Source organism: Hemicordylus capensis, chromosome 4, assembly GCF_027244095.1.
Source record: "Hemicordylus capensis ecotype Gifberg chromosome 4, rHemCap1.1.pri, whole genome shotgun sequence".
Lineage (NCBI taxonomy): Eukaryota > Metazoa > Chordata > Lepidosauria > Squamata > Cordylidae > Hemicordylus > Hemicordylus capensis.
Window position 1 is genome coordinate 216,986,942 of NC_069660.1, and position 144,179 is coordinate 217,131,120.

General features: G+C 43.2%; 1 protein-coding gene and 1 long non-coding RNA gene across 6 annotated transcripts; one reads left to right on the forward strand and one right to left on the reverse strand.

The window, feature by feature from the left end:
- Nucleotides 1–8,227: 8,227 nt before the first annotated feature.
- On the forward strand, nucleotides 8,228–102,721 carry RNF144B (ring finger protein 144B). 5 transcript variants are annotated; one of them, XM_053250320.1, is made up of 11 exons: nucleotides 30,194–30,557; nucleotides 32,369–32,474; nucleotides 44,354–44,471; nucleotides 48,079–48,142; nucleotides 53,783–53,973; nucleotides 79,963–80,067; nucleotides 91,556–91,616; nucleotides 94,277–94,481; nucleotides 96,876–97,020; nucleotides 99,209–99,298; nucleotides 99,414–102,721. In XM_053250320.1, exons 5-11 carry the CDS (start codon nucleotides 53,842–53,844, stop codon nucleotides 99,552–99,554), a joined length of 879 nt encoding a protein of 292 aa, XP_053106295.1. In that variant the 5' UTR covers nucleotides 30,194–30,557; nucleotides 32,369–32,474; nucleotides 44,354–44,471; nucleotides 48,079–48,142; nucleotides 53,783–53,841; the 3' UTR covers nucleotides 99,555–102,721. The 5 variants fall into 5 exon arrangements, with proteins under 5 accessions (XP_053106298.1, XP_053106299.1, XP_053106295.1 ...); XM_053250322.1 differs by lacking the exon at nucleotides 44,354–44,471; XM_053250323.1 differs by lacking the exons at nucleotides 30,194–30,557; nucleotides 32,369–32,474; nucleotides 44,354–44,471 and adding an exon at nucleotides 8,228–8,335.
- LOC128325008 (uncharacterized) lies at nucleotides 17,563–24,297 on the reverse strand. Its single transcript, XR_008307220.1, has 3 exons — nucleotides 24,197–24,297; nucleotides 22,780–22,960; nucleotides 17,563–17,746 (listed from the first exon to the last, which is right to left on the reverse strand). It is a non-coding gene; the product is annotated as an uncharacterized LOC128325008 (long non-coding RNA).
- Nucleotides 102,722–144,179: the final 41,458 nt, after the last annotated feature.

Consider the following 144,179-nt stretch of genomic DNA (forward strand, 5'->3'; position numbering starts at 1 on the left):
ATATATGGTTATTCAGACATTATGTTAAACACATACAATAGTACATTTCCTTTCTGTGCCCTGCATTTGATGGCACCTATACCATATGCATACAGATTTTTGTACACATATATGGCTATTCACACAAAAACATGTATAAGTGTACAGATATCTGTATGCAAGTACAACATACTGTCTGAATAAGGCTTGTGTGTAATAACTCCTTATCCTGGAAGTGTCACATTAGCTGGGTGGTTATACTTGCATATCCATATACTGAATACTGGTACGCTAATTGTGCAATGTCAGTGTTAAATCTACTATATCAGAATATCTTTTTGCATCATTGGTGCCCCATTGTGTCAACCAGCAGGCATAAACTAGAGATAGGATTACTCTATTATACTTTATCATTTTGCCCTGTAGCCATTTGGAGTTACTCAGTTACAGCTATGAAACCAAAATATCATTTTACCACTCCTGAATAACAAAACAGTACATAGTTTGATGTAGAAGTTTCAAATTCAGAGGCAGTTTGTTGATTCTTTTGAACTGAAAACATAAAATATTTCTAAATCTGATTGAAAAGCAGGCTTCTTTTGTCTCATGCTGATCTACAGAGACAAAGCACATACATATTTTGGGATACAGTTTTATGCATGCTTACCTGAGAGCAAGTCCAATTGAACACAGTCTCAATTTTCTCTCCAGTGATGGCTGTTTGTTTTGGTCTCTCTCTCTACAGATATGAGCCACAGATGAAACAAGCTGCAGGCTCTTTCACATTTGCTTGTAACCTTTTCTTTAAATAAATCCTTGTAGTTCTTCAATACTAAAGAACTGTCTCAAGACCTTTTGTTTTACTGCTTTCTCACCAAACTGGTTTTGCTCTGCAGTTTGGGGACTGAAGTGCCATTCTTCACCTACAAAGGGTTATGGGCCCAGAAGCCAGTGAATAAAAGAGAAAAGCCTAGTGAGTCAAATAGAAAGCAAAAGATAAAAGCTTTGAAAATGGAGAGAGCACAAGAATTCCAGATGATTGAAAAGTTGCAAGGTTCTGAGTATGAGCTCTGGTCTTTCAAGATGGAGATGCTCCTCAAGAGTCATGGACTTGGCAGTGTTCTGCACACCCAGTGTCCTGTAGATGCAGGAAAGGAGCAGAAAGAATAGGACAAAGCAGATGAAAAGGCATCAGGAATGATTTGCTGATGACTGACCCAATCTTAGTGCATCTAAGAGACAAAGAAAATGCAAAGGATATGTGGGAAACTCTGAAGGGATGATATAAAAAGAAGTCTGTGGTTTCCAAAGTGCATCTAGTAAGAAAACTGAGCAATAAAAGACTTAGAGAAAGAAAGTCTGTCCAAGCACATAAATGAAATGTTAGAAGTATCTAGACAACAGCAAGCTCAAGAAGTAATCATGCCAGATGCAGTTTTGATAGGACTGCTGTTGAATAGTTTGCCACATTACTTTGATAATGTGACTAATGCCTTGGAAATCAAGGAGGATGCAGACTTACAATTTGTAATTAACCATCTAGAGGACTTTGATTTGCACAGAAGGGATGATAGGCAACCAAAGGAAAGTGAAGAAACTACATTTAGAACCCTGCAAATAAATAAGAAATGCTTTATTTTTGGAAGCCCAAAACACTTGCAGAATAAGTGTCCCAAGAATAAAGAGCTTGCAGACAAAAACCAAGCAAAACAAAGTTGCAAAGAGAGTGAGTCATCTGTGAATACAGAGTACAGAATTTACAAGCAATCAGGGACTAAAGCTAATAAACAATGGATATACTTTGCAAGAACAGGAAGCTAAGTCTGAGAAATGCAGCAGTGGCATTTGCATTGACTCAGGTGCTACAAGCAACCTGATTAGACAAAGGGAGCAATTTATAAACCTAGATACAGTACAAGTTGTCAAATCCCTATATACTTGGCAGATGGAAAACTGATATAAGCAAAAGGGAAATGGTCTGCACAGTTGCTCTGCAAACTGGAGAAAGGAGAAACCATTGGATTAACAACTGATGAAGCTTTGTATGTGCCTACTCTGGAAACAAGTCTGATGTCTGTAAAATATGCTACAGAAAGGGACTACAAAGTAAAATTTAAAGGAAGGCACTGTTTCATTACTCATAAACAGGAATTGCTTATGAAAGCAGTTTTACAAGAGAATGGATTGTTTGAAGTAGAATGCGTGACTGAAAAGGCCAAAACTGTGAAGGAATGTGCACACAAAGGATGTCTGAATTTGTTGCACAGAAGGCTAGGCCATAGAGATGCCAAAAATATATGTCAGGCTGAAAAGTTGGATTTGGTAAAGGGTCTAAAAATAGCCTTCTACAGCACTGAATCAAAGTGAACATGCTGTATAAGAGCAAAGGCAACACTGCCTTCTTTTCTTGCATGCAAAGAAAGAGAATCACATCCTTTGGATCTGATCCATAGTGATGTTTGCAGACCTATGCAAGTTAATACATCAGGAGGGAATAAATATGTTCTAACTTTCATTGATTATTATTCTAGATACACATATGCATACCTGTTAAGTGAAAAGGGACAAGTACAGTGAGGGAAATAAGTATTTGATCCCCTGCTGATTTTGTCCGTTTGCCCTCTTACACAGAAATGACCAGGCTATAATTGGAATGGTAGGTTTATTGTAGCTGTGAGAGACAGAATAACAACAAACAAACCCTCAAAAGCCCAGTGCCCAAAAGTCAGCGATGGATTTGCATTGTAGTGAGGGAAATAATTATTCGATCCCCTATCAACCAGCAAAATTTCAGGCTCCCAGGTGTCTTTTCACTATATGCAGGTAACGAGCTGAGATGAGGAACACCCTCTGTAAGGGAGTGCTCCTAATCCCAGCTTGTTACAGTACCTGTATAAAAGACACCTGTCCATTGAAGCAAGCAATCACTCAGCTTCCAAACTCACCACCATGCCCAAGACCAAAGAGCTGTCGAAGGATGTCAGGGACAAGATTGTAGACCTGCACAAGGCTGGACTGGGCTACAAGACTATCGCCAAGCAGCTTGGTGAGAAGGTGACTACAGTTGGCACGATAACTTGCAAATGGAAGAAACACAAAATAACTGTCAATCTCCCTTGGTCTGGGGAGATACTTATTTCCCTCACTTATTTCCCTCACTGTACTATAAAGACTATAAATACTTATTTCCCTCACTGTACTATAAAGACTAAAAGAATATGTTGCAAGAGTGAGCAAGAAGTTTGGGAGAAAGCCACAGATCCTCTGCACTGACTATGGTGGCGAATACACTGGGAATGATGTTGTAAGATTCCTAAAGGAGGAGGGCATTGAACACCAAAAGACTGTTTCTTATAATCCAGAACGAATGTGGTGGCATAAAGAAAGAACCACTCTTATAGAAATGATGAGATGCATGCTTGTAGATGTTGTTTTGGCTACTAAATTTTAGGGAGAGGAAGTGATGAGTCATACTTACCTGCAAAGCAGATCACCAACAAAAGGCCAGAGGAACAAAGCCACATGAGTTACGGCATGGCAACAAGCCCACTGTGTGGCATGACCCAGGCCATGCAGAGGCCCATTGTTCAGGAGCGGTGGCCTCCAAAATGGCCACCACGGCAGGGGCAAAGGTCGAAAAGTGACCAAAGAACAGCTGAATGGCCAATTTATGGACTAAGGGAGGCCAGCGGCGGGAGGGGGGGACATCTGTGGAGCCCCCCCATCACCTTGGACAACTCCCCCCGAGGGGGTGGGTTTTTTTTAAAACAACCTCTTGCGAACCCCCGAGGGGGTTGGTCTGGGGTCGGACGGACGTTGAACACATTTGATATCAAACCTATTTGCACATCCCTAACAACAGTGAATACAGGACAGCGCTTGGAAAACGTTTATATGTAGCTATGATAACAAGACCGGATAAAGATGCATCTGTGGGTATCTTGAGTAGGAAAGATACAGCTGCATCTGTGGGCATCTCGAGTTGGTTAAGCACACCCAGCAAAGATGACTGAATTGTAGTAAAGAGACTAGGCAGGTACCTAAAAGGGACAATCCATCTAAAATTAAAGTTGCCTGCTAGTAGTGGACCCAAATTATTAGGTTATATGGATGCAGGCTGGGCTGAGGATCAAACAGACTGGAAGTCAACCAGTGGATATGTATTCTTTTATGGTGGTGGTGGAGTCAGTCGGGGTAGCTGCAAGCAATAAATAGTTGCTATCTCATCTACTGAGGCAGAATGTATATCTGCCACTCAAGCATGTCAAGAGGTAACGTTGGGACTTATTGACAGCAGCACGAACCATTGAGAAGGAGTTTTGGAGCTAGGACCCTGGCAACGTCAGCTTTCAGCTGCAATGTCTCATAGTGATCACTTGGCAGGGGGAGGTTAGGGTCATGGATAAAGAGTGCTGGACTCCTCCCCTCTTTGTTCTTCCAGTGTTAGTCTCCATTTTGTCTCTCCAGAGATGGCTGCTTGTTTTGGTCTCTCTCTACAGCCATAAGCTACAGCTGAAATAAGCTGCAGGCTCTTTCACATTCTTCCCCTACATGACTAATGAAGCACTGATTCAATGGGAGAAGCACCATTGCTGCTGAAAAGTTCAACTAACTCAGCTATGCTGCTGGCTCAGCAGTGGCGGGAATTTTTGACAACCTTCCTGTTCCTAGGAAGTGCTCCATGCCACTCAAAAATATGTCTCTGAGGGTCACACAGGGAATTGGGATACGCTGTCATTGGGGTCACCTCACCATTGTCATTTGCCTGTATTCAGACAGCAATCCTCTTGTTAAATTTGGTTTTTGAGTGAAATTACCCCAGTAGGTTCTAAAAGCATGAATATACACAGCAGCAGTGGACACATATGCAAACAAGTTTAGCCACAACTAAGATCCTTGTTTATCTTCTCGGCATTCTTTTTTCTCCCTTTAAACTCAGTACCTAAGAACTATTGTTAGCAGTCCAAACAAGTTCTTACTGTTGATGTAGTTTGGCTTCTGTGCTGAGTTTCTGCTATAGACAGTGGCCTAATTTGCCTAATGGGTGGGCTACTACATTTATTGCATGTCCAGGACTCTGGGACCCTGTAATTACATTGTGCTGATTGTTCCATGTTAAATTAATGAACTTGCTGTGCACAAATTATTTATCATGCATTAGTTAATGAGCTGCCTCCCCATGTAGGGAAAAAGAAGACCTTGCCGCCACTCTTTCCCTCATTGAGATCCCACAAGAGGGTAAACAGAGATGAACTGATCCTACTCCAGATGCATGCTCCATTACTTTAATAAACAGCCAGAAGTTTGCTTCCCTGAACTCATGTCCTAACCTGTAGGCTGAGTGTATAGATGCACAATGCACTCACTAATCTTATAAACCCATATACAAAAACTCAAAAAAGGTATAGAGGACATAATACATCATTTTTAGCAGGGCCTGTAACTTGGGGAAAATATATAGCCTAACTGTGATGGATGTGTTTGATTCCATTACTGACAAAAGAAAAACAACCACTACCCCAGTCTAAAAGTAAATGCATACATTGAGCTGTATAGGACATCGTTATCTCTGTATTTGAGAGTTCACTAGTCTGAGAGCGATTACAGCCTCTAGTACAGCAACAATGTGGCATCCACTGCAGTGAATTATTAGTAGCATTTCATCAGAATTTCTAGGTACTAGGGTTGCCATATTCTGGCTTTCTAAATCCAGATGCCTAATTTGCATATTATGTAAACTGGCATGAAAATAATTTTTGAGCAGAATAGTGACTACACATCTTGCTCCATTACTCCGCTTCTACAATGGCTAGAGCTTAGCTTTTTAAAAATTATTATTATTAAATGAAAGCTGAAATCCAGGCAAATCTGGGTGGGCTAAGCAATGTGGGTGAGATGCTTAAAATCCTAGTGAAACCTGGAATTTGGGGGGCATGGTAAATCTACTAGGTACTACAGAATTGCATCTGGGTTAACTTTCAAATGTAACCTGGCAACTAAAAATATTTTTGTCAGTCTGATATGTAAATTATCTATTTACATTGCAATACTATTCTTGAATTGTGACAGCTGAATCAGGATACAATCGTTTCTAAGTCTCTTATGCTGGTAGAACAAAATATTACAACAAATTTATTACATTATTACTATTTATTTAATATTACAAGAACAAATTTAGATTCATGGCAGTATAGTGAGACTGTTGTGCCAGGGATACTTTGAATTGGGGTGTGCTCAGGTTGAGGAGCTCACTGGCCCAGGCAAGGAGCCTCACAGAGGCTCAGTCATCTCCAGTTGACCAGACTTTATGCCAACGAGTGGGTGGCACAAGAAGACGCTGACCCCAGCTGGTTTGTTATTCCCCAGGTATAACTGCACTTGGGGCCAGTGCGTGGGGGTCAGACAAGGACTTGTACCTTGCACCTTGCACCTTTTAAAGTGTCGGCTAATTGGGCTCAAGCGGCTCCAGTGAAAAAAGGACATGGCTTACACTCTCCAGAGCAAGGGTAGGCAACCTTGGCTCTCCAGCTGCTGTTGAACTACAACTCCCACAATCCTCAGGAAGAATAAATTGTGGCTGGGTACGATGGGAGTTGTTGTTCAAGAACAGTTGGAGAGCCAAGATTGCCTACTCCTACTCCAGAGGGACACCACCCACCAGCTGAGAAACAATAGGAAGGGAGGTCAGCCATCCATTCAACCAGAGAAGACTAATGTCACTCCTTGTGAGGTTAACAGGAGCAACCCCATCAGCACATCCTTCCGGGACTATGAGGCAGCAGCTCCTGGGGCAGGGTGGGGTGAGGAGAACCACTGCTTTGGTCCTGTAATCAATAAACATGCTGAAGCACAACTGGTTCGTGCTGGGCTTTCATTGCTGTATGAACCCCAGTCACTTTCTGTTGGAGATCCAGCTCCAGACGGCATCGACGTTTTGCACCAGTAACCGTAATTACCACTAGGGGCATTGGGAGGAGAGATAGTCAATTGGGGTCTCTTTCTCTTTCCTGTTTATCTCTGCCTCTATGAACCCCTCAATTGATAGAGTGTACTCAGGAACTTCCTGGGAGTGACTTTCCTTTCCTTCTTCCCAGAATGCTATTAGTTTGCACTCTCTGAGCACCATGCTTCTATAGGTCTCTCTCTGACCACCATGTAGCCAGCTTTTCTATCATTACGTACTTCTGAATAAGTAGATTAGTTTAACCTTACATGAATCTTCATGCGTATCATTTACAAGCTGTTGCCCCTGAGACCCGGTTAACTTCTACTTTAATGGGAGTGAGTTAGCTCCTGAAATATTTGGCTATATAAGTACCCAACGGTGTCACTGCGTTGTCACAGCCAGTAAGGTGCCCTTCCATCCTACCCCACCCCCCGGCTGCCCTTAGAACCCTTTAAGAGGCAGGATTCCCCTTTGCTTGTAAAAGGGAATCCACACCGGATTCCCTTTTGCAAACAGAGCCCCTTGAACTAGGTCGCATTAGTCCATATTGGACTGGGCCTGGTCCGGTTCGAACACAGACCGGCTGCCTTTTCTTGAGGCCAGTCAAGTTCAGGTCTGAACCGGTTCAACTGGCCCGGTTTGAGTTGAACCTGGTTCCAGGGGCGTAACTATAATAGGGCAAGGGGAGACAGTTGTCTGGGGGCCCACTGCCTTGGGAGGGCCCAGAGGCAAGTCACATGACTGACTCCCCCAGCCGCACACCTGCCCGGGCTTCCTTCAGTTTTATTCATCCTCCAAAATTGATGTGAGTGTTAAGACCTGGAGCTACCAGAACAGCATGCCTTTCTCTAGTACCATTAAATGACTTGCATCGTCCACAATTTACAAAACCTTCTAAAAATAATTTAGGTTGATGTTCTATTGTGGCACATGTGTGTGTGTGTGTGTGTGTGTGTGTGTGTGTGTGTGTGTATAATAAATTTTATTATGCTTTTTGTTACCACTGTCCAGCCTCATTTAAGATTTCTTTACTTCATGAGCTGAGCTTCAGTGAGGGGGGGCCATTTTAAATCTTGTCTCTGGGCCCACTCCAACCTTGCTACGCCCCTGCCTGGTTCCACACACCCCTAACTCAGAACTTTGCCCCACATAGAGGGTAATTAAAATAGCTTAGTGGTTAAGTAACATCATTCTTCATTTTCCTGCAAACTTGGATTATTTGTAGAAACACATACTATATCTATGCAGTATTAAAAGTAAACAAACAAATGACAATGTTTTTATTTTAAAATTTTCTTTTAGATATAAGGAATTCCAGCATTTATTCCATCTACAGCAGCTGGAAGAAGCTAATTCAAAGGCAACCTTCACTTGTGCACATGTTCCCGTATCAGTTTAGGAATACTTATGGTAGGTATGAATGTGTTTGTTCTTGTCTGACCATCTTCTTTGTAAAACCTGTTTGAGTAGTTTTTCTTCCAAAATGTCTTGCCTATTTATTAAAGAAAACCAACTCTACAAATAATTTAGCAGTAAAGGCCATTGTAGGCCTTGTTTTTCATACCAGAGGCAACAATTCTGCATTAAAAATGTAATATTCTGTGAGGTCTCCCAAACTTTGTAACTTGAATAAATTAATCAGATTGGGCAAATTAGCTTAAATACATTTAACTTGCACATTATTATAACTGAAATATGTTTTTGCTTGTATTATTGCTATTACATGTTGTATGTTTTAAGACTGGATTATTTTTTCTGTCACGGTTTGGAGGAAAGTTGGGTCCTCAGAGCAATGTGTGGGTAAAGCAACATAAGCATAAAAGTTGATAGGCAGGGGATGGGAAGGAACTTTCCAGTTCTGACTGGAAAATGTCACAGCTCTTGTATATTGGAATCACCACAATTCTACCTTTGGCTCTTAAAACATTGTTGTGCTCTTTGTCATAACCCTCAAGGTAAGAAATGTCCTTTTAAAAAATGTAAATTGAGACTTCTAAGGGCCAACTACACAAGCCTATTATGAGGGCTTCTATTTTACTCAGTAAATAGCAGTTACTGGGGTGGGGAGGGGAATCCAGATTTGGCAGCTGGGAAGTAGCTTGCCTAGGGAGCAAGAGGTTGTTGGTTTGAATCCCTGCTGGTATGTTTCCCAGGCTATGGGACACACCTATACTGGACAGCAGTGATAGAGGAAGATGCTGAAAGACAACATCTCACACTGCACGGGAGGAGGCAATGGTAAACCCCTCCTGTATTCTACCAAAGACAACCACAGGGCTCGGTGGTCACCAGGAGTCGACACTGACTCTATAGCACAACTTTACTTTTACTGGGGGTCAGGGGGAGAGGCTTTAACACCTTTGATCCTATAACAGTCACAATCTGGATTCCCAGCCCCAGCCCCTCGGCTGCTATTTACTTAGTAAAGTATCAGCCTGCCTCTGTAATAACAGGCTTAACATACCATGTCGTTTGAGCCTCAAGATTAAGGTGCAACTTGTTTTCACAAATTCTGGAGCATTGGATTGAGTGCCTCTGATAATATGCAGAGTTATTTTCCTACCAAGGGGAGCAATTTTATTTGTTTAAGAAAAGGCTTACAGGCAGAGTCCCTGATCCATGTGCAGGCTGATCTTCCTTTATGAAGAATGCTGCCTTTGTCCAGAGACTGTCTGTCTGAGCATGGTATTCAAATAAAGCAAAAACCTTTGGTTTTTAGGGATAGCTTTGGGTGTGGAAGCTCCAACTCCAAAAAGCAAGGAAATTTGCTTTTCCTTGAAAGAAAAAGCGAGGTCACACCATGGAGACACTGGACCTAATGTCCAGTTTCAGATATTGTAATGGATTACAAAAATCATATCCATGAAAACATAATTTGGCTAGGTCCGCCGTACTCCAGTCCACTACCTGTGTAGGCAACAGCAAAGCTGGGGATTAGTGTTAGAGCAATGTTTAAAAAGTATTTGGTAACACATGCCTCTGAGCAAATGGTGAATGCAGGAAAAAACTACAATAAGCACATTAGTAAAAGAGAATCAGGGAAGGGATGGATATGTTTACCATAGGGATGAATATGCTACTGCATAAGCAGAGTTGTGCTTTCACAATTCTTTTCATAGCCAAATTGTGTTTCCATGGATATGATTTTTATAGGCCAGTACAATATCTGAGACTGGACATCAGGTCTCATGCCCCCCAAGTGTGAATGTCATGGCCCATCAAATATCCTTGATTTTTAGAGCTCAGCTGGAGCTGCCACACCCTTAACGATCCCTACAAACCAAATGTTGTTGTTTTTTGCTTTATTTGAATTTGCTTGCTTTTAAAATCAAACAATCCTTTTAAAAATGGTGTCTAGTGGGGAAATGGGGCTGGAGGACCCAGGTCTTTTAACAATTGCATGACGGGCACAGGCAGACATTCAACAGGTGCAACTTTGCCTAGCATATGGTGCAAGAGGCACCTGTTGCTATTCTGCCTGGACCTCACAGTTACATGGCAGCCAGAACTTCAACAGGTGCAGTTTGCATCTCTAAATGCTGGGAGAAGCTCCACTGGTTGAGTTCCAGTCATTCAGCTGTTAGAAACAGAGCTCGAGGCATAGTGGAAGCATGGTAACTTTTATAGTTGAAGTACTACTTGTTTCCATCACGTCTGATGCGCTGTATCTCACAGCTGAATGACAGGCAAAAATTCGGCCACTTGATAGGCTGACAAGCTATCCCTAAACCCCTCACATAACAGCTGTGTGTCCCTAAATATCAAGAGATCTTCTCAGTACCCCTTTCTCACACAAACGACAGCTCACTTCATTTCACTTCGTTCAGTGTACTGTATTTATTATTTATTTATTTAGCGTATTTCTATACTCTCCAAAACGCAAGTTCTCTGGGCGGTTCACAAAACAACAAAAGCAACCAATAAAAAGATGAACATATTTCAACAATTAAACTTTAAAAAGTTGAAACTATTAAAACACAATTAAAACAATATCAGTTCAGTGCAGACTGCTGGACTGAGGCCTTTGAAACCTACTCCCGCCCCAGCAAGTAGAGCTGGTACAGGAGTGCTGCTGAATGCCTGCTGAATGCCTGGCTGAGGACCAGTGGACCTTGTCTTGTCACAGGGGCAGGCCTGTCCTTAGAAAGCCCTGGTGGGGTGCGGGGCCTGGGGAGAATCAGCCAGTGTGGGGCCCCCTTCCAGTTAATTCTAATGGGGGTTAAAAGAGCTGCTTGCCATGCCCTAAGGACAGCCCTGCACAGGGGTTATTCCTGAGGGGATCAGAGCAATTGTACATGGGCTGACCTGACCTGACCTGGCTCTGAGTGAATAGAGGTGCAAAGCCTTTGAACGTTTACCCTCTGCATGGATTTGGGAGGTGTAGGCTTCCGTGCCCATAGAGGGAAGAGTCATTTGGATTTTCTATCTTTGGGACCAAAACGTCTTGGGCTATCTCTGCTGGATATTGTTCAAGACACTCCTTTTACACTGGATGTGTATCTGCAAATCACCTGGATGGTTTGAGGAACAGCCTTAGCCACTGCTACATCGCCCAAATGGTTACTGGGGTTTGCAAAGTTTAGTAAGCAGATACAAGAGTAAGCATCATGTAACTTACAGATGGAGAGCACTGTTCTTCGTAAAAGAGAGGCTGTGTACATTAAGTACCTGAACACAAATGAGGCTATGTTAACTCAGCTTGATGAAAAGACTCATATTACAGTGTAAGTGAAGATATTCTTGCTCCACCCTGCTTGTTTTGAATCTGTGGTGTTAATCTCTGGAATGCAGCATTTAGGTAGTGGGTGTGAGGTACAACATTCCAAAGAGATTATTCTCATTACCCTTCATCCTTTGCACTGAACTGGCGAGAAGAGTGCTTGGCACTAACCATCTGTGGAACATGGCAATGTGAAATACCTATGCAGTGTAGTGAATTTCCACACAGAGTGGAATGTGGAGGCTTTCTAAACAGTAAGCAAATATGTTATATATGTGGTGATAGATAGGCAAGGCCCTCAATTAGATCCAATATAAAGGGTACATAGGAATGTAGGAAGCTGCCATATAGTGAGTCAGACCATTGGTCTATCTAGCTCAGTATTGTCTTCACAGACTGGCAGCAGCTTCTCCAAGGTTGCAGGCAGGAATCTCTCTCAGCCCTATCTTGGAGAAGCCAGGGAGGGAACTTGAAATCTTCTGCTCTTCCCAGAGTGGCTCCATCCCCTGAGGGGAATATCTTACAGTACTCACACATCAAGTCTCCCATTCATATGCAACCAGGGCAGACTTTGCTTAGCTAAGGGGACAAGTCATGCTTGCTACCACAAGACCAGCTCTCCTCTCGATCTAATCTTACCAGCTAGCTTGTTAGAGTACTTGAGGAAGGAGGGGTGGGGGGAGAGAGTGATGTTAGGGCAAGTATACAGCAGGGCTCAATTTTAGATGTATGGGATATCACATTCTTCTCAAACAAATGAATCACAGGCAAATCAGCTGCACAGTTGAAAAGGTTGTTTTCAACAACAACCAGCTGGAGTAGGTAATTTGCTACCATATGTCCTATGATAACTTCTAGGTCAGGCTTGCTAGATTGTCTAAGCAACAAGAAGATTCTGCTACTGCCTCTGCCTTGATCCCACACCCCTTTAAAAAAAATCTGAGTCTGAGGAGTATAGATCTAGGCTGGATGATGTGAGTTAACATACAAGTGCCAGGGGTGGGGCTGCAAGATGGTGTAGGTTCAGCTTGCTATGTGTAGGATCCTGCCTTGCACAGCAGATGTCAAGCTGGATAATCTTAAACTGCTTGCAAATCTCTATGATTCTGTGACTAATGAAAAGGACTGCAGTCATAGAAGAAACACTATCAAGGAACAATATTCCCAACTTGCAGTCAAAAGATCCAATAGGAAGAAGCATCCATAACAAAGGGCTGTTATAATAATAAGCGTCAGTCAGTAGGTCCACCAGATGTGACAGCTACTGGACTGATTATAGTCCTGATTATAAGCACTGATTATGATTGAGTAATAAAGCCCTTAGCTGTGTTGAAACATGGGTTATTGTGTGCACAGTGATTATGCCATCTTCATAGCAACTGTTTTACTGTACGTATGTGTGTGTGTGCAGCCGCGGAGCGGGACCGCTGGCGGCCTGTGTGCGGCTGCCTCCACGGCCCCACTGACCCCTCCCCCACGTCGGCATCAGACGCTGGGGCTAGCCATGCCCCCGCATCTGACGTCAGATGCGGGGGTGTGGTCTGGCTGAACGGAGCCTTGAGGCTCCGTTTGGCCCAGACTTGAGAGGGGAGACTTTGCCCTTTAACTGCCAAAGTACTGATGTTGTTTGCTGCTAGCGGCAAAAAGCAACAACACACCTATTCCCGTTGCTGGCCTCACCCCTAGATGGGAGCTAGTGCTGATGATGACCCATCCATGCCCAGGTGCTCACCTCCGCCCTTGTCCAGGTGCCCCCATCCTCCTCCTCTCTGCCAGTCTCAGCAGCTAGGATACACCCCATCAGAGGCAGTGTGGAGTATGCCTGTGGCAGCTACCTGGATTCGCAGTCGCTGTGCACATTAGCTGCTGAGGCTGGTAGCAAGAAGAAAGAGGGCAGCACCTAGGCATGGGAGGTAGAGACAGGGCTACTGGAGGTAGGTAACAGTGGCAGACTAGTGAGCTGCCACTGGTGGGGGGGGAAAGCACATTTTGCCACTCCCCCAAAGGCACTGCTGCCTGAAGCAATTGTTTCAGTCTGCCTCATTGGGGAGCTGCTCCAGGTGTGCTAAATATGTGGTAAGTGGTGATCTGAGTGCACACATGGGAGTAATCATTCAACTGCTTCCCTGAGGGTTGAACGGACACTACGTGTGTGGCCTGGCCATCCTCATTTTGCCACACTTAAAGAGGCAGTTCATAATATCAGTGTGTGCTGAATCCTCAGTTCATGTGGAACTTGGTGTGTGCCAGAGCAGTGTGTGTGATTTCTCACCACTATGCAATACAAAACACATCTGCCATGTTTACGCAAAGATGCAAGAAGTGTGTTCAGATGCTATAAGGTAAAAATGGACTGAATTGCACTTGGATGCATGCTCCCTTTCCGGATGGCAACTTACACTTGCTTCGCTGCATATAGGCTTGGTGTGCATCCGTATGAGCTGGGTTTTGACACTGGCTTGTATACAGGAACAGCAAGGTGCCATTTGCACTGCCACAGCCTGTAATTGGATCATATTTTGATCTTCTGGGTTTACAGTGGTAAACAGAAGGTGCATGAGAAAATAGTAGCTGAATTTCCTCGTCTTGAGAACAGTTTGCTGGGTTGCTCCATTTTTTGCGCAGTGGCTATGTGAAGGGGCTCCATTGATAAATGAAGCATTCCTGTTAGTCGCATGAGTCTGTTGCACTGTTTTGGACTTCCATTCTTCTTTCAAATGTTCTCTAATCTCTGCCTCTCCGTCTTTGTAATCAGCCTTAAAAATGTTTTTCCTTGGTCTTCATGCGCAAAGCTACCAGTGGTAGCTCCTTCCATTTCATTTGTTATTGCTTTTTTACCTGCTTTTTTTCAGCTCCTTCCTCCATTAATGTTAATTCCAGTTTGATTTTAGTTAATTTTTCTTGATCTCTGCTTCTCAGCCTTTTAAACTAGCCTTTAAAAAAATTAAATCTTTAATTAAAAAATATATATTTCTTCCCTTGGTGTTCTTGTGTCATACAGCAAAGCTGACAGCATCCATTTCATAATTTGTCACTAGTATTGTAAATCTTGCGCAAGAACTGTATGCTGCTCTGCCTGCTGGCGAACCTGCGCAAATTCACCAAAAATGTGTTTTTTAAGTGGGGGAGGGGGGAGGAAGCCAATGCACATTATTCTTGGCTGCCTGCCCAAAGATGACCATCTGTAACCCCATTGGCCAAAATGGGGCAGGAGGAAGGCAGGGAGAGCATGCTGCATGAACAGTCCGTGCTTGGAAAAGATGTAAGAACTCGTTCCCAAACTGCATAAGGGATGGGGATATGAATGGCTCCAGCTTTACTATGAACTATGCAATAATTGGTTTATTTCCTTTATTTATGCTTTGAATACAATCATACAAAGCCATGAGATCTTACACCACTTCCTCCCACGCTAAAGCTTGCAGGCAAGAAAGCATCATGGTGAAGCAATCACATAATAATTTAGGCACCCAATGCACTCTTTAGAAATCCACTCAATCTGTATTTATTTTTCAAAATGTCTAAGGGTTGCATTAATTGTATGCAGAAACCCACATCTTGCTATGATAAAAGACAAAAGTTATAACATATCTCTTGAATTGCTTGTTAATCTTTTATTTGATTTGAGAAAAAGCATTGTTCAGTTATAGTACAAAAGATCTGTTCTAAGATAGGAGACATGCTGCTGGTTCCAAAATCTGCTGTTCCACTTCCATATCAATAGGTCCCAAACTCCCATGGGTATGCTTCACCAGGAAATAGAATCTAGGGCAGGGATATCCAGGTAAAAGCTGTATCCATTATTCAATGGCTTCCAGTTAATTCCCTGGGAATGGGACAAAATAAATAGGCTGTAGTATGGGGACAACATTTGCCTGTCCTTCCAGCCTCTGGGCTTACCAGGAGCAGTTTACTCACTAGTGCACTCAGGGACAATGCTGTACTTGAAGTAAAAACCCATCAAAAGTAGGGATATGCGAAACATTCCAAGCTCAGAATGTTCCGATTCTAAATGAGCCATTTCGAGTACACTGAGCTTTGAACAGAATGCCCTTCAAATGAAGGGCCTGTTCCGAGCTTGGAATGGAACAACCCTATTCTGAGTTGGACCATTCTGAGTGTTCCAAGCAGCATTTTGGACTCCAAAATGGCACTCTTCTGGCCTCTGCACACATGTGACACCTATTTCGCATGGTCAGCACCGCCACACAAATGGCTGCCGCATGTGTGCAGAGGCCAGAAGAGTGTTCGAGTGTTGTTTAAAAACATTTCGAGCGTTCCAAGCTCATTCCCTGAGAGCAACCGGCTCGACTGGTTGTTCTGCTGGAACGTTCCAGGTATTTGTGTTCCATTCTGAGTTGCAGCAGAATGCAAATATCGTTCTGTGCACATCCCTATTCAAAACTGGGGGTGGTTTTTGTTGACAGGAACCCTACAGAGCAGGGGTAGGCAACCTTGGCTCTTCAGCTGTTGTTGAACTACAGCTCATTATCCCCAGCTGGAATTTATACAGAGTGAGATGCCTTTGCACCTCCTTCCTCAGGAGGAATGTGCAGCATGCAGTAATTCTGTCTCTCCATACACTCTCAGCCTATCATAATGATGGCCTAATTCTGTGTATTACTGAAATGGTGTCAGCAATATATACAATATTATACTGTACAGTTGTGGAGAGGTGCAGGTGTGTAAGCCTGAAAAATAAGAAGCACTGTTACACTTTAATCTAAAAATATTTCTGAGACCTAGTGTTGAGATGAAAAACACATACTTTGATTTACTTAATACTTTGGTTTCTGTAATAAAGGGACAGCCAAAATAGTGGAAGGAATAATCCCAAGTCTGTAATCTCAGGATGCATTCCCTGACCCCACTCCCTGATTACAGGATTTTATGTTTGATCTTTATTACAGTGAAAATGATCATTTTGCAGCACTGTTTATGTTTTTGATCTTCTAGTTTTCATTGCAGTATAACTTGACTGCTTAGAATTGTTGCAATATTAGGTAGGCCTCCTTGTCTTAAGGAGGCAATCATTAGACCTCTTAAGAAGCCTGCATTAGATCCCTCAGAGTTGAGCAATTATAGGCCTGTTTCCAACCTCCCATGGCTGGGCAAGGTAACTGAGAGGGTGGTGGCCTCTCAGCTCTTGGCGGTCTTGGAGGAAATTGATTATCTAGATCCATTTCAAACTGGTTTTTGGGTGGGCTATGGGGTGGAGACTGCTTTGGTCGGCCTGATGGATTATCTCCAATTGGGAATTGACAGAGGAAGTGTGACTCTGTTGGCCCTTTTGGATTTCTTGGCGGCTTTCGATACTATCGACCATAGTATCCTTCTGGAAAGTCTGAGGGGGTTGGGGGTAGGAGGCACTGTTTTACAGTGGTTCCGCTCCTACCTCTCGGATAGATTCCAGATGGTGTCAATTGGAGACTGTTGCTCTTCAAAATCTGAGCTTAAGTAAGGTGTCCCTCAAGGCTCTGTACTTTCTCCAATGCTTTTTAACATCTACATGAAACCGTTGGGAGAGATCATCAGGGGATTTGGAGCTGGGTGTTACCAGTACTCTGATGACAGCCAGATCTACATCTCCATATCAACTTCTTCAAGAGCTGGCATATCCTCCCTAAATGCCTGCCTGGAAGCAGTAATGGGCTGGATGAGGGAGAATAAACTGAAGCTGAATCCAGATAAGACGGAGGTACTTATTGTGCGGGGTCAGAACTCTAGAGATGATTTTGATCTGCCTGTTCTAGATGGCGTCACACTTCCCCAAAAGGAACAGGTTCACTGTCTGGGAGTACTTCTGGATTCACACCTCTCCCTGGTTTCTCAGGTTGAGTTGGTGGCCAGGGATGCTTTCTATCAGCTCCAGCTGATACGCCAACTGTGCCCATTTCTCGAGATCAATTACCTCAAAACTGTGGTACATCTGCTGGTAACCTCCAGACTAGACTTTTGTAATACTCTCTACGTGGGGCTGCCTTTGTAGTCCGGAAACTTCAGTTGCTTCAGAACGTGGCAGCCAGGTTGGTCTCTGGGTCATCTCGGAGAGACCATGTTACTCCTTTACTGATGGAGTTATACTGGCTGCCAATAGGTTCCTGGACAAAATACAAAGTGCTAGTTATAACTTACAAAGCCCTAAACGGCTTAGGCCCTGGGTATCTAAGAGAGTGTGTTCTTCATTATGATCCCCACCACCCATTGAGGTCATCTGAGGAGGTCCGTCTCCAGTTACCGCAAACTCATTTGCTGGCTACACAGAGACGGGCCTTCTTGGTTGCTGCCCTGAGATTGTGGAATGCGCTCCCTGCTGAGATACGATCCTCCCCATCTCTGGCAATTTTCAAAAAACACCTGAAAACACATCTTTTCACCCAAGCTTTCTCAGCTTCCTAAATTTTGGGGGTTTTAATATCTGGTTTATTTTAAAATTCAAAATCTGATTTCAGGGTCTTTAATCACTGTAATTGTTCAACTGTTGTTTTAAAATGTTTTTAAATTGTTAATTGTTATATTGTTTTTTAATTTGTTTTAGCTCTTTACTGTTTTAGTGGTTTGTTTTAATTGTAAACCACCCTGAGCCATTTTGGAAGGGCGGTATATAAATCAAATAAATTAAATAATAATAATAATAATAATAATAATAATAATAATAATAATAATAATAATAATAATAATAAATAGGTCACAAGGTATGTAATTAATTAAAGATAGTATTGCTTTTGGCACATGGCCAAACTAGAAATATATGTGCATATAAAATTAAGGACCATATACATCTCTGAACATAACTACTAACCTGTTACTATCTTTGCCAGCCATGGTATTACATAGTCTGATCCTGTGCATGTTTACTCAGAAGTTAGTCTCTCTTGGACTAAATGCACCAGATTGCAGCTTAATTGTGCTGAGATTAGATCTCCTTTTTCCAGGAAAGGTTGGAGCTGGCAAATCAGATGAAGCTGGATAAAAAGCACTCCTGGCCAACACTCTCACTTGTGCACCCATAAGCAGGACAGATTCAAGAGTATCTCCAAGCTGTAAACTTGTTGGGAATTGCAACCCCATCTAAAACAGGCTGAACAGTGGATTTTTTTATACCCTGGACATAAATCAGGCCACACTAATGTGCAATGAAAAGCCCGAATTGTGTGTGAATTTGGCTGATATAACTGAACACAACTTCCATTCCAAAGGAGATACGGGCTATAAGCCGGGTGTGAAAAACTTCCAGGAGATGTTCCAAGACTGGTACCATGAACTAACAATACCTTCATCTTGTCTGGATAGTTGATAGACAGCTATCTGCATAACACCTATTGCATACCCCTCCCTCCTCTGCAATTAGGGATTCTGGGGAATGCAGGGTTTCAAGTAATCAGGAGATAGCCCTGTATGAGTATGATGGTATATATTGAGTATGTAAGAACAGTGGCACACACCAGACCTCTTCCGATAACATAGCTATTTATTGCTAACAATTTACTGTACTTGAAAAGCCGAGTGCACAAAGTTTAATGAAAACAAAAAGGAGCACAACTTCTCTGGGGACTGTTTCTAATCTGTCTTGGTTTAAGACTGTTGAGGCCCCTAAGATGATGCAGGCCCAACCATTTACACTGGTTTCTGCTGCAAAACTGACTGTTTTCTCCAGTGTTCTCATATTACTTTCTTACCCAAAGGTCTAACACAACAATACACACATAGGATCTATTCAGACACATGGTGGCAAGTGCGAAAACTCCCCACTCCATGTGTTTAATGTAACATGTGACAAGGTCCATAGACTCATGTAACTGTAGCAGAATAAGTGGTTTGGTGGTGTAGCTACTGGTGTTTCGATTTGGTAGTCCTATTGTAATGTCACATCATTCAACGAGGGATGACTTTTGTTTAATAACTATCAAGTTATTCCACCGCAGTTATTTTTTTAAAAAAATCTATATTGAGGTGTTGGTTTTATGCAGATTTATTGCATTTTAATTAATCAGTTAGGTTGCAATCGTATCCACACTTATATGGGAGTAAATCCCATTGAACACGGTAAGATAGACTTCCAAATAAACACATGTTTGTGCTGTTAATCAGTTAAAAGGAAATGGTTACTCAGCTAAAAAAACCACACAACAACCCTAATTGGTTGAATGCCCTAGGAAATACCTTCTATAAGAGGTGCTCACAGTTCCAGGCTTTTGACCTTCTGTGTTGATATAAATGAGTATGTAAGCAACCTCCTCTTCTTCAAAATCATTTTCTACATTCTGAGCTGTTGAAGCTTGCCTCTTGAGAATTGTTATGGGAGAAACTCTATACAAACAGGTTCTCATAAATTGCTTCTTATTTGAAAGGAAGCTCACTATTCTAGCATCGACCACTATGGCAACTGCCAGGACCTCGGCAATTTTCTTTGAAGCAATTATAGCTTGTTGATGGAAGTTAATACCTTTCCCTTGGTCAGCTTTCACTGATGGTGTTAAGTGTTGCAAAATGACTTCATTTTAGCGATATCTACTATGCATCTGGAAAAGAGCAACAGCTTATATTTGGTATTGAACTGGTGTGTCGTGGCACTGACACATGATCAATTATGTGTGTGGCAGGGGTGCCAGGGGTGCCTTTGCACGGCTTCGGCTAGTGCGCCAGCTGCGTCCCTTTCTTGAGAAGGCAGATCTGGCCAAAGTTACCCACGCCTTAGTCACGTCGCGGCTGGATTACTGTAACGCGCTCTACATGGGGCTGCCCTTGAAGAATATCCGGAAACTGCAGCTAGTGCAAAACGCGGCAGCAAGGGTTTTATCCGGAGCTGCCCGTTGGGAACATATCACCCCCATTTTGAAAGAGCTGCACTGGCTGCCTGCTTGTTTCCGGGTCCAATTCAAGGTGCTGGTTTTGACCTTTAAAGCCCTTAACGGTTTGGGTCCGGGGTATTTGAGGGACCGCCTGCTCCCAAGGGTTGCTGCCCGCTTGACGAGGACATCTGAGGGGGCCCTGCTCCGGGTGCCAACAATGAGAGAGGCCCGGCTGTCGTGCACTCGGGACAGGGGCTTCTCTGTTGCTGCTCCTAGACTCTGGAATGCTCTCCCAGTGGCCATTCGTTCCTCGGACTCCATCATGGCTTTTAGAAAGCTTGTAAAGACTTGGCTTTTTACCCAGGCTTTTACATAATCGTTTTTACTGCTGCTTCGGTGTGTTTTTATCTGTTGTATTGTTTTTATGCCTGTTTTTATATGTTTTTAGCTTGATGTTTTTACTGCTTTTTTATTGTATGTTTTAATTTTTGTAAACCGCCTTGGGGTTATTTTTAACGAAAGGTGGTATAGAAATGTAAAAATAAATAAAATAAATAAAAATAAAATTAGCCCAGGCTAATGGCACATTTGCATCAACAGCCGGGGCTCTCTTGCTGGTTTGCCACCATGCCACCTCCAGGAGTTGTGTGGCTCCTGGTGGTTCTCATATGCAGGCAAAACCGGGCTGGGCTTCCCTAGCTCAGTTTTGTCTACGCGTGAGATCACCTCCGTCTATTATTAAGAGAGAGGGAGAACCTCTCCATTTGAATTCAGACAACAAGCAGTGTTCCCACTAACAAGGATTCCCAGATGTTGTTGATTACAACTCCCATAATCCCCAAACCAAAGTCATTACAACTGGGGATTCTGGGAGTCGTAGTCAACAACACCTGGGAATCCCTGTTAGAGGGAACACTGACAGCAAGTAAGAAACTAAAAGGAGGGAGGAGCTTAGCTCCACCCCAAACCCAAACACAGACACCAACATATACAGACAAACATGCCCCGAGGCAAGAGCAGAGACAATGCTTATGCAGTAAATGCCAACAAGAATGGTATTTCTTAAGCCTTTTCTTGACACAGTTACTTAAATTCTGTATACTTAATTAAAGACAATGCTTCTCCAAGGCCAATGTTGTACTGCCTTTATTTCACTAATCAAATGCTGCAAACACACAAAAATAGCAGCTAGATAAAGGCTCTGAAGGAGGGGCTTTTCTTAAATTAGTACTAACAACTTCAATTGTGCAAAGTGATTAAAGGTTCTTCATATAGTTTACAACAATAATATGAAATGGATGGTTACTTTTCTTCCCATTTTACAGATGCACAACTGAGGTTGATTGATTAACCTGGGAGTTATCCAGACATGGCTTCATGCTACGGGGTATCCAAAGAGCAAATCTGCTTCACAGCAGATATGCAGCTGTTTAATTTGGGTGATTAGATGGGCTGTTCACATAGGGTTGGTTCCTCTCTGCATTCCCTGCAGATCTTTTCCCTGTGTGTGTTCCCACAGCTTGCTCTGGGTTTTTTCTCCAACCAATCACATCCTAGGAGGAGGCAAGAGATGCCTCCTTTCATCATCATCATCATCATCATCATCATTATTTTTTAGTTTGACAGTCGACATTCTGCAAGATTGACTAGTCAAAGCAACAAAACACTTAACCCTAACCTGCCAAATCTGACTCAAATCTTTGCTGATTTTATAATTAACTTACCTTTGTGACTGCCTTCATCACTTCATGTTTTCCCCCACCCCAGACCATTTAAGAAGCCATGGAAGTTTAATGAAGAAATCATTGCTTTCTCTCTGTGATGAAGAAAAATGCAGCCACATGGAATCAGCTCAGACACAAAGGGCTCAGGTTACATTGAACCTGCAGTCTCCATTGTTAAGCTTCCAGGCATCCTCCAACAACATCAGCATATGTAAAGCCTGCCTATCTGCCTGATTTGCAGCATCTATGTTCCTATGGTAACCAGGCTTCAATAAGAAGAAGCCAGAAACTCATATATGAATTAAAAGTAGCCAAAAGACTAGAGTAGCACTAGCAAGGATCTTGTACATGTTGAAAGTATAGGAAGACCCTCTACGTTACTTCCCAAGAAAGCCTTTGGGACTGACCCATTGGTCTAAGTTAGAGGGACGGAAAGCATGAAGGCTTGGAACAGCAGAAGAAGCCCACATTTTGCATTCCCATTCATGCTTGTGTTTAACTCAGGAATTTCTCCCTCCCCTTCTGGATTCCCTCCACAGAATTTCACCAATCTGTCACAACCCCTCCCCCTTCCCCCCAGCGCTCACAATTGCAAATCACTTGAAGAAAAGACCATACCAAACACAACGGTCAAACTCCCCTTCATTTAGCCTTGCGGAAGATCGGCGAGAGAAGTTGCCAAGCAGTGCCTTCTGCTGACACTGCAAGACTTTTCCACTGTAAACTGCAAGACTCTCCCATTGCCTTCAAATATTTTTGGAAATCGACCTGGCAAGGAGCGACCTATAATTCAGCAAAGCTGGGGCGGGGAGGGGGGACGCGGGGAGAGAAAGAGAAAGAGAAAGAGAAGCAGCTTTTATTGGTTGGAGATAGTCACTCCTGCTGCCAGCCCCCTCCTGTCCACAGTCATGGCTCAGGGCGGGTGTCAGGACGCATTAAGACAGTCTCGCTGAACTGATCACACTCGCCTTGGCAGGAGGTGAGAAAAACAAAGGGAGGGAGCAACGTCTGGGTTTGGGGGCAGGCAGGCAGGCAAGGCTTCACACCTCCTCTTCTGATCCCCAATGAAAGCCCCTCCCAAGCTGCAGGCTCTTTCTGAAGCTGATCGGCGCTGCGTGAATTTTTAATCCCACCCCCCTCAAAAGTGTGAGTTTAGAAAAAAGCCGAAGTATTGGCAACGGCCCCTCCACATATCGCAGGAGAAGCATCAGGGCATACCAGAAAGCTCGTCCCCCTCCCCAAACCCGCCACAAATAGAGGATTTTTTTAAACCTTGGACATAATTCAGACTAAGTGAGAATGTGAAGCAGTAATTCGGGGAAAAGCAGGATTGTGTGTGAACTGGTTCCTGATAGCCTGCTGTGACTTCAGGGTACATCCAGCAGATAGGTGGACTCCATTCCGGAGGAGATGTGAAATAAAAGCCATGTGTGTAAAAGGCCCCGGCTACTTAATGCTACTGTGACGGAGGTTGTCCTTTAATCAAAATAAGCAATAAAAAGAAGCCAACAAGAAAAAATCTTGTTGTCTTCTCTTTCCTGGTTATGCACGTCCATCGACTACCAGGTTTCCTTTTTAACACATGCACAGGAACCCACAAATTTAGGCTTAGCTCACTAGCCAGCCATTATTTGTGGTTGCCACCAATTCTCTCTCATTCCTCACATCTTTTTCTGGTACACAGCAAGAGATCTTAAGAGAGAAGAGGATTGTCTGTCATTTGCACTGGGATATGGAGATGGTAAGAAACAGCGGGAGCCCTCTCCTACTGCTCAGAAAGGATTCCTGATGTTTCTTAAAAGGAAAAGTTGCGCCATCGAGTTGGTGTCGACTCTTGGCGACCACAGAGCCATGTGGTTTTCTTTGGTAGAATACAGGAGGGGTTTACCATTGTCATCCCCCGGACAGTCTGAGATGATGCCTTTCAGCATCTTCCTAGATCACTGCTGCCCGATATAGGTGTTTCCAGTGGGGATTCAAACCAGCAACCTCTTGCTCCCTAGGCAAGTTACTGCGCCATTAGGTGGCTTCTTACCTTCTTAAAAATGAGACCTCTGGGGAGGAGATCTGTGTGGTGCCGAGTGTCCTGCTTGCCAGAGGGTTGGTGCACTCACAAGTGGTTTTGTAGGTGCCTGCATGCAATTAGTCATATCATATGACGTGTAATAAACATTAGGTTATTACATGTCATAATATGTAATATTATGACACAGCTATGTTAAGCCAACTTGGGGCTATTTATGTCCAGCTTTTTCCTGTTATTTATTTTGCCCATATTAGCAATGAAATGGACACATTTTCCATATCAAATGTTCAGAAGGAAATACATTGTTTGGGGGATAGGAAAAATAAATCATCATGGTAACATGGCCTTTTACTCTCATTCCCTCCCACACTGAAGAATTCATGTTATTACTGACGCTTGCTACTAGAGAGGTTTTATTAAATTATTCAGTTTGATAGGCTGTACTTCACAGCTAAACACCTTATGTAAGAAAGCTTAATTATGGTTTAGCTCAAGGGGATAATTAAAATTTCAAGCCTTACAGAGCAAAAGCAATATTTAGGGGGTGATTTTGATTTTTCTGGTAGCAAACTGAAATGAACCTCATATGTCAGGAGGGATGATTCTAAGCATACCAAAGAGCTGCATACAAAATGTTCATACTGTTGAGGTTGCTACAAGCATGTGCACACACCCACTTAATCTTCTTCATTCCTTATGAAAAGCCCTCTACTTCCCACTCTTCGCAACTTCTCCCTGTCCTTAACCTTTGTAAATTCCCAGATGGTCGATTCTTTCCCTCTTCACCCAACCCCACCTACATTCCTGCGGGACTCCCCAAAATACACATCTAATATACCCATAGATAGTGCTGTTGTGCCTTGAACTCCTACTACTACTACAAATATTTATATACCTCTTCCGTTTTGTTTTTGCTCCTGGTTTCTCTGGATGAAGCATGTTTGTCCTTTTTGTTTATCAAATATCTTTCCATGTGTGCAAGAATTACTCTTTCTGGGGTAGAAGACTTATCCTAAAGCTATTGGAATAGGTTTTATTTACTAAAAGTAACCAGTGCCGCCACGTTATGGGCCAACAGCAAAGCATACCTGTTCACTCTTCTATCACTTCTGGTCTTTCAACCATAGGTGAGCAATGCCCAGGTGCAGAATTTGTGTGTGTGTGCATGAGGGAGAAGCATGCACAATATATTCCAATCGAAGAGCACTCTCAAAATACTAATTGGTGCCACTATGTCAATGCAGGAATGGGAAGCAGTTATCCAGTAACTGGCAAAATCAGGCTGCTACCTGTTTGTTGTTTCCTGAGGAATTTCACACAGCACTGGCTCGGGGTTGCCCTGATCCCCTTGCCGGCACCACCCACTGCTTCCTTTGCCAGCTCAGGCACTAACAACTTCTCTTCCGTCTCCCTGCTGGCTGTGGGGGGGGGGGGCACCTGTACTCACAGCTTCTTGGCACACTCACCACCTGAGGCTATCATCTCATCTGGCCCCAAGAGGGTGCCTCCCCTGCACACATTTTAAAGAACAAGTTCCTTCTCCTTTTAACAGTGTTTCTCGGCACTGTTTTACTTCTGCTGTGACTGGCTAAATTGCCCTAATGTCATAGAAAAGTAATGCTGGCAGAAGGGTCTCCGGCTGCCACTGGCTGAATAGCCCAGATCCTCTCAAGCAACAGTTCCCAACCTGTGGTACTCCACATGTTGCTGAACTACAACTCCCACCATCCCCAGCCACAAGGAATTGAAGTGGGGGTGATGGGAGTTGTAGTTCATCAACTGGAGCACCATAGGTTGGGAACCTCTGCTTGAAAGGAATGAGCCTGACAGAAAGATCAAGGGTGGCAAAGGAACCAGAGGCTAGGAAAGGAAAAGGCGGAGGCTAGAAAAAGGAAGAGTCAAGGGAAACTAGTTAGGCTTAGGAAAGGAGGGTTTGAGAAAGGGTATTTCAGAGAAATGAGGGGACGAACAAAAAGCCAGAGGAGAAATCTGAATGGGCTATGAAAACTAGGGAGGGAGATTGGCTGAAAGGATATGGAGTGCCCAGCCTTCTAAATAATGGAAAGCATCTCTTCATGCTTACAAACATTCCAAGCATGGACAGTGTGTGTGTGTGTGTGGGGGGGGGGGGTGAGGCTTCTGAATGTATCGGTACCAGGGCGGGGATTGCAGGTGTGCTCTTGGGAAGCTGTATGCAAGTACAAAGACCCCCACTCTTTAATATCTGAAGAGGGCTAGCACTTTGTCCAGTTCTGAATGCTGCACATTAAGAAGCATGCAAACAAACCGGAATGGGTTCAGTGGATTGCAATGGAAGTAATCAGGGATTTGGAAAAAAAGCCTTATGAGGAAAAATTGAAGGATCTGAGTATATTTAGTACTCTGAAGTTTTCCCAGACAGCAGGTTTTACCATGGGTTGAATTTTCCCCCTCCCCACAAAAAATCTATGCAAAAAGTGGATTTTTTTTTACACTACACATAAATTGGGTTAGGCTCGAACATGCAATGAAAAACCCGAATCGTGTGTGAAGTGCTCTCCAATACCTCACATGGACTTTGGCGCAAATCCGGCCAATGTGTGAATGCACACCCTCTATTCTGAACTAAAAGCCCTCTCTGGAAATGCTCCTGTAGAAGAAAAGACAGGGGGCAGGGAAGCAGGATAGCGCTCTATAAGCACTGGAAGAGCTGTCTTATGGGAAGGAGAAAAGGCTTGTTCCCCTCTGCCTCAGAGGGTAGAATTAAATCTGATGAGCTTGTTACATGTGGATAGTTCCTCTCTTTCTCTGCATTTTTATCAGTTTGTGCTGATAATAGCTTTGAATTTCTCCACCAATACAGTGCCTGCCTATACCCATCCTACTTATTGCTAGGAGGCTCCAGGTTGCTACCCAAACAGTAGTATTGTCACAACCAGTGAGCTCATTTATTGCTGTTATTGAACACATTGTTACTTTTTCATACTTCTAATTGGTGTGTGTGTATGTCTTTCAAGGGACATCCCTTGAAAATTATGAAATTTAATACATATTTTTCTGAAAATGTACAGAATGCATAGAATCTGCAGAAATCACTGGCAACATTCCAACCATAGGGCTACAAAAACGGAAGTAGCCTTACAGAGATACAAATAGACTGGAGCTTAATTGTGCTCCTGACTTTCCCTGCAGTTCCAGTGGTGGCAGAAGTGGGGGCGGGGGGGGGGAGTGTGTGATTTTCACTGTTCACTCCTGTCTCCAGCCAGAGTTTTTACTTCCAGGAATCTGGAGGGAGGATAGAACAGCGATAATCATGCCCAGCCTTCACCCTTCGGCCACCACTGGGCCTGCAGGGGAAGAATGGAGCAGTTACGCTCCAGTCTATCTACATCTGCTCAGGGCCACTTTCATTTTCATAGCTCTATATAGAATGTCAGCCACTGCATTTTATTTAAAAAGTCTACTGAGGAGCGGAAGAGGCCAAGCAAGGACCATGCGCTCTTCTGCAAATTTTGGAAAGAGAGGAATTCAGTAATATCCCTGGTTTTTGTTTCTTTGTTTGTTTAAGGATTCTATTGCTGCTGTCTGAATTTCAAATTTATTTATTTTTATGCTGTTTTAGTGTAACTAACTTGATACATTTTGGTTGATTGTTTTAATTTGTGTACACTTTTTCACTGCCTTGAATATTCCTGAGAGGCAGAATAAAAATGGGGAAAATAGATAAATAGGAAATTGAGCTGAAATAGTACAGAGAGTTCATAACCTTTTTACCATTCAAAGTGTTTGTGCCAATAGGTGGCTATAACATCTGCAGTGCAAACCTATACTGGTTTAATTGTCACAGCTCCCTGCATTAGGTGAGGGCCACTTTAAGTAAGGGTTTTTTGGGGGGGTAATTTTCATCTGATACCCCATGTTTGACTATGCAAGTGATGATTGGGAAAATAATAAACTTCCATGTGTGTATTTAAGAGGTTAAAAATACATGTTTGTGCAGTTTAAATATGGTATGTGACACGTGTATTTTGTTAAAACAAGAGGAGTTCCAGAGTGTTCAAAACAGACTTCTCTGTGGGAGATTTCTACATACCCCACAGAACTTATATGAAAGTTTAAACAAAGATCTGGTCCCACTAATTCAAATCTCACGTTTTCCATTAACTCATTAGCAGGTCCATCTTGAGTGTGTAAAGCATTCCAGATGCTCTAATAAATGCAAAGTTGTTGTCATTGTTTTTATTTATCTCCTCCTGCTGTCCTGTCATGCCACATACCACATATTGGTGCAATATTGCACAACTTCCTGAATTATATATATTTTTAGCAGTTTACAATAATTTTTCCATTATGTTTATTATTATTATGATTTACATTTATATCCCGCTCTTCCTCCAAAGAGCCCAGAGCAGTGTACTACATAATTGGGTTTCTCCTCACAACAACAACCCTGTGAAGTAGGTTAGGCTGAGAGAGAAGTGACTAGCCCAGAGTCACCCAGCTAGTTTCATGGCTGAATGGGGATTTGAACTCGGGTCTCCCGGGTCCTAGTCCAGCACTCTAACCACTACACCATGGTAATGTTGTCCATTATGTACAGAGTTTGTACAGTAGTAGATTTTTAAGGTGCTTTATAAATAAGCAAGAATCTTGTGGCATCTAAAGACTAAAAAATATATGATAGCAGAAGCTCTTATGAACGACAGTCCATTTTATCAGATGCATGAAGTGCTATCCTCAGAGTAAAATGAGATATGATATTAAATGTGTCATTGTCTAGTTGGGAATTTACTTTAAAAATAATTACTGCATGGGGTCCCCAATTCAGATGAAGATCACAGCATGGGGCCCATGCCATTTTCCTATCAAAAATCTCCCCCAAATATGTGATTCAAACAACATTTTCAGGGGCACATAGCAGCTGGGGAGGGGGATTTTTGTTGGGAAAATAGCATGGGTCCCTATCTCAGTGCCATTGTCCCAATGTGAATTAGATCTCTACATAGTTGCTATATTTACTTTAAAGTAAGTCCAAAATGAAATGATTACTTATTAGATTAGAAGCAATGATTGACCTCCAGTTGCCAGAAATTATCTATATCTACATCTATGTGCATTACTGTGGACATAGTCTCTCTCTCTCTCTCTCTCTCTCTCTCTCACACACACACACACACACACACACACACACACGTATCTAGAAAAAAATTGACTCTCGTTTTTGTTGCAACGGATTAACTTGACTATACCTCTGGATTTATAAGAAAATAATGAAGCTACTGCTGGTGTCTAAAGAAGTGCCAGTTTTCTTGCACAAGTGTGCAAATACTTAAAGTAGTTGTAGCACACTTCAAGAACTGTTTAGAGCCCCTGAAGTGTTGCACATTGCTTTAAGTATCTATGCACTTGTGCCCTTTCACAAGAATGCTGGTGCCTTCTTAGACACCCACAGCAGTGTGGGCAATTGGAAATGCCACATAATGCTGTGCAACACGTAGACCTGTGTATATTACTACCATACCCTAATATGTACTATCACTTGGGTTAGAGCGGTATAAAAATGCACTAAATAAATAAATAAAATTTCCCCGTACATAAAATATATGTACAATCATTTCCCGCGTCTCTGGATTGGACTGCCCCCCCTTTTTTTCCTGGCAGAGCTTCTGTCATGTATCTGCCTTTAATAGATGTATGATGTGCAGAAAATTCAGTAGGTGTAGCCCTTTCTGGATTGGACAAGCGAAACATTCTTGTTTCTGCTTGTTAGGGAGCAATACTAAAGCAGGATCTGTGTGGCTCTTGATCATCTCAACATTTCTGGATGCACTTTAGGATATGACTCTTTAGCCATGCCTAACTGGGGGGGCCTCAATAGCCCTCCAGAGTTATTTGGTCAGAGTTCAGAAACAAGTTATCGTTGCATTCCCTCCCCCCCCCCGCCCACCCCCAAAGAACAAAGTAAGTTGCAGCTTGATTCATCAGCTAGGTCCGGGGAGGGTTAAAAATAATCACCTGCTGTTGCTGTTGAAATGAGACTTGGGAAGTAGGAAGTGTTGTGGCTCAAGCTTCCTGTATAAATAAGTGCAGCTTTCCCACAGCTACTGCATATGTGTGGTGACGTGCTTTTTAAGAGATAATGGCAACATACTCTTAATAGCAGGGAGGAGATTATTTCTCAGAGTGACGAGAGGATTGGGAGACGAGTCCTGTTGCAGTCCTATAACATGCAAAGCTTTCAGGCACAGTGAGAAGGAAAGAGGGAAAGAAAGCAATGAAAGCTCTTTCTACAGACTCTGCGCTCTTGCTGGCTGTGAATATGAGCCTCGGAAGCACTGAAGCGACTGAAAAGTCAAACATCTGGGAGTGAATCCTTCTCTCCTTTGGCTAGGTATGTTGGAGTGACCTGCATTTCTTAAGAGCAGGAGATGCTAAATAAGGGCTATGTAATTTTCATGTTCGGTTTAAAGGGGAAAGGGAGGTTAAGCCGTCAGAAAGCATTATGGGTTCATGATTTTAATGTAAGCTGCCAACATTGTAGTTCCTAGAAAACATTATGAGGCTAAAATGGGATTCTTGGATATTAAATGCCACAGAGCATCAACAGTGTATTGAGTTCCTGGGGGAAAGATGTCCCAATTTTCTTTCTTTCTGATTTTTATCAGCTCAGTATTGGACAAACACTGTGATTGGAAATATCCATTTTACTTGTGGGCAGAAACTCAAATGGCATGATATTTTTAATAAACTTATTTGTCCCAAATGGTTACAAAGACATGTTTCTCTGTAAGAACTAAAAGCAGGATTTACTTGAATTTTATTTCAACTGCTTGCAGTAAGTTTTAAAAAGCACTTCATTGTGTTTATGTCATGTACCTTCTCTCTTTTGATACACTGTAGTACAACCTGCATACCTTGTGGGGGAGAAATACTTATTTTTCTTCTTCTCTAATTACATTTAAACTTTGGGAATAACAATCTTATACTTGAAAATACTGAATGAGGAATATAAATATTTTTTGATTCATAATGTGGATTATTTTTATTATCTTTTACAACAGATGAAAATGATATGTTTGTGTGTCTGCATATTTATAGACATCTTGTATACAGTGATGTCAGTACAAAGTGGCCTGTGCTTTTTGTTGTAATAGGCTTTCTGTATAATAAAGTGCTAGAACTGACTAGACCCAGAACTCCTATTAAAAGATTTAAAGAATGGGTATAGTATGATTTCTCAGTTGTATTAGTAAATGTGCCACAGTTATAGTTCTGAAGACATAGCTTCAACATTTGAGCTTTCTGGGTCTATGCTTGTAGCATAGAGCAGAACAGAAATTTCACGTACACCTTTGTACTCAGCATATGATGAAACTGGGTAGAAATTTATGTGTGGAGTGGGGATATCAAGCTTGCTGGACCTACCTTAACCTCTTTGGCTATAACTTCTGCACAGATTATATGCATATAAGTTCTGAGTACATGGTCTGTACCTTGTGGAATGCAGTCTGTAGCATATCCAAAGTCTATAATCATTTGCATATTACTTCTGAATCAATTATTTAATGAATTAGTGCAGGGATTTCCAAACTGTGGTTTGTGTTATGTGTAGTACTTGACAGCTTTCCTGGAAGTACCTTGTAGTTCCCTGTGGGAGATCCTCTATCTGTTCTAGCCCTGTCTTCTGTCTGCTGCTTAACTGTTAAGGTGAAACATCAACTGCTTTTATGGTCACAAAACAAAAACAGTAGCATCCCTCCCACCAACTAAGCTGATTTGTTTCACTATCACTACTACTAATTAGGCGTATTTCCATATTGATGTTGGAAATTCCAGTCCCTGAGAGGTGGCCAATACCTCTCACACAAAATGTAAGTAAAACAAGAAACTATTATTGTGCCAGGACTTTCTTCTTCTTCTTGGGAGTAAAAGAAAATCCCCACAGTGCGTACTGCAATTTTCTGAGGTCTTGGGTGTGTATGCTACCCATCAAAGTTTAAGAAGTACTGCATTAATGGATATAAATAGTGCTTTGTGTTTAAAGGGCTTTAAGATGAATGTTGGGGGCTTGGAGCTATAGCTTTTAATGAGTGTGGTTTGGTGTGTGTGTGTGTGGGGGGGTAATGTGCGGCAAATATTCTGCCAGTTCTACCTTGGGTTATATTTGAAGGTTTTTCTAATAACAGCTTCTTTATTGTTTAGCCCCCATTTCTCCAACCCTCAGAGAACTGGGTATGACTTCTCTGACAAATTAGAACTCTGGAGTGAAGACCCCAGCTCTCCAAGCTGCTTTACCTTTCATAGTGCTGTGAGTAAAGTGGATGCTTAATTGCCTGTATGTTTCTATTCTTTTAATTATCACTATTTTGCTGATAATTGAAATGATAGGTTGGGATTCCCCCTCTCTCTTCAACTCATTTATAGGCAGCGTGCTCATTCTTCCCCCTTTTGAGGCAGAACTGAGTTGATTTGTTCTTCTTGGATTATTTCTAGGCGGGGCTTTTAGCTTGCTTCTCCTCTGGAATGGAGGGTGTGTGTTTGCATATCGGCCAGATTTACCCCCAAAGTCCCTGTGAGCTATTGGGGAGCACTTCACACATGATTCATGTTTTTCATTGTGTACTGGAGTGTAGCCCGACTTATGTCCAGGGTATAAAAAATCAACTTTTTGTATTGGTTTTTTTTGGGGGGTGGGACAAATTCGAACTTGCAGTAAACCCACAGTGAAGCCTGTTGTCTGGAAATGCTCTTGGGGATATGTCATTTAGTGGGTTTGCTAATATCTTCATGAGTTCAACAGCAATCTGGGGCACTTTGTGTCTTGTCTCCTCCTCAAGGAAACACCTCAGTTGGTGTTTCCCTCAGTCTAGGTTATTGTTCCATAGTTTTTCAGTAGAAATATGCCAGTTAGTCAGAAAATGTGATGCCACACAGTGACCAATGGTCCAACCACAAGGTGAAATATGTAATCTAGTCTGATGAGAGTAATTAAGGGCTTTAGTATGTTCAGACATGAAACTCACTCACTTTCTTGATAAGCCACAGGCTGATGTATGGATTGCAAAACTGCAGCCAGCAAATCTGTTTGAACCAATCTCAGTTCCAGCTTAAATTTAAGTGACCCAAATCATGAGAACATGTCAGGTTTTTATCTGTCACAGATGATTGATATTTTGCAGGATTTGGGGTTTTTTGGGGGGCGGGTTAGAACTAAAATGGTGGAGGGAATAGGCAAACAGAGGCATGAGAGAAGAGACTGAAGGCCATTGTGAAGGTCAGACAGGAAATGGTAACCAAAGTATAATTGTGACAACTGGAAGAACAGCCTGGATGGATCTCCTTTTATTTATGAACCATATGCTGAAGTTGCCTGTATTTTTTTCTCTCAGTGTGCTTTTGCAACCACGAGGAGTAGAAACTAGACCTCTTTTTTTTAAAAAAAGAAAAGTCCATAGCCTGATAATGTTTTCTAGTTTGCTTTATTGCTGATTCACACAGCTTTCTCGACCAATCGCTTAGAGTTCCTATATAACTACCTCCTAGCATTGGACTTTGGTGTGACAAGCAGAACATGATACTTTGCCCTTCCTCTTTGAAAATAAGCTGCAGTATGCAAATAAAAGGAAGTCACTTTGCCCAGACCATACACAGCTGGGCAGGTATTCTTAACAGTGACACAATCCATAGGCAACAAGATCTGATTCGATTCTGCTCTGACTTAGTTGAACACAATAATAGAAAATCTGCCCAGAGAGCCTGAATCACATTAGAATTGCAGTGTGGGTGCTGGTGAAGCACTGGGTAGGTTTGCAGCATTCACAAATGTTTACTTAGTTGTCTGTGCCAAATAACTTTGTGCTGAGTGTTCAATTGTCTTTGTTTTGCACATACAAGGTACTGGTTCAAGAGGGACTAGCTGGGCCTTATATTAACAAGAAATATATCATACTAAAGTGTGATTTTAAAATGATACAGCCAAGATAGCCAAATACATGACATGGTTATTTTGGACAGACTCCCAAACCTGGACAAACTTGTTTGTTTGCATGCCAAAATACACAATTTCTGTGGTTTCATAGAAATCACTCGGTGTGTCACATTATTTCAAGTCTGAACAAGAACAGGGCCCTAGGCTACAACCCACAGTGACCACAGCAAAAGCAGATGCATGCCTACAACTGAGAAATACATCAATGGAATAAATAATTAAACACTTGGGCATCTTTAACCCTAATAGCTTTGTTGCTCTGGATCTTTGGAGACAATGGCATATGTTGTTACTGCCAAGTCTTATGGGTATAAAGGATAATATTTTACTACTTTGCAGACATCAGCGTGCAATTTTCTTTTGAAAATTCGACAAATTTTCTCTGCTTCTGATCCTATTGCAGTGAATGGAAATGCTTCCGCTGAATGTGACGAAAGAAGAAAAGTAATATACAGCAGTTCTGATTGCTTTTTTGTGGGGGAGGAGTCCCTATTCTTATAGCTTATCCCCTAATGCTTTACGTCAGAGTTCTATGGTTAACTGAAGTAAGCTTCCTGACTACCACAAGGATCTTTACATTGCTCTGGCAAGGGCACTGTTGTGTAGAATTCTATGTGTCTTCAAGAAAGGAGCAGATGGTGAACCGAGAGAGGCATGATCACACTGCAGCCTTATTTTTCAAAGCTAAAAAAGAATCCACTGAGCATGTGTGCCCACATGCACTCCCACTTAACAGTATTGACTTTCTCGGTATTAGAAAGCTCAGAAATGGTTTAATGCTTTGCCTCTGTTCCTCTGTTGTAGTCATGGGAATAATGAAGAAGCATTTAGAAGTGTGTGAGATGAGTCATTCATAAAGCAGAGAGCTCTCACTGGGTAAGAGGCAGAAGTGCATTCTTGGGATAGGTGTTCAATTGGCTCAGAAAGGGGCCCTGCACTCCTTTAAAGATAAGGTTAGTGGCCTGAGAGTGCTCTGCATCCAGGTGGCAGTAGTAAGGAGAAATGCTTTTTAATTACTCAGGCTAGGATGCTGGCGGCATGTTTTTTTCTGGCAGTAAGGATCTAGCCACTGTCATTCATGCCCTGCTAACTTCCAGTTTGGCCTGTTACAGTGCTTTACACATACCTTGGGAAAATACTCAGAAATATTTGGTCCATGTTGTAGCAGCAAGAGCTTTTATTTATTTATTTCTCTATCATATTTATATACCACACAATCTCTCTCTCTAGGTGGTGTACATAGTCAAAATTACAATATGAAAACAATTTCACAAAGTAAAACAGTTTAAAATTGGTTTTAATTAAAAACCTGAGAAAGCTGGTGTGCCTCAAGGGTCTTCTAAAAAGCAATCTGAGATGGAGAAGCTCTTATTTTGACAGAGAATGCATTCCAAAGCCCTTGGGCAGTCACAAAGAAGGCCTGGTTCTAGGTTGCCACCAGATGAGCTGGTGAGAACTGTAATCGGACCTCCCCAGATATTAATAGGCGGCAGGGAGGTGTTTGAACAGAACTGCTCTGGGTGGTTTGTTTTGAGTTCAGACTGAACCTCCCAGTCTGTGAGCTGGTTCATTAGAACCAGCCAGCAGTTCAGTTTGTGCCGAGAACCAAGTTGAACTGGTTCTAGTGCTTGCAGAGGGGAATCCAGTAAGGATCCCCCTTTATAAGCACTGGGGGAACACTACAGGGTTGAAGAAGGGCAGATGGAGGCAGGGGGGAGGTTCCATTACGCACTGCGGTGGCGGTGGAGCTCCTTGGCAGTGGCACCAGCAGCTCCCCCCTTCAGCAGGGGCTGGCAGGGGCCCGGTTCAGGCCTCTGCACAAGTGCGGAGGCCATTAGAGTGACCTCTGTGCTTGTGCGGAGGCTGGAACCGGGCCCTTGCTGAGGGGGAGGGGATTCCCCTTTGCAACCAGGCCCCACTTTTGGGAGGGCTGGTCTGAGCTTGAACTGAGCCGGTTCAAGGCTAACTCGGTCTGAGCTCAAACTGGATGGCACACCCATAGCGGCAGGGTTCATGAAAAAGGAGGCACTCTCTTAAATACTCTGGATCCAAGCTGTTCAGAGCTTTATAGGTAATAACCAGCATTTTATATTTTGTTCGGAAACATATAGGTAGCCAGTGCAATTCTTTTAAAATCAGTGCCATACAGTCCCTTCAGGATGTCCCAGAGACCAATCTGGCTGGTGGCGTAGTGGTAAAACTGCCGCCCTGTAACCAGAAGGTTACAAGTTCGATCCTGACCAGGGGCTCAAGGTTGACTCAGCCTTCCATCCTTCCGAGGTCGGTAAAATGAGTACCCAGAATGTTGGGGGCAATATGCTAAATCATTGTAAACCGCTTAGAGAGCTCCGGCTATAGAGCGGTATATAAATGTAAGTGCTATTGCTATTCTGTACCAGTTGTAGTTTCTGGACTATGTACAAAGGTAGCCCCACATAGAGTGTATTATAGTAGTTAAGCCTGGAGGTTACCAGCATATGTACCATTCTTTTGAGATCATTTGCCTCCAGAAATGGGTATAGCTGATGTATCAGCCAAAGCTGATAAAAAGCGCTTCTGGCCACTGCCTCAACCTGGGAAATCAGGGAGAGTTTTGGATCCAGGAGCACTCCTAAACGACGTACTTGTTCTGTTGGGGGAGGGCGTGTAACCCCATCAAGAATGGGCAGATCTAAACCATCTCTTGGGACTTGACCCCCCACAATCAGTACTTCTGTCTTACTTAGATTGTTTGTTTTTCCTCATCCAGCCCATTACCACCTCCAGGCAGGCATTTAGGGAAGATATGCCATTTCCTGATTAAGTTGATAGGGAGAAATAGATTTGAGTGTTTTCAGCATATTGATAACACCCTGCACCAAATCTCCTGATGATCTCTCCTAGCAGTTTCATGCAGATGTTAAAGAGCATTGGAGGCAATATAGAGCCTTGTGGAACTTCATATAGTAACTCTTGCCCTAATTGTAGAATCCAGTTTGGCCTGAATACGAAAGATTTTGTCTGCGAAAAATTAAAGCGTCACAGTAGATAACTGATGGTTCCAAATTTGGATTCAAGGGGGAGGCGGCTTGTACTAGCCCTCACAACTCCAGACAACTCAGCTGGACATGAACTTGCAGAAGCAATGTGGGCAGAAAAGAATTGCTTCTTTGGTGTGTGCATTGCCAGACCATAGATCTTCAAATGTGCTCTGTGTTGTAACCTGTTGGATTTAAGTTGAGTCTCTCTTCATTTGCACTATAGTTGTCTACCTTGCCACTTCAGTTCCCATGATTCTTCCAAATACTATGGAGCTAATTTTGAAGCAGGTTGGAGAGTATGCTTAGGAGCGATTGTTCTTCTGCTCTAGTGAGTTAATTATCCCAACTTTGTACCAGAGCATTCAACAGAATCAATGGCAGAGCCGACTCTAAATCCTTCCAAGGCTTCTTTGAATGCTTTTGGATCCAGTAACCATCTTGGGTGGACCAACCTAATGGGTCCTTCATCCCTGCAAAGGTGAGTTGTGGTTGCAAGTCCTACCTTAACCAGATGGTGGTATATTCACAACAGTGGGAAATAACAGGAGTCCCCACCTATGGAACACCACCCTGATCAGAGTAAAAGACCAAATCAAGAGTGTGACCAGCAACATGCATCGGTCCAGAGACCACTTGGGATAGGCCCATAGTTGTCATGGTTTCTATGAACTCCTAACCCGCTCCTGACAACCCAGTCCCATAGTGAACATTGAAGTCCCCCACAATCAACAGTTTGGGCAAATCCAATGCCAACTCTGCAACCAGGTCCATCAGTTCAGTTAGGGACTCTGCTGAACAATGGAGTGATCTGTATACCAACGGTAGCCCCAATTGATCCTTGGTCCCTAGGTTTAGGTACAGACACTCAATATGGGTCAATTCCCTGACAGGGATCCTGTGATCTTGTAGACCACGGTGATCTACAAGAGAGACAGTGATCTTGTAGACCACAGACACACCACCTCCTTGCCCACATCCTCTCACCTGCTCCACCACAGAGTATCCTGTTGGGAGAAGCTGGGATCAGACTGGACCACTAGCCTCCCCTGACCAGCCTTCTGTAAATCATAGCAGGCCAGCTCTTTCAGTCAAAATCAAATCATGGATGATCTCTGGTTTGTTTTGGACCGACCTGGCATTACAAAGTAGCAAGGTGAGGCTCTGTGGGTGATTGGCACTGCTCCCCAAGGTCAAAGAGCTGACAGGTCAGCTGGAAGGGAAAACAGCTATTAGGTTTCTGATTTCCCTTCCCCCGTAATGGCCTGGTGACCTACCAATGCTGTGTCTTCGTTGATTTTCCACCACCCCTGGAATAGCCACCCCAGAGACATCCCCATCTCTGGACAAGCCACCTGTACCAGGCACAACTAATAATGAGGCAAGCAACAATACACCACTATCAGAACATCCGGCTTCAGCCCTCAATCCCACCACTGAAGGCCTCCAGCAAAGGAGGCCTGCTTTGGTTGCCAGCTTTGGCTGCTTCCTGCAGGCAGCCCACCTACTGGTAAGCTGCATCAGAGGCTGCGCCCTGGCGTTTACAAGGGCCAAAAGTTGGGGGGGGGGACCCCACCAGGTGACTCTCACTCATCCTATGATGCAGAGTTGGCCCAGGTGTTCAATGTTAGAGCAATTAGAAGGAGCAGAGCAACAGATAAGCAGTCAGGAGGAAGGCTGGGAAAGACCACAGCCACAGCTCAGACTGCTGTGGTTTTTCACCAGCATGTGATACACAAAACATATTTCTCTGGAATAGTGGCTACCTGTAGGTTTTGGGGTATTAACCTTCAGTACTATAGATGGTTTGGGTCTAGAATATCTATGGACTATATACTCCCATAGGAACCTTCTCAATTGCCCTGGTCATCTTTGGAGGTGCTGCTCCATATACTGTCCTCTAACAGAAGTACCGTGGGTGAAGGTCAGAGAGGAAGCCTTCTCACTGGAAGCCCTCAAATTCTACAGCTCCCTCCCACGGAAACTCATCTGGCCTTTTCACTCAGGAGAAGGTCAAAACCCTTCTCTTTTGCAGAGCTTTAAACGAGACAGCCAGCCTTGATTTGTATCGTATAAGTTGCTCCATTGTTAGTTCTTGCTTCTGCTGCTTTGTCTAAATTGTGTATACATTTTATGCTGCGTGTAAATTTGATCTTATGTAAGCTGCTATGAGGAGCTGTTTAGATGGGAAGGCAGCATATGCATGTTTTAAATAAATAAGCTTTGATACTTGTGGTGGATGACTTTTTGTGACAGAGTAGTTTGTGGCTATGAAACAATGTCCTTGAGATATGCCATTACAGATAATAGCCCACCTAGACTAGGACAATCAGTCATTACTGACATTAGGTCTCAGATGCAGCTCTGGCAGGTTCTCCGGCAGAGGTCTTTAGCAGACTTGGAACATCAAATAGCTGGGAGGACTCTTTCTATTGCCACCTTTGTGCATTTGCTCTCCTGGAACTACAGAGAGGGATGAAAGAGGTATTGTTACAGAAAAGCTGGAAGCAGCCCACACAACAGGAAAAGGACCAGAACAGTTGAGTGGTTGTTAACTAGCAGAACTGTGATAGCAGCTGAGATGACGTATCACGACTGAAGATGTAACACTTCCGTACTCCCCACGGTGCCCAGATGCCTAAGGGAATTGGTACCAACTGTGATTCTGAAAAAGTAGATCTAGGTCAATAAATAAACTGAGAAATCATGAATGGCAACTGGGTTCTCCTTCTGCCCTGTGATGCGAATTTTTACGGTTCAAGCCCAATTTTTGCTTTGTTTCTTATTCAGTGACACAGAGAATGGTTAGATTGTATACAAAGTGGATTTTATTAAATGGAAAGAGTGGATTATATTGCAGAAGACCTTTCTGTTCTTGTCTTCCAGAAGGAAACTGAATAATTAAGGAATGTATGGCCTTTCCTAAGTTGTAGGTTCTAGGTGCCTTCAAAGGTACCACCATTGCTGAATATGGACAGCGGCTCCTTAGAATAATGGCTTCAAACACTTTGATGATCTATTTGTTGGAGAACCTCTAAGTGTCTGTCAGTGAAATTCTAAGCATTGAAAAGGATTATGAGGCATGTTGCAGGAGCACATCCAGTACATGTGGGGCACTAGCCACACACTTGGACCTCTCTTTTGCTCCTATAAACTGAATGTGTATCTTATAGCAATCTTTTCATCTGCACATAGCAAGAAAATGAGGGTAATGGTGAGCAAGCGCTTAAAACAAAAAAGGTTTGCCTGCTGTTGGCAATCTTATTGAGGACCTTCTAACAAGCATACAAAGTACCCATGGGGTTTCCCAGAACACAGTATGAAAACCACTGTGTCAGAAGAAAACTACACAGTATTTCACATAATAGCTATGCATCGTTAATGCTCTCTTCGTTGAAACTGAAGCAGTAAGCTTTGGCTTTTGTTTTTAATGTCATGGGGCTGTATCACAACTGTCAATAAGTAATTTTGGTAAGAACCCACTGACTAACAAATATTCATTCAGTTTGCCAAGTAGGAGGTGAGCCTTTCTTTATAAATTTTAAACTTGTGGCTGTGGTCTGCCTTGGAATGAAAATAACTGTCTCTTTTGTTCCATCTTGTTCAAAACATTGGAAAATGTTATGAGCTCTGATACCCAACGGAAGGATTTCTTCAGTCTCATTTGAAAGTGATAGAGAAACAATACTGTTAGGGAAGTGGAAATTAAGAAATACAGGAACGAGCATTGTTGTGGAGCTCATGCTACTCTCATTGAAAGAAAAATCAAATTTACTTTTACATCAATAGCAACTGGGAGGGTTGTGTCTTAGTCTGTGTACTGATATCTCTGCTCTCTATTAGATACCCTAAAGCCATTAGCATCAGTTACTGTAAGAAACTATCTTCCATACTAAGCAACAGTGGCAGCCTTAGATGTGGTGTTTACCTATGTCTTGTTAGTGCTGAGAAACTGAGGGCTAAACTACTTGTTAGGAACATAGGGAGCTGCATTATACTGAGTCGTCAGACCATTGATCCGTCTAGCTCAGTATTGTTTGCTTGTTTGTTTGTTACATTTATAGACCGCCTCATCCAAAGGCTCTGGGCGGAGCCTTTCCACATTTATCCTTCCACATAATGGCAGTGGCTTCTCCAAGGTTGCTGGCAGGAGTCTCTCTCAGCCCTTTCTTGGAGATGCCAGGGAGGGAACTTCGAACCTTCTGCATGCAAAAGGGTATGTTCAGGCAAGCATGCAGACACACTTCCCAGAGCAGCCCCACCCCATAAAGGGACTATCTTACAGTACTCACACATGTAGTCTCCCATTCAAATGCAAACCAGGGTGATCGCTGCTTAGCAAAGGGGACAATTCATGCTTGCTACCACAAGCCCAGCTCTCCTGTGCATCCTAGAGATTAAATGCATTTTTAGAGCCGATATGCTATGATTCCTTTTCTAAATAGGAACAACGGCGGAGGGGCATGTTTTAGTCCAGCCTGGGACATCACTGTGAGGGGGGAGGTCCTTTGTTCATGCAACAGTCCCAGTTTGGACTGGGACCCACCTTCCCCAGCTGTTGTTGCTCCTGTCCTGAAAGCTCCCACTGGTGCCAATGGAAGCTTCTTCCCAGAGCAAATGACCGCTGTCAAGGGGCCCAGATAGAATTGTGGCAAGGGCAAAGGGTTAAAACCTTCATGCTGCAGTCCCAGTCCAGACTGGACTCTCATGGCTCCTAGTTAGGAAAAAAGCCTCAGTCACATCAGCTCGAATGATATGCAATTTGGACCTAAAAACACCAATGCCCAGCCTGTCTTGTGCTGTGTTGGCCTGTAGATTTATTAATTGATAATTGACATTCTTAGAAGGCTGTCATGTGTAGCTCTCTTTGGTCCAGAACAAGAGATCTGTATTTTGATTCAGTTTAGGTTCACCAGGAGCTTCCCCAGACAGCAGGCTTTACCGCAGGTTTTCTGCAAGGTTTTAAAGCAAGTTCGAAGTTGCCCAAAGAAAGTGGATTATTTTTACCCCAGATATACAGTAAATTGGGCTGCACTGTGACGCGCAATGAAAAACCTGAATTGTATGTGAAGTGCTCCCTGATCGCTCGCAGGGATTTGGGGATAAACTTGGCCGTTATGTGAATGCACACCCTCCATTCTGGAGGCTAACTAAAAGCCGGATGTGAAGCACATCCATGTATTATGGACTAGTTGAGATGGCATGAGATGAAACTTGTCAGCCACTAGCTAGTCAATAATATTGATTACAGACTAGATTTTTGGAACAGGTTTAACTCTGGCCATTGTTATAGTACACTTCTATGCACCTTTCCTCCATTCCCTACATTGCATCATCACTTTCATTTGTGTATTTGAACTGTCGTCTGGTGTGTGACATAACACGGCCTAGATGCTGTTGTGCCGCAACATCTCTACCTGCCCTTAGTTTGTGGGGGGAAGTGGGAGTTCTTGAAAGGCACTCGCACCTCCCTTTCATTGCAGCTAGAAACAAAGTGTGACTGATACAAGATATGGTTGCTAAGTATAGCACTAAGGTGAGGGTGGAATGGGGGTAGATGCCCTGCTGAAATTTGTATGGGCCCATAAAATGGTTTTATCCACTAGTTTGTCAGTTCAAATGCTTGAAATGACATAGTGCCCCTATAGTCCATACAAACGTATCATTAGCATTTTAAAGATCTTCTGAAGTCCTATTAGAAAATGGGCTCAGGATCAAAATCAGGGTAGGCGTAGCATCCAACCAAGCTTCAAGCCCCGTGAGCACTCATGTGAAATGGTCCCTTGTCAACAAACTCTGAGGTAGGAGGAGGGAGAGGTGGTGATCTGCTAGCCTGATCTGGGTAGGATGGTGCAGGGCATGCTTTTCCTTAGCCCTTATTATAGTGCTGGGTACATAAGGTGGGTTGGCTGCTGCCATCTTACCCAGATTTGGGGCCAGCAGATAATCACTTCCGCCTCCTCCTACCTTGATGTTTGCCAACTCACGGCAGTGTGTCCAAGTTTGATTGGACACTCCTCCTACCCTGATTTTGATTCTGAGAACCAGTCCAATATAAAGTATAATGTCTTTAGGACAGATCTGTGTGTAATGTAGACCTTTATAGCACAACAATTAAAGGGAAAAATTGTAATGTATCATAGTTCTCACACACTCCATTCTTTTTGAAGTCACTTACATTCTAGTGGTTGCCAGCAATGTAAAGATACTTTGAATCCAGACTAAGGAAGTGCTTTGTGTAGTAAATCCTGTGTGCGCATTACAAAGTGCAATTTTAATCAATCTCCCTTTCCCTCTGAACCCAGCTGTGCCTCTTGAAAATATGTCCTGAAGGGATACATGACCCTTAGGGACACATTTTCAGGAGTTACAGTTGGCTTCAGAGGGAAGGTGAGATCACCTAAAATCACTCCTCCTCAGTGCTTACTTAATCTGGATGTTAGCCATTTTGCACATGTGGTGCTTTTAAATAGATGAAGCATTTGTTTATCTCACCCTGCCACAACATGTTCTTTGGGCAGATTAATCTTTAGAAGTATCTTCTTAAAATGTATACAAGACAATCATGAAAGATTAGAAAGCTGCTTGAGCTTTAGTACTGTAGATAAACAAGAGAACTCTCTGAAGTGAACAAAATGAAGGTATTTAAGTTTGCGTGTGTGTTTGTGTATGCTCTCTAAAGGTTCTTAGACTAATGGATTTTAAAGCATAAGTAAATGTAAGTCTTGTAGTTTAACTCTGTTTATCTCTAAATGTAAGTTGGAAATTGGTTTTCTCTTACAGGGTCATAGGAACTTAGGAAGCTGCCATATACTGAGTCAGACTATTGGTACATCTAGCTCAGTATTGTCTACACAGACTGGCAGCAGCTTCTCCAAGGTTGCAGGCAGGAGTCTCTCTCAGCCCTATCTTGGAGATGCCAGGGAGGGAACTTGGAACCTTCTGCTTTTCCCAGAGCAGCGGCTTCATCCCCTAAGGGGAATATCTTACAGTGTTCACACATCAAGTCTCCCATTCATATGCAACCAGGGTGGACCCTGCTTAGCTATGGGGACAAGTCATGCTTGCTACCACAAGACCAGCTCTCCTCTCCAGTTTAACAAAACAGTAGTGGTATTTAAAGTCCCATTCAGACAATGCTCTGAAGGTAGCTCATGCCATTCTTTCTCTGATTATAAGCAGGTTTGGGCTAGCCAGCCCTGGATCAGAGACTATTGAAGAATGTGCTTGGAGGGAGAATGAGATACACATGTGATAAAGAATTACAATGTGGAAACCTAGTCTAATACCTTTCTACAAGGTAGGAAATATCTTGTAGTCAATCTAAAAACATATGATTAGACCACAAATTAATAGCCACTAATTAATACAGCAAATTTAATCCTGGATGTAAATTCCATTTGACAGTATCCAGACTAGTGCGCTGGCATAATGTGAGAGTATGCAAGGCTCTTAGCATTTTGCAGCGCTCCACAATATTGCACAGCTGCTTGCAGAAGACCTTTGGAACAGATGCAACATTGTGCACGAGGCAGTACAGCTCGTTTGTGCAACTGCTAGTTTCCCATGTTGCACGAGAAAAACACACATCTGCTTATGCAAGAACTAGTCTGAAACAGACGTTTCTTTCTTGCATAAATTCCTTGCACTCCATCCTTAAGCTCGTGCAATGGCATTACACTAGCACTACGCTAGTCTGGATGCTGTCCACCACTGTATCTGGAAGCATAAATAAGGAAGTATTTGTTGGAGAAGATCATTTGGGATGAGGCATGTTTGGGCTGGGTCTCTTTAAAGTGCAAGGAAGGCTATGGATTTGCATACCGAAAGCACAACAACTTTGCATACCGAAGCACAACAACTTTGTGCTGATTAAAGTACACTGAAACCTAACCTTGAATTTTTAGGACTTTAATCTTCAAGGGTCCTTAAACAATGAGGTGATTCTCATGACTGCCAAGAGTGGGCGGGGACATTGCAAGGGGAAGGCTGCTTTCAACCCACCTCCCCCCCCCGCCCGATGACCAAGCTGTCTGTCTTCTGTATACCCACATGTTCGGCGCTCCAGAAGGAGCATGGAGGGATCTCCAGCCGGAACTAGTTGTTCCGGCCATCTGGCGGTGTAGTGGTGAGCCAGCGTGGTATAGTGGTTAGAGTGCTGGACTAGGACCGGGGAGACCCGAGTTCAAATCCCCATTCAGCCATAATACTAGCTGGGTGACTCTGGGTCTGTCACTTCTCTGTCAGCCTAGCCTACTTCACAGGGTTGTTGTGAAAGAGAAACTCAAGTATGTAGTACACCGCTCTGGGCTCCTTGGAGGAAGAGCAGGATATAAATGATTATGTCCACAGTGCATTTGGATATTCCCCCATCAGATGGGTGCTCTAGGCATCCGTCTCTGTGTTTTCTTGGACTGCATGCAGCTCGAGGAGACACAATACCTGGTAGCCGGGTTAAGGGCGCACTTGTGCCCTTAACAATACCTGGTAGCCAGGTTGTTTAATTGGGCTAGGCTGTGCAGAGGCGTCGGGATCTGCAGGGATCCTGGCGCTCCACACGGCCAGACTAATCTGGGCTGGACTGCTCCAGGCTGGGTTAGGCTGGTTGTGAGAACAGCCTCTATGTATTGTAGTGAACAGTATACAACAATCAAGCAAACGGAACCTCTTTCAAGTCATAATAGAGAAACAAGGCTTTGGACCTTATAAAAAGGAACATTTGGGACTGCGTAGTGATATGTGATTGCAGTTTATGTGCATAGTGCACACCACTACAATGCACTCACGGATGTTTTGTGTGTGCACACACGTTTCGTTGCTTTGTGTCATATCCCATGACATTTTGAAGTCTATGTGAAGTGCAGAGTGGGGGTGGGGCAGAATCCTCAGAACTGGACAGCACAAATGCCAAAGGGTTTATGTTCAAGCTCTACCCAAGCGGCACCATGAACTCCAACAAAACTTCATTTGGAGAGAGCTCAAGACCAAGAGCGGAGGTGCAGTGCGGGGAGCAGATGCAGATGTATAAACACAATAGGAGGCCTGCAGGCTTCAACTCACAACCCTCTTTAGCATACCAACTGACATCAAATCATGGAACAACTAGGAAGTTGACTATCACATATTCCACACACACAAGATGAAAGTACCTTAAGCATCTGGAGAGTTTTGTTCTCTGCTGATGTAACATTTCTCTTCCTGCTTCTGATACGCCACAAGCACCTTGACTGGCAAAGTCGGGCAACTATGACAGACACTAAAAGCTTTTTGTTCTGAAGGCAAAATGACCTTCTTTTGTCTGGAAAGGTGCAGAAAATGGCCTTTGCTATGACAATAGGACCTCTCTGGGAGTTCTGGGTGTGTCTACTAAGATTGTCTGACTGAGCTGCTTTGTTGATTGGTGAGTTGTAGGGAGAAAACAGAAGCACAATGTAGCTGAGCATTTTGCTGCCAGAAAAAGACTTGGTAATGCCAATGGTAGAGATTATCCCTGAAAAGGATTTAAATTGCACAAATATTATGTTGGAACAACACATGTATCATTGCACATTAAAAAACAACAACCCTGCAAAGCTCATCCACTTAGCTGGCAAGTTTTTGATGGCAAATACTGGTTCATAGCAATAAATCCTTGTTTGTTTGAAGTAGTTATTTCCAGTACTTGGAGGCAACTTGAAATGCTGTGTGTGTTATTCCTCCCCCCCCCCCAAGGTTCTATCTAAAGTCTCAGGGCCATTTTTCACATTTCTGTAAAGATGCAGTAGATAAGAACTGCTACTCTGAGGGAATGTTCTTGGTGGCATCATCATCATCATTTCTTGTATGCACAGTCAAACAGGAGTTATTGACTGGTTTGTTTATCCAGACATTGACTGGATAAGGACCGGGGAGACCCAAATTCAAATCCCCATTCAGCCATGAAACTAGCTGGGTGACTCTGGGCCAGTCACTTCTCTCTGAGCCTAACCTCAGAGAGAAGTTGTGAAACAGGGTTGTTGTGAAAGAGAAACTCAAGTATGTAGTACACAGCTCTGGGCTCCTTGGAGGAAGAGCAGGATATAAATGTAGTAGTAGTAATAATAATAATGACTTGATGTCTGGATAAAACAAACCAGTCAATAACACCTGTCTGACTGTGTAAACAAGAAATGATAATAACTGTAAGACAGTTGTATTATAGAGATTGGACCACAATCCAAAGAAATTATTCAGCTAGCTCTGTTAGCCCAAAGTGGGTGTGTTGCATGCGTTTTCTTGAACAGCAGTCTCTGAAACTGGGGTGGCAGCTGCTTGCAAAGAGCAGGGAACCCTGCTCCTGGGTATCCCAAAGGCCAATTATTTTCTGTGGCCTTTGGCATGATCTCTGCTTGATGGTGGCTTATTCATCTTCTATTAAATCTATTCTGTTTTTAGGATGCATTTATGTTTTGTTTCTTATATGATGCATTAAGATCACAAAAACAAAGCAACAGTTTTCTGTTGAGTGGAATAGACAGAAACACTGATAGTGCTACAGACAGTGTTTGTGCTGAGAGTCTACAAAATGAACTTGTGGCAACTCTGCTGTTAACTTCACCTTGAGGCTGACCCTATCTTCTTTTGAAAGTCTGTTTTACATTTATTAAAATCTGCTAGACATGCTACTGTGTCATATTTTCCCTGTTCTACTACACTTCAAGACCCTGAAGTCAAAGAAATAGGATTACCCCTTTACTGCAGCTAGCATACACTTTATTGCAAGCCAACAAGATACAGTTTCAAGAAAATCAAGAAATATGTTTAAAACTCACTTCCAAATCTTGAGCAGTGTTTTAAACATAAAACTGACTATGATGTCTGTTGTCATATACCTAGTACACAATATAAACATCTGGTTTTAAATATAACACTGCTTTGTTTCTTTTCAGTGAGGATTGGCTGTTGTGTTGACTGCTAAAGTCCTCAAAAGTGTGCGCCTGGACTTCCTAAAGGGTGAGCCAATGACTAGGAGGGATGTAACCTCTTGGTCTACTTCTTGATCATTTTTCTACTAGAAGAATTATATTTGTGCTAGCTGTAAGCAGTAGTAAAAATTAAAGGCGGACATGACAATACAGAACCTTAAGATAACATACAGTACCAAGCTGCAATTGGTAGAAATATTACCCACAAATGTTATTTAATATAAGTTGCATTGGGAATTCCATTATAAGGGTATTTTTTTAAATGGACTTCTTTGGGGGTTTTATGATAATTTATTATTATTATTGTTTACACAGTCAGACAGGTGTTATTGACTGGTTTGTTTTATCCAGACATCGAGTCCTTCCCAAGGACCTGGGATGCCAGAATTTTATTGTCAATTGTTATAGATATGTTGCAGAATATAGGCTGTTCCCAGTAAAGCTGCTTTTTTGTAATTGGCTGATGGTGATTTCTGTGGCCCCTATGGTGTTGAGGTGCTCTTCAAGGTCTTTTGGAAATGCACCCAGGGCGCCAGTTACCACTGGGATTATTTTGGTCTTTTTCTGCCACAGCCTTTCAGTTTCAATTTGTAGATCTTTGTATTTGGTGATTTTTTTTCTATTTCTTTTTCTTCTATTCTGCTATCCCCTGGTATTGCTATGTCAATTATTTTGACTTGTTTTTCTTTCTTCTCGACTACAGTTGTATCTGGTGTATTGTGTGGCAGATGTTTGTCTGTTTGTAGTCGGAAGTCCCATAATATTTTTACATCTTCATTTTCTTCAACTTTTTCAATTTTATGGTCCCACCAATTTTTGGCTACATGTAGCTTGTATTTTTTGCAGATGTTCCAGTGTGTCATCCCTGCTACTTTGTCATGCCTTTGTTTGTAGTCAGTCTGTGTGATCTTTTTACAACAGCTGATTATTATTATTATTATTATTACATTTATATCCCACTCTTCCTCCAAGGAGCCCAGAGTGGTGTGCATGGTTATGTTTATCCTCACAACAACCCTGTAAGATAAGTTAGGCTGAGAGATACGTGACTGGCCCAGAGTGACCCAGTGAGTTTCATGGCTGAATGGGGATTTGAATTTGGGTCCTCCTGGTCCTAGTCCAACACTCTAACCACTATGCCACAGTGATAATCATTGTTTTAAATGTCCTGGATGTTTTGGTAGACTTCAATGTACTGCAATTTTTGCAGCTGTTTTTATGTATTTCTGTCTGTTTTTTAGATGCCTTTCTCCATGCCCTTGCCACCACCCCAGAGTGCGTGCTTCATTCTGTTTGTTGTTTTTCCATAGCCAGGTCTGCAAGCTTCAGTTTTGACTATTGGGGGCCCCAGACCGATATGCTAACTTTTGTGGGTGTTTGGGGTGCCCTTAAACTGAAGCCAGGTGATTATATCTGAATGGTAGGAGTAGTTGTTGGGGCAGAGGAAGTTGTCTCCAGGGGCTTTAGCATTTTAATGGGTTATCTTCCCAGGCAGTCTGGGAATAGGATGAGTAGGAACATCCTAGGCCTGCGGGTCTCAAACTTGAGTCCCCAGATATTGTTGGACTACAGTTCCTATCATCCTCAGCAACAGTGGCCAAAGGCCATAATGGCCTCGGACCAACAACGTTGGGGAACCCAAGTTTGAGCAGATCTGCAACTTCCAGTGCTGGCTTTGTATGGAAGTTCCTGAGTTAGCCTTTTGGAGTCCTTTTCTAGCAATGTGTGGTCAAGTGGCATTGTATGAAGGTGGGGATTACTTACTCCTTCTTCCTTGCAAGTTCTGAGGGTACTTTTCATGAGAGAAGTGGCTGAGGGAGAAGAGCTGTGTTAGGGGAGGGAGACATCTTTCCCATGTATTTTATTTATTTATTTATTTATCAACTTTGTACACTGCCCCAAACTTTAGTCTCTGGGTGGTTAACAATAGCATAAAACCAGTTAAAAACATATACAAAAAACTTAAAAACAATTTAACAATTTAAAAATAAACCAGAGATTAAAACCCAATTTTTCCCCCCCAGAAGCTGAGAAAGCTTGGGCGAAAAGATGGGTTTTAAGGTGCTTTTTAAAAAAATTGCCAGGGATGGAGAGGATCGTATCTCAGCAGGAAGCGCATTCCACAATCTTGGGGCAGTGATCAAGAAGGCCCATCTCTGTGTAGCTACCAAACAAGTTTGCGGTAACTGGAGATGGACCTCCTCAGATGACCTCAATGGGCGGTGGGGCTCATAGTGAAGAAGATGCTCTCTTAGATACCTGGGGCCTAAGCCGTTTAGGGCTTTATAAGTTATAACTAGCACTTTGTATTTTGTCCGGAAACCTGTTGGCAGCCAGTGTAGCTCCATCAGTAAAGGAGTAACATGGTCTCTCCAAGATGACCCAGAGACCAACCTGGTTGCCCCGTTCTGAACCAACTGATGTTTCCGGACTATGTAAAAAGGCAGCCCCACGTAGAGCGCATTACAGAAGTCAGGCAGACTTCTGTAGGCAGTCTAGGCAGACTACTAGAACTGTATGCCCATAGGTTTCTGGATCTGCTTCAGACCAAACTGGATGTGGCAGCTGCTGCCACATCTGTTCATTCATAATGGTTTTCCATTCACATATCAAGTGGGGTGGGGAATAACAATGTCAAAAAAGCTAGAAGGAGGGAAGCTAAACCTTGCCTGCCTTGCCTTATGCCCCTGTGATCTGTTGCCCTAGACATGTTTCTTCCAGCCTGGGTCACTTCTGCTCTCTGAGCTGAGTTAGGGGGGAGGAAAAGGTCTTTTATCAATAGACTGCACAAAGGTAAGGTGGAGTGGGAAGGATTCAGTACCCTTTCACTGCATACCCCTTTTGACTAAATTAGGCCATCACTGCTTCCTACCTTACACAAGAGTGGGTGTAGATGTATGAACAACAAACATGGTTCCTGCTGTCATGTCTAGTCCCCCCCCCCCCCCGCCCTGCTACGTCCCACTAAGCTCAGTGAGGCTTACTCCCACATATGTGTGCACAGGATTTAAATTTGGTTCTGTAGAGCAGATGTGTGGAAGTAGAAATGCTTCATTGTGATATTTAAAAGAAATCCCTGTCAGTTTGCTCCCGGATATAAACCTTGTAGAAAAGCTGGAGGGGGGGGGGGAATTGCTTCCAAGTGGTAAAACATTAAGTCTTACCTCCTATACTCCCATATCCTTCTGTCAGACCCAGATGCATAACTACATGTATGCACAAATACTGTGGCACTTCTTAGCATATGGTCTCAGCAGAACCTTGTAACAGCACAGCTGCAAGGACATATGTATTTCTATTCTGGAGTTATCAGATTGAAGAGAAAGTGCAGATGTGAGTAAAGATAGCCCTTGATGAGTCATTGCACTTTTGATGATTAACTGATAATGATTGTTGAAGCAATTATAGAAAAGTGGCATATGGATTCTGTTCTGGAGCAAAAGCTATTGTTCCCAAAGTTTCTGGTAATGGCTGCACTTCCAGTTCTACCATAAGGAGTGATTTATTGCTAATACAAGGGTTGCTTTTGAGTATTCAGAGGCAGACGGTTACTTTCCCAGAAACAAACTTCTCAACTCAATAACCTTTTTGTGTAATTCATTTAAAAGCATACATCATTGCCAGTTGAACAGCATGCCTCTTATCATATATGCTTATATGCAGCTGAAGTATACCAGACAAAAATGAATTAGTACCTGCTTCTCCACCTAGTGATGAAGAACCATTTTAATCACATATTTTGCCTACATGAAAACAACCTGCTGTTTGTAGAAAACATATACCTACCAACAGTTGTGATGTGTAGTGTGAACTAGCCTTGAGTTCAGAAGCAAATTGTGTTCGTTTTCCAACCATCTTCCTGTAGGAAATATATAAAGCATTTCTGAGATAGCAGGTTAAGCTACTGATGTTAGAGAAAGGGCCACTTTGAACTATGTGTGTGCATGGACCACGATGGTGTTCCCTCTAACATCTAACATGGATTCTCAGATGTTGTTGACTACAACTCCCATAATCCCCAAGGCTATTGCAACTGGGGATGCTGGGAGTTGTAGTCAAAAGCATCTGGGAATCTCTGTTAGAGGGAACACTGGACTGCCGACTGAGGTTTGGTCCGAATTTGGACTGGTCTGCGATCCAGTTAATCAGTTCTGTCTGGTTCGGCTGAACTGCGAACTGGTCTGGGGGTTCGAGGCAGCACCCAGGTAGGGGGTGGGGAGCAGCACCTTTAAAAGTAAAGACACAGGTCCTTACCAGTGTGACTATTGCTCCTGGCAGCTTCCTGCTGCTGCGGTGCTCCCTGCAGCAGCCCATGCATAGCAGCAGTGGTGCTCTGACACTTACTGGGCCTCGGCACATGCATGGAGACCATTTGTGTGATCAGTTTCCCCTCCAGAATTAGGGAAAGGCACCCTGGTGCACTGTGAGGGAGTGGAGGAAGTATGTGCATGCTAATGCTGTACACATATCCTTATAATGTGTCCTAGGGCCGGCAAAGTATCATCTGAACTGACCTCAAACAGACTTACATTAGTGTGTTCTGAATGAGAGACAATATATATGGATCTGCTCTTTGGTAGTACTCTCTAGATTCCCATTCAGTTATGATCCAGATGAGCCCTATTTTTTCCAGACATAGAAGCACATGAAGTTATTGTCCCTGAATTCTTAGTATGTGGGTCTAACTTACTGGTAGTTCTCTAGACTCCTGAATTCCAAAATGGTCTTGGTAGATCTTCTGGCAAGTCTGACTTGGGTACACTGATTCCCATTAGGTAATATTTGCAGGCATAGGAATCATCCCTGTTGCCTAAAATATACCAGACAGCTGAGTTAGCCCTTTCCTGAGCTTCCAGCCTTAGAGGCCCCTGAATTATGGTCTCCAATTCTCTTCTGCTAGAGCTTTTTCTAGCAATACAAGCAGATTTTAGTGAGCTACTAGAAGCTATGTGGAATCCAAGGGAAAGAGCTTTTGTATACAAGGACAAGGCAGTGGAGTGGATCAAGGAATATTAATGAAATAGATATGCACAGAGAGGTAAATGCAGACTGCTTTTCAGTGCTCTCTGGCTGTTTGTTAGCCCTGCCTCTACTCCAGAACTGGAATACAAGTAACTAAAGCCCCATTCAAAAGCTGGCCTGGATCAAGGAATGGATTAAGCAAAAACACCACGGGCTATTACAAGTCTTTCTCAAGCGGATTGAAGCAGCAAAATTTGAGAGGATTAGCTATAGGCATAGCATTTCTGACACCACTCTGACTCAGATACAGGTCATACCTGTACCAAGCAACTTACTGCAGCCTATTGTGATCACTCCTATGATCAGGGTCCAAGATCTTGACAACAAACATGCACCTTAGTAACCCTTCAACAGCCTTGCTGCTGCTTCTGTTGTAGGAATAAAGAACCTATTCCTACGGTTAGGATAGCTCTTCCTAAAATTTAGTTTAAAGTAAAGCTGCCTTCCTGTAGCGTAAACCCCATTGTTTGTTGTCCTATGGTCAATGGATAAGAAAATGGGGTTGGTTAACAGGTATCTTTAATAACTAATAATTTAGTCAATAGTTCTTCCATATCTCCCCCCACCCCCCACCCCGGTAAGTAAGATATACTTTATTCTCAACATTATTCTTGATAGCTTACACTCTTATTTGCACCTTTTGTAGATTGGTGGGTTTTGTTGAGTTTATTGCATCGTTTTGCTGGAAAGATCTGCTATTACACTATGACAACTGGAATATCAGAAGCTGGAGAATTATCCTTGGAGCCTTTGGTGACTTGCAAACTGTGCCTATGTGACTACTCATTGGATAAGATGACCACTCTCCAAGATTGCAGCTGCATGTTTTGTACATCGGTAAGTGTTGACAGCGCTTTAACTAATGTTGAAAGAAGAGACTAGGCTGAAATCATGAAATAATTTCATAGCAATTCTCAATAGATTATTTGACTAACTGAGTATATATAGAATGAAGCCATTTGTGATGTCTAAAGCATTACTTTTCTTGTTCATGTGACAAAATCTAAGAATGGTCATGTCTCAAAGAACCAACAAAAGCTAAAAAGGGTCCATTTCAGAACATGTCTTCCCCTCACGATAAATACTGTATGCACTTGTGTAGTGACCGTCTCCCCACCCTCTAAAGAGTTAACAAGAAGTGAACCCTTGCCTTGACTGACAGGCTGGTGAACTCCAGGGCTCAATCAATTGGTCCACTGCGTGGGTGGGACATGAGAGCTGCAGGGGGAATTCTGGGAAGGAAGTCTGTGCTGGGAGCATGGAGGAGGATATACGGTGAGAGATTTTTGCTGCAGCAGGATGACTATAGATCCTTGTAAGACAGGATTGCAAGAGGCTTGATTCTCATCAGAGTTTGGTGAGTTCAAGGGATGGAAGCCAGGGTTTTTGGCTTCGGGAATTTAGTCTAGGAAAAGCGTGTTTAGTCAACTTTGCGTCAGGAATGTATATTTCTTAGTGTATGTGATTTGCATTTTCCTAAATGTCTGTTCTTTGCAACTGAGTAACTAAGATTTTGAAGTGTGCTGCTCCAAAGTTTTCAGAGCATTTTTCAAGTATTCCTATAACCAATTAAGTATTTTTAAGTGTATCTAAAAAGCTAAAAAACCTCAGACGGAACCAGTCTGTAGTAACTGAATAAAAGTTTTTTCTCTGTTCTTTTTACTATCCTCAGAGGGTTGGTTATTAACCCATCAGGAGGAGGGGGATTTTCTCTGGTGCAAATGCATCTCAAAAAGGGCTTGACCAAATTAACAATTAACTCCATGGGCAGGCAGATGCCTGGGAGAACAATTGATTTTATTCTTGCCTATTAGCAAGGGGAAGCTTTTTTTTTTTTTTTTTTTTTTTTGGTATTTGCCCAATGCCCAGTTACAGAGAGACTCTGGACTAAAGCACTCTAGTCCAACCATTGGATTCTCTGAAAGCCTTAAAGTGCTTGGTGGCAGCAGTAACCTAAGAGAACTTCTGAATTCCAGAATCTTTTCCTTAGCATTCTGGGTTTTGAAAGTTAAGGAATTTCAAATCATTTGTAAGCAGTTTCTCTGAGCACACTGCGGAAATGACTCATCGCAGATAGGAGTAATTTCTGAGCTAGTTGACTGAGAAAGCTGCTAAGAGCTGGTTAAATCCAGTTCAGACAGTTTATTCATTGACTGACCAGAGTCAGGAAAGGAAATTTCCACATACCAATTCACCACAACTTGATACTCCTCTGAATTTATGAAGTTGCTTTATACTAAGGCAGATCATTGGCCTAAATAGAAGAGTACTGTCTACATTTTCTTATTGGCAGCACCTCTCCAGCAAGTCAGGCAGAAGATTTTCTTAGCCTGTTGTTGCAATTTTTTTCAATTGCAGGTACCAGGGATTGTGCCTAGGACTTCTGCATGCAAAGCATATGCTCAGCTGTTGAGCTATGGATCCTCTCCAGAGGTCTTAGATATTTTGTTAAGGAAGTGCTTCTTGTAGTAACATAACTATTAAAGAGTTAAACATCAGAACCTTCTATTATGGATTGGCCCTTGGAATTCCTTTTCCTGTTCCTTTAATTTCTAGTTAGTGTGCATTCTACCCAGCAATAAAGAAACGTGTTTGACTGCAGTAAAAGTTATGTAAGAGTTTCTTTCTCTTGGTACACTGGGTCTCATACAAAACTTCTGTTGTAGTGGTGATGCACTGTCAGCACTCAGAGCTGAAAATGGTTTCCATCAGCTAGTGCATTCATTGTAATAATAGATGCACGTGGAATGTATTTGCACAAATATAATAATCTCCTGTTAGGAGACAGGGCTCCTCTGACCTCATTCATGACAAATGATGCATTAGTCCTCATTCTATTATAGACCTATATCTTGTTTAAGTATAGGAATGATCATAATGATGCAGGGAGTTGTGTATTGTGCATACTGCTTGGGGCACTTAAGCAGAAAGACAGTGTATATGTCTATATCTATATCTACATATACATATTTTAAAGTGACAAATGCCGAGAAATTTGTTATACCATGTCATAAAACTCTTTTTGAAAGGCTTTTTATTCCCTTTCTTCAATGCTACATGGAATCTTCTCTTTCCTGCCTCCCTTTCTTTTTTAAAAGATGGGGACAGGTTATTCCCCTTCGTCCCTTATATGGGGATGGGATATCTTAGTGGTGGAGGAGGACTGGGGCTGGAGAGCTGGTCTTGTGGTAGCAAGCATGACTTGTCCCCATAGCTAAGCAGGGTCTGCCCTGGTTGCATCTGAATGGGAGACTTGAAGTGTGAGCACTACAAGATATTCCCCTCGGGATGAAGCCGCTCTGGGAAGAGCAGAAGGTTTCAAGTTCCCTCCCTGGCTTCTCCAAGATAGGGCTGAGAGAGATTCCTGCCTGCAACCTTGGAGAAGCTGCTGCCAGTCTGTGAAGACAATACTGAGCTAGATAGACCAATGGTCTGACTCAGTATATGGCAGTTTCCTATGTTCCTAAGAAGTTTCGCGTTAAGGGAAAAATCTAATGTTTTCAGTTTTGGAGAGCTTCAAGGACATAGTAAATATCTTGTCAAGTTCAAAAGAAGATCATCATGCAAGTTTAATGGGAGTAAATTATACTGTGAAGTCTTCATATCAGATGTGAGGATCCGGCCTAAATGAGAGCCTTGTTCTGATTACTGCAGTTTTCTATATTGCTGTTAGTTTGCCATTTAAGTAGAGAAGGCACTGTTGGTTTTACTGAGTAAATATCACAGCACAGTCTTTATATGGTGTGAATGGGAAATAGTCTAAGAATGGCTCATCAGCATCAGTGCAGTGATTTCCTATTTTTCTTGCACATTATACTGCTAATCTAGCATGGTGCAGTGCCAGAGAGTCCAATCTGTACAATATTAGTATGACTTTAGTTTTCTTGGCTATGGTAACATAAGAAGTCCAACTCTAGACCTGGGTTTACTCAGTCACAAGCTGGTTGTTCCAACAAAATGAGCTCGGAACACTTGAATTGTTCCGAGCACCATTTTGGACTCCAAAATGGCACTCTTGTGGCCTCTGTGCATGTGCGGCAGCCATTTGCGTGGTGGCACGGACCACGCAAATGGCTTCCACATGTGCACAGAGGCAAGAAGAGTGCCATTTTGGAGTCCAAAATGGCGATCGGAATGCTTGTAACATTCTGACAATGGGGAATGGGAGACAAAATGGTGATTGGAATGTTCGGACAACAGGGAATGCTTGGAACAGGGTTCCATTCTGAGCTTGGAACAGGCCCTTCATTCAAACTGTGTTCTGTTCTGAGCTCGAAACACTTGAAATGGCCTATTTCAAGTTGGAAGGTTCCAAGCTCGGAGCATTCTACACATCCCTAGTGGCTCTCTTTCTCTATTGAATAAGGAAGCAGAGAATATTTATCACCAACTTCAGCCACATCTCCCTTTGGTTCTTCGCACTGATATATTCATTATTATTCTCATCCTGATGCAAGGGTGTGTGGGGTTTACCTGTATACCATGGTAAATTCTAGTGTAAATTATTTGGCTGAATCTGGTTTGAAGAGGAATACCATCTGGTGTTTCTCTTCTTGCTTGAGCGCTTTTCAAGTTTAGGATTTTCCTCTCAGAAAGAAAGGAAACTGAGTCCTAAGCACAATTGAGTACAACCTTAAACCTTGCTGTTTGCTATATCTTATGTACAGCATAGTTCTCTTATCTACTTTTTTTTCCTGTATTGTGGGTATATTTTATTTCAGGGCAGCTCATTTACCACTTCCTCCTTGAGTTATGCTTTCTTTGACATACTTTGCAGAAGCAAAACTGCTGGCAGCAACAAGAGATCTGGGTTGTTGAAAGTCCCCTTGGTTGTCAGTTCCTTGAAATGTATGCAGTAGTAACAACAATGTGAAAAAAGGGTAGTTGGGATAAAATAATACTCTATTAGTAAGGAACAAGAATTCAAAAAGCCAATTAAGGTGCACTCAAGGACTTAGGTGTGCCAGGGGAAATTTTTACTTCTTTGCTTTGAACAGTGGATCTTTGTACCACACCACAAACTGCTTACGAAACTCCTCACCATTTCAAAAGCGGTCTAGATTATAGAGGCCTGTCGCTCAAGAAGCACAAGTCCAAATAATCCATGGGCATGTCATGTGAAACTACATGTGTACTTGGTGCACCAAATGCTTAAATCCCTTTGCTTAAAAAAATTAAATTAAAACAGAAATGCTGCTTCGTCCCCTTCCCCTACACAGATAACTTTGCTATAGTTTTTTATGAGGTATAGAAAACAGTTAAAATGCATTGCCTTCTGCAAGTTAACCCTGAGTGTGCCCAAAATGGTGTCTTGCTCCTTCAGTAGACATCTCTGGCCAGCCTACCTTTCTGAAATGGTCTGCATGCAATCTCTCAATAAGGTTCAATTTTCAGTCAGCACTGCGTTGTTACTAGGGGCAAGTTACTAGAGCCTGGGGCCTGTGTCTGCTGAGAGAGAGCTGAATGGAAATGTCCTAGCCCTTTGTCATTGCTTTTAGCAAAAGCTGTCCACATATCCAGTTGGTCTGCCACAAAGATGGTTCAAAACTTGTGGGTTTTATTAACTGGCAAGTAGTATTCTTGGCAGGGCTATGTTTCCAGGTTCTTTCTTCAGAAGAAAAAAACTGATGGTAAGACTGGCAGATTAATAGTTGGATGACAAATATAGGGCTGGTTCTAGACATTTGGGGGCCTATTGCAAAATTAGGTTTGAGGCCCCTTTGTACAGCTAATTTCCTTTGGACTAAAGAATGGGGAGGTTATCAGCACCTTGATCCCTCAGCTGCTTCTCTACCTCAGCTCAGTTGGCAACAATCTAGAACAAAAGAAAGAGAATTAACAGCCTTCAAGCAACCTCTCTCATTTTTATTTGCCTCATTTTCATTTCAGGGGTCATCCAATGAAGTTGATTGGTAGGAGATTTAGGATGGGGAAATGAAGGACTTCTTCGCAATGTTGGTCATTAATCTAAGGAATTCAGTGTACAGAACATACACTTTGCATTCAGAAGCTCCTAGGTTCAACTTCTAGCTGCAAGCTTTTTGGGTAGCAGAGCTGAGGGGGAACCGAGAACTGCTCCGAATCGGGATAGACAATACTGGGCTAGGTGGACCAAAGTCCTGACTGTGCAAGGCAGCTTCCTATGTCCAGGGGAAACTGATGGGATAGAGTCCTTGCTTTGCACATAGAAAATGCTGGGTCCTTCAGATCTCCATGGCCGGCATCATTCTCAGCTACCCCTGGCTCCTGGCTCTCTTCCTTTCTCGGTATTGGCAGAAGGCCAGCCTGTCTGAAATCTTGCCTTGCAAGAGTATGGCTTCTGATAGGGATGTACAGGGCCAGTTCTGTTTGAGCCCGGTTCTATTTGAACTAGGGTTGAGTTCGACCGGGTTGAACTCGAACCAGACTGGCACCCCCGTTTTGGTTTTAGAAAGGAACCAGTTCTGAACCAATTCGGTGGTTCGAGGGGTATGCTTGTAAAGGAAAATCCGATGAGAATTCTCCTTTACAAGCAAAGAGGAACCCTGCCTATAAAATACTCCTAATGGTGGCCAGGGGCGGTGGCAAGAGGGCACCTTACTGGTGCTGGCTCTTCTAAACTCTGGACCAGGTCTGGCACTCCCAGCAGCATGGTCCAGTTCTGGCCTCCATGCATGCCAAACCACCAGAATTGGTTCCATGCACACCCCTAGCTTTGGAGACTCTCTCTCCCCCACCTTCTGTTGCTGATCTTCTGCACAGACCTGAGCCCATAAAGAGCCCCCCCGCAAATGCTTTTGCTCCCTGCAGTTGCAGTAGGCTTAAACTGGCCCTGAACAAATGGGAACTACATAAAAATAAACTCCTACTGATGAGTGCCATAAATAAATGTTTGGAAGTAATTGTTCCAAATGAGAATTCTCTTACTACATAATGGCTATTAATGTGTAGTAAAATTCTCCTTATCTGATAGCATACTACAGAGAAAGTTCACCTTGGGAAGGTTGGGACAGCTGTATAGTCACTATCATCCTGCAAAGTGATGAGGAGAACTTGCTGTGCATCAGGTTCAGAATATGAGGTAAGATGGCTGGTGGTATCCACCAAAGCAAAGCAGTAATAAACACGTGAGAGGAAGAATATGAGGAACTGTCCTCCATCTGTCCCTCACCACCACAGTGCTAGTCTTCTACCTCAGTCCTTGCCACCTGCACAACTAAATAATTTCTGTTGCTCTTTCCAATATTAATGGGTATTTCCAGAATTTTTATTTGTGTCTTTTTGATGCGCATATGTTTGTCACTGAGGTCTTCAAATGACAGATCTGTTTTGACATGTCATAATCATCATTGAGGGTTAGACAGTCATAAAATTGATGCAACGTGACATGGTGAGATATATGTGGTATATGTGTGGTATATTCGGCCGTTATTTTCAGCAGCCCGTAACTCTGCAACTGAAAAATAGTTTTCCATTGCCTGCTGGTTAATGGAAATGCAATCATTTAGCCATCAAGGCTTATGTCTGTCTCCATTTATGGTTTGTAAAAGAAAAGAAATTAAATTAATTATTAATGGTGAAGTGTGCCGTCGAGTTGGTGTCGACTCCTGGCAATCACAGAGCCCTGTGGTTGTCTTTGGTAGAAGACAGGAGGGGTTTACCATTGCCATCTCCTGCGCAGTATGAGATGATGCCTCTCAGCAGCTTCCTATATCGCTTCTGCCCGATATAGGTGTTTCCTGTAGTCTGGGAAGCATTCCAGCGGGGATTCGAACCGGCAACTTCTGGCTTGCTAGTCAAGCCATTTCCCACTGCGTATATTTAAAGTTAGAAATTGCTGCTGTAAATATTATTCTTCTATTAAACTGGTATTTCATCAGACTGAGCACATTACACTTTATGTGTATGTACTTTCCATTGATAAGAAGAGTTTTATTATGATTCCATCTCCCCTTCCACCCACTGCAGGGCGTGGGAGAGCTATTAAGGTGGTCGACTCCAGTAGACTGAGATCCATTTGGTTTCCAGATGGCTCTTGAGAAGAGCCATCTGGAGACGAAGACTGGCCTTGGTCAACCTGTGTAATGGAAATATGACCTGGGAGGTTTATGTGGTTACTCTGAAATGGCCTCTCTGGCTGGTGGAACCTGGACTGGTCCTTGGTTTTCCAGAGAGTAGAGGACAGTTAAGCAACTCGGATGATGTCTAGAACAACACTGAATAAAGGGTTACCATGTGTCTTTGCTGACCTCAAGGTCAGTAGAGATAGGTACTGGATCTTTCAAAGGTTGGAAAGTGCACATCAAAACAGAGAAAGGAGGTAAGGGCTGACATCCAGAGCAAGGAAGCATTAGTGCAGTGAGAGAAACAGACTAACAGGGCTTTCAGACTAACTGCACTGATGCAGGCAATTTTTGACAACCTTCCTTTCCCAAAGCAGCCCTTTGTACTACCTGCACATATGTCCCCGAGGACTGTGCAACCCTCAGACATATTATAGGGTTTTTTTTAAGACACCTAGATTTCATTCACATATACTGCTGCCAAGAAGATCTGCCCTATCCTATACTTGAGCATTTGATTTTGCTAACCCCAAAATAGGACTTTATAGTTGTTTCTGGTAAACTTCATCATGTTGGTTTTTGCCCAATATTTGAGCTTGTCCATGCTGGATTGATTATTGATTCTGCCTTCTAAGATGTTGGCTCATTGGTGGCCTGTGAAGGTGGTGTTGGGGGAGCTGCAAGAGGTACTTTAAAAAGATATTACTGGCAGTACTGCAGGCACCTGCAAGCTGCTGCGAGCAGCGGCAACCCACCCGACATCCTGCATGGTGGCTCCTGTGGTTCTAGCACTCACTTGGCCTCTGTGCACACGCAGAGGCCATTTGTGTGGTCAGCATGGCATTGCTGACCACCCAAACAGCCTTTCCACATATGCAAGAATCTGGAAAAGAGAGGCTTGTTTGCAAACTTTGAAAGAGCATCTATGGCTTAAAGCAAGCTGCTAGAGCAAAGAATAAAGCAAAATGAACTGCTACTTAAAGAGGGGTTCATGCAAGAAAATTTTGACCCCTGCCTCTATTCAAAATTCAGAGACTATAAATGGACTTACATCCTGACTTCTGTTGATGACTTGATTATTGCATATGAGGAAAAACAAGACAGCCACGAGGTTGTACCGCACCTGAACAAGGAAATCAAGGTGAAGGAACTTGGAAGCATCTCCTATTACCTTGGCATCCAAATAGGAAGAGAAGGGGATGGGACATTCCTTCTCAACCAGAAGCAGAAAATAAAGGATCTTCTAGAATGCCTGGGACTGACAGATGCCAATGAAGTCAGTACACCTATGGATACAAATTTCCTGAAGCAAGATAGAGATAGTGAACCTTTATCAACTAACAACCAAAACAGAAAAGAAATTGGCAAGCTTCTTTATGTAGCCACAGTGACAAGGCCAGATATTGCTGCTGCAGTGGGAATCCTGAGCAGAAAAGTAAGCGCATCAACCAAGAATGATTGGATTGCAGTCAAAAGACTTGGGAGATACCTGAAGGATACAACACACTGTGCATTAGAGATTCCAGCAAGCAGCAACCACAGACTAGTAGGATACATGGACACAGATTGGGCTGAAGACAAAGCTGATTGCAAGTCCACCAGTGGACACCTGTTTTTCTATGGAGATAGAGCCATAAGTTGGACTAGCCAAAAGCAGTCACTTGTTGCGCTCTCAACCACAGAAGCAGAGTACATATCAGCCACTGAAGCAGGCAAGGAAGCTGTGTGCATACACAAGCTACTGCTGGACTTCGGGATTGAAGAACCAAAGCCTACCGAGATGTTTGAAGACAACCAAAGCGGCATTCAGCTCTCACTTATGGAGAAGAAAGTCAAGTCTTGAACAAAGCACATTGACACAAAGCACCATTATATTTGAGATGCACAAGAGAAGGGGTTAGTCAAGTTGAAATGCCCAACTGAAGAGATGGTGGCAGATGGACTAGCAGATGGACAAGCCACTACCAAGAGATTGGTTCAGATGCTTCGTGAGAAGATGGGAATTGTGAACCAGTGTGACAGGTGATAAGAAGCGGTGTTGGAGATCCAGCTCCAGATGGCATCGACCTTTTGCACCAGTAACCCTAATGACCACTAGGGGAATTGGGAGAAGAGATAGATAGGGTCTCCTTCTCTTTCCTGTTTATCTCTGCCTCTATGACCCCTCTGTGGATAGAATGTACTCAGGAACATCCTGGGAGTGGCGACTTCTTCTTCTTCTTCCTCTTCCTTCTGCTCAGAAGGCTTCTAGCTCTCTCTCTGAGGACCATGCTTCTACAGCAGAGAAAAGGGAACGGACTGAAAGTGTGATCCTCTGCCTTCCTGGGGTGTGCTCTGCCTGTTCCCATTTGCTGCTGCTGCTGTTCCACCCCACTTCATTCATTGCTGCTGCTTAAGCAGCAGCAATTGGCTTGTTCATTGTTGGTCCATAACTGTCATATGCATCTCTTCTGGTCTCAGCTGACCACCTGAAGTGAGCTGTTGCTGCTCATCGTTTTGACAAGCCAAGTACTCTTCATAGCTTCTACTGTTGCTGCAGAATATTCTACCTGGGGGTAGGGATGTGCACAAAACCGAGTTGCCTGGTTCGGTTCAAGTCCAAACCTGCCTCAAACTGGACTGGGCATGTTTGGTTTTGTCACCTCAAATGAAGGGCCCATCTCATCTCGAATTTGAGCTTTTTCGGGACCGCTTCAGGGGTGCTATTGATATTGGGTTTTTTGAAGGGAAAAAGAGATCGGACTTACTGTTGCTACAGGCTTCCGTGGCCTCGGGGGTGCTGCTGTGGCTGCGGGGGGGCACTTTGGCAGTTCCCTCTCCCCCCTGCCAGCCTCCCCCTAGTCTCTCCCGGGTCAGCATGTGGCAGCCTCCAAAATGACTGCTGTGCATGTACTCGAGCCTCCAAAATGGCCACCGCACACTCAGAGAGGCCCAGAATGGGCCCAAAATGGACAAGAGGGAGATCAGCTGGGGAGGGGGAACCACCATAGACCTTTGCATAGCAACAGTAGCACTCCCCAAGGCTGCGGAAGCCTGCAGCGGTGGTAAGTCTGCCTCCCCCGCAAATATCAATAGCACCCCGAACTGGCCTAGTGGGGTTTAGCTCGACTTGGAGCTGAAGTGAACTGGGCCCAGTTTGGCTCAAGGTCGAGCCCTTGAACCAGGCCAGTTCGATGTTGAACCAGCTCCAGGTTGAGCTGGTTCACACATCCCTACTGGGGAGCCACCAATACAGTCCCCACAGGCCAGATCTGGCCCCTGGACCTTATGCTGTGCTGGCCTGATGTAGAATGTCTGGACCTGTTTAAATATGATGAGCCATAGTATTGCTGCTAGCAAATGTAGCTAATATCAGCCTGTAGCTAGCAGATGTGGTATACTCTCTCCTTTCAAACAGTAAGGTAAAGGACTGTAGCTCAATGACAGAGCAGTCTCTGCATGCAGAAAGTCCTAGGTTCAATCCCTGTCTCAAGTGGGACTGGGAAAGATCCCTGTCTGAAATCTCTTAGAGCTTCTGCTAGTCAGTGTGGGCAATGCTGAGTTAGAGAGATCTGGGGTCTGATTTGGTATAGGACAGCTTTGTGTGTTCAAGTGTCATTTGAACAGTTCCAGAGCTTTCTAATGAGCAGCCATAATCAACCTGAAGTGACAAGTTTCATTCAAAAAAGTACAGAAATAAAACGTTTAACAATCCAATCTCAATATGCTTTCTCAGAAGCAAATCTTGCCAAGTTCTTTAGAGGGGCTAACATCACATAGACTCTGGTAAGGATCACAGCCCATGCTTTATTTAATAGAAGTTGCTCATGGCCCTTAAACAGACTGTTAGGGGTGTGCAATTCGGGAATTCGGTGATTCGGTTCGGGACCTGAACCGAATCACCCCTGTTCTGTTTTGTGCCCGAATATGGGCCACCCGAATCACCCTTGATTCGGTTCGGATTCGGATTTAATCCGAATCTGAATTGATTCGGGGGTAAAAAAGGGGCCCAGGGACAAAATTTTGGGGTGGGGTGGTAGTGCCCAATGGGTGGAGTCTACCACCCCAATTTCAGGGGGATTGGGCAAAGGGCTGATTTTTGGGGAATTTTTGAAATTTTAGTGACTTTGGGGCAGTTCGGGGGCATAGCATGGGATCTGGGCAAAAGGAGTGGGGTGGGGTGGTAGTGCCTAATGGGTGCAGGCTACCACCCCAATTTCAGGGGGATTGGGCAAAGGGCTGATTTTTGGTGAATTTCTGAAGTTTTCATGTCTTTGGGGCAGATTGGGGCAGAAAGTGGGGACTGGGGCAGAATAGTGGGGTGGGGTGGTAGTGCCTAATGGGTGGAGGCTACCACCCCAATTTCAGGGGGATTGGGCAGAGGCCTGATTTTTTGGGAATATTTGAAGTTTTGGTGTCTTTGGGGCAGATTGGGGGCAGAAAGTGGATCTGCCCCAAAGGAGTGGGGTGGGCTGGAAGATAGTGCCTAATGGGTGGAGGCTACCACCCATCCCCAATTTCAGAGTGATTGGGCAGAGGGGTGAATTTTGGTGAATTCTGAGGTTTGTCTTCATAAGGTGAAGTGTGCTAAATTGATGACTTCCTCATATTCATAGTAATTGAGAGTGTGAAAAAGTGAAAGTGGGGTCATGAGAGTTGTCTAACTGAAAAAAATCTCATTTGCTATGATAGAATGAGAATTCACACCTCAGAAGTTTTTTCTGAGGTGTGAATTCTCATTCTATCATAGCAAATGGAAGCAAATCCCCTCAAACTGCTTAAAAAACCCACTATTGTTCTTCTACACCACATAGTGCTTTGGGTGCTACAGGCAGCTTAGCGGTCCTGTGTTTCCCACCACAATCCTAAAACCAGAATGGGTGACTCTATGCCATCTTTGTGAACGTGCAACTAAGAGGAGGTAGATACTATGTGGTGCATACTCCATTGCCTGGTTTGGAAAAAGCACAGCATCGGTGAAGAAACTTCTTGTTTCAACAGGTGCTTTCTAGTGCTGTTCAGGTGTTAGTTAACCATGGATGCTGTACCAGGTACAGTGCTCATGGGAGAATCAGCAAGCCCCAGCCCTTCACTCTAGTACTCTTAGACTTCTCCCTCCTCTCCACATATATAATGTTTACAGAAACAAACACTGTACTGTACAGTGATTTCTCCCCTAGTGCCTTGTTTATGCAAACACTGCTCTAGGGGAGAGATCCTCCCCATGTTTAAGAAGCATTCTCTCCACAAGCAGCTGTCTCTGCAGACAAACACTGTCTAACAGTGTACAGCATATGCACCAAACAGGGCTTCTGAGACATGCTGATGCAGGCTCTGGGTTCTTAGATTTGTGTGATGCAAGCGCCCAAACTCCCAAAAACGTAAGATGGTCTTGCAGTAGCGAGCATAAATGGTCTCTTTTGTTAAACAGGGTTTGCTTTGGTTTGTATTTGAATGGGTGTCTACATGTGAGCACTGTCTGCTGTAGGACATTCCCCTTAGGGCAGGCCTGCTCAACTTAGGCCCCCCAGCTGTTTTTGGACTACAACTCCCATAATTCTCAGCCACAGCAGCCAATAGCCAGGAATTATGGGAATTGTAGGCCAACATCTGCAGGAGGGCCGAAGTTGAGCAGGCCTGCCTTAGGGGATGGGGCTGTAGCTCAGTGGCCGAGCATTCACGTTGCATGCAGAAAGTCCCAGGTTCAATCCCTGGCATCTCCAAGTAGGGCTGGGAAAGACTCCTGCCTGAAGCCTTAGAGAAGCTGCTGCCAGTCAGTGTAGACAATACTGAGCTGCATGGACCAATGGTCTGACTCAGTATAAGGCAGCTTTCTATGCTTCTATAAGAACAGCAAAGACAAGCAAATGCTGTGCTAGATACTTTAGCCATGGCTTGTTAAAAAAAACATACAAGCCAGCCTGGAGTAGTGGTGGCACCAGAGAAGAACATTGATGAGGGGCACAGAAGGGCTAAAGTGCATTTCTGGTGTGAGATATGTAAGCTCTGTCTCACATGCTAGAGTTCTGAAAGAGAAATGATGATATATTTCACATTAATGCTCCTGTGTGAAACCCAAATGGAAATGAGACCATGGGCAATTGCTCTCTTTTTTTAATATGGATGCTATTGTCTGTCTGAATGGTAGAGAAAAGTTATCTGCGTATGTGAAAAGTGCCTATACATCAAATAACCACGTGGACCAGCTGTGGGAGGAGGTAAGTTACTTGTCAGAAGGAGATGATTGCCACCTCCCTGTGGCAATACCTATTGTCTGGATACCAGGACTGATATTTTTTTTCCTTTCAAAACCAAAGCTTTCCATTGAAGAGATAATAGGGTTGTTTTTTCTGTCTTTGCAAATTTGAGAAAAGCTCAATATCTTTCCATTGGTGCATCTATGCTTTGTTTCCTTCTACAAGACCGCTTCACACTGTGCTGGCTATACAATATAATCAGCAGTGTGAAGCAGAGCTTTAAAAGGAAATGAAGCATAAATGCGTTGGTGGAAACTGAGTAAGGTATTGATCTCTCCTCTAATCTGCAAAGACAAAAAAACACTCTGTTGTACAAAAGTGTATGCTGTCATATACTGCAGCTTCTAAACTTACGTAGAAGTGCCTAAGTAACAATAGATACTTGCATTTTGTTTTGTTTGACAGTGTAGAAAGGTGTGTTAACTTTCCTTGTGTACGAAATACGTCATGTCAAGCACCTGTAAGCAAGTATAATAGCACAAATTCAGTGTCACAGCTCCAGTGATGTTAGATAAGGTTTGTCTTTTCCTTTTCCGTCCTACATGTAGTCAACAGACACATTCTGACATCTGCTTCCTCATTTGATACACTTAAGACTTAATAGATTTTTCTAAAACAGCAGAACTTCTGATCTACACTATGTTCTTAAGAAAGCAGAATTTATAATAGTCCCACAATAAAATGGAAATGCTCCTTGTAAAGATGTATCAATGTGGGTCCTATTGTGAAGATTCCGGGTGAATTTTAATATATATTTAAGGTTGTTTTTGACAACTGTTTATTATTATTATTATTATTATTATTATTATTATTATTATTTTACACAGTCAGTCAGGTGTTATTGACTGGTTTGTTTTGTTCAGACATCGAGTCCTTCCCAAGGACCTGGGATGGCTGAATTTTATTGTCAGTTGTTATAGATATCGTCGCAGAATATAGGCTGTTCCCAGTAAAGCTGCTTTTTGTAACTGGCTGATGGTGATTTCTGTGGCCCCTATGGTGTTGAGGTGCTCTTCAAGGTCTTTTGGAACTGCACCCAGGGCGCCAATTACCACTGGGATTATTTTGGTCTTTTTCTGCCACAGCCTTTCAATTTCAATTTGTAGATCTTTGTATTTGGTGATTTTTTCTATTTCTTTTTCTTCTATTCTGCTATCCCCTGGTATTGCTATGTCGATTATTTTCACTTGTTTTTCTTTCTTCTCGACTACAGTTATATCTGGTGTATTGTGTGGCAGATGTTTGTCTGTTTGTAGTCGGAAGTCCCATAATATTTTTACATCTCCATTTTCAACAACTTTTTCAATTTTATGGTCCCACCAATGTTTGGCTACAGCTAGCTTGTATTTGTATGTAGCTTCTTCTTCTTCTTCTTCTTATTATTATTATTGATAACTCACATGTAAGGCTGTTCTGCAAAAGGGAAGTGGGGTGGATCTCGAGATGCTTTTTACATTGGGGAGGCTTTGCCTTGTGAGCCTCCCTAAGTGAATATTAAATGGCTTGTATTCACTGTCAAAGTAATTAAAAAGGACAACACTGCTCAGTCTTTCATGCCATCACTTCAGAAATGGGGACCATAGGCTGAAGAAGGGAGGGAACAAGCCTTGCCTCATGTTTATAGTCCACAGATCAAGGCTCCAGAGATGTCCCCTTTTTTCAAAGGGAAAAAAAAGCCTTTGAAAAATAGAGGGGGTGTCCTGTTGATCATTTGCACTGTCACTTATTCTGTCTAGCAGAGGGATGCATCATTTATTAAGTCTTTACAATGTGCTTGGTCAACAAATCAAATTGGCTGGCTGAAACTTCCATGCCTCCTAGCAACTGCCTGTGTTCAGCATATGCTTTAAGAATCAGCCATCCTCCTGCAATAGTTGCATAGTGAATACATAAGGACATTTAGATGTTCCTGACTATGTTATTGAATGCAATTTTACAGATTGTACCTCTGTTATCCAAAACGTATAATAAATACAGCAGTCATTAAAGCCACTGCTGCCAAATCTCTGAACAGCAGTTTGATTTGTATCTGTGTACATGACAATCCAAGTGCTTTTAAGCATGTGCAATGCTACATATGCGTAACTCCACATATATGTACAGGAAAATCCCATTATCAATGGGGTTCCATCCCGTGGGGTGGGGGACACGGATAGTGAAACTCTGGATAACAGGGCATTAGGGCTATGGGAATTGGGGGGTTAGGTTCCCCAGCCATGAAAAACAAGCAAAAAGAGACAAGCAAAAAGTGGGGGAAATTGGATGAGAGAAGTGCCCTACTGTGTCCCCAGCTGTCCAGCAATGCCCCCCAAACACTGGAAATAATCATGGGTTGGGTTGGTTTTTATAAACAGAAACAAGCCACAAAATGGCTCCCTTAGTTAAAATGGCCTCGAAGATCATTTCCACTCATTCACGACCCACGGTTATGCGAATCCTAACCCTTTGAGTACCTGGTTTTTTCATGTATATCAAGGTCTGGTGGCAATTACACAACCGGGGATGTGCAAAACCGCAGAAGTTGGGCCCACGATTAATGGGCTTCTCCTGTACCGTATTTACCTGAATCCAAGACTTAAGTTTTCCCCAAACTTTTTGATTTTGGAAATCAGTGGGTCTCCTTAAATTCAGAGTCATCTTCTGTTCGGGTAAATATGGAAACCCATACACATTTTTAATCTCCCCTAGCTCCTGCATTATCCCAAATATATCAATGTTTTCTTTTCAATATGATGTGCTTGTAACTTCTGTGTAGTTTTTAAAGAATGTATGTGCTTTTATAGCATATAATACTAACTACTCTGGGAGTTCTATTTATAGCATGTATTCATGTTCTCTTTGTGCCCTATGTTTTACCTAAACTCCCTCTACCTTAAATTTTACCTTATGTTAACATTTGTAACATGTTGCATTTGTAGTTCTGTCATTTGCTTTCCAAAAATAAAAAAGGGTTGCAATTAGTCAGCTGGAAACCTTTTAAAGTGTTGAAGTAGAGCAAGTTAATGGTTTTTCATGTACATCTAGTCTTATATTTAACACGTTCCACGTTGTGTACTGATAATAGTTCTTTTGTGGATGTGATGGAAGACTAACATGGAATTTTAGTGAGAGGGTGTCAAGTGCTGTGTTGAGTCATCAGCTAGCAACATCAGCAGGGTTGGGGAGCACATGTTACACACAAATGAGTGTGGTTAAGCCTTAACTTTTAAAAAATAAATATTTTGAGCAGAGTGTGAGCTATATCTAATCGAAGGTATTCACCAGGGGCCTGGGGGCATCACAGCAGTGGTAGGAACCTTAAGCAAGTGCTAGGACCCAACAGAAGTCCCTGTAGGGCTAGCAGATCTGCAGCACACCTGACTCAAGAGGCATGCTTGCAGGACTCAAAGGGTGGAGTCAGTTGACCTAGCTATTTAGGCCCTTTGCAGGGAAGTTTCCCCTACCAGCTGATCTGGGGGAGCAAATCCAATGGGAGATAGGGAGGAGGCTTCAAGATGCATCTCAAGAGGAGTTGCACAAGTACAAGGGCCTCTATGTACGCCTCCCAGGAGAGATTAGGGTTTCAGTGGGAAGCTAGGGAAAAGGCCATGGGGCAATATGCTGTGACAACCCTAGCTGTGAAGACCCCATACAGCTGGCCCAATGTGGAGGAGAGCTGGTTTTGTGGTAGCAAGCATGAACTGCCCCTTTTGCTAAGCTGGGACTGCCCTGGTTTATATTTGAATGGGAGATTATACATGAGCACTGCAAGATATTCCCCTTAGGAGATGGGAATGCTCTGGGAGGAGCATCTGCATGCTTCCATGCAGAAGTTTCCAAGTTTCCTCCCTGGCACCTCCAAATAAGGCTGAGAGAGACTCCTGCCTGCAGCCTTGGAGAGGCCACTGCCAGTCTGCATAGACAGTACTGAACTAGATGGACCAATGGTCTGACTCTGCATAAGCAGCTTCCTGTGTTCCATCTATGATAGCTATAGGGCAACACTGTACCCTGTATGGGCTAAACCCTAATAAAGGAAGTCATCTTCTTGCCCCTGCTAACCCGACCAACACTAATCCTTTTGATGCTGATCTCCCCACTTGGGGCAGGGATGACCCTGACACAAAGGAGTGGTGACCCAGTGTGTGCTTTAGCCCTTTCATTACCAGTCATTTTCTTGCTTAATTAACTATCCTTGTAAAAATCTATCTGGAACTCCACAGGGGAAGACACACCTGGAGGGGAGAATTCTGGACACAACAATAGCTTACAGGAAGAGAGGAACACACTCCTCCCTCCTTCCTGCCTGCTTCTTTCCCAAAAATACCCCACCCTCCCTAAGCTTCCCGCAGGCTGCCATTACTTTTCCTATAATATTAAAAAAAAACTTTGTTACACATACTGTGTTTTATCTCCCAGAAAACTTTAAATAGCTAGAAGCCCTATGTCACATTCTTGGTTGGTTGGTTGGTTGTGCCGTCCAGTTGGTGTTGACTCCTGGTGACCACAGAGCCATGTGGTTTTCTTGGTAGAATACAGGAGTAATTTACCATTGCCTTCTCCCACATAGTATGAGATGATGCCTTTCAGCACCTTCCCATATTGCTGCTGCCTGATATAGGAGTTTCCTATATTCTGGGAAACACACCAGCGGGGATTCAAACGAACAGCCTCCTGCTCTCTAGGCAGGTTGCTTCCTTGCTGTGCCATTAGGTGGCTCATGTCATATTCTTACCTTATGATAAATTACCATAAGAGGGAAAGAAATATTTTTTCTCACAACACCTTCAAGACCAAGGTAGGTTACTTCAGGACAAGTGGCACCAATGTGGTCTTTAGAAGCCTCAGAGCTCTTTCTCATGAGCAGTGAGGAATGGCAAGAAAGCTAGCTTCCTTAAGGAGGAAGCCTTAAAAAGCTTACCTCCCCACAGACTACCGTGGGCTCTCTCCTCAGCAGGTGGATTGCTCACCCAGACGATTACTAGCTGCTGCTGGTAGCTCCGAGGGTCAGGGTGCCAGGATACATCACCCTGCCCCCTGGAACTATGCAGCGTGACCCCCCTCCCCACCCCGAAGCTGGCCGGGGTCCTCGCAGTCTGCTAGCTCTCCTAACATCATTTTAGAGCAGGACTGCTCAACTTCGGCCCTCCTGCAGATATTGGCTTACAACACCCATAGTCCCTGGCTATTGGCCACTGTGGCTGAGGATTATGGAAGTTGTAGTCCAAAAACAGCTGTGGGGGGCAAAGTTGAGCAGGCCTGTTTTAGAGGGAGGTGGGTTTGCTGCCAAGGTGCTGCTGGTATCGGGACTGATCCCGGTGGTTACACATGCACAGGCAAAACCAGGCTGGACTTCCTTAGCTCAGTTTTGCCTACACATGTGAATAGTTTCTCAGTGTCTTCCAAGCTTTAAATGTTAGGTTTGATATTTCATGTGCAACCTTTTCTTGGTGCAGCAACTCTGACTTTAATGATGCCCATTTCCCAGGAATGTTGCAGAAATGAGGTTGATTCAGAGTTAGTAGACTTCCTTCCCTTCACAATGAAACCATAAAATACAGCGCAGCAGCAGCAAAACAAAAACAACACTCATATAAGAGCTTGGGTAAAAAGCCAAGATTTCACTTGCTTTCTAAAAACTGAGAGAGAGAGAGCAGAGCCCCCTCCGGTGACTTTGTCAAGCAGGTGGCAACCCTTGGGTGGGAGCAGGTGGTCCCTGAGATATCCAGGCCCTAAACCATTAAGGGCTTTAAAGGTCAGCACCTTGAATTGGACCCAGAAACAAATTGGCAGCCACTGTAGCTCTTTCAAAATGGGTATAATATGATCCTAGTGTGCAGCTCCAGATAAAATCCTAGCTGCTGCATTTTGCACTAGCTGCAGTTTCCGAATATTCTTCAACGGCAGCCCCACACAGAGCGTGTTACAGTAATCCAGCCATGATGGGACCAGCCATGGGTGACTGTGGCCAGATCTGCCTTCTTGAGAAAGGGACACAGTTGGCATACTAGCTGAAGCTATGCAAAGGCACCCCTGGCCACCGCCTCCACCTGAGCTTCCAAAAGCAGAGCTGGATCCAGCAATACCCTCAAGCGGCACACCTGCTCTTTCAAGGAGAGTGCAACCCCATCCAGAACCGGTCGAGTCCCCTCAACCCAATTGGCTCTCCTACTGACCATCAGCCTTGGTCTTGCCCAGATTCAATCTCAGTTTTAGCCCACATCCAATCCATCACTGCCTCCAGCCCCTGATTCAGGACATCCACTGCCTCCCTAGGAACAGATGATAAGGAGAGATAGAGCCAAGTGTCATCTTCCATTGCTGACAACTCAATCCATGTTCCCAGATGACCTCTTTCATTGGTTTCATGTGGGTGTTAACACAGGGGACAAAACCAAATCCTGCAGGACCCTACGGGCCAATGGCCAAGGAACCAAGCAGTAGTTCCCCAGCACCTTCTGGACCCCCCCCCCAAGAAAGGACTGAAGCCACTCTAAAGCAGTACCTCCAATCCCTATATACGAGAGGTGGCCAAGAAAGATACCATGGTTGATACTGAACACTGCTGAGAGGTCCAGCAGAACCAACAGGGACACACTCCCCCTGTCAAGCCCTTGGCGTAGGTCATCCACTGGAGCAACCAAGGCAGTTTCAGTTCTATATCCAAGACAGAAGCCAGATTGAAAATGGTCTAGATAATAGGGATGTGCACACAGGTTTGGGGGTTTGAGGTTCGTGGTTTTAATTCAGGGGTTCGATGGTTCGACCCCCAGACCAAACACCATCCGGCTCAATAGCCCCCAGAACCAAAAACAGCCTGATGGTTCGGGGGGGCAGGTTTGCAAATTTTAAATACTTAAAATTTTAAAATTACCTTTAAAATGATCATTGAGGTGGGTGGGGGGAGCACGGTGGTTCCTTCTCCCACCACCGGCCTTCAAAATGCATCCCTCGGGCCTTTTAGGCCCATTTTTCAGCCCATTTGGGCCTTGCTAAAAACGGCATGGCGGCCAAAGTGGTGGCCGCCATGCATGCACAAAAGGCCTCTGTGAGGCCTGTCATGACCCATGGCCTCGCAGAGGCCATTTGCGCATGCACGGTGGCCATTTTTGTTTTTTGTTTTTTAAAGGCTGCCAAAACAAAATGGCCACTGCATGTGTGCAAATGGACTCTTCGAGGCCGTGGGTCATGCCAGGCCTCGCAGAGGCCTTTTGCACATGTGTGGCGGCCGCCATTTTGGCTGCTGTACCATTTTTAGCAAGGACTGAATAGGCCAAAAAGGAAACTAAAAGGCCCGAGGGGTGCGTTTTGAAGGCTGGTGGGGGAGGGGGAACCTCCGTGCACCCCACCCCCACCTTGATGATAATTTTAAAGGTGGTAGTTTTTTAAAAGTATTTAAGATTCGCAAAAAAAAACCCAGACCAGATGGGGGGGTGTTGAGGGGTGCCAGACTGAACTGGCCTGGTTCTGTTCGAGGCCAGTCTGGCCTGGAACTGAACTGGGCCAGACGGTTCTGTGCACATCCCTACTAGATAATCTATATCGTCCAAGACCCTCTGCAGACAGGGTGCTACCACACGCTCTGTCACCTTGCCCAAAAAGGAAAGGTTAGAAACAGGTCCATAGTTGTCCAGGTTGGAGGGATCAAGGGAAGGCTTTTTAAAAATAATGGTCTTAACATTGTCTCCTTGAGGTATGGTGGTATCTTGACCTCCCTTAATGAAGCATTGATTATAGCCTCCAACCATCTGCCTGTATCCTCCCTGGCAGATTTTATTAGCCATGCAGGGCAAGGGTCAAGAGTGCACAATGTCGCCCAAACACTGTCCAGGATCTTGTCTGCATCCTTAGGCTGCACTTCCTGAAAGGAATCCAACACAGTAGGACCAGATGATACCGAAGGTATGTCTGCTGGTATTGCCAAAACCCTGGAGTTCAAATAAGCACGTATGCAAGTTACTTTATCTGCAAAGTGACATGCAAACTGATCACAGCAGGCTGTAGATGGTTCCTCCTCCATTAGTGTGTGTGTGTGTGTGTGTGTGTGTGTAGGTAGCAATGCCTTCGTTACACGAAACAGCTCTGCTGGTCTGCACTGAGCAGATGCAGTGGAGGTGGAGAAAAACGTTTTGCTGCCCCTTCCCACTACAGAGTAGTCCCTAAAATAGGCTTTGGCCCATGTTCATTCGGATTCATCACAACTCTTCCTCCAGCGTCATTCCAGACCATCAGAGTTGTTTCATAGTCCTAAGCTCCAAGGAAATCCATGGAGCAGAATGAGCTCCACCAAGCTGGAGAGGGCATTAGTCCGTGTCAATAGCCTGGCTGTCTCCGTGTTCCAGAGATTTGCCAGGGCCTCAACAGGATCACCAGCTCTGGAAACTCCCAAGGGCTGTCTGGAAACTGAGCAGATAAGCCTCCTGGGGTGGACAATTCTATTTAGTCCACCACCCCTGCAGAGGGTAGATGGAGCAGCCAAACTAAACCTCACCAGATGGATGATCTGTCCATGACAAGGGAGTTCTTAAACTCCCACACCTCAAGATCATTTATTGCCTAGTCAGCAAAAAAACCCACAACAGATCTGGAGTATGTTCTGCCACGTGGGTAGGGCCCAATACCAATTGAGATTGGCTCATGGTTGCTATGGAGGCCTGAAAATCCTGATCCACTCCTGCAAGGATCTCAGCATGGATGTTGAAGTCCTCAAAGACAATAAGCTTGTGGGAACTCTGAGGCCACCCCTGCCAGCTCAGATAGGGAGACTGAAGTGCAGCAGGATGGTTAGTACACCAACAGAATCCCCAGCCTATCTCGGAGGCCCACCCTCAAGGACAAACACTCAAAATTCTGAGATTGCCTAACCAGGCACCTGGTCTCACAACAGATACCTGCAACGATACCATAGAGGTCTGCGAATGATACCATAGAGGTCTGCTCAACTATGGTCCTCCTGCAGATGTTGGCATATGTCCCTGGCTATTGGCCACTGTGGCTGGGGATTATGGGAGTTCTAGACCAAAAATTGGGGGGGGGGCACAATTGAGCAGGCCTGCCCTAGAGGGAGTATTTCCAGAGCTCCTTAGGGCTGCAGGGTTGAGAGAAGAGCCAGAAAAAGGAACAGGCCTCAATTGCCTGGACTGTTTCCCCCTGTAATGGCCTGCCCAACTCCCACCGCCATATCTCCCTCTGCCAGCTACTTATGAGGTTACCACCACCCCGGACCATCCCCACTCTTCTGCTCTCCCAGATACATCTCCCCAGCCCAACCACCACCAGCTCAGTCACACCAGGCCCACAACTTCCTCAGCCATGCAGAAGAGCTCTATATTGAACTTGCTAACTCTGTTGACAGCAACGGAAGTTCCTTTTTTTCTTGTTGCTTCTGAGGCCGGGGCCGGTGCTCACCTAAAGGCTGAGAACGAGCCCTTGTGCTCTCGCCCTTTGACTTGCAGCAAGAGGCTTGTGCCCTGGTGCAACCTGTTGTCATATAGCAGTCACCTGGAGGGGGTGGAGCAGAGCAAACAGTCAGGGCCCCACCCAATAGTAACCTTCCCTTTCCAAGTTCAAATTTTACAAAAGTGTGAAAGCTGTGGTTTCTTGTAACGAGATGTAAACCCTAGATTACACGTTACATTAATTGAAAATGGCATCCTCATTGTGAGTTCTAACGTTTAGAAGCCCCTACTTTGCGAGATGGAACCATCCAGTGAGGATTGCTTCTCCACTGTTCTGCATAAGGATAATCACATTATTGTGGCCACACTCCATAGCATTAAAATTGATAAAATATTAATGTCAGTGCAGCTTGCTATAGGGATGCTATTTCAGTCCCAACCCCATGGTAAATGTAACATTTACTGTAGCACTAAGAATAGCCAGTTTTCTTGTTAAAGCAGTTTTACTTCTAGTGCAGCCCATGAATTGAATGCTGACAATACTAAAGCTTTCCCTGAGCAGCCCCTTGCAAAGCCATGGCACAACAGAGGTTAGCATGATGTGTATTCAATAATCGCATCAATACACTTGAACAGTATGGTTGTGTGGTTGCTGGATGGGTGGGGAAGATGCCCTCAAAAAGATCCCAAGTGACTACATTCTTCATCACATGATAGCCTTCTGTACCTTGTGTGGTTAGTTAATGCATATAATAGTATCTTCCCTACAAGAACAATAATGATATATCATAGAACGTTAGAATTGCAAGGAGCCTTGGAACTCTTCTACTCCAACCCCTTGCTCAGTGCAGGAAACTGACCAATGGCTGTCCAACCTCTGTTTGAAAACCTCCAGCAAAGAAGAGCCCACTACTGCACAAAGCAGAAGGTTCCACTTCCGAACAGCTCCTGCAGTTAGGAAGCACTTCCTCATATCTAGCCTAGATCTGCACTTTGCCCATAGCAGTGAGGGTCTGTCAGCACTGTGCAATATGTGGGTCCCAAGTGAGATCTGACCACTGCATGTAGAGTGAAATGATTTCTTCTTGTAAACTGGATGCTATTGATGCAGCCTAAGATTGCATTCAATCACTTTTTTTTTAAGCAACCGCATCACACTGCTGGCTCTTGTTCAAATAGCTGTTCACTAAGACACCTAGATCTTTGACGTGTACTGTTGCCAAGCCAGCTCTTTACTTCTTCGCCCTGTGCTTGTGCATTTGATTTTTCTCACTCAAATGCAGAGCTTCACTTTTATCTCTGTCAAACTTCAGTTTGTTGGTTTGGGCCCAATATCTGAGCCTGTACAATCAGATTGAATCTTGATCCTGTCTTCTAAGGTGTTGCTATCCCACCCAGCCCCAGTTTTGTGTCTTCTGAAGATTTGATAAACTTACTCCTCCAATTCATTTGTGGAAATGTTGACAATACAGGACCCAGGACAGAGCCCTGTGGCACTGCAATGGATACAGGAGGATGTGGAGTCATTAACGACTACTCTCTGGGTATGATTGTTCAACCAGCTGTGAAACCACCTAACAGCTGCATCATCTAGTCTACATTTGACTGATTTGTCAACGAGAATATCGTGGGAGACTGTCAAATGCTTTGCTGAAGTCAAGATACACTGTCCACAGCATTGCCATGACCTATCAAAAGAAGAGATGAGATTTGTCTGGCATGACTTGTTTGTGACAAATCCATGTGGGTTCCTAGTGATCACCTCCTTACAATAATTGGATAACCTTTGTTACTCTATGAAGGAACTCATATTGGAACACAACATATTATTAATTAATTAATTAATTAATTCAGTTTCTATACCGCCCTTCAAAAAATGGCTCAGGGTGGTTTACACAGAGAAATAATAAATAAATAAATAAATAAGATGGATCCCTGTCCCCAGAGGGCTCACAGTCTAAAAAGAAACATAAGATAGACACCAGCAACAGTCACTGGAGGTACTGTGCTGGGGGTGCATAGGGCCAGTTACTCTCCCCCTGCTCAATAAAGAGAATCACCACGGTAAAAGGTGCCTCTTTGCCATGTTAGCAAAACATTGTTTTGTTGTGATTTTATGCATTGTATTATGGATGGAAGTGTAATAAGTCTATAGGATATAGATTCCCCTCCACACTTTCAACATTGAAAGCTATGCTGTTGACTGAAAGTCCTTTCTGAATTCTCATTTAAAATGAACTGCGGAAGTTGATGCAAAGAGGTGTGCGTGTGTGTTGCTGACAAGCATGGGAAGGGAGATATCACATCATTATGGAATGTACCACTTGTATCTGAGACTTTGGCCAGAGTTTATGCTTTGGACACTTTGGTGTCATTAGTTCCTCATCTGCTTTACTATTGCATGTTAGTTCACTTTTATACACTGGCAGACAAGCAGAGGTAGAGTAGCAAGCTGACCTCTGTGACTCTGCGGTGGAAATCAGTTTTCATGGTGGACTTTGCCTGATGGCATGTTTTGGTTTTGTCTTTTAAACCCTTACTACAACTATTTTGCAAGAGCAATGTGGAAATGGGCAAGCTCTGGTAAACTGAACACTTGCATCAGGGTCTGGTGGCAATTTATGAGAACTGCATGTTCTTTTGAGGTGGTGGTGGGGATTAGTTTATAACTCCAATACTTCCAAAGGACTTTCCTGCTAAATCATATAACTGCATACACTGCAGTTTGCTGAGAAGTGCGTCCCTCTAGCAAACAAAGGCAATATGCTCTTAGTCATTAGGTGAGAGAGAGTGAATTAAGAATTCACAAAGGGAAGCTAGAAAGAAAGAAAAAACAACAACCCACCCACCATTTTAATTAAACGAAAACGTAGCCACATGCTTTTCAAGGCTGTGTACAGAAAAAATATTGGCACAGAAGGATCTGACTTTCTGACTTGAACAAAGTAAACACATGAAGGATAACTTCATCCCTAATGAATTTTTTCTTTATTGAATTCTTAAAGTAATCTTCTCTTGTATTCACAGTTAATGTTGTTGGAGCACTGGAGCTCCAGGATAGCAAACTAAAGAGCTGAAGGTATTCTGTACAAACTCAGTTACTGTAGCAATTTCTGATAGTTAAACACATCTTGTAATAGAGCTTTGTATCTCCCTCTCCCTCCTCTTTAGTGCCTAATACAGTACATGCAACTGGCAATCCGCGAGGGATGTGGTTCTCCCATCACATGTCCAGCCAAGGTGTGCTTAAACCATGGCACTCTGCAGGAAATGGAGGTATATTTTCTTCACTTCTTATTTTCCAGTCTTTAATATAATACAAAGATGTATTAACACTTGTTATCCCTCTTCTATCCTTTAACCTTCTTTGTTCATTTACATAATACATATATTAGACTGTTTCCTCCCCTTAATTACCTCTAATGACTACTTGGCAGGAGGCCCACTTGACAGGAGAAACTAGAAACAAGCAGATGGTTTTCCTATTGTTTTTCCTTTCCTGGGGAAATGTTTACTTGGCATCCAGACGGTCTTAGAATGGCTGCATAAAGGCCAGAGCATCCCGAATGTCACAAGTCCTCTTTTAGCAACAAATGCTGGAATGACATTCTGGGCTGTTACATATACATTTGCAGGAAGTGTTCAGTATGATTTTTGCTGCTTAAATTGTAAAGTGAGTGAGTGTGCTGAGTGTGAATTACATTTGAGAGGTAATGGGCTTCACAAGATAGGATTGTGGAGGCAGGTGATGTTATTTACATGTACACAAGGGATGTGTGTGGTGGACACACATTGTTAAGGTTACCATCTTGCAACCAGAAAGGTTCAGAAGAATCTCTAGAGGCACAAACTGGAGGTGAAGACATCAAATGTGCAATACCTGATGCACATGCTGTCTTTAAGTAATTTGTAAATAGCTTTCACAAGGAACCCATCTGCATCTCCTGCCTTTCCCTTCCTCTGTGTTCATCCATCTGTGTGCTTCCCTTGGTGTCCTGGCACTTCCTTCTTATGCCAATGGATATTGAATTTCTGACTTGCGGCCAATTTGCAGAAAGCACAACTTGTAGCTCAACCCACAACTGTTGAGCACTACTGCAAAGCTATCAAGAGAGCAACCAGAGGTATCAAGGGGTGACCAGAGGCTGAGGCAAGGCTGATGAAGGAGATGACCTGGTATGCATTACTGAGACCTGGCTGGGGAAGGCTAATGGCCCAGTTTGGACTCAACCTCTCCCAGCGGGATACTCTGTTTTGGAGCAGGTGAGAGGATGTGGGCGGAGAGATGGTGTGGCTATGGACTATAAGAATAATACAGTTGCCACTGGCTCATTTGGTGGTGACTCAGGACTGGAAAACTAGTATCATAGATATATTCCATTCAGGTCTGCTCAGTTGAAATGGTTGTGGGGCGGGGTGGGGGGACCAGTGTTCTTTCTAATTTTTTTCATCTGTGTGCAGAATGCGTTTTGTCCTGGGCAGCAGTATCAAAGCAGTGAGTGCGCACATATATTCAGAGTGGGACCTTCCTGATTCAACCTGAATGGGATCTAAAATTAACAGAGCAGACATTTAAAAACATGTGAGTGTGGGCATACACGCGTGCCTTAGAGGGAACACTGCAAGGGGCTACACTTACAATCTGACCAGCACCTGTTGCCTGAAGTATACAGCAAGTGGTGGCAGTCAGGTATTCAAGTTGATTCCACAATTGACAAATTTGGTGAGGGGCAAGTAAGGTTGCTTGGTCTCACTAGGCCAATGTAATTGTTCTAATTTAGCTCTAATAGATTAATAGGCCTTTACTTCACTAATAGTTCACCAGTCCTGAAAAGTGTAGAGTGTGTGATTTGAAAGTGTATTTGAAAATGCAAAACAATGTTGGAGAATGATTGTGTTTGTACTGCTCCTGCAATCTAAAGATCCATTTCAATTAACTAAGCAAAAGGGCACTCGAGGGTATGCATTAATGGACCATTAACATTTTCCTTAGTACTCTACAGGGCTAAGAATTGAATGAATAAACAACCGAAGAATGTATTTAATGGCCCATGAATGATGGAATGTCCTGAATTCTGTTCAGGGTTATTATTCCTCATATATTTATGATCTTCAATGAGCATGTGTTTCAGTGAGGAATAATAACTCTCAGCAGAATAGGAGCAAGAGCAAGAAGTGAACATCATTAAATTAAAAAAGTTTTAATAAGTTAGTACTTTCTTTGAGTAACGTACAATGCAGCTTCCCTGCCCTCCTCCTTGCTACCGATTGCTCTGCTTACCAAGTTCTGATCATATCTTCATGTTCCATGTCCTTTTTGACGATTGTATTTTCTTTTATAAAACCCCTGCGCTTAATATTCTGGTCAGCCTATCGCTTCCTACCGAAAGCCAGCCAGTGATTTTTGGTGTGCCACTTGTCACTGTTTTTCCAGTTTGAGGTCTGGCATTAACCCCAAAGTGAAACATGTGTTGTGTGTACTCGGAAACTGAAAAGAAACCCCAGAGTGCCACCAGCAACAGCCACTGGAGAGCTGCTTTAGGGAGAGCTGAGTGCTCTTGGAGGTTATTCTTCCCCTGCGGAATACAAGAGAGTCATCACTTTAAAAGGCACTTCTGGGCTAGTTAGCAAGAGTTGCCCCCTGTAGCTTTATAGATTTATGTTATTTAAACATGATACTGAAATTCCTTATGAATATTTTAATGCACTAAAAGTCAATGGCCTTATAACTAGGTTTCCCATCACAACCCTACTCTTTGTTACCACTGTTGAGAACCCATTGTCTCTGCCAGAGAGTAGAAGAGAAGGAACAATGAAAGTCACATACTAAGCTATTTGAAATAGGCCACAGCTTTTATTGCACTCAATAATTTGGCAAATATGAAAAGTAAGCTAATAAATGCTAAAAACAAATAATTGCCCAATATTGCTAAATCTGTCAGAGAACACTTATTGGACATGGAAATTCCAGGCAATAAGCTCAAGAGAAAAGCTTGGTCAATTATAATTGGAAAATTGTTACAAAAGTAAACACAAGGCACTTTAGCAGTGCTCTTTTCTTATCAGTTTCAGCATTTAAGTGCCCAAGTCGAGGGGCTTATGAATTCTTTAGACAGTGCACTTGTTCCTTGACTAAATAGAATTCATTGGTCCTGCAACAAAGGCTGTAGCTTTGGATTGTTTTTGTTTCCTGCAAATATCACAGTGGCCCACATGTTCCACAGTAAAATGTGCACTCCTGCAGGCTCTCAGAGGCTCAATCCACACTGGTGCAGACTCATAATGAAGCACCAACAGTGTTGCGCTTTTGTGCAAGAGCGCCAGTTAAGGGTGTGCATGAACTGTGGATCGAGCACTGGTTTGGTGCTGAACTGATTCGGATAAGGCCTGAACTGGTTTGGTGCTGCAGGGAGGGGAGCAGGGAGCGGGAGCTTTAAGAAAGAGGAGAGCAGGTCCTTACCTGTTCTCCATCAGCCCTTGCAGCTTCCTGCTGGGGCAGCACTCATCCCAAGTACAAAGATTTTATGGCTTGCCTGATGAAAAAGCTTGGGGCAGATGATAAAAGTAAACAAACAAAGAACCCATGCCAACAGAATAATTAAATCTGGTTATCTTTCCTTATCATTCTCTCCTGACTTAACCCTGAGCCCTAAACACCAGCCCAAGCAGTTGACTTCACAACATTTCCAAAAACATTCAACTTTAGGCTTGGCCTCCTGTTAATCTGCAGTGGAAAGGAGTTGCATAATGGAGGAGAGCTATGGTTATTGCTTCTCTTCATGCTCTTCTCATCTGTGCCAAGGGTGACCCTCAGTGGCTTTCTGACATCTTAACTGGAGAGATGGGAGGATGTTCTCTAAAGGGAAGCATCACTCTCTCACACAAACTAGTTTCAAGTCACAACAACTAAGGTCCAGTAATACAGACATAAGCTTTCCTTGACTCCTATAAACTCTTTGCATAGTGTAGCTTCTTTGACTTTCTCATGCTGTTTTTTACAACACATTTGTCTCTTGTGTGGTGTTCCTTCTAAATTCCATTGAACTTAAAAAAAAAAAATTAATTTGCAGCAAAGAGGAGAAACATTGTTCAAAGATGTTTGCTCTTGAATTTTCTCTCCCCCCCTCATTTCTCTCTTAACATACATTGCTGTTTCTAATAAACCCACAAAGATTTGTTCTAAATGGCAAGGGAGCTCTTTAATGGAACAAATGAATATTTTATGGTGAAAGTAATGCATAGTCTCTTGCTAGAGCAGGGGCAGTAATAATCTGATATACAGTGAAAACCAAAAGTATTGGTGGTAATATTGGAGGGAATGCAAATTAAATCTTTGATCTGGGTTTATAGCAATGTGTCTTCTGAAACGGCATGGTCAATAGCAATTTTCTGTTAGTTGGCATGCAGTATTCCAGGCCCTTAAATATTTATAATGTGGACTAGGTGAATTATCTGTAGAGCTAATTTACACAGGGGAACCTGAGTAGCTTTGGTAAATTACGTTGAACTAGGAACCATGATAAAATGTTATTGTTAGTAACATACTGCTATTATGCTACTATTAGTTATTTTTGTCCTAGGTTGTAAATAGCCAAGGCACTCCTGTAAGGCATATACTTTAGTGTGAAGGGTTTGACATCACATTAAAGCCTCACCCTAACCATTAGGGTTTGTCTAGAAAACAGGAATTCAAAAACTAGTTATTTTTATCTTGTGTTATATCCTTACTGCTCATAGCACAAACAGAAGTTCTGCTTGCACAGGCAGAGGTGCTGTTTCCACACACACACACACACCACCACCACCACCACCACACACACAGCTTTGCTGATCAGCCCTTCCAGATGCACCTCCTTGTGCCACATACCATCCTGCTTTGCAGGGCCAGCCTCCCAACCCCCAGGGGAGCCCAGGGAGGGGAGGGGGGATTCCCATGATGCACCGTGCACTTGCATGGGTGCATCATGGTATTTCTGGGGGCTGGGACGACACATCCTGGCCCCCGACCCTCCCCCGACCCCACACCTGGGCATGCGGGGAATCATCTGGGCATGCAGGGAGCACAGCCAGCAACGCCGGATAAATAATCAGTGGGGAAGGTAGGTTTAACCTGCCTTCCCCGCAGCCCGCTCTGGAGCCCTTCTCACTGCTCACTGCTCATTATCTGGGACAGCACTAGAAATGAATTTATTCCTGGCTTTTTAATTTTAAAAAGTGGGGGGGAAGCCCTTTGGTCAGTTGTATTATCTGCATTTCATCCTGTTTAAGCTTGTTAACTGAGGCAGGAGGGCGACCTCTTGGCGGATTATAAATACAGATGTTAATAGATGTCTAAAAATCGAACAAACAAACAAACAAATAATCGTGTGGTGTGCGTTGCTTACCATCATAAGCCTTTACTGTGTTACAAATTCTACATTATACTGTATTAAATACAAATGAAAACAACAATTCTTTATTTCAGAGGAAGGAAGCAATTTTTTGGCAGAGGAAGGTGGAGAGCAGGCAACCTAAATTTGCTTAACTTTGGCGTATCCAAACCAATAGCTTGATTTTTAGTTACTAAAACCTTGGGGGAAGGGAGGGGAACAATTCTGGTACAATAGAAATTGTCATTTCTTGCTCAATGGTCCCTGTGCTCTTGGATTTCTCCATATATGAATGTCTGCACTGATTAAGATCCTTTGATCGGGCCCTGCTCCATTTAGCTTTATTATAGGAGTTGAAAGCATGACCTGCTAGGAGCAGGGCTTTTACTATAATTGCCCCAAGAAGCTGCAATAACTTCAATATTTTTTCTATCTATCTATCTATCTATCTATCTATCTATCTATCTATCTATCTATCTATTTGATTTATATATCGCCCTTCCAAAATTGGCTCAGGGTGATTTACATCAAAATAAAAACAATTAAGATCAATTAACAGTTAAAAACAAAACTATCAAAACAACATAAAACCAATTAACAATTAAAACATTTAACACAGTTAAAAACCCTGGAGGACGAGGCCAAACATTTACAACAATTTGTAAATTGTTGCCAATTGGGAGCCAGTGTGGTGTAGTGGCTAGAGTGCTGGACTAGGACCGGGGAGACCCGAGTTCAAATCCCCATTCAGCCATGAAACTAGCTGGGTGACTCTGGGCCAGTCACTCTCTCTCAGCCTAACCTACTTCACAGGGTTGTTGTTGTGAGGAGAAACCTAAGTATGTAGTATACCGCTCTGGGCTCCTTGGAGGAAGAGCGGGATATACAATGTAAAAATAAAATAAAATAAAACAATTTAAAAACCCTGGAATGCCAGGCCAAACAGGTTTTAAGGGCTCTCCTGAAAGCCAATAATGAATTCAAATTACGGATTTCTGCTGGGAGTGCATTCCACAGCCCAGGAGCAACTACAGAGAAGGCCCGCCTCTGAGTTGTCGCCACCAGACATGCTAGTGGTAACTGAAGATGGACCTCCTCAAATGATCATGCAGAAGAAGGCACTCTCTAAGATATAAAAACCAGAACTAGCTTTCTCCATATGGCTGCTTGAAAAGGATGCAAGTTCCAGCTATTTCAGCTAGTGAAACTGAATTTATTCAGCTGCTCTGATCTAGTGATGGTGGTGGTGTACTGTGTAACTAGAGTTGCATACTGTGTTTTTCTTTTAATATAAGCAGTGTCAGACCTGGGAAAGTGGTATATATAAAAATATATGTTGTGCCGCATAAAGCTATGTCTTTGAAAACAGCTGTGCTGTAATATATGTATTTCATCAACCTTTGAAAAAGAAAACAAAATTACTCTTAACGTCCTAAGACTTTATCTGACAAAGGCAAAAATGTGCCTTCTAAAACCATTTATTGGCTGTCCTTGATTCTAAATAAGCATCCTTAGGGAACACTCAAAGCTTGATGTCAACTGTGTTGTTATTACTATATTTATTTTGTGTAATGTGGGTTTGTATTGGGTAAGCAATCCAGACATCTCCTTTTTGAAACATTTTTATGCTCCAGAGTCACATTTTTTTGATAAAAACCAACAAATTATTTTCTAATCTGTTTTGAGTCTGTTTGCTTTTTACCCCTTCATCTCAGATGGCAACCTCTGTGCCTAGGGAGGACGTCTAGGAATATTTTTTCTTCTATTTGTTACAACTCAGGATAACTCCACACACTGCACATTCCTGTTTCCATGAAAGCAGGATCAATGTCCAAATGATTAGTATCTAAGAGGGATGCTAAAGGCATCTGCTTTGCCTCAAGATAATTGCTTATATCTGGGGATGTGTTTGCTCAGAGTAGATAAATAGGTGAGGGATGGAATGATTAGCATCTTACAGCACTTTGTGGATTCAGGAGGTGAATATTCAGGTAATCACGTTAATTATCACATGATTGCCCAGTTATTCAAACCTTCTATTGCATACAAACTCACTGTCCATCTTCATCACAGATCAGTCATTGTCAACAGGAAGAAAGTATACTTGCCATGGAAACAGCTAGAGGTTATCTGAATCCACCATAGAAAGCCACCGCCACTAGTTCCACATGCACCACACTTGAGTGCTAACCACTTGAGCAGTATATATCATTATTGCTTCTAACTGCCACAAGGGATTGCTTGGAGCTCCTTCTGTACTTTCATTGTGGTTTCTCTAATGTTTTGGCTTTCAGTTGCACTTCTGTGCACCATCTGAGTACAATTCTGAGAGACTGAACTTTGCTGTGGTAGGCTGGCCCCCTTTCAATGCTTCATCTTCCCTATTTTGTATTCACAACTCTGTGAAGGTAGGTCAGTCTAACTAAATGACTGGCCCAAGGCCACCCAGCTAGTCTTTTCACTACATCACACTTGTTTTGATGGCTGGCTAAGGTGAGCCAAGAATCTGATGGGGAAATGACTGGATCAAAAGATCAAGTAGTCTTTGCTGGCTGGCACGGATCCATTTCCTACTACTGGGAGAGGGATTATTGGCAGATGTGACTATGTAGTCACTTCTGGCTCAAAGGGCTATAAGCAGTAAACGATTGTTGCATCAAAGATTTGTTTATCCTGTTATTGTCTTACAATAGAGGATTACAGATTGCTGTAGCAATTAATTATGTGCCAAGGTTCTCTGCTTAATCCGGTGAATTCCAGCAGTTATGAGCACCAGTTCTTTTTAAGAAAACAACTGTTCAAGTTCATTCTAGGACATGAGATGAAAAAATGGAGTGTCTGCCATGCTCGCTGTTCTTCCGTGGCTACTCATCCATAAACTTAGAATCTTAGACCTGGGAGCATCCCACAGTGTTCAGTATTCTCCAATGATGCAGAACATGCTGGCTGACATTCTGACTAAATTTGCTTGAGGAAGTCCCATTGAAATTAGGCAAGCCACTGTTCTTAAAGAATTCCTGATATCTATATCCCCCCACTCCTTTTACATTCTGAAAAACTAAAATTTCCAGGTTCCTAATGTGTTGCTTAGAACAAATATACACAACTAGCTTAAAGCATCTGTGCACTAGTACTTTTATGCCTCTCACCCCCTGCCACAGCCCCCCTCACCACAGAGGTATCTCCTCCACCCTCACCTGAACCCCACTTCTGCTCCTCCTCCTCCATCCCCCACATCCCACTTGGTTGCAGCTATAGCGTTGCTGGTGCCTATTGGCCAAGCTGCAGCCTCCTATCCCCAGAGACCTCCCAATCCTGACCGAGCCCCACTCCTCTCCACAGGAGCAGCAGCGGTTGACCGGGCCCTTCCTCACTGCTGCCACCACCATGGTTGTTCCCCTCAGGCCGCTGACAGTCCTGGGCCCGTCCCTTGCCTGCTTGCCTCCCTCCGCCAATGGCCTCGGTAGCCCCAAACAGCAGCAGTGATTGACTGGGCCCTTCCTTGCTGCCAATAGATGCCCCATGTCCGCTCGCTCCCCTCAGGCCGCTGACAGGCTCAGGCCCGTTTCTCGCCCTTCCTCCTTTATCTCTTCCCCTCCCTTCTTTTTCTCTCTCCTCCGCTCACTCTTCCCCTATCTTTCTTCTCCCCCCCCCATCTCCCTTCCTGAGTTAACAGACCTTGTTCATCATGTTTCCTTATCTAATTCACACAACGGCAGCTTCCTTCTCCTGAAGGGGCTCTTTTCTCCCTTGCAACCCCTGTCCACTATCCATTTATTTATTTATATATACATATACATATATAGATTCCTCTCCTCTACAGTCAAGAACATCTTCTGACCAGTAACAGTTGCATTCCAACTGACCTTAACCATCACTGGCTTCTCCCCACTATCTGCATATGGAACCCCCACTGCCCAATCACCATGTTGCTTCTGCTCTCACAGGCTCCTCCTCCCTATCTGCATATGGAATCTCCACTGCCAGATCACCACGGTGCTTCTGCTTGTGAACTCTTGTGAGAGCTGCCACACACGGGATTAGCCACGGGTACACCTTAGAGAATTTTATATATATATATATATATATATATATATATATATATATATATATATATATATGAATGATTCTGTTAGCCTTCTTCTATAATGAATTGCCTTCTAGTCCCTTTATTCTCCTGGTAGATATTTGCTAAATTTCTGATTGTCAACCTTTCTTAAATTAAATAGCCTTCTCAAACAGAATGCTTCACTCAAAATAAGTGTTAAATGGCACTGACTACAATGTACAATTAATTTCCAAATTATACACTAAGCTATATCAACAGAAGTACCATTAAACAGCATTGGCTTTTTCTGTGGCAGCATCCATCATATTGTTGATTTATGCTGCTTATTATCCAGGATAGCTTAATCCTGTTGGGTAATGCTTATCCGAATCTGACTTGTTTTGTTTTCTTTCAAATTCTGTCTATAGTATTTAACATTTTTAGTATCAGTCCAGATCTATTGTAGATGCTTAATTACTGGCAAGTTGAGTGAGTGGCAAGTTGAATGAGGTATACTGCAAAGCTGTGATTTTGTCCTGTCTCTGTTGAATTGCTTTGAGGAATGCCGATCACTGTTGTAGGTAAACATTTCAGTAACATTAGATTACATTGTCTTGTACCATGAGATACTCTGTGCAAGTTCCTACCCCATTGAATTGGGCATTTGAGAAGAGTGTCCAAAGAGGCTGCTTTATAACAGATCAGTCATTTGTTAAATATCAGCCAATACAGATCAAAAAGTGTTTCCATTCATGAAATGATAACAATTCTAATGGCAAAAGATGGAATCAATGGGATTTTCATCATATTCATCATCTTCTTATTTTGGAGATCTATTGAATGAATGAGAATGAGGAAACAAGGACTTTTGCAGGAGAACTGCCCAGTGGATTGTACCCCAAGTTTCTGATCAACTTATATTTGCTCTTATAAGCTATTTCTGTTCAATAGTCAAGCTCTTGCAAATACCAGCCAGCTCTGCTTTTGTTAGTTTACTTTTCAACATGGGTGTTCCTCATCAAATACAAAATGAAAGTAGCTGACATCCAAATGCTGCATGTGTTCTTCAAACATCAGCACACATGCAGTGCTAGCCTCTGTGCTATTTCCCATGTTTCTGGGGGCTCTCGTGCATGAATGCAAATGCTTCGGAGCACTCTGATAGACTGGGAACATCCATGACCCTCAGGGACATATTTGCAATCTATTAGAGCACAGATGGAGTGCCAGGAGACGCCAAAATATTTGCTCTCTTGTTCAAGAGCATCCACACTTTGGAAGCACAGGGAGTTGCATGGGGGCTAGTACTGTGAGCATGCTGATGTTTGAAGCATACATGCACACGCACACACCATTAGCCAGGCAGTGAATTTAGATCTTGTAATCTCTAGCTGGGTCACTCTTGTCTTGTTTCCCCCAGCTTTGTTCTTTCTTATACTTCACCCAAAGATTCCTCATTGGTTTGTTTGTGAAATTGAGCAGTAGCTCTTCTTTTCTCATCCCCCAAGCATCTTTGGTTTTCCAGTGTGTTCACTACCTATCTACTGACTCCAGTAGTGATGAGGTGGGTAGGTTAAAACCGTATGAAGGTCATTCTCACGACCTCTTACTCCAGCGGTGGGGAGGGAGGGTGGGGAGGCAGGCTCCTACTTGCCTCCCTGCAGACAATTCGAGGTTTCTGACACCTTGACTGCTCGAGCACCCACATGCATGCAGGGCAGCAAGTGGCAGAGCTAGATGCTGTGCTGGGTCCTCCATGCCCAAAAGGCAGTACGTGCAGCGGAGCAGCTGCTCTTAGTATAGTTTCTGCTCTGTGTGGTCACTCCTTCCATCCAGCTTGCTGCCTAAAATGGTGGCTGGCCGGTCAGGAGCCCTGCTTCCTGGGGTGAACATTCAGGTAGAACGAACCATTGGCTCTTTCTGTCTTGGTAAAGAGCTGGGCTCTGAAGGTCTAGACTAGAGCAGCTGGGACTGAAGGGGTCCTGGAGCTCCAGATGACATAAGCTGCCTGGGGCAACCCAGGCAGCTCATATTGTGAGAACAACCTTATTGTGACGTGTGAGATCCATATTCCGAAATATAGGAAAACCTTGGGTAGAGCAGCCAGATGAAAACTAACTGATCTACATAGGAATAGAACATGTTGCCATTTGGGGGTTTCTGGTGAAAACAGGTGCTCCAAGAGAGCTAGAGAAGAGAAAACCAGTGTAAACAATAGTGTGTGTGTGTAAAACAAATGAGTACTGTTTCATCAAGCATCCTCATTAGATCAGCATGTACCAAATGATTCCCCCTTGTACATTCCTAACATTTTTATTTCTTTCTTTCTTTTTGCTCCTTATTTCAGATTTCCAGTTTGGTGCCTGTTGATCAATTTCTGTTGTACCAGCGATTGAAATTTGAAAGAGGTGTGGACTACTAATTGTACATTACCTTTATGGGATTCAGAGCTGGCTATCCTGATATTTTTAATCATTCCCCTTTTCAAGTCCACTTATATAAGAAATGGGAACAGTTTCCTTAAGAAATCATCATTGAAATTAGAATGTGAAAAGGTGTCATTATAGCCAATATCACACACACACACACACACACACACACACACACACACACACACACACACTGTAACTGGTTCTAGGCAATTTGAGCTGTTATGGACTTAATGTAGCTAGGGATCTTTGCTCAGTATTGGGTTACATTTGCACATGACAACAAAAGATGTAAATATGGCCTTGTATTGCCATATCTTCAAGCATATGTTAGGGTGTTTCTTGTTAATATAATGAAATTGTATTATAATGATCAAGAAGTATACTAATGTATGTTGGAGGAAATATGGCAGTGCATATTACCTCTTTGGTAGTATGATATCATCTGGTCATTACATTAAAAGTAGGGAAAGAAGGAGGGATGAATTCCAACTCTTTGGCTATAACTCTTTATTCCTTGATCTCTCCACTTACTTGCCCTATTTCACTTCATATTATGGTTCCTTATCCCAGTAGTATGAAGCCAGAAGTTTGTTCAAAAATGAGAAAGCGCCTTTTAAAGTAAATATGTTTTCTGGTTATTAAACTTTCAAAACTGCAAGACTTCTGCAGACTTGGGCAATAATTCCCTAGGATAACTGATAACATGATAAAAGCAAGTATTTATTCCAGGAAATAGAATAATATTTAAATTTATTTTGGATGTCATTTTGGAGAACAGCTTTACCCTTTAATACATCATATAATTCTTGAGTTTCATATATCTTTCATTTCTGAAAAAGAGAACTCCCATAGCACAAGTTAAACACTGGGGCAATACCAGGTGCAAGATGTGCTTTCCATTTATCTGATGCTACCCATGCTGAAGCCAAACATGGGTTTCCAGCATAATTTGAGATCTAAATTTGTCTTCCATCTCTATTATTTCCTCTAAGGTATAACTCACAGTATAGGAATTTTCAATGTCCAAATATTTTATTCTGGTTTCATACAGCCTAACAAATATGAAGTGTAATTGGGTTGTTTCAAAACAAAGTTGGAGATCAGGTGTATTTCACACACACACACACACACACACACACACACACACACACACACAGACCTCTAACTGGCCTAGAAAATGTAACAAGTAGAGATGTGCATGAACCGAGGATGTGCATGCTGGCATCATGTGTGGGTTCTTGGGATGAGCTCCATGGGGTGGCGGATGTTCTCTTTACCTGCTCTCCCCCCACCCCACACCCCGCTGGTAGTGCTGAACCTGTGCACAAACCTGAGTTCATCCACATCCCTGGTAACAAATGCCACCTCACTTTTTAAAAATCCCTATAGCTTTATTAAATAATTCTTGCCATTCAGGATTCGTTTGGGGGGAATTATGAATGGAATGGTTTGTAAGTACAATAAGACTTTTATGTCTAGAATAATCTCCTGCATGCTTTATTTGAGTGATAGGTGGATCATGTAATCATGCTTCTCCCATGATATTTGCAACTGTCACATGATAACCAAGCTGATTCTGCTATAATGCAGCAAATGTGAATAGCAGAGTGGGAAGAAAAGCCCCATCTTGTCCCATTTATCTGCCTCCAGAAAACAAACAAACAAACCAGTTAACATTCTCAAAACAATAGGGTATCTGATTGGGCTGCTTCATATAAAAGTTTTAAAATACACACAAGATAGGAGAGCTTCATTGTTTTCCACGTGGCATAGTGTACACCAGAGCACAGATTGCTGTGTCATCTGTATGATGTCTCCAAACTAGATAAGCAAGAAATGTCAACTTGCATGGCTAGCCAATTAAATTTTTGAAAAGAGACAAGAAAAGGCAGAGCGCTCTCTTCTAGAAAGTACTGATAGCTAGATATATTTTCTTGATTGACTTTTCAATGAAGTATGTTCACGCTCTAAAGAAAAACCCCAAACATTTATACATAGGCCCCTTGTGTGTCCTAAGCCACCATTTGATCAAAGCCTACTGTAAGGTATCAGTGATTTGAAAGCCAGTAGAGATGAGCCTGAATAAATAATAAAGAAATGGCAAATGAAGCAGATGGGACAGCTGGTCTTCTGGTAACAAGCATGAATTGCCCACTTTGCTAAGCAGGGTCCATCCTGGTTTGCATTTGAATAGGAGACGTGTGTGAGCACTGTAAGATATTCCCCTTAGGGGATGGGGCTGCTCTGGGAAGAGCATCTCCATGCTTACATGCAAAAGGTTCCAAGGTCCCTCACTGACATCTCCAAGATAGGGTGAAGAGAACATAGGAAAATAGGAAGCTGCCATATACTGAGTCAGACCATAGGTTTATCTAGTTCAGTATTGTCTACACAGACTGGCAATGGCTTCTCCAAGGTTGCAGGCAGTATTCTCTCTCAGCCCTATCTTGGAGATGCCAGGGAGGGAACTTGGAACCTAGATGCGCTTCCCAGAGTGGCTCCATGGAGAAGCTGCTGCCAGTCTGTGTAGACAATGCTGAGCTAGATGGACCAATGGTCTGACTCTGCATAAGGCAGCTTCCTGTGTTCCTAGATGGGCTAAATGGTTGCTTTGGATTTGTAATACACTTTTTCAGAAGTCCATCTGGATCCACTGAGGACCTGGTGCCCCTCCGCTGACTGTCAGACTGTGTGCCAAATTGAACCAAGTGAATCTGGACTACCAGTGCCTGTGAAATGCCAGGCTTGCTTCCTGACATTCTGTTCATCATGCAAGGAAAGTTGGCATGTGGAGAGAGCATGCTTGGAAAGCCATCTTATTGTGGTACCAAATGAGCAAGGGTAAGAGAAGGATGTGCTTATTAGATGCACATTTTCCGTATTTTTGTAATGGCAATTTTTCTTCAGCCATGTTTATAAATGCAGATCAAATGTATTAAGCTAATGTATTATGCAAGCCATTTGAAGGAGAACGCTAGGGCCTATCCAGATGGATTTAGCTAAGGGGTTCAAGGTAGGGATGTGCGAACTTGGCCAGCTTGAGGGCTCGCCCCTGGCTTGCCCTTGAGCCAAACCAGACCCGGTTTGGCTTGAAATCGAGCTGAACCACCACCCCCAACTGGTCCAGGGGTTCTAACAAAAAACAAACAATTTTTTTTTGCTTAAAACTCACCACCTTCGGGGGGCTACCCCACGGTCTCCACCATCACCCCAGTTTGGGCTGTTTGAGTCCTTTTCCGGCCCATTCTGGGCCTATTCGTGCTTGCTGTGGCCATTTTGGAGGCCACCGCACATGCGCACTGGGGATCTAAGTGGCCGGGTCATGATCCAGGATGGCACTGGCCATGCAGATGCCTGGTGTGCATGGGCAGCAACCTCCAAAATGGCTGCCACAAGCACAAAGAGGCCCAGAGCAGGCCAAAAAAGGACTAAGACAGCCCAGACTGGGTTGATGGAGACCGGAGGGGGTGGCCAGCAGCAAGGGGAGTGGGAACTGCCAGAGACGTGGCCGCCACAGTACCTCCCAGAGGCAATGAATTTTGAGGAAGGGGAATGTGTATGTGGGTTTCTCTTCGTTAGAACCCCTGGACCAGCTCGAATTTGGGTGAACTGGGGGGCATGTTCGGGGGTACAAGACCCAACATGCCCGGTTCTGTTTGAATCCACTTCAGACTTGAATGAAACCGGGCAGACATGTTTCATGCACACCCCTAGTTTGAGGTGCTGTCCCAGCACTCTTGATCACTGAAGTGCAATTACATTAGTGCCTCTGACTATACTGGGTTCTTATTGTTGCACATGACAACATGGTTGGGATTAGTATAGATGTGCAATCCATAGGAGTGACTTCCTGTGCTGCTGGCATATTTCAAGTGTGTGCTGGAAGTGCATGGGAAACTGCTGTTTAGATAACCTATGCAGTATACAGGTGAAACTCAGAAAATTAGAATATCGTGCAAAAGTCCATTAATTTCAGTAATGCAAATTAAAAGGTGAAACTGATATATGAGACAGATGCATTACATGCAAAGCGAGATAAGTCAAGCCTTAATTTGTTATAATTGTGATGATCATGGCGTACAGCTCATGAAAACCCCAAATCCACAATCTCAGAAAATTAGAATATTACATGGAACCAAGAAGACAAGGATTGTAGAATAGAACAATATCGGAGCTCTGAAAAGTATAAGCATGCATATGTATTCAGTACTTGGTTTGGGCCCCTTTTGCAGCAATTACTGCCTCAATGCGGCGTGGCATGGATGCTATCAGCCTGTGGCACTGATGAGGTATTATGGAAGACCAGAATGCTTCATTAGCGGCCTTCAGCAATTCTGCATTGTTTGGTCTCATGTCTCTCATCCTTCTCTTGGCAATGCCCCATAGATTCTCTATGGGGTCAGGTCAGGCGAGTTTGCTGGCCAGTCAAGCACAGTACACTGTATACTTTTCAGAGGTCCGATATTGTTCTATTCTTCAATCCTTGTCTTCTTGGTTCCATGTAAAGACAACACCTTTATCTAGTAGAAGGAGGAAGATGACTTCCCTCTTTGCACAGTACTTGGATGTCCAAAAACAGGATGTGTGAATGACTTGTCTTTCCTCTACTGGTTTTCCTAGTAATGTGTGAAACCACTCTACCTCTCAAGGGTGTAGTTGCCTACAAGGAAGTTATGATTCCCAGTATCTTTGGGAAAGTCCTCTTTTTTCATTTTAAGAGATACAAGCATGTGATATGTTTGTTTGTATTTTTGCTTCCAGAATTGTATAAAAGACTGAGATGAAAAGAGACAATAGGTCTTGGTGACTTGTCACAAAAGAATTGATAACAGCAGTTTCACCCTCTTCAGATTCTCTAAGTTAGTAATGCATTTAATAACCTGTATATTTTATCCATGTGTTCTATGGAACTATTGAGTTGGATCCTACATGACTCCTGTGCAAATGGAAGACATTTCCTTTTGCACAAGAGGGGAGGATTTTCATTGATCCCCCTTCTCCCTGCCCCCCTCTGTGACCAATATCACCCAGTTTCAGAGGGTCTCCCAACCTTCAGGAGAGGGTTTTGGGGATGCAGGGAGTGCTGTGGTGAAGAGGGAGAAGGTTTGCTTGCACAAGCTTGCTTCTGCTCACACTCCTTAGGATAGAATCCGTTGATTGTGAGATGAGCTTGGCATTCCTACACCTCTACGTTGAACAAACATTGTTCACTGTTTCTTGTTCTTGCTTGTCTAGGACGCTGATCAGGGCTGACACAGAAGCTCCAATTAAGCAGTGCCCAGTCTGTCGGATCTATATTGAGCGGAATGAAGGCTGTGCACAAATGATGTGTAAGAACTGCAAGCATACATTTTGCTGGTACTGTCTACAGAACTTGGATGTAAGTGACATGTGGGGAACACTGTGGCGTACAATTTGTACAGATTCTTGCCCTCCAATTCCTTAACATTAATTATAACCATAATAGCTTGTGGGCAAACCTGGCTTGGCTGCTCCCTGCTCCCCCACCGATGGGTCATCATCTTCACTAAAGTGAATCCGTCTGTAACTGAGGGTGGGTCCACTTCTTGCACTGCTCTGGTAACTGTGAAGTCAATACTGAGCTAGATAGACCAATGGTCTGACTCAGTATATGGCAGTTTCCTATGTTCCTGTGTTTCCTATGTTCCTAACTGCACTCGCCACTCACAGTTTCACCTGTTTAAGTTAATAGATTTTTAGCCAGCCTTGCCCAGCCATTCTCTTTTCACACTGAGCATCCATCAGACAACTGTTACATAAACAGAATGGGCAGCGTCTATATCGTGCATTTGTTTATAGTGAACAAAACAGTAAGTATCAAAAGACTGCCATACTAATACTTTAGTCTGACAATCAATGGCATGTCTAAGATATTTTGGAAGAAGAACGTTTCATTTTCAATGCCCCATAATACAGTTTCTAAGTCTTTTTCCCCCTGAGAGACCAGTCCTATTAAGAACACAGAAGGCTTGTTCACACGATTGCCAACAGGGAAGGAGAAGTTCCCAGCCTGGATAGATAGGAGAGCCACGTGTGCTCTTGATTTTCCATTGTGTGTTTGCAAACATTAAAGCAGAAGATGGGGAGAATGATCATGTAGAATGATCAGGCAGCAGGTAGGTAGGACAGCTGTTCCTCCACCTTTGGTAAAATGCTGGAGACGGAATCTGGGTAGAGCACACTTGCAAAATGATATACCTCAACATTCAAAATGCAACTTTTCCCAGAAGAGACTTTGCAAGAGGTGCTGGTGATCCCACGTGGTGGAAGTGGGGCTACATCTCTCTTCTCTCCTCCCCCTGTGCTATATCTCCTTACAAAAGGCTCAGATTAACTGGACAATAACACAGTGATTAAAAGCTGCGCTCTTGCACATGATCATTCTCCACGTCTCCTACTTTAATGTTTGCAGGCACACAGCTGAAAATCAGGAGCTCACCCAGCTCGCCTAACTTGCCAGCAGTCAAGTGAACAAGATGACAGAATATCTTTTTGTTCCATTACTGCTAATTATAAGCCTTTGTCCAAGTCATCAATGTGTAATGTAAACAGATGCAGAGCTGGTGGGAGACCACATTCATCTGACAATCTATTACTGATAGTCTTTGTTTAGCTCTCCATTTGTTGTATCCCTACAAAAGTTAAGTTCACAGCTTCTGGACAAATATATCTTGCTTCTCCTCTTCCCAAACATTTCCTTCTGATTTTTACACCCATTCACCACGAACACCTTGCTACTTCCTGTTTTGGGAGGAACGTGTTCCTGGCCTTGCATACCCTTGCTATTTCATGATTGCATCTCAAGTCTCCTCAGAGCCACGGTGTTGTCTTTCACCTCTTGAGGTGAAGGCAACATGCTGCATCGCCAACCTTACCTCCCTCACTTTTGCTGCACCCATTAGCAAATGATGTGTCTTCCTTTTGCTTAGTTTTGTTACCTGGCTTTTATTTGTGTGCAAGTGGGCTTTCTCAGTCCCACCACATATCCTTGGTGGTTATTTCTAAATCCATGTGGTAGAAAACTGCTGTGTAGAAGTGCAAGAAGTGTCACATATCTGTGGCATTCACATTGTGATGTCCAGATGTGTAGTCATGTAGAGCTGCAGAGGCTGGAGGAACAGCCTTAGTGGGCTACTTAGGGCCTGAGAGGAGAGCTGGTCTCGTGGTAGCAGGCATGACTTGTCCCCTTAGCTAAGCAGCCCCACCCCCCGTTGCATGTGAATGGGAGACTAGAAGTGTGAGCACTGTAAGATATTCTCCTCAGGGGATGGAGCTGCTCTGGGAAGAGCAGATTTCAAGTTCCCTCCCTGGCTTCTCCAAGATAGGGCTGAGAGAGATTCCTGCCTGCAACCTTGGAGAAACCACTGCTGGTCTGTGAAGACAATACTGAGCTAGATAGGCCAATGGTCTGACTCAGTATATGGCAGCTTCCTATGTTCCTAGGACTTATGCTGACACTTGTTCCCTGGGGCACCATAGAATGTTTAAGGCTGGCTAGGCGTATTGATATGAATGTCTCAACATGCTCTCACCATTCTGTCTTTCAGAATGATATCTTCCTAAGACATTATGACAAAGGCCCCTGCCGTAACAAGCTGGGCCACTCCCGTGCCTCAATCATGTGGAACAGAACACAGGTCTGTCTCAACCTGTGCTGATGCTCTTCTATCAGAATTTTAAGTGTGTGTGTTTTGCGTGCGTGCGCACACAAAACTTCCCTCTTTCTTACTGTGTTTCTTGAAACTTTTGCAGGTGGTCGGGATTCTTATGGGCCTGGGTATCATTGCCCTGGTAACATCTCCACTGTTGCTCCTAGCCTCGCCGTGCATTATCTGTTGTGTCTGCAAATCTTGCCGTAGCAAAAAAAAGAAACATGACCCACTGACAACCTAAAGGCCCCTGCCTGCTGGGTGTGAATGTCTGCACTGCATATGTGAGAGAGAAGGCATGAAGGCTGACCTTTGGCACCAATGCTTTACCAAACAATTTGCCTTCTCATTGCCAACTTCTGTAAAAAGTGCCTACCGTTTCACAGGACACCATATTCTTTGCAAGTTGCACTTCAGCGATGGGCTGCATAGCTATTGTATGTGGAGTCCAATTTTTTTTTAATTTTTTTTTTAAGGGACAGGACTTGTAATATACTTATAGGATCTTTCAAAGTGACGCGCCTCCTAAGACTGCTTGAATCTCATGGACGGAGCTCCAAGTTTCCCCCTAATTCTGAATGTGTATTGATTTTTAGCACTTTTAATTTTGCTTTTCTTGAAGCAGTCATAAAGTTAAATGAGGTGATACAGGTTAATTATGCAGCTCTGTTAAAAATTTTAAATATATATATATATATATATATATATATATATATATATATACACGTTTTGGCTTTCCAGGAGCAGAGTGCTACTAAAAATTAACCATTTAAAAACATCTGTACCTGAAATGGGAAAAATAAGAGAAATTAAGTACTGAATATGGGCATGGGTTCTTGGTAATATAAGTTTGCTAAAAGCCCGATTGAGACTCTGTACCAACCCAAGATGCTAAGAATGGGTGCACTAGCGCTGCATCCAACAATGATATTAGGCTGCTGTTGTAAGCATGCAGCATAATATGTCACGGCAATACCCGCACCAAAGATTAGGAGAATGGGGGTGTGAAGTGCTGACGAGCACTGTGTAGACCATGGTGGGCTACCTATAGCATTGGTGCTAGAAGTTGTATGTATAGGGGGGAATTTGCAGTGTGTAGGAGGACTTGTTGACTTGGCTATTGAGGCAGGCCTGGATTCCTGTCTCTCTCTGTTTCCTAGCCCTAGTTCAGCAGATCAGTCAAAACTATCATAAGGCGGAACATGTGCTACAGTGGCTCTAGAGTGCCATACATACTTTAGTCCACTTGCCAAAAGGATCGATACTCACTGATGCAAATTATTCCTTTTAGTGAAAATTAGATATTTATTTACATGCACACTTTAAAAAAAAAAGCCACACCAATGGTTTTTTGTTTAGGTTTGTTGAACCTCACTGGTGAAAAATTGCCACAACAAATACAGCTATACTACATTATTCCACTAAGTTGATCAGAAACTGTGAAAATAACACCAGATGTTGCTTGGAGCCAGTCTTATGTATAAACATAGAAGATGACTGCAAACTCTCAGGGGAATTGATTCCCTTCCCATTTACACAGAAGTCCACTTTGTCAGGAGTCAAGTCAGACCCATAGCTAGGTTGTGATTGCAGGGAGAGCTGCACAAAAGAGATTCAGCACAGAAGTGGTAGTGGAAAGGGACCCACTGTCTGTTTTCTCCCTGGCTAAAAGTCTACATAATATTGCTCATGGTCAGTGTAAACTGCTGTTTTATAGGGATGTGCAAATCAATCCAGGTACAAACCAATTTGTACCCAAATCTAGCTGATTTGGGAGATTTGGAGACAGAACAAATCGCCCCTGTGGTCCGTTGGCTAGACTCAGATCCAAATCGAATCACACTAGATTCGATTCAAATTATTTGAGATTCCGATTCCTCCTATTAATTTCCTCATATTCCCAGCTTTCATTTAAAAAGAAAAAGAAAAAGCTTCTCTAGCCCTTGTAGAAGTGGAGTTATGGAGCAAAATGTGTGGTTGCTATTTTCCAAGTATTTTGATTCTTTGGTGTATAATAACTTCCTCAATGAATCCCTATGAAGATTCATTACACATCTCCATTTCTTCTATTCATTTTGACTCTCTCTGGACAGTGCCAACTCTCAACTGCCATGTACCAAGTACACCCCCCTCCCACCTGCAAGGCAGTGGGGTACTACTCAGTTTATGTTCTAGGAATTTTTAAAAGTCTTTATAGACTCTTTGGTGTCTAATAACCTTTCCTCATAATGAATCCCTATGAGGATTCATTACACACCAGAGTCTAAACAACTCAAAAATTCCTAAAATATAAACTGAGTACCAAGTGGCATGTGGGTTGTGAGGAAGTAGTTGGCACATGGGATGCCACTAATTCCCCATCCCCAAAGCAGTGGGGTCAAAATGAACAGAAGAAATGAAGGTGTGTAATGAAGACACCAAAGAATCTAAACACTTCAAAACTTTCTAAAAAATAAACTGGGTACGTGTGTGTGTGTGTGTGTGTGTGTAGGGGGGTGTTGTTGACACTTGGCGGTTGACAGTTGGCACTGTCCAATGACAGTCAAAATGAACAAAAGAAATGAAGGCGTACAATGAAACCTCACAGGGATTCATTATGAGGAAAAGTTATTAGACACCAAAGAATCCAAACACCTCAATATTCCTAAAAAATAAACTGAGTACCCACTGCCTTGTCAGGGGTGGGGTGTAGTTGGCACCTGGCAGTTGACAGTTGGCACCGTCCAATGACAGTCAAAATGAACAGAAGAAATGAAGGTGTGCAATGAATCTTCAAAGGGATTCATTATGAGGAAATGTTATTATGCACCAAAGAATCCAAACACTTGAAAAATCGTGACCACACATTTTGCTCCATAACTCCATTTCTACAAGGGCTAGAGCTTAGCTTAAAAAAAAATAAAAATCTGGGGATCCATGTTCGGGTTAGGAAAGAGCAACTTCAAACCCCTATTATTTCCTATGGTGGAAAGATACAAAATAAGAAAAAACTTTTTAAAAACACATCAAAAATCAACCAAGTACCCCACCATCTTGAAATGTGGATGGTAGGTGGCACCCATGGGAACCTATCCACCACCCAAATTTGCTGCCCCTAGGACCTTTATAAATGGTCCAAATCAATCTGAATCTTATCAAATCCAAGAGATTTGGACACAAAACAAATCAAGGGTGATTTGATTTGGGCACAAATCAAATCGGAAAAAAATCAATTCATGCACATCCCTACTGTTTTCCAAATTTTGAGGTAAAAGGTGAAATAGCTGCTATTTTGTGGACTATCAGGCTTATGTATGCTGTTGCTTGCGGCTTCTGGCAAGCTGTTATACCTAGCTATTGCCTCATTTTGTTCTGTACTGAGTAATTTAGAACTAAAGTACTAATGTAAATAAATCGAATACTTCAAGGAAAGCCATGTTATGTCTCATAGCACATTTTGTGTATTTGTGTGTCCACAAAGGAAAATTTGGAACATATTTTGCATTTGGGTATGTCCCATGGTACATACTAGATGGATTTTGCCTAAGTAAGTCTTCTTGACAAGAAACCTTTTTATTTATATCTGTTGGAAATGGTAGACCTAAACACCAATCCTACCCATCATTAATCTGCTGTCTCTGGTCAAAACTAGAACTGACGAACATGCAAGTCAGGTACATCTTTTCCATGACTTTCTTTAAACTAAAAACAGCCAGAAGGCTGAGAATTTGAGCAGATGAACAATGGAAGGAGACTCTGCTTCACCTTTTCTTCTCTAGCTGCTCCCCCTCCCCCGCTCACAATCTCCCTCATAATCCCCAAGGTGGTTGGGAAGGTATGTGTGCTTCTCCCTCTGGTCACTGAAGCAAAAGTGCTACCTATATTTAATTTAAAGAAGCGTAGTCCACAGGGCATACTACCAAGCCTGAAATGAAGCCTGGATGGTTGGAAGGTAAAACCTTTGAATGAAGCTTGGAAGGTCTAAAACCTATCTGCCTCTATATTTTCTAAGCAAAGCAGAGAGATGGCCAGGTTACTTGAATTATATAGTACAAAATGAATAACAATAATTTATATTATGCAAGGGATAGCAACCATGTTGACCATACAAATGGTCACCGTACATGCATGGAGGCCATGTACAGTACGTGCCAGTGTTATGCAGGGGCAGCTGGGAGATGTCCCGCCGGCATGATATGGACCTGCTCTCCTCCATATTAAAGGGGCTGTGTAATCCCTCAGTTTTAAAGGGATGGTGCTGTGATTCGGACGCCAAATTGCATTTTGATCACATCACTACTCCGAAGTAAGTCTGACTACATTCCATGGGGCTTACTCCCAAGAAACTATACATAAGATATCAGTCTTTGGATGGTTTCTTCACATAAGATCTAGAGGTGAATTCCACTTAATAGAGTTCCAAGCTCACAGACCCTTGTTGACTATGGCTGGAGAAAGATTTTAGCTTTTGTGTGGAAAGGGACATGCTGTAATCATAATGACTGCCACTCCATGTCCTGGGATAATAAAAAAGGGCTTTGCCTAGTGCTGAGAAGATATAAGAGTATGTGTTAGGAGACACGCCCACCCACCCCACAGGGCAGTGTTTCATAGAGGAGAGGGTAGCATATGCAACATCTCAGCTTTAAATAGCACTATCTGCCTGCATCTTTGCAGTTCTTTGTGGAGATCTAGATCTCCCCTGAATATCTAGTTCTATCTTCAGTGCATCTTCTCTCATTGCTGGTGGGCTTAGCTGAGTCTCCATAAATCTCATGGAGACTCCAAAAATATTGTGAGGGGTGGGGGGGGGGGAAATAGCAGTCAACATCCTGATTAATGTTGTGCTTGTGCAAGGATGTTCTGCCAGCCAGTTGTACTAAGTCTGGAACTTGCATTCCAGACTAGTGTTGCTTGTTTGTGCTTGTGCAACAAGGTACACAACCTGTGGCATGCCTCATGTTTTGCAGGGAACCTTTATGCTAAAGCTCAGTTTTGAGCATCCCTGTGATTTTGTGCAGCTGTGCAGTCTTGCACTAACACAACTTTGCCGAGCAAGTGCAGTGTTAGGATATCAACCATATTCTTTGCACCCTATTTATATTGTCCTTTTTCTGCTGCAGGAGGGCTAAGGGAGGAGGGCTACATGATGATGATAGGCACCACCCTTAACCTACACCAGGGCTGCTCAACCTCCAGCAGATGTTGGCCTACAACTCCCATAATCCCTGTATTGGCCACTGTGGCTGGGGATTATGGGAATTGTAGTCCAAAAACAGATGGGGGGGCCTAAGTTGAGCAGGCCTGACCTACACAGATGTGTTTCAACATGTAAAACAAGCCTAAATGTATAGGTAACTCTTTGTACCATTGGAAACTACTCTTCATCCCTTTCTCTGCTGAAGTTTCTGAGCCTGTAAACAATGCCTGATAGGAAAGAGATGCCCTCGTTGATTGTCATTATCAGGCTCAACCTGCTGATCTTTGCTAGTCATGAAGTTAAAAGCACCCGAGACTGTTTTTGAGAAAGGGATTAATAGCCCCAGCTCCTAATAGCACAGGTATCAAGCATGGCATTTATATGTGTGGACATTATATTATAGAATGCTCTTAACCAGCTACAGAGAACTGCATACTCCTGCCCCAATCTCATAGATTGCAGAAAGCTATTACAGCAGAACAAATGTTTTTGATAACAAATTTCCCACAGTTGGCAATGTTTGGGGCTATTGCTTGGTATTGTCAATCTTTTACATAGTACCAACATCTGGAATGCTTTGTAGGTGGCTGTTTGTTAAAGAGAAGTTCTTTATCTTAAAGAAATAGAGGCATGTATATAACAAGATATCAGCAAAAAGAATGGGCAGTTTGATACATTAATACAAATTAGCCCCTCTTCCAGTTTTTCTTTATAAGCATACTTAAACACAGTCACAATTAACCTGATCTGGTGATCTTTCCTACAAGGTGAATGAAAAACTCTCTGGCCTGGAATTAAGAGTTTTCAATTATATTCAGCTGCTTCTCAGATGACAATGAAGGGGAAGCCACCATGTGCAGGAATTCCACATTTGGAAGCTAGAACACACGCAGTTGGGGTGTGTTGCTCCGGTACAGCAAATTGGAGACATATGGCCAATCTAGTTTTCTCATGATCAGCCATGGATATAAAATAATCCCATTATGCTGCCAGGATCTTCCCCTCTCATCTGGTTCTGGTGGTTTGTGCATCATTATGAGTGATGAGAAGTTCCCTTGACTTTCGTTTGACAGCCAAAAAATTGAGCAGCCACAGGACAGGAAGTGCTTCCACGGATATCTTAATTACAATTAAAACTTTAAGCATCAGCTGGAGCAGGGCAGGAAATAATGACCAAAATTATTGTATTTCTGAAAATATGTATTACAGATTTTAAAAAAAATATTAGAAGATGATCTAGGCATCTAGTATATCTCACATAAGTCTTCAAGATTATGTTGATATAGGACTTAAAGGATACTCAGCTATACAAGATAAGACATCTATATATTTAATTTTCTTGGGACCATGTGTGCCCAGGATTTGGTGGCGGAACTCTTGCGACACACTGCAAGAGTTCGGGACTGAGGGAAACGTCAGTTGCGGACTGGAGGAGCCCGGAGGAGCAGGCCAAGGGGGTGCCGCTCCGGCGGCTAGGAGTGGCTAGCAAGGGGCAGACTCCCCAAAATGGCAGGGTGGAGGCTGGTGCAGCAACTGGGGCTGTTGTGGTGGGCATGGGGGCTGGGAGTGGGGAGAGCTGTGGAGGAGGATGTGGGCCCTGGCAAAGGAGGTGGCCAGTGGGTGAAAATGACAGGGAATAGATTGGGGTGGGAGGGAGGGGGGAGACACTAGCAGCGCAGATGCTATGTGCCAGTTCAGCTAGTTATTTATTATTACTTGTTAGCGCCCTGAGCTTAACTGTTTTCAACAAATACATTTTCTTCACTGTTCTTAACATGGTGAAGGGCCAAGATTGTGTCCTTTGTAAGATTCATTAGAAATCGTTTTCTGTGTGTGGTTTAAGGAAGGAAAGCAGATGCATATGAAAAAATTGCAAGCACTCTTTCACTTTATTTAATGATTCAGCATTTGGAAGTTTTAAAAATGTAAATGTATTTCTGTGTGTGTGTGTGTGTGTGTGTGTCTTCATACAATATACATTTTCAGCCTCTGAGGTTTCCTTTTCTTCTTTCCCTCCCTTCTAATGTCATCATATACCACATGTGCAAAATTAAAAATTTAGCAAAAGCAGTTTGCCTTTGTTTCAGTCTTCAACAAGTTGCCTTTAAAACAGACTGTGTGAACATTTAGTAAAGTTTTGTTAGTAACAGAGGACAACTCAAAGCCATCTGCCACCTTTCAAGATCATTGTGGGGGAGGTGCCGAACAGGAATCTGGAAAAAGTCTGCCTTCAGTCTTGTTCCTGAATCTTAATGGATTAAACAGCCCATTTCATCGACCACATTTTATGACCCACCTTTCTTCCAAGGAGCTCAGTCAGGGTAAAAGACACATTCAGACAAAACACAAAACTGGAGTTACATGTGGCTGGGGTTCGTGTAGCTGCATGTCCTAATGTGTGGGCCCTAACTCAAACCAAGGGTTCACTCACCAAACCCCAATTTGAACCCTTGGTTTGAAGTGAGGTTTGCTGCTCAGGCCTCTGGTTTGCAACTGCCTCCATTATGTCTGAATGCAGAACTAGAGGCAGCCTTCCCTGGAAAGACTACAGTTCCCAGCCTTCCTTGAGTCTAGCATGCTGTGATGACTCTAGACCAGTCATCAGGGAGGAGAGAGAAATATGCTGTCGTCTTCTGCTGGAGCCATAAAAAGGTGAAGGGAAAAGGCTTGGTTGTAGAAAGGAGAGAGGGACAGGGCAGAAGAGAATTTACAGGGCATTGTAGGGATAAGATCAGACCCTGTTGCAGTTTCAGTGACTTCACTGGAGGCATGTCAGAATCCGAACAGTCTCGGAACTGGGTACAAAAGCAACTTATTTTCTGAGTTGGTGGTGGGAATTTCTTTTTCTTTTTGACCCTAGACTGACTGTGTGGAGTTCATCCACCACAAGATATATCAAAGGAAGAATATCAATAGATGTCCTGACACTGCAGGATGATGAGTGAAGAAGCTCTGCTTGTGAACGTTCTCCTTTTGACTCAACTGCTTCAAAGGGAGTAGGAGTATTGCCCTATACTGCATGAGGCCACTGAATTGTTACACAAGGGAAAACAACTCTCTCATAGGAAAACTACTATTTTATGTCCCCCCACCCAGTTGCCCTCAGGTATTACTAGCTGAAATATTATTCCAAATGTCATTCCTAAACAGAAGATTGCAGAGTTAAACTTGTTCATCCCCCTGTGCAGGGGTGTAACTGTAATTGAGTGGGTGGGTTCAAAGGACCTGGGCCCCTCAGTTTCTGAGGGCCCTCAGCTCCACCCCTCCCTATTTTCTTCATTATCTCCTCACTCTGTGGGGCCTCCAGAGAGAAGGGTGAACACACCCCTGCCTCTATTGTTAAAAAAGTATATATGGATAATATGCAGGGAGAGCATAAGTGACCTCTGGCATGGCTCCTTTGCACATTTTCCAGGCAGTCATTTACATGCTATAAGTCCTGCCTTTATACAGGTTTGCTATCTCAAGAAATGAAGGCACTGGGGGTTAAGTACCAACAGGTTTGTCATAAAAATGATAATTTACATCAGCTCAAGGCAGACAACACTTCCCTTATTGATCTCTCTCTGGTGAGCAGCAAGGGCTTGCCTTCTCTTCCCACCCACATACCATGCTTGCCCTGGCTTCTGTGTTACTTACCAGATGTAATGTTCAAATAGGTATACACACATTCAATCCAACGTGCATAAGCCCAAATTGCATGACCTAATCCCAGATTTTATGTAGAAAATGGAGAGCCTATGTATGTTGGATTGTATATAATATGCCACACTGGAATGACTTGTAAGAAGGAAATAATGGAGACAAGATGACCACTATAAGATGCCATAGTTAGCGATCATTAGCAACAGGTGTCCAACAGCTTCCTCCCAGGTTCTAGCCATGTGAAGTCTCTGAGGTGCTCTGGGACACGGCCTTAAAGCAACAGTAATGTATGTTACAGGGGTATTGTGAGCATATCCCCTTTAAAGCCGAATTTCCTCAAGAAAAGTATGCTTATGGGATCAGCTGGCATTCAGTGTGTGTGTGTGTGTGTCTGTGTCTGTTTGTCCGCGTGTCTCTCCCACTGCCATGCAATCAACTTTGCAATGCCTTGACCCAAATGAACCAAATTGAGTACAGTTGTAGGGACACATAGGGAAACCTCAACAATATAATTTGTGATAATTTCATCCACAAGGATGGTGGGCTAACTAGTGAGGATGGTAATTATTAATTAAGATTATAGTGAAAGGAAAGTAGGCAGATGAGTTCTACTAGAACAACTGGTCCTCTGTTATATATTGGAAGGCATGCTGTAATTTTGCCTACAACAATACCTGGGTATCATGGATTTAACAAAGTGTTAATATATATTCCTTGAATGGTTGTGCATGCTTCTTGTATGGGCAATTTCACCCACAGGGATGAGATCAGAATCTATATATTTGCATGAAGAGAAATTGAGAGTGTCTGCTGGAGGTAGCTGAAACTGACAATAAAGCTTGAATGTGGGGCTACAGAAGTTGTTTTCTGGGATGCGGCTGCCTGTTGAAGGACCACCTGTCCTTCAGCTCTGTTGAACACCTGTCTTTCATAAACTCTGCATGCTAATATTACAAAGATGCCAAATGTCCACAGTGAATTTTCATCCAAAAGAAGTTAAAACCTGAGTAGCACTGCTCCGGAATTTTCTCCACTCAGTAAAGTATGGAGCACATCTATATACTATTTCTGAAAGTGCTGAAACTTTGGACTCTTATATACAGAGAACAAGAGTGCTTGCAGACAAGTGAGAGGTACCTGCAGACTTGGGATGACCTGCAGATATGTTGGTGTTCCAAAACATATGGATAAAAACCCTATGGGGGTCAAAACTCTGCAAAACTGCCACCATGTTAGTCAATGAATGTTAGCAAGTCAAGCAGGTATGTGGAGGTAATGGAACTCTGTGGTGAGAGGTGGAGGGGTTGAACACAAAAAAGAGTGGGAAATTCATTAGCTTGAAGAACACTCCAAGACAGTCACAAGCCCTTCTACTTCTTGGAAGAAAAGATATGTAAGTAAACCTCTTGTTTTCTCACCAGCCATTTCGCAGCTTTGTGTTTCTGAAGGTGAAGGGGTTTGAAAAGGAGCTAGACTGAACACCAGTCCCCCTCCCCGCAAAAAAATTCCTCCAGAAGAGAGGAAAGTTGTTTATGAATCAGAGCCATGTTGGAGCAGATACTCCTGTCTTTGTTGCTAACGTTTGCTTATCTCCATATTCAGCCTCTAACTACTACTGACAAAACAAACCAAGTATCAACAAACTCACCTTCTTAGCTGAAGGCAGGAGAGATGGGGTGCTGGTGGCAGTTTATGGGTACATCATGCATTACAAGGACACAAGATTCATAGTATATGAGTTGCATTGCCAATCTCCTCAGGGGGCTTTGTGCGCTTGGCAAAAAATCCCAAACCATATTAGCAGCACAGTGTTGACTTATAGTCTAAGGTAGCTAAAAGCTTGTTATTAACTTTAATGGTTGCCATTTATATTTCATCCGGTGTTTAAAAAAAAAATCTGTGACAATAACGTTCGTGCTTGCTCCAAAGAGATTATAATTTTCATAATGGCAGAATTGTAGTGCAGAGACCCATAGCAGGGGTAGAAGTGGGAGAATAAAATAAAATACTAAACAATATTAAGCGTGCTTCTCAATCCTCAGCTGCAAGTCGTTTAAATATGTTTCCTAATCTGCACAAATCTTGAATCTATGGCCACTGAGCTTTCTATTGTTGACATGCAGATTTCAAAACCCTTTGCATAGGATAATTGGCTCTTTAGCAAGTTTGAGTCATGTAAAGAGTATTCTGTCAAGAGAGACAACTTCATAAACCTTGTGCTGGAGGGATTTTTAAATGACTACTTGTCTGGCTTCTTTGTCTTTCTGAGTGACCAAGCCCTTGTGTCTGCCACAGAATTACTGGGATTTTTTATTTTTTTTTAATTGTGGTGCTGTTCAGTTTCCTGTTTAAATTCCAAGTTATCAGAAAAATATAGTAAAGAAATCATGTAACATAAATATCTTGTCTAATGTTTTGGTTAAAATGAGCTGTGAGGTAGGAATCTCAGACAGAGTAGTGAAATAATTTTTGGAATGTCATGTGATTAAAATTAAATTAAAATAATGTTGCATGCACAGCCTCTTACAAGAGGTCATATCAACCCTATGGTGGAAGTAATTCCTTCTGCTGAGGGAATCCTGGGAACTGTAGTTTCATGAGGAGAACTGGCAATCTCTCCCAGAGAATTCTCAGCAAACTATCCCAAAGCCACAATTCATTTATTAGGGCCAACCATAAAGTCACAACATCTTAAGTAAGGTTTTGAGTTCTCCAGAACCCTCTATCAGGCTCTGTAAAGAACGGGTCCCAGCCTGCTGACTCACGCGGGATAACTTTGCTGAGTCACCCCTCCCCCTGAATTATGAAGCTGACTGGAGTTTTAATCTTGAACTTTTAAGGTAAAGAAAGAAAAAAGGAGAACCCTGGTAGTTTAAATTCGCTGTCACCAAGCACTCTAAACTTTAAGAGATTGGTCCGCTGGGCTAGAGTGCTTTAGTCCCGGGGTCTCTCTTGAACTGGTTATTGGGCAAATACAAACAAAAACCTGCTCCCCATGTGCTTGCCTGAACGTGGAGCTGCTGGTAGCTAAGCTGAACTCTCAGACGTGCTGTGTACTAGTGAACTCCCCGCCGCCCCGCAACTTCTTCTGAGTTGTTAACCCACTCTGGGAGGCTTGTAAGAAGAAAAGAACAAAACAACACCAATTTATTCAATACTACAGACTGGTTCATCTGAGGCGTTAGCTTTTTAGATGCACTTTAAAATGCTTAGGTTGGTTACAAGAATATTTCTAAACACCCCGATCTTTCTGAGGTGGCACACATTGAAATCTTAGTTACTCAGTTAGAAAGAACAGATATTTAGGAATTGCAAAGCGCATACAGAAAGCAAAATAAATTCCTAACACAAAGTCTGACTAAACAAACGTTTCCCTATGCTAGATTCCCAAAGCCAAAAAAACTGGCTTCATTTCCCTTGAAAACTCACCAGAATTCCTGGCAAGATTCATTCATTCATTTCATTTATTCGATTTCTATACCACCCTTCCAAAAATGGCTCAGGGCAGTTTACACAGAGAAATAATAAATAAATAAGATAAATAAGATGGATCCCTGTCCCCAAAGGGCTCACAATCTAAAAAGAAACACAAGACAGACACCAGCAACAGTCCCTGGAAGTACTGTGCTTGGGGTGGATAAGGCCAGTTACTCTCCCCCTGCTAAATAAAGAGAATCACCATGTTAAAAGGTGCCTCTTTGTCAAGTTAGCAGGGGTAAGATCAAGCTCCTGCAAATCTCTCGCCTTGAAAGATTGTCCTGCAGCATTCAGCATGTAGGAGCAGACTCCATGCTGGACTGCACTCTCCCTCCACTTCTTTCTTCATCCCAGAAGCCCCAGCAGCAGCCCTCATGTCCCACCCACTTGGTGGACTGATTGGTTGAGACCTGGGGGGGAGGGGTCACCAGCCTGTCAGACAAGAAGACAGGGGTTCACTTCCCATTAACCCTCTTGAGTCTGGTGATGTTGGGCAGCACAGGCTCTATGTCCATCAGCAAAAAAAAAAAAAAAAAAAAAAAGGCGGGGGGAGGGCGGCTGTCTGTGTAAAACAACTATTCAAGTCTGCAGCCTATGACTGGCTTATGATCAGTGATGTAGTTGCAAATTCAGAAGTGCAGGCACTCTCCATGACAGGGCCATGCCCATCCCAACAGCCAGAGAAGCTGAGAAGTACCAGCATGTCCCCCTCCATGACACCCACTGCTTGCGATGGAATATAAGAGGCACTTAGCAGGCTTGTGTTCATCAGTCCCCACAGGTGCTAGGCAGAAATTCAGGTTGTATCCACAACTTCAGAGATGAAGAAAAGGCAGCAATGATTGCCTGTCTTTAGAAAATATAAAATCGAGAACACAAAATATAAAGTCCAGCAGTCACTCTGTAAGGAAGAGAACAGGGGATTGGAGAGAGTAATGGTGAACTTTTGTATTTTCTAAAAATAGAACAGCTGTAATTCTCTCTTTTTCATCCCATATGCCTAGTAAGACCTAATAACACTGCCTGGAGATGTACATATCAGGCGGTATAAAAATATGATAAACAAACAAACACATAATGAGATCCCAATAAAGGTATTACTTGATTGTAGGGATGCGCAAATTGATTTGGGTACAAATCGATTTGTACCTGAATCTAGTTGATTCGGAGACAAAACAAATCACCCCTGTGGTCCTTTGGCTAGATTTGGGTACAAATCAAATCGTGCCTGATTTGATTTGAATTGATTCGAGTTTCGGATCCCTCCTATTAATTCCCCCAGATTCCCAGCTTTCATTTTTTAAAAAAAGCTAAGCTCTAGCCCTCATAGAAGTGGAGTTGTGGAGCAAAATGTGTGGTCACTATTTTCCAAGTGTTTGGATTATTTGGTGTATAATAACTTTCACTCAATGAATCCTTATGAGGATTCATTATACACCTTCATTTCTTCTATTCATTTTGACTGTCTTTTCAACAGTGCCAACTGTCAACTGCCATGTGCCAACTACACCCCACTCCCACCCACAAGGCAGTGGGGTACTACTCAGTTTAAGTTAAGTGCCTAATGGGTAGAGGCTACCACCCAAATTGCAGAGGAATTGGGCAAAGGGCTGATTTTTGGTGAATTGTTGAAGTTTTAGTGTCTTTGGGGCAGATTTGGGGCATAAAGTGGGATCTGGGGTAGAAGTGTGAGGTGGGGTGGTAGTGCCTAATGGGTGTAGACTACCACCCAAATTGCAGGGGGATTGGGCAAAGGGCTGATTTTTGGTGAATTTTTGAAGTTCACGCGTCTTTAAGATTTTTGCCCATAAAGTATAATGGAGGTGTATCGCTTCACATCGGGGGGGAAAGGAGTGGCCTAGAGTGGTGTGGAGTTGGTGGTAGTGCCCAAGGGGGGGGGCAAGGAAGCTACCAGAATTTTAAAAAAGGATTTGGGCAGAGGGCTGATTTTTGGTGATTTGTTGAAGTTTACGCATCTTTAAGGTTTTTCTCCATAGGGAATCATGTAAGTTTCAGCAGCCCCATAACTGCACTTGGGGGGCGCTGGGGTGGTCCAGAGTGAGTGGCAGTGTTTCTAACCCATGTGGTACAGGGTTCTGTTGTTTCTGAGGTGTTCTGAGTGTAGATTCTCTGGTAGCAAATGAGATTTTCAATACAAACCATGAATCCACTCTCATTTGCTATCAGAGAATCCACACTCACAAGAACACCTCAGAAACAAAACCCTGTACCCCATGTGGGTGGCTGGCACCCTCTGTTCACTACACTGCTACTCACTCTGGGCCACCTCAGCAGCCCCCAAGTGCAGTTATGGGGCTGCTGAAACCTACATGATTCCATATGGAGAAAAACCTTAAAGATGCGTGAACTTCAACAATTCACCAAAAACCAGCCTTTTGCCCAATCCTTCTGCAATTTGGGTGGTAGCCTCCACCATTAGGCACTACCACCCCACCCCACTCTTTTGGCCCTAGGACTGATTTTTTGATCCAAATCTATTCGGATTTGGGTTAATTCAGATCCAAATCGAATCTGGGGTGATTCGGATGGATCAGATTCAGACTCAAAAACGAATCAGGGGTGTTTCAATTTAGATCTGAATTGAAACACCAAAAATCGGATTTGCACACTCCTGCTTGATTGTGGCTTTGGATTTTCTTTTTCTGTAGGAGCAAAATTACTACCTTCCCCCACCCCCAGATTTATGATTCTCAGGATTCTTTGGGGGGAGCATGTCAGTTCAATGAGTATAAAACCAATATAGGTTTGGAGTGTACCTGTATTATTAAAAAATACTTATATACTGCTTTTCAAGTGGTACAAATACTAATATACCCAAGGAATATAGAAATACACATTTATCACCTTGACATACATTATTTGGAGAACAGACAATCTTGTAGCGTGGAGTGGAGATGTTTTACGAGGAGGATCCAAACTATCTAAATCAGATATTGTTTGGAAGGCAGTCTGATGGTGAACAATAATATTCTTGGTAAGATCTTGTGCCCCATTTTCATTTGGTATACCTGTGGTTTGGTAACATGACAGAAATGAATGCCAGAAACACAAAACAACCATAAAATGAATACTGCAACCACAGAGAGCAGCATCCTGTGTAGTTTCCATGGTAGAAGGTTGAGGGATTTAGTGAGTCAGTTTAGAGCACCCTTTCTAACCACTGTTCCTTCCACTTTGAATATTATTACCGTTGTTGTAACCTCAAAAGTGTTTACATTTTAATGCGGAACATGATACAATAGGAGAGAGCCACAAACAAGTGGGCATAATTATAGGAAGTACAGGGCACAATCCTCCCACCTAACTGCGCAAATGGGTAGTATAATTTCATCTCCCACCATCTGCATCTTTTGAGACGTCCGGATGACAGTCACCACAAACTTACTTGCAAGGCGTGGGGGGTGGACTGACGACTCTATTGATTAAAAATCATTAATACATGGTTGCAAAACAAATGTTCAGTCATTGTTCAGTGGTCTGGGGGCATTTCTGAGGATGAAGCATCTCTTGGTATAGATCAAGGAGATTATTTGGCTTAAGAAGAGAGACTTTGGTTTGGCTTTCAGCATTGGTAGGAAAGTTTCAATGAGCACAGGGCAGCATTCCCACTCGAAGATTTAGCTCAGAGTTATGCTACAGGACAAACATGTAGGCTAATTTCAAATGGGTTTTGGGGCCATTCTATCCGCAAAACATGTTTAAAATATATGCTCCTTGCTGCATACAGCTCTTTGCTCACTGCTCTCCTTGTAGTGTCATAGATCCTGCTGCTCTACACAAGAATCTATGGTTGAGGACAGCTGGCATATGTAAGCACCTGCCAAGGCCCAGAAAGAGACCCATCATGCAGACCTGAGCACCCTGCTCCTCCTCCTAGACATTGCTGCCCACCAACTCACTTGGAACAACTGGTATCTAAGAGAGCATCTTCTTCATTATGAGCCCCACCGCCCATTGAGGTCATCTGAGGAGGTCCGTCTCCAGTTACCGCCAACTCGTTTGGTGGCTACACAGAGACGGGCCTTCTCGGTTGCTGCCCCAAGATTGTGGAATGTGCTCCCTGCTGAGATACAATCCTCCTCACATGTGCAGGGGAGCGCGTTGGGAAGAGTGCCTGGACTGCCAGAGTCATCTGCAACTGCTCGCAGGCACGGTCTAAAGCCACTTCCCTAGATCTTCCCTAGCCACTGTGGCCAGGAGGAAGGGATTATGGGAGTTGTAGTCCGAAATCTGCAGGAGGGCCCAAGTTGAGCGCCTGTGGCCTTAAGGCACATGACTGGCTGACAAGATAAGGACAACTACTCAAAACAGTAGGCCTATTGAAATTAAAAGGACAAGTTAGGCATGTTCTTTTAATGTCAATGGGACTACTCTGAGTAATCTTCCTCTTCCTGTCAGCTACTGAAGTTAAGCACATCTCAGCTGAGTCTGAATGAGAGACTGGGAATCTATGGACACTGCTTTGAGTTTTGCTGTGGAAGTACAGTGGGATAAAAGTGTGATAAATAAGAAGGGCTCAGGGAGGCCGTGTTCTAGTAGGATGGGAAACATCACCTCAGTTGCTCTAGCCATGGGTGGGTGCTTCCTTGCAGTCGTGGGGCTAGATAAGGTGACAAGCAATGTCCCTGTTGCCTTGACTCTATGTGCACTGCCTCTCACTGTGAGATGTACTAGTGAGATGTACTAGTTCTATTGATATGGTGATGGGGAAGCTCTCCCAAGTCATCAGGAGACCAGGTGAGGTCAGGGAAGAGGTGCAGCTGCTGTTCACGCCCCCTCAGTCGGTGGCCTCGGAGGGATGGGCAGACTGAAGGGACCCACCCCTCAAATTAGAGGACCTTTTGTAATGGCTCCCCAAAAACCTGGAGATTGCACTAGGGCAAACAGATCATACACATGACTTTATCAGGAGTTATACTCCTCCCCCCTCATCCCAGTCACCTTCTTGCTTGACAACGGCAGGTTGACCCAGAGGACAGGTGCTGAGCAACTCCTTCTTCCAGCTGCTACTTGCAGGATTTGGGGTGTGGGTGTCAGTGTGGGGGAGAAAGACAGAGTGAGCGAGCGCTGCAAGTGGGAACTTCCAGCCCCTGTTTGTCGTTTAGCAGCAGCAATTTCTCCCGGTATCCCAGAACTAGCAACCTTCTTCAGGAATCTTATGAGCTGTCAGGTGATCTGCATCCATGATTCTGTTGAACCGAAGGATTCATGTTGCAACCTTTTCATGGCAGGGCTCCAAGGTATTCATCATCTGCAGAACAGCCACCACACTGCATGCTGGAATAATCTAGACCTGTTGAATTTCTGCCTATGTGGCAACATGATAAGCACAGATACAGTGTCAGGAGGAAATCTTGGGTAATTTCAGATTTCCTAACCCCTACTGTTGCTCAGAAATGCAGAGTCAAATCAATCCCACATTGTCATGCTTTTAAAAATAGCACCATTCCTTGTTTCTATTTGCGGTCATGGAAGGGATGTGCAGAATGCATTGGTGGAGAAATGGCACATATGAGGGCTCTCAGCCGCAGTGATGTAACCTTCTCAAAAACAATTCGCTAACTGTATACTATTTGGAAATGGGTCTGTAATCCATTGTGTGTCTCAAGCCACAAAATGAAGTAGAAAATAAACTCACTAATTGATTCCCTCTGCTTTTGGGTGTTCAAATCGTATGGGGCTTTCACTGTGAATGATTCAGAAAGCCTGCTTTATTTCACGAGGAAATCGAGTTTTCTTGCTTTGGTCCCTGATCAAACACCAACTGAGCTAGTATGTACCAGGGTCTGAAAGTTATAGCATTTGGTGAAAGATATGAAAATAGAACTATTGAAATATGGTGTGTGTGTGTGTGCGCGCGCACTGTCAAATTTTAAAAAACAAGAGCTATATGGATTGTGGGGGAAAGTAGACATTAAAATGACAATTTCCTAACATCTCAACTGCTCCATTAAAGAGACGGAGCAAGACATAGCTTTTAGATAGGGATGCGCATGAATGCTTTGGCAGGGCAGGGGGCTGTACCTTTAAGCATGAGTAAAGCATGTCCTTATCTGCTCCTCCTCCACTTTTCTGGGCACAGTGCTGTGTCACTCAGAAGTCTACAGGTGGCTGCAGGGCTTCACCGAGCAGCCTGTGTGGTGGTGGGGTGCACATGGCTGCCGAGCACAGGCTGCTGGGTGAAGTCCCACCGCTGCATGTAGACTTCTGAGCGGTGTAGCGCCGCACCTGAAAAAGCAGTGGGGCCTCAGAGGAGCGGATACGGACCTGCTTGACTCATGCTTAAAGGTACCACTCCCCGCCCTGCCGAAATGATTCAGTGGGCCACGCCGAATCGATTCATGCACATCCCAACTTTTAGGTTTATAAAATTATGTATGCTGTGGAGAGAGAGAAATATATGGAGAAATTCTTCTCCATCTCTCACAACATTGCAACCAGGGGTCTCTCACAACATTGCAACCAGGGGTCATCCCATGAAAGTGATTGGCAAGAAATTTAGGACAGGCAAAAGGAAGTACTTTTTCACAAACACATAATTAATCTATGGAAGTCTCTGCCATGGGATGTGATGATGACCAACAGCTTGGATGGTTTTAAGTGGGAATTAGTCAAATTCATGGAGGATAAGTCTGTCAATGGCTACTAGTCTTGATGGCTACAGGCTACCTTCAAGTATGGAGTCAGGATGTCTCCAAATACCAATTGTAGGGGAGCAACAACAGGAGAGGGGGCATACCTTCAGAGACAGGCAGGGAAGGGGGAACCTTCACGGACCCCTCCCCCGTGGCCTACAGGAAGCCCCCCCAAAGGGGCTATAGGTATTTTAAATTTATTTTTAATTTTTTTTAAATGGCAGACTTGTCCGGAGGTTCGGTTCTGATCCGGACGGAACCGGGGTGGGGTTCGGTTTGATCCGGAACCTCTGGACCGAACCCCTGAACCTCCGGACCGGTCCGCACATCCCTACTGGGGGTTGGGAGGCCCCTGCTCCCCACTGGCCCAACTGGCTCCGTGATGGAGCCGGTAATCGCCTGGGCGGCCAATTTGGCTGCCTAGGGTGAGCTGACTGCTCGTGTGCGGGAAGAGTGGGTCAAACCCACTCTCCCCACAACCCCCCTCATGGCTCTCCACACAGCTCATGTGGAGAGCCTTATTGTCATCCCTGATTCTTCAGTTACTGTTCCTTGCTTAGAAATGTCTGCATAAATGCAAATCCACAGGTTAACTTAACTGTCAGTGTTAAACTTTAACATAAATGCCCAGTTCAGATGTAACATGAAACCATGGTTTAGTGCAGGGTAACACAACTTCAGCCCTCTGGCTGCTGTTGGACTACAACCCCCACCATCCTCAGTCACAGTGGCCAATCATCAGGAGTTTTGGGAGTTGTGATCCAATAATAGCAGCAGGGCTGTGCAGTCCTGGTTTAGTGCTATGTGCACAAGCAGGTGTAATCCTCTCACTTACATACTATTCCCCCATCCTCTCTCCTGCTCATGTGGAACAAACTGCAAGGTCCTCCTGTTTCCTTTGAATTGGTGAAACCACAATTGGTTAAAAAACCAGGAGATCAAAGTAACAATGGTTTAATCCTGGTGTGAGATCTCTAACTGTGGTTTTGTAAAGATAACAGTTTCCTGTATTTGCAAGAAACCCGCCCCTCAACCACAAATAGAAATTTTTAAATATCCTCCCTCACCTCACATACAAAGAAGGATGAGAACAGTAGGTAAGGCGAAGATTTGTGCCTTTTCATGCATATTGTTTAGTAGTGCATCCGAACCAGACTTGTGTTTCAGGCAACCAGCCTGTGTGAACAGTACTGCCTAACTGAACATTGTGCATATCAGTATCCTACCTACCTGAAATGCAAGGTTTACATAGTAATGTTGTTCAGTTAATTGGTTCAGTTAATCAGTGCGGCAGTCCTAATTTTTATATCCTATTTTAGGCATGGGGTCTATCTAGACCAGGCCTGCTCAACTTAGGCCCCCCCCAGCTGTTTTTTTGACTACAACTCCCATAATCCCTAGCCACAGTCACCAATAGCCAGGGATTATGGGAGTTGTAGGCAGGAGGGCCGAAGTTGAGCAGCCCTGATCTAGACAATGGTTTATTCTAACACCACTGCTGATTCTTATGGGCAATGTTGCAGGCTGTCTGGATGAAGTTCAGCACATTGCATACCCTTTTTGCATGATTAACTTGAAAATTAATGAAATACTCTTGTCTTTTCTAACTACTTTTTCCTAACTTGATCATGGAAGCAAAATACTGCATATTGCAGAAAAATATGGATAGGCCATATGCAACCTATAGAGGAGTGGTGACCTGTATAGGGTTAGGGATTATGGCAAGCTTGGCTCCCAAGGGTACATGCCCTCCCATTTCCACACCTGTGTCCACTTTTCCTCAGTGGTCTTGCCTTGTAAGGATATTTGTGCTTCCCTACTCAGCCTCAACACCTGTGACCCAACCCGTCTGGCTCACCTCCCCATATCTATACAGATATATACCAGCATTTGTAGTATATTGCTCCCCAATAATTGAAAGAGCACAAGAACAGTTATTTAACTATTAAAAAAAGAAAGGGAAATTGTGCTTTCAGCAGGAGAATAAATGCATGTTTACTCAGAAGTAAGCCCACTAAATTCATTTGGACTACCAGGAAAGTGTGCATAGGATTGTAGCCAAATAATTTTTGGACAACCAGGCAGGAGGAAATGGAGGAGGGGTGGTGGTGGAATTCAGCTCAATTTCAGTCAGTGATTTATTATACAATTAAACATTTTCTTTCAGTCAGTGTTTCAACAGAAGCATGTGGGAGGTGGGGGAGGATTCTGCAGAAGTATGTGAAGGGATTCTGAGAAAGTTTGTAAGTCAGAAGTGTTCTGTTCCACAATGAATGTATTTGAATTTTTAAAAATGTAAAATTGTGATATTTTCTGCACATGTGCACATTAGCACCTTAGCAGGTGGTGAAAATTGAAGTGACCGTGGGAGTACCAGAGAGGGAGCACAACCTTCAATGTCTGCCTTGGCATGGACAGAAAATAGTGCAAGAAAATAGCTCAAGAACTGCTATGTATGGGTAAAGAAATAAAGGTAAAGTGCCATTGAGTCGGTGTCGACTCCTGGCGACCACAGAGCCATGTGGTTTTCTTTGGTAGAATACAGAAGGGGTTTACCATTGCCATCTCCCGCTCAGTATGAGATGATGATGCCTTTCAGCATCTTCCTATATCGCTGCGGCCTGATATAGGGGTTTCCCAGTGGGGATTCGAACCAGCAACCTCCTGTTCCCTTGACAAGTTACTTCCCCACTGCGCCATTAGGTGGCTTCTGCCTGTAGCTCCTGCAAATAATTCTGATGTGAGTTCACTGAACCTCCCACAAAAAAAGATCCCTATCTGGAAATACTCTTAAAGGCAGCAAACAATTCTGTTTAAAAGGATTGGAAGTATCTAGGACGAATGCTGAGTGTGTTTGTCTTGTCCCATAAACTCCGAATCGAAACTCAGCACCTTTCAAGTCAGCTGGAATTTTTGCAATGCATGGCTGCAAATTAAGTCAACCAATATGTTACAAGTCCTTAGAAATGGCAAGAGCAAGGTCTGTAAAAGGCCAGTCACAAGAGCTTACAGGATGGGTGCCAGGTGGCTCTGAGACATGCGACAAGACTGGGCCCGCACCTACACCACATGCAGGTCTAGGCCTTCCCCCAATAGTGCACAGGCACACACACCCCTCCCTGCCAATAGCTTACCAGGTAGGCAGCAGTAGCTCTAGTCCTCTTTCCCCATCCCCGCAAGCCTTGGGATGGGAGGCCTTCGTTAGTGACTTGGAGGTCTCCCCCTCCTACCAGCCAATAGCTGTGTTATCACAGGGGTTTGGGAGAAAGCCAAATGGCTGATGGGGAGGGCAGGACAAAGGGGAGTGGCTGCATGAGCTGCAAATAGAAATAAGAAAATATAGGGTGGTTTGGTGACTATTTTCCCCCTCTTAACTCTGTATAAGCAACTGGCACAGTGGTTCATTCATGATGAAGGGGCTGGGTGGCTCTCCTGTGGGCCCCTACTTGACTTGACCCATCTGTATCATGGGCCCCAAAAGCTTATTCTTGATGAGATTTCCAGTCCTGATATTAATTAAAGCTGACTTGAATTAGGTACTGTTGGAGAATTAGTTAGATTGAATAGAAGTTGGGACCCCTCCCCCCACCCCAATAAAGGAAAAAAAAATCAGATTCTTAAAATTATTATAGAACCATTAACTAGGCTAAATGAAGAAGCAGAGGAGCAAAGCCAGGCCGTATTGCCAGGTTGCAGAAAGGAAAATAAACAAACGAAGAAAGAAAACTTATTTGGCTGAATCCCAAAATTGAGTGTTGCCTTTTTTTTTTTTAGTTAATAATAGCCCTATTCAAACATTATGTTGTACGTTTATTTATTTATTCATTTATTTTTTTAATTTTGTAGACCGCCCCAAACTTCCATCTCGGGGGTTGTGTTTTTTAACATACATGTACATGCATCCAGATATCTGTACACATACACATGCCTACATGTGAATGGATGACTGTCAATGTATTCACTTTAAAAGTGAACCTGGGTACAAGCCCCCTCAAATGCAAGGTACCGGTAGGAAGTTAATTATTGTACATGTGTTGGGCATAATGGGTGAACAAAAGTACATGTGTACAGATCTGTACATATATAAATTGTACACAGATTATATGTGCATTGTGGAAAATATTGTCTAGTTTCACCACACATATAAACAATATTAAAAAATAAAAGCTACATTTAAAAACTCCTAAAAATCACACAATATTATGATAACCTAAATAGTGAGTTCAGTTTAACAAATGCACTTTATATCCTTATCCTCTCTAAGTCCTGTACTGTTACACTGAGGGCTGATTTATACATGCTTGATTGTTTCCTCTCTTAATCACATGCATAGGTAAGTATGGGAATGGTCTTCATTGAAGATTTCTATGAACTGTCTGTAGTGTTTGATCTGTAGTTGCAATTTCACACATGTAAGCCGTATCTCAGTAATACAGATATCAAGAGGTGAACATGTGAGAATTGACCCTGAGAGTGGATTTAAAGTGAGGAAGGAATGGGTGTTTGTTTCTCTTTAAAGAGGAGTAATTCCAGAACTCCTGTACTGTTTGCAGCTTTTATGAATTGCAGGAGTAAGTCTCACAGTTTCAGGGGCATAACTATAATAGGGCAAGGGGAGACAGTTGTCTGGGGGCCCACTGCCTTGCCCCCCCGAGGCAAGTCACATGACTTACTCCCCTAGCCACGCACCTGCCCGGGCTTCCTTCAGTTGTATTCATCCTCCGAAACTGATGTGAGTGTTAAGACCTGGAGCTACCAGAACAGCATGTCTTTCTCTAGTACCATTACATGACTTGCATCATCCACAATTTACAAAACCTTTTTAAAAATAATTTAGGATGATGATGTATTGTGGCACATAATATATATATTATGCTTTTTGTTATCACTATTCAGCCTCTTTTAAGATTTCTTAACTTCATGAGCTTAGCTTCGGGGGGGGCATTTTAAAATCTTGTCTCTGGGCCCACTCCAACCTTGCTACGCCCCTGCACAGTCCTAGCAGGCCTAGCCCTACCATTAGGCAAGATGAGGCAGTCAACCTACAGTGGCAGATCAGATGGCAGCAAGTATTTGTGATCTTGTTATACTATATATTTATCACCAGGGGGAGTCGCTATGTTGATTTTCTGCTCGGAAACCAAAATGCTCCTGCTTCCCTGGGTGCTTCTGTCCACTACAGGGACTATGCTGCTCTATAAGAAGCAGAAGTATAACTTGGGGGTATCTCTGAGTAGGACCTACTGGGGAAAATGCTGCTTGCATTCATGAGGCTGCAGCATCAGCTACCCCTGTGCTCACTGTAGGAAGCTAGCTCTGCAAATTGCAGAGCACCTCATGCTCCCACTTCCAGTGCCTGTTAACAGTGTGAATTGGCAGGGAAGGGATCTAGCATTTTTAAGCACTTTTCAGGATTAGGCCAAGGGGACAGAAGCACTGATAAAGCATACCCGATCTCCAAGATTAGAGCTGATTAGAAGCACCGTTAGGTATCATCAGTTGTAGCTCAATATGTAGCACTCTGTTGTTTTTTCCAGTGACATCAGCGTCTTTGGGTCACATATTCATAACGAAAATTTTGACTCCATCTGAAGTCAATTGATATTGTGCCATTTAATGCAAACCGAAACAGGAGGTGTTCGCATTTATAACATTTTAACAGAGCCAGAGTTTAAAGTGTAGGCTTGGACACTATATGCTGCCCAGTAGAATACAAAGGAAGCACCAAAAATGGTGCAGTGATCATTTCTGGACTGGATCAATCTGACCTGTGTACAATCACTAATTCTGGATTCTTGCTTCAGATTGTGCTGTTTGCATTTATTTCCAGCCAGCTCTTTTCAACTGGATGCTTTTAACTTACTGAGACTACTGGATTTGAAGTACAGAATCTTTATGCCACCTTGTGGTGGCAGTGTGTAGGTGCAGGTGACTTTTCTGCACTTCTCTTAGTATACACCAAGTAGTAAAAAAAAATCTACTAGAAGTAGATTAAGACATTCAATATGGTATATTTGAAGATACTGTGTTTTAAGTGCAGATCCATCAAATGACGAGTAGTTACTGTACATATAACCTTCCGCAATAAGATTCCCACCATTTATTGACTGTAAAAATAACTGTATTGTAACTGCTTTTGAAAATACATCATGTGAAAGGCAAACATCAAGCTTTAGGCAGCTCATCTTGCTACTAGTTTGAAAAATAAATGACTGAAGGCCATATTCAAGCTTACGTTTCACCAATAACCCATGTGAACACTATTCTCTTAGTATGGTATTATTGCCTTTTGAGGAACATTCACACATCAATTTTGCTACTATTTTCAATACAGAAAAGCTTAGAGGCTAACCCTAACCCAACTTTCATATTTGGTATTTTTCATATTTCATGCAATGGTTCTGAAGTGACTCCGATATGCAAGGATTGTAAATCTCTTTGAATGTCCTTTCCCTTTTCTTTAGGCAAAGGATTCTTTAATGATGGTCAGTGCCGCCATATGCAGTTTCCCCCACAATGCATTGCTCCTCTAATCCAATTCAGCTTGAGTGGATATCCCAAAGTTCCTTACAGCACAATACCTCATTTTGCCATCACATTGCAAGGAGATCTTAAATCAAGGTTAATGACTTACTGCAAAGAACACATGTATACTTCTCCCCTCCCCAATATGATGCAGATTATTTTTAAAGGAAAAAAGAAGATAAAAGATTATTACAGTTAATCCCTTCAGAGAACTTGGCACTGGAGATTAGTCTTTCACATATGCCAAAGACATGCATGTTTCATGGGGGAATTTATAAGACACATCAGTGGAACTGGGAGCCATGTATCAGGGAAGTTCTTGGAATAGATAGCCTCATAATAAGGCAGTAAAGCAATATTGAGTGTCTCCAAAGGTGTATCCATCTTCTCTGTGAGAGGCTTCTGGTACCTTTGACTGCTGGGAGTATGCAAAGCTTGAATGGATTCTCAAAGTCAAAAAGTTCCTATACATTTTCTCAATGACCCTCAGGAGGTTAAAATCAAACAGAGTTAGCTACCCAACACAGACTCTAAAGGCTAATCCTCTCCTCTTGAGGTGACTAGCTCTCACAGTACTCTTTTGTTCATGAATTCTGTGCAGTTATAACTTCTGGGTAAATCTTGCTAGATTTACGGTCAGACCGTCCTTGTCACCTCCAGTGGGTACCCAATCAAGATAATGCACAAACAGACAAGGCCAATCTTGCTTGATGAATTCCTACTTTGCCCTGGATTTTTTGTTTTTCCCCTGTTTTGGGCAACAGAACTAGCACAGTATAATGAATCCTCTATCCCTTACAGTCTGCCTATAATGTCTAAAGCTGAAAGCCTATGCACCATTGTCAGGGCGTAACACAGTGGGACTTCGGTCTGAGCACATATTATAATTGTGCTGCATGTACTGTATATAAAGCTCAACATCCATAATTGGCAGAGTAGGAAAAGAAAAGCTGAAGTTGAATTTAATTGTCTCTTTCAGTCAGTGGTTCCCAGCTAGGGTTGTGCACAAACCCAAAATAGCAGTTTGGTTCAAATCTGGATCAAATCCAAACTGTGTGCTGCCACACTGGTTCAGTCAAACTGACTGGCCGGTCCAATCCGTTTGACCAAATTGGTTTGGTAGTTTGAACGGCTGATACTTGGAAAGGGGAATCCGGTGAGGATTCCCCTTTACGAGTAAAGGGGTGGGGGTCGTAGGAATGCAACCTCTAAGGAGTGGCCAGGTGGTGGCAGCGAAAGAAATCGTCAGGTTTTTACTCGGCTGGTGCGGCTGCCACTGCTGCTACTCACCCCCACCCGGTGCAGCCCCAAGCATGTGTGATCCTTGTTAGCAAGCCACCCATAGGGTAGTGGCACGGTTCCGGCCTCTGTAGACACGCAGAGGCTGTAACTGTGCCACTGCCACATGGCTTGCTAACAAGGATCACGCATGCTTGTGGCCCCACTGGGGGTGAGTGGGATTGAGCGCCAGCAGCTGCACCAGCCAGGTAAGAACCTTACTACTTATCTCGCCACCCCTGCCTGGCCGCCCATTCTCTGCCGAACTGGTTAGCCCGAACTGGGCTTGGTTTAGTTTAGTCACAGACTAAAACTCTCCCCTGCTCCAGTTCCTGATTGAGCTGCTGAACTGGCTTGGTTTGAGGTGAACTGGTTTGGCAGTGACTGGTTTGTGCACACCCCTATTCCCAACCAGGCGTATGTGAACCCCTGGAGTGCTTTTAAGGGGTATTCAGAGCTCTCCTACCTCCCTGACTCCCTGGCTAGTGATTAGAGTGTAGCTCTGTTACCTCCTGTTCAGAGGACGTGGCTCTTACAATCACTGGCTTAAATTCAGACTAAGTTACTTATGAGTAGTCCTACTGGAATTATTATTAATTTCAAGGAGAGTACTCATAATTAATTTAGTATGGATGTAAGCCAGTGACTGTAATAGTCAGTCCCAAATTATAACATTTGCCCTGCTAACTGGGCAAAGAGGCACCTTTTAACGTGGTGATTCTCTTTATTTAGCAGGGGGAGAGTAACTGGCCCTATCCACCCCCAGCACAGTACCTCCAGTGACTGTTGCTGGTGTGTGTCTTATGTTTCTTTTTAGAATGTGAGCCCTTTGGGGACAGGGAGCCATCTTATTTGTTATTTCTCTTTGTAAACCGCCCTGAGCCATTTTTGGAAGGGTGGTATAGAAATTGAATAATAATAATAATAATTATTATTATTATTATTATTATTATTATTATTATTACATCTGTGTGTCCTTATGCACACACTCTCTCTTTCTATGGGGTACCTGAGCTGAGAGTTTCAGACAGAAAGCGTACACTTATTTTAATTTTTTAAAAAGACAAATCCCCCTGCCATGGAGTATTTGGACAGTTTGTCCATCAAGCTCAAGGTATTTGCTTTAAAAACACATAGATATTAATAATAGGATTAAAAAAATCTAGTCTCACTGGCTCTGAATGGCAGTCTGTGTAGCTGAGTTTCCCATCTCTGAAAACGGTCTGTTTTGAACAGAATGCACAATAATGCAATAAATCTAATGGATCCATGTTGCCAAATGTTAATATGAATAATTATTCAAAAGGTTAAATAAATATAGAGCATAACATTCTGATCTATATAAGACAAAGGTCTCTGTGTTGATTTATTTGGAAAGTCAGACTTTTGTTGTTGTTGTTGTTGTTGGAAACAGCAAGGACTTCGTGTGCTGAAATATACTTTAAATGCAAACTTACATTCTGGAAAAGAAAATGAAACCTTCAGACAATTTAATGAGATACCCATCTGGAATAAATAAGTCTTATTTTGCTGCTTACTTATACAGTTGAGTGGCTTAGAAAATCTAAGAAAGTTATAGATGTTAATGGTTTTTTAAAAAACACACCAGGAATTCTAACTGGCACAAAGCCTGGTGACTTTGAGTCCAAGGACTTAACAGCTGTAGCAACATTAATACACATCATAGTAATGAAGGTGACTTATTTGGAACAGAGATAGCTCAGCCCAGAACAACTATGCCTGATGAGCCTATCATTGCGTTATGGTGCTGAAGTTTGATGAGTTCAGGATTGATTTTGGGAAGAATCCAGATACTCAGAAACTCACTCAAATCTTTATCACACAACTGAGGGCAAAAACTGCAAAACTGGGCTTGTGGTTTCTTAAAGGGTAACTTTTTTGGTGCGGGAGGGCAAGACCACTTCCTTTTTTTGTTAGCTTTTGGTATACAGAGGACCTCGTTAACTGCGGGTCCAGGACTCGCGGTTTCATATGCCCATGGTTGGGTAATTAGCACCTGACCTCGGTATACATGGAAAACCTGGGGTGGGTGGGGAAGGGTTAAACCCGCATATTTGCAGATTGGGTGTGTGTGTGTGGCTGGAAATGGCTTCGGAGGCCATTTCCAGCTGCCATTTTGTGTTCAGGAGCCATTTTATGGCTCATTTTTAAAAATGGGGCAAACCCCACAACCTCTGGCTGATTTTTAGCACTGTGTACTACTCTGGAGCATGGTAGGGCATTTTTTGGGGGGGGGGTCATTTGGGAAAAAATGTGGGGCCCAATTTTGGGGCAATTTTGGGCAGTCTAGGAATCTCCCCCCCCCGCCCCCAATTCCCTTAGCCTAATGCTCCATAATCCATGGATTCACTATCTGCGGCTTTCCCACAGAATGGAACCCCCACGAATAATAGAGTTCTCCTGTACTACTTTGACCACCTTGACAAACACAGTCCATCAAGAGTGCACGGGAACCAACCAGACCCAATGAAGCAAGTTGAAAGATGAGTGATGGGACCTGGGAAGAAATGGAGTGTGCGGTGTATTGTTTTAAAATTTGTTTTTATATTGTTTTAAGCCATTTTAAATAGTTGTTTTTTGTTTTTTGTTGTTGTACACCACCCAGAGCCTTTGGATAGGGTGGTATAGAAATGTAATAAACAAGCAAGTCATTCAGTAGGCGACTTGGTACTCATGACCAGTAATAGGGTAGGGTCCTAATCAAGCTTGAGAGCTGTGCAGGCTCCCATTTTGTGACCAGGTGCTCTTAAAAAGCCAGGTAGGAGGTGGGGGAAGTGATCATCTGCAAGGCTCATGCTGGGTAGAAGGGCTCCATCCTACCTAGCAGCTGTTTAACAGGGTAGGAAGAAAAGCCCTCCTACCCTGTGAGAGCCTCGTAGATGACCACTTCCCTTGCTTTCTACCTTGCTTGAGTGTGCATAGCTCCTGAACTTGGGTAGGATGCTTGTCCTACCAAATAACCATTGTGTGAATAGCCTAGTGTGTAGAGCAAGTGAGTTGGCCACAGACATGGGCACTACTGATGAATAATCATATAGTGTTTGAAAGTAGGTGGATGGGAGGGTGTTGCCTGCCCTTTTGTATGGTTGACAAAGCACCTATGTATCCCCAGCTTTTGAAAGTAGCAAAACACAATCTCAGGTCTTCTCCTCTTGGCCTTCTCTCTGCCATCTCTTAATCAAGTCTTTGATCCAGACTTCTAAGCTCTCTTAGACCAACATTCTCATTGTTTCAACTAATGATTATTTCAGTGTATTACCAAAAAAGGATTAAACAAATTCATAGAGAATAGGTCTATCAAGCTATGATCCATTATACATTTTATTTATTTAAAATACTTGTATCCCTCTTTTATAATCCCCAAAGATTATAAATTAAAAACTCACAATTAAAAAGACACACCTCTATTTGGGTCAGTTGTCTCAATTGTTCCTTGTAAGTGCTTTATGAAGCTGTTGTTCCCCATCCAGATGTTGTTTGCAGGGGCAGCTGAATTTCCAAGCCAATCTCTGCCATGACTCGTGCTGTGGGATGGGTTTAGGGAAACGAAACCAAATTACAATTCCTAAGGGGCAAAATAATGATGTACATGCATGCAGAGACATCAGCACATACATACCAATGTTACAAACCAGGAGAGAAGTCATGTGAAACTTCTCTTATCTAGTAAAAGGCACACTTCTTAAATGTGTGTCAAGTTAACCCCTGCTAACTTGGCAAAGAGGCACCTTTTAACGTGGTGATTCTCTTTATTTAGCAGGGGGAGAGTAACTGGCCCTCCTCACACCCAGCACAGGACCTCCAGTGACTGTTGCTGGTATCTATCTTATGTTTCTTTTTAGATTTTGAGCCCTTTGGGGACAGGGATCCATCTTATTTATTTATTATTTCTCTGTGTAAACTGCCCTGAGCCATTTTTTGAAGGGCGGTATAGAAATAAAATAAATGAATGAAGTAAATTTGAAATACCAGACTGATTCCAAATTAAGCCAAGACGATTTCGCCCAAAACTTACTTCTGCCACAAACCAATGCATTTGGCCTCTTGCTCCTTTCAATATCAGCTAGGTAGACTGAGGCTTCTTTGATCAAACCTATTTAAAATGAGCTAGGGAAGGAGCACGCCGAAGATTGGGGGCAGGGAGCTCTGTGAGCCAGAGCTTCTATTGAGAAAACTCTCCCTTGTGTCACTGACAACTGTGCTGCTGATGGTGGAATGTGCAGGAGATCCTCTCTGCATGATCTCACGGGCCAGGCAGAATTATATGGGAGTAGGCAGCCCTTTAGGGTTGCCCTGTACTGTTGGCCCTGTGCTGTTAAGGGCTGTACAGGTCAAAGCCAGCAGCTTGAATTGCACCCAGTAAAACACTGGCAGTCAGTGTAGCTGGCACAGCGGAGTGATATGGGCTAAGCATCTGGCCCCTGCTAGAACCAGGAGAGGAGAGCTGGTCTTGTGGTAGCAAGCATGACTTGTCCCAAAAGCTAAGCAGGGTCTGCCCTGGTTGCATCTGAATGGGAGACTAGAAGTGTGAGCACTGTAAGATATTCCCCTCAGGGGATGAAGCCGCTCTGGGAAGAGCAGAAGTTTTCAAGTTCCCTCCCTGGCTTCTCCAAGATAGGGCTGAGAGAGATTCCAGCCTGCAACCTTGGAGAAGCCGCTGCCAGTCTGTGAAGACAATACTGAGCTAGGCAGACCAATGGTCTGACTCAGTATATGGCAGTTTCCTATGTTCCTATGTTCCTAACCCTCACCACTGTATTCTGCACCAGCTGTAATTCAAAGGGTCTTCAAGGGGAGCCCCACATAGAGTGTGTTGCAGCAATCTAACTGTGAGGTGACAAGGGTATGGATCCCTGTGGCAAGGTCTTCAGACCCAGGAATAGATGCAGCCAGTGCATCAGCTGGGCAAAAGCACCCTGGCCATGACTGCTACCTGGGTATCCAAGAGCAAAGCTGGGTCAATGATCACTCCCAAGCTGTGAAGCTGAGCTTTCAGAAGGAGTACAGGCCATCTATAACAGATTGATGGCCAGTTCCTCTGCCAGTGGATCTCCTAACTAGGAGGAGAGCCTCTGTCTTACTCAGACTGAATTTCAGCTTAACCCCACACAATTCAAAACTGCCTCCAGGCAAAGATTCCGGGCTGTCACAGCCTCTCCAGCTGGGAATGGCAGTGAAATGTCAAGCTGGGTGTCATTGGCATATTGAGGAAACCCATCAGCAAACTTGGGGTGTGCCCGGAACCATTCTGGGCAGTTCAGTCAGAATTTGAACTGAATTTGAATCAAACTGCCAGTCCACGAAGTGGTTCATGAGAACTGGCTGGGGGTTGGGTCCGTGCATTTGAACGGGGTTGAACCAGTTTGGCCCAGTTCAGGTGGCTATGCTTGTAAACGGGAATCCAGTAAGTATTCCCCTTCGCAAGCGAAGGGGGTTCCTAACTCTCTAAGGGAGTTGAGAGGGTGGGCTGGGGGGTCGGGTGAGAGGGAACCTTACTGGTGGTGGTGGTGGCAGCTCCTTGAAGGCAATGGCTCCCCCAGGCCCTGCTGGCATTCACCCCCTAGCAATGCAGACCAGTGGAGGCCCTTCTGGCTTCCGTGCATGGTCAAGGCATGGGGGAGCTGCTGGTGCCCTCATGCCTGCTCCCCATCCATCCTTTCATCCCCCTTAGAGTTAGGCATCCTCTTTGCTTGTAAAGGGGAATCCTTACCAGATTCCCCTTTACAAGCATAGCCATCCGAACCGGGTTGAACTGCTTCCATTCAAACTGGGCCCGGTTTGGTTCAAACTCAGTCCAGCCCCGAGCTCAAACCGGTCGAACTGGGCTGATTCGAATCGAACCGGGTTCGATTCGAATCAGTTCTGCACACCCCTATCCCAAATCCTTGGACAATCTCTGCCAGCAATTTCATAGAGATATTAAACCTCATGGGGGAAAAGATGTAACCCTTGCAGGACACTGTGTTGAGCAGAATTCCCCCAGCAATATCTCCTGGAACTTACCTGTCAGGAAAGAATGGAATGCAAAACAGTACCCTCTAATTCCATCCCGCCAGGTGATTAAGAAGGATATCATGGTTAATGGTATTAAAAGCTCCTGGCAGCTACAGCAAAATAAGAAGTGATGCATTTCCCTGTTGAGTTCCTGGCATAGGTTGTCCACCAGAGCAACAGTTTCAGTACCCAAACCAGGCTAAATCCAGATTTAAAAGGTAACAATAGTAGTGAAGGTGGAGGTAGAGAACCCCTCCCCCTGCTAATTAGGGAGGGTTGGTAGGCAAAACTTTGCCCATCGTACATTCAAGGCATATCTACATGCCACTCCTTCAGTGGCCTCTGCAGAGGAAGAACTTGTCTCTTCCACCTTGCACAGGAAGGAGCTCATTACTCCTTATTAATTAGGCTTTCAGTCCCTAATCTGTTTATGTGTGTCTCCAACAACTGTTTACAGATAAGTGTTGTAGGATCTAATTGATGGGAGATAATTAGCTCCTCCCTAATTAGAGTGAAGTATATTCCCTTCACTCTGTGGATTATCACTTACGGATGAAGGGCCACAGAGAGAAAGCCAAGGAAGTACAATATGGCTGATCTTAATTTGTTTAACCTATTTTCAAAGGCATATTAAATTACTAGTGAAATATCAAGCTTCGACATGGACTATTTCCCCTTCTCACCATGTATCAGAGCCAGATCAAACATCTATTTTTCAATGATTTGCATAATGGAATATTCTATACAGTAATATTCTGCAGTTTGTTTGTTTGGACATTTGTTTTGGGGGGATCCTGTAGAGAGTGTGGGGAAGGGAGGAGTCAGAAAGGAAAAGGAAGGGGAAGGAGAAGGATAAAGTGGAGTTGTTGCTGAATGAATGAATGAATGAATAGTTAAGTCTACATAAGATTTCCGTGTGTGTATGAGGGAAGCAGCTATAAAACAAATATGCTATGCCCTATTTTGTAATTACCTGGTACTGAATGAGGCATGTGCCTAGACCATACAACCATTTTGAACTGCATGGCATTAGAAGTTAGGGTTCAGAATGAACCAGCAGAATAAGAAGCTGTGGAACTGAAATACTTGTGCTGCAGAGAAGGTTGTATACATTGACTTGGTTTGACCTGAATCAGACTATCCAAATCCCCTTCCCAGGAAGTCGTTTTAAAGTTGCAGGGTGATGGGGGTCCAATGTAATCAGTGCATGATGCTACTTTTCAGATTCATTCTTATATCCACTTATTTCATGGGCAAATAGTAGAGGTATATGTAATCATTCTTCCTAATTATTTTATATATTATTTATAAATGATATATAGTTGCACACTGGCAATTTACCAAATGCAAATATAAGAGAAGCACACAATCCAATACATAGTTACTAAGAAGTAAGCCAACGGAGCTATTCTCATGATCAGGCAAAATCGGGCTAGGAAAGCCTAGCCCAATTTTCGCAGGCGGGTCTGGTGCCTCCCAGGCGGTTAACCTGTCTAAGTAGCCCGCCCCTAAAACCGGGCTTGTGGAGCGAGTGCTCTGCAAACCTGGTTTTTTTTATCGTGAGTAGCTGCGGTGCGGCTCTGCGGCACGGCTACTCACGAGGAGACCCCCGGAGGGGATGCGAAAAGCTGCCTCCCGGCTCCAGGAGTCTTGCCAGCATGCCCTCTGCACTTGTGCAGGGCATGCTGGAGCTTCCGGGGCCCAATCGGCCCCCGCTCCCCCCCAGCCCCCACTCCCCCCGGCCCCCTCCGGATCCATCATGGAGCCAGCAATTGTGTGGGCGGCTGATCTGGCCACCCAGGGCTCCCTCCCCGCTCACCTGCAAAAACTGGGTCTCACTGATCGTTAGACCCAGCTCAACATGTTTTCTCTGACTTTTGCCTCTTTCCCATCCAGGGAGATATCAGTTATTAGGTTTGGGATGGGGAATTTAGTAAAACGAGGCAGGGGGAGTTCTCAAATGCTTAGGAGGGGACACTGAGTGGAATCAATCATTCAATCCATCAAACTTTATTACTCTTCTCAGACCAGGATAAGGTAAAAAGCATGATATTAAAAGTGATTAAAAGCAGACAAAAGTGATAGAATATTTGCCTATTAGCATAAATATTGTAAGGCTACTATGAAATTAATATAAGATTAAAAATGATCAATGTCTGTAAAAAGTGATAAAGGTGCTATAAAACTGCTAAAACAGTAGCATATGACTGGAGTCATACCAGGGCTAAAATCTATGAAATAGTGTTGAAAGATACATGCTATAAGCTACAAATTGCTGCAATGCTAAAATCTGTAGACTGAGCAGAGTGTCTTTTCTTCCTGACTTTCCCCCCTTTTAAGCTGAAAAAACATTTTCTTTCTGGACAGCAACAGCAGCAATGCTTTAAATGTTGTTCCTGTTCCTCGTGGCTGCCATCTGCCCTTTTCTTTAATGGAATTCACCAGGGAATGATGCGTTCCTGGTACATTCTAGACAATAAAATGGCGGCCAGCAAACACCAGGGCGCTTTCCAGATTGCACCCTGCAATGGGGTCACGACGAATCTCTGAAGTGTGATTCCACACTTATTGTGTTGTGACACCACAGTCCCTACACTGACAGCAGGGTGCTGTTCATATTTCCAATGCCTTGTTTCGAATTTAATTGCTGCAATATAGTGCTATGATGTCGTATATCCAGTGTAAAAAAGTTGGGGGGGGGGGTTGTTAGTTTTTGCGAGACTGCTCCCCATGCTGTTTATGTTTTGAAAGCGATTTACCTGAACGGAAGCATTTTGCTGCTGTTGAGTGGCTAATCTGGAAAGTACCCAGGAGTATTTCCAGATGTGGCTTTTAGTTTGCATCTCCTCCAGAAAAGTGTGCATTCACATATCTGCTAGATCTACCCCAAAGTCCCTGCAAGCTATTGGGGAGCATTTCACACACAATTCAGGTTTTTCATTGCATGTTAGAGAGTAGTTCAATTTATGTTGGGGGTAAAAAACCCCTCCTTTTTGAGGTCATTTGGGGTGGGGCAAATTCGAACCTGCAGTAAAACTGCAGTAAAGTCTGCTGTCTGGAAATGCTCCAGGAACAAGAGCAGTGTTTGAAGTGCTGCTGCCACCACTGTCCACAAAGAATGTGGAGATTTTGAGTTAAAAAAGGGAAATAGAGAGCCATCTTGCCACTGTCAGCAGCCTCCCCCCCCCAGAAGTATACAGCTTTCTACTCCTGAATCACCTCCACCTCACTCCAGCATGGCAAACTTGCTCTAAAAGTTCTGAGAAGCATTTTGCTGCTGTTATTATTTATTATTATTTTTATTATTTTATTATAAAATAATATTTGGCCCAGATTTGCTTAAAATGGCTGTTGTATACTCACTACAAGTTGTTCTAGTAAGAACGAATCAGCCTACTTTCCTTTCACTTTCTCGACATCTGTACTAAATTTGGTGCAAATTGAGATCCACAAGTTAGATCTCTTGTGCCTCAAATGTTCATGTGCCCACCATCTTGGATTGACGTGGATGTCGTCATCACAAACTGCATCATTGAGGTATCCATGTGTGTCACTTACTACAGATGTTCCAAATTTGGTTCAAATCAGTTAGACTGTCCACAAGTAGTGCACTTGAACCTCAAAAGTTTATGGTTCTACCATCTTGAATCAGGGTGGATGATATCATCACAAACCACACCGTTGAGGTGTCCCTGTGTGTCACTCACTGCAACAGTACCCAATTTGGCTCAAATGGCTTAGGCAGTCCACAGATTAGCTGGCATGTGCCTCAGACGTTCACACAACCACCATCTTGGTTTGGGGTGGATGACATCATCACAAACTATGCCGTTGAGGTGTCCCTATGTGTCACTCACTGCAACTGTACCCAATTTGGTTCGGCATTTGAAATTAGCAAATGCTAATTTCACAAATTAGCCCGCTTGCACCTCAGATATTCACATGGCCACCATTTTGAATTGGAATGGGTGACATCATCACACACTATGCCATTTGGGTATCCCTATATGTTGCTACAGCTGTAGCAAACTTGGTTCAAATAGGTTAGGTGGTTCACAAGTTAGCTCACTTGCACCTCAAAAGTTTACGCATCTGGCATCTTGGATAAGTGTGGATTACTTCATCACAAACTATGCCATTGAAGTGTCCCTATGTGTCCCTACACTCTACTCAATTTGGTTCATATTGGTCTAGGCGTTGCGAAGTTGATGTGGGGTGGAGACACATGGACATACACAGAGAATGCTGGGAGATCTCATAAACCTACTGGAAAGTAGGCTAAAAAGGAGGTTCTTTAAAAACAGCTAGCTTTTAAAGTGCTTGCTGTACAAGCTTATGCAGTGGCATCCTTTAAAGAAGCACACTGCATTCTTTCATGGGTTCAATGATCATGTTAGGCTGCTTAAGATATTAGTAATGAGAGAAGACGGCAGTATCACTGAGATCCACTTAAAAGGCCAGGGGTTGCAGTATCCCAGGAAGATGGAAGAGTGTGCCCAATCAGGACATCCTCCACAAATACCCCAATGCTCTCCCAGAATATTCCTTCAGTGTGTGTGTGCACACACGCGTGCGCCTGTTCATCTGAATGGCCCCTGTACACATGCTCCAAATACTTATTTAAAGAAGTATATGAAGTGTGTGCAGAGGGTTAGTTTGGATTAACAGTCCCCACACAGTAAAGAGATGTGCGTGGAAGGCACTGGACATCTGTGGAAGATGGCCCAATTGGTTCATGGTTTGTCTTCATCTTCATGGTTTTTGGATTCATGGTTTGAAGATGGCCCAACTGGCTCATGGTTTGTCCCCTTCCTTATCATATGGGCAGAGATGGTATCATTTAAACTGGCCCATAATAATATCTATTCACACTGTTCAATGCACATACAAACCATGTATGCACATACAGATCTGTATGCACAAAGTTATCCACACGTTATCTTCCATGCATGTACAGCAGTATATTCCCTATCTGTACACTGTATTTTATGTGGCCTGTATCCAGGTTCATTTTTAAAATGAATGCACATACATTATATTCACACATAAAAAACTACCTGTGTATGGACACCTGAACACAAGTACAACATAATGTCTGAATAGGGCTAGAGATTTCTTAGGAAGGAAATGTTGGGGATAGGACCCTGGCAGCATCGGCTCTGAGCTACAATGTCTCATAGTGACCACTTGTGTGTGTGTGTGGGGGGGGGGGTATGGTAATGGATAAAAGTGCTGGGTTCCTCCCCTCTTTGGTCTTCCAGCGTTATTCTCCATTTTGTCTCTCCAGATATAGCTGTTTGTTTTGATCTCTCTCTTCAGCCATGAGCTATAGCTGAAATTAAGCTGCAGACTTTTTTTACATTTCTTTGTAACCTTTTCTTTAAATAAATCAGTGTAGTTCTTCAATACTAAAGAACTGTCTCAAGACCTCTGTTTGCTGCTTTCTCACCAAACTGGTTTTGCTTTGCTATTGGGGGACTGAAGTGCCATTCTTCCCCTTCAAAGGGTTATGGGCCCAGAAGTCAGTAAATAAAAGAGAAAAGCCTAGAGAGTTAAATAGAAAACAAAGCAAAGAGAAAAGCTTTGAAAATGCAGACAGCACAAGGATTCCAGATGACTGAAAAGTTGCAAGGTCCTGAGTATGAGCTCTGGTCTTTCAAGATGGAGATGCTCCTCAACAGTCATGGACTTGGCAGTATTCTACACATCCAGTGTCCTGCAAATGCAGGAAAGGAGCAGAAAGAATGGGACAAATCATATGAAAAGGCATCAGGAATGATTTGCTTGGCAGTGAGTGATCCAACCTTAGTGCATTTAAGAGACAAAGAAAATGCAAAGGATATGTGGGAAACTCTGAAGGGATGATATAAAAAGAAGTCTGTGGTTTCCAAAGTGCATCTAGTAAGAAAACGGAGGAATAAAAGACTTAGGGAAGGAGAAAGTCTGTCCAAGCATATAAATGAAATGTTAGAAATATCTAGACAACTGCAAGCTCAAGGGGCTGGTCATGCCAAATGCAGTTTTGATAGAATTGCTGTTGAATAGTTTGCCAAATTACTTTGGGAGTGTGACTAGTGCCTTGGAAGTCAAGGAGATTTACAGTTAACCATCCAGAGGACTTTGATTTGTGCAGAAGGGATGATAAGCAACCAAAGGAAAGTGGAAAAAATGCATTTAGAACTCTGCAAAGAAATAATATTTGTGGAAGCCCAAAACATTTGCTAAATAAGTGTCCCAAGAATAAAGAGTTTGCAGACAAAAGGCAAGCAAAACTAAGTTGCAAAGAGAGTGAGTCATCTGGGAATACAGAGTACAGAACTTACAAGCAATCAGGGACTGAAGCTAATAAACAAAGGATATACCTTGCAAGGACAGATAAAGTTTTGGAAGCTAAGTCTGAGAAATGCAGGTGTGGCATTTGTATTGACTCAGGTGCTACAAGCAACCTGATTAGACAGATTTATAAACCTAGATACAAGTGGTAAAATCCCTTTATACTTGGCAGATGGAAAACTGATGTATGCAGAAGGGAAAGTATCTGCACAGTTGCTCTACAAACTGGAGAAAGGAGAAACCATTGGACTAACAACTGAAGAAGCTTTGTATGTGTCTACTCTAAAAACAAGTCTGATGTCCATAAAATATGCTACAGAAAGGGCCTACAAAGTAGAATGTGTGAAACGGCCAAAACTGTGAAGGAATGTACACAGGATGTCTGAAGGAATGTACAAGGATGTTTGAATCTGTGGCACAGAAGGTTAGGCCATTGAGATGCCAAAATGATATGTCAGGCTGAAACGTTAGATTTTGTAAAGAGTCTAAAAATAGTCTCCTGCAGCACTGAATCAAAGTGTGCATGATGTATAAGAGCACAGGGAACACGGCCTGCTTTTCTTCCGTGCAAAGGTAGAGAAACACAACATCCTTTTAGATTTGATTCATAGTGGTGTTTGTGGACCTATGCAAGTTAATACATCAGGAGGGAATAAATATGTTCTTACTTCCATTGATGACTAATCTACACACACACACACACACACACACACACACACACACACACACACACCCCTGTTAAGTGAAAAGGGACAAGTACAATAGAGACTAAAAGAATATGTTGCAAGAGTGAGCAACAACTATGGGAGAAAGCCACAGATCCTCTGCACTGACAATGGTGGTGAATACACTGGGGATGATCTTGTAAGATTCCTTGAACACCAAAAGACTGTTCCTTATAATCCAGAGCAAATGGAGTGGCAGAAAGAAAGAACCATTCTCTTATGGAAATGATGAGATGCATGCTTGTAGATGTTGGTTTGGCTACTAAATTTTGGGGAGAGGAAGTGATGAGTACTACTTCAAAACAGATTGCCAACAAAGGTCACAGGAACAATGCCATATGAGTTGTGGCATGGCAACAAGCCCACTTTGAGTCATATAAGAGTGTTTGGATCTAAAGCATGCACCTATTTACCAAAAGCCAAAAGGACCAAACTGAAAGAATACTTGTTGGCAATAACTTTTCCAACTCCTAAGTATTGCAGCAGCAAAGAAATTGCAAGTGGATCACATAGACAGGAAAATTGCATTTCTTCATGGAGACATCAAATAAGATTATATGGAGCAACCTCCAGGATTTGTGGAACCTGATAAAGAAGAACCTGTATGTAAGCTGCAGAAAAGTGTTTATTGACTAAAGCAGGCTGCAAGAGTCTGGTCAATCGCTAGTCAATGAGGGAGTTGCTAGTCAAGAGGGATATTTGCTAGTCAATGAGGTCAGTTGCTAGTCAATGAGGGATATACCCAAGGAAAGGCTGACCCTTTCCTGTATTCGAAGCTCAAAGACAACAGATGGACCTGTTATAAATAAATGACTTAGTAGAGTATTTGGAACTTACAGAGGCCAAAGAAATGAGTACATCTATCGAAACAGGTTACCTAAAACAGAAGGAGGGGAGTTAATTTCTGCCAGACAACAGTGAGTGCAGGACAGTGATAGGAAAACTTGTATACATAGCTATGATAACAAGACCGGATACAGCTGCCTCTGTTGGCATCTTGAGTTGGTTAAGCATACCAAGAAAAGATGATTGGACTGGGATGAAGAGACTAGGCAGGTACCTAAAAGGAACAATCCATCTAAAATTAGTTGCCTGCTAGTAGGGAACCCAAATTATTAGGTTACATGGATGCAGAATGAGCTGAGGATCAAACAGACAAGTCAACCAGTGGTTATGTATACTTTTATGGTGGTGGGGCAGTCAGTCGGCTTAGCTGCAAGCAATCAATAGTTGCTCTCTCATCTACTGAGGCAGAATATGTATCTGCCACTCAAGCATGTCAAGAGGTAGCATGGCTGCACAAGCTGATGTTGGGTTTCAACATAGATGAACCAAAACCCACTGAGATGTTTGAGGATAATCCAAGCTTCATCCAGGTCTCACAAATGGAGAAAATTAAATTTAGAACAAAACACATTGAAACAAAATATCATTATGTGCGGGATACACAAGAGGGATTTCCCACAAATTCATAAAAGGGACTTTTAAAATTGATGCATTGTCCAAGTGAACAAATGGTAGCAGATTAACTAAGAAATTGCCCAGGGATCGTTTCAAAACCCTGAGAGAGGAGTTGGGACTTATAGACAGCAGAATGAGCCGATGAGAAGGAATGTTGGAGCTAGGACCCTGGTAGCATCGGCTCTCAGCTGTAATGACTCATAGTGAATCACTGGGGGTTTTAAAGGGTCATGGATAAAAATGCTGGACTCCTCCCCTCTTTGGTCTTCCAGTGATAGTCTCCATGTTGTCTCTCCAGAGATGGCTGTTTGTTTTGGTCTCTCTCTTCATCCATGAGCTACAGCTGAAATTAAGCTGCAGGCTTTTTCACATTTGTTTTTAACCTTTTCTTTAAATAAATCCTTGTAGTTCTTCAGTACTAAAGAACTGTCTCAAGACCTCTTGGTTTGCTCTTTCTCATGAAACTGGTTTTGCTTTGCTATTTGGGGACTGAACTGCCATTCTTCCCCTAAAGGAAGCAAGTGTGGTGCAAGTTTCTATAAAAATATTCTTGAGACTAAAATGCTCTCATTATATTAAGGATATTTAACAAATTAAGGATACTTAAACTTTAAATGGGTAAGAAGCCCATCTTGGTGGTGTGGAACTGGTAGTAGAACATTGGGACACCTTTGGAGGATAGCTGGTGCTCAGCCACCTTCCACAGTTTTATCTGGTAAAGCAAATTATTAGGGGATCTGTGCAGAGGGGCAATAAAAACTGCATAATCTTCAGGGCCATCCAAACTAGTAAATAATGCTTGGTGATAACTTCCCATCTCAAAGTGTCAGACTGTGACAATTCAGTGTAGCTATTTCCTCCAGGGGCATAACAAAGCTGGAAGTGGCCCTGGAGCAAGATTAAGGGATGGATGACCTGACCTGCCCTGCCCTCCTGCCTCTGCTGACCTGCCAGCCCACCTGCCTCCACCTCTGCTAGCCCACCTGGCAGCCTTTGCCTGCCCGCCACCTTTGCCTTCACGGCTAACTGGGCAAAGAGGCACCTTTTACCGTGGTGATTCTCTTTATTTAGCAGGGGGAGAGTAACTGGCCCTATCCACCCCCAGCACAGTACTTCCAGTGACTGTTGCTGGTGTGTGTCTTATGTTTCTTTTTAGAATGTGAGCCCTTTGGGGACAGGGAGCCATCTTATTTATTTGTTTATTATTTCTCTTTGTAAACTGCCCTGAGCCATTTTTGGAAGGGCGGTATAGAAATTGAATTAATAATAATAATAATAATAATAATAATAATAATAATTATTATTATTATTATTATTATTAATAGTCCCCCAGTGAGGCACTTCCTTGGCATGGTTGTGGGGCTTGTGTGCTCTGAGGAAGGTGAGAGCTATGCCAGAGGTCAAACCATACTGGACAGGTCTCACCAGAGGAGCCAGACAAAGAGTGCCTCTCCCATCAACAATATGGTGAGACATAACTTTAATAAATCTATACCGGATCGGTCGTCGCCTGCGTCAACAAGGACCGCGCCAGGTGCTATAGTCCCTGGACATCTGGTGGCAAGTGGGCAACAGGACTCAGGATCTTCAGTTGCGCAACCAGGGCTGGAGACAGCAAGGTTATTGGAAGAAACGTCGCTTAACCGAAAAAAAATATACGAAAAATGCCAACAAGGAAATAATGATCTGCTATTACAAGTCTAGTCCAACTAGAAGAGGTTATTTAAAAAGAATGTACCAAATTTGGAAAGAGAAGCATCCAGATACAGAAATCACAGAACAAAGGCTAGCAGACCAGAGAAGATACATAATAAGAAATAAAGTATTCACAGGAGTTGAGCTGGAAGAACTGCAAAGAGCAACACAAGCTCAAGATATGGAAGAAGAATTACCACCAATTGAAGAAGTTGCTCAGGCGCAGGTGGAGGAGGTGTTGGAAATAGAGGATGCCACTGTTACTGAACTGTTTCAAAATCAAAACCAGGCAACCGCCCCTTTGCCTTCACCTCAAAAACCCAAATGCTGTTTAACAGAAAAGCAACAAGAACTAAAGCAAAAAATAACTGAGCACATGAACGAAACAACCACCAGGGTTCGACTTCCAGCTCTAAAAAGAGTTGCCAAAAATCAACTTGCTCAGGCACTAAAAGATGTTAATGCTGCACTTGCAGAAATAACAACCAATAATTTGCAAGAAACAAACCAACTAATATACAGTGCAGCAACAATAACAACACAAGAGCTTGGATATAAGATCAGTGGACCTGTAAAAAAAAAGAAAGCAGTACATCACCTAAATGGAAGATTAGATTAGAAAATAAAATCTCCAGGCTTAGATTAGATGCTAGTAAATTGAAAGATATGAAAGACAAGAAGCTGAAGAATGAAAACACCAAACAGTATCTGATCCAAAAGTACCACCTAGATTCAAGGAAAATTAGAGAAGTCCTGGAAATAATAAAGCAGCAAATAACAGCAGTGTCAAAGAAGATTAGCAGGTATGAAGCCAGAATTACACAACACAGGCAGAATCTCCAATTCCAGTCGAATCAGAGACGTTTCTACCAAAGCATAGAAGGAGAAACTGCAAGAAACCTAGAAACACCAAATAAAGAAGAAACAGTGCAATTCTGGGGGAAATTATGGGACAATCCAATAGATTATAATAAAAAAGCAGGCTGGATGAAAGAGGTCAAAAAATGTAACCAACAAATGCAAGATCTAATAATAACACCAGAATTAATAAGTGAAAGAGCAAAGAAAATTAAAAATTGGACTGTGCCAGGCAACAATGAACTGCATGGCTTTTGGCTTAAACACCTAACAAGCCTTCATAAACAACTATCAAAACAGTTCAATCACATTTTGCAAGGAGGTGATATTGAACAATGGCTAACAACTGGGAAAATTCATCTCATCATGAAAGACCCAGCAAAAGGTGCAGTTCCAAGTAATTATAGATTGATAACCTGCCTGCCAACCATGTTCAAATTATTAACTGGAATAATAGCAGATGAAGTGATGCAACACTTATTAACTAACAAACAACTTCCAGTTGAACAGAAAGGAAATTGCCCGAACACCAGAGGCACAAAAGACCAGCTGCTGATTGACAAAATGATTTTAGAAAACTGCAAGAGAAGAAAAACAAATCTAAGTGTTGCATGGATTGACTACAAGAAAGCCTTCGATTCATTGCCTCACACATGGATACTAAAATGTTTAGAGACAACTGGTGTCAGCAAAAACATTCAGATATTTATAAAAAAAAGCAATGAGCATGTGGAGTACACAGTTAACAATCAATGGCGAGACACTTGGACAGGTTAGCATTAGAAGAGGCATTTTCCAAGGGGACTCACTATCCCCTCTGTTGTTTGTAATCGCCATGACCCCACTTTCACAAATACTAAACAAAACAGGCCTCGGATACCAAACATCTAAAACATCCAGTAAAATCAACCATCTGCTGTACATGGACGATCTGAAGTTGTATGGAAAGTCCCAGTCAGAAATCGAATCACTGCTAAACACTGTCCGTATATTCAGTAGCGATATAGCAATGGAGTTTGGAC

What these genes read in the sequence shown, in the direction of transcription:
- RNF144B (XM_053250323.1), top strand. Translation starts at nt 53,842, where the DNA reads ATGACAACTGGAATATCAGAAGCTGGAGAATTATCCTTGGAGCCTTTG. An exon ending in GCACTCTGCAGGAAATGGAG is followed by an intron (nt 80,068 to 91,555) that starts GTATATTTTCTT and finishes TCCTTATTTCAG; the next exon opens with ATTTCCAGTTTGGTGCCTGT. An exon ending in GTGGTACCAAATGAGCAAGG is followed by an intron (nt 94,482 to 96,875) that starts GTAAGAGAAGGA and finishes TTGCTTGTCTAG; the next exon opens with GACGCTGATCAGGGCTGACA.